General features: G+C 44.4%; 2 protein-coding genes across 4 annotated transcripts; one reads left to right on the top strand and one right to left on the bottom strand.

Annotated features, from left to right (window-relative positions):
* Positions 1-62,900: 62,900 nt before the first annotated feature.
* On the bottom strand, positions 62,901-96,954 carry SPRING1 (SREBF pathway regulator in golgi 1). 2 transcript variants are annotated; one of them, XR_011362079.1, is made up of 6 exons: positions 96,550-96,954; positions 93,868-94,024; positions 92,467-92,618; positions 92,242-92,355; positions 89,949-90,135; positions 62,901-63,075 (listed from the first exon to the last, which is right to left on the bottom strand). XR_011362079.1 is itself a non-coding variant. In XM_069960755.1 (5 exons), exons 1-5 carry the CDS (start codon positions 96,658-96,660, stop codon positions 90,052-90,054), a joined length of 618 nt encoding a protein of 205 aa, XP_069816856.1. In that variant the 5' UTR covers positions 96,661-96,954; the 3' UTR covers positions 89,145-90,051. The 2 variants fall into 2 exon arrangements, 1 of the variants encoding a protein (XP_069816856.1); XM_069960755.1 differs by lacking the exon at positions 62,901-63,075 and having other exon boundaries at positions 89,145-90,135.
* A 74-nt stretch (positions 96,955-97,028) lies between these two features.
* RNFT2 (ring finger protein, transmembrane 2) lies at positions 97,029-143,581 on the top strand. 2 transcript variants are annotated; one of them, XM_069960753.1, is made up of 10 exons: positions 97,029-97,125; positions 101,494-101,714; positions 103,542-104,044; positions 107,447-107,523; positions 109,506-109,606; positions 115,705-115,858; positions 135,367-135,516; positions 136,148-136,213; positions 137,481-137,582; positions 142,475-143,581. In XM_069960753.1, the coding sequence occupies exons 2-10, from the start codon at positions 101,641-101,643 to the stop codon at positions 142,607-142,609; spliced, it is 1,362 nt and encodes a 453-aa protein (XP_069816854.1). In that variant the 5' UTR covers positions 97,029-97,125; positions 101,494-101,640; the 3' UTR covers positions 142,610-143,581. The 2 variants fall into 2 exon arrangements, with proteins under 2 accessions (XP_069816854.1, XP_069816855.1); XM_069960754.1 differs by lacking the exon at positions 97,029-97,125 and adding an exon at positions 97,142-97,245.
* Positions 143,582-144,179: the final 598 nt, after the last annotated feature.

Raw genomic sequence — 144,179 nt, 5'->3', positions numbered from 1 at the left:
AAATACTTCCATTTTGCATTTGCAGAGCATCCTCCACCTGGCTATCATGTTATAAGACGGCTGAGGTATAAAAATGGCCCTGAAGCTCTCCCCATGCTCCCTGACAGGGTGAGTTACTAGTTGCTTTTTTCATGGCTCTTTTTCATTACTTCCCATTCGTTGCTTGTTAACATTTCAGCCTTTTTGAGCTGACTTTATAAAAGACACCCCTCACTATTATTTCTAGTAGATAGCAACAGGTTTCCACAACAATAGGGAGACAATCACGCTACATTGTAGAAAATGTTACTGTACAGGCAACAAACTCATTTTACATTGTAACAATTTATAACCAATCAATAAATAGACAAACCGTCTGTCAAATCAATGAGACATTTGTAGCATCGGTTTAAAGGGGAACTATCAGCAGGTTAGAGGAATCTACCCTGCTGATATGTCCCTATTGCACAGGGGGCGAAGAGGATGATGATGTGTCTCTTATAGTGTGTCTCTTATAGTGTGTCTCGTATAGTGTGTCTCGTATAGTGTGTGTCTTATAGTGTGTCTCGTATAGGATGTCTCTTACAGTATGTGCCTTATACTTTGTCTCTTATAGTGTGTCTCTTATAGTGTGTCTCTTATACTATGTCTCGTATAGTGTGTCTCGTATAGTGTGTCTCGTATAGTGTGTCTCTTATAGTATGTCTCGTATAGTGTGTCTCTTACAGTATGTGCCTTATACTGTGTCTCTTATAGTGTGTCTCTTATACTATGTCTCTTATAGTATGTCTCTTATAGTGTGTCTCGTATAGGATGTCTCTTACAGTATGTGCCTTATACTTTGTCTCTTATAGTGTGTCTCTTATAGCGTGTCTCTTATGGCGTGTCTCTTATGGCGTGTCTCTTATGGCGTGTCTCGTATAGCATGTCTCATATAGTGTGTCTCGTATAGTGTGTCTCGTATAGTGTGTCTCTTATAGTGTGTCTCTTATAGTGTGTCTCGTATATAGTGTCTCGTATAGTGTGTCTCTTATAGAATGCCTCTTATGGCGTGTCTCGTATAGTGTGTCTCTTATAGTATGTCTCTTATAGTGTGTCTCGTATAGTGTGTCTCGTATAGTGTGTCTCGTATAGGATGTCTCTTACAGTATGTGCCTTATACTATGTCTCTTATAGTGTGTCTCTTATAGTGTGTCTCTTATAGCGTGTCTCTTATAGTGTGTCTCTTATACTATGTCTCTTATAGCGTGTCTCTTATAGCGTGTCTCGTATAGTGTGTCTCGTATACCGTGTCTCGTATAGTGTGTCTCTTATAGTATGTCTCTTATAGTGTGTCTCTTATAGAATGTCTCTTATGGCGTGTCTCGTATAGTGTGTCTCTTATAGTATGTCTCTTATAGTGTGTCTCGTATAGTGTGTCTCGTATAGTGTGTCTCGTATAGGATGTCTCTTACAGTATGTGCCTTATACTATGTCTCTTATAGTGTGTCTCTTATAGTGTGTCTCTTATAGCGTGTCTCTTATAGTGTGTCTCTTATACTATGTCTCTTATAGCGTGTCTCTTATAGCGTGTCTCTTATAGCGTGTCTCGTATAGTGTGTCTCGTATACCGTGTCTCGTATAGTGTGTCTCTTATAGTATGTCTCTTATAGTGTGTCTCTTATAGAATGTCTCGTATAGTGTGTCTCTTACCTTCCTCCTCGGCCCCGTCCCAGTGCAGTAAGTTATTTTCTCCATGGTCTAGTAAGACTGTTAGGAGCATTTCCCGCCCCCATAGCGCTGAGCGGGCCATGTTGGGGTGGGCTGGATCAGTGCTATGGAGGCGGGAAGTGCTCCTAACAGTCTTACCGGACTGTGGAGCAAATGACTGCACCGGAACGGGGCCGAGGATGAAGATAAATATGCAAAAGAACACTGCAGAGATACCATTACATGTCTAGACGTCAGTGAACTAGCCAGACCTTCCTCCGGGAAGGAACAACCAAGCCAGGGAATGTCTCCAGTCAAGTAAACCACCCAAGCGAGGCATCCATCCACAGACAGCTGTTTTGGGGTATTTGCCCCTCATCAGTGTGGAGTAGGAATCTGGCTAGTGGGAGCAATTACTAGTTGAGGATGAAGATAAGAGACATACTATGAGAGACATACCATCATCCTTGCCATCTCCTGTGCAATAGGGACATAGGTTAGGTTTCCCCTTTAAAATAACAGCGCTTTCCTGAAGTTTTTTAACATATTTTAATATTTTTCCAAGCATTGCTTTCAACTTTGACATTTGGCAGAAATATATAATATAATACCCTTTTTTTCTGATTTTCCAAGCAGCGTGCGGCTTCCTCCCTCCAGATCGAGCCCAGCAGATCCACCCTGCAGGCGTTCTAATTATAAAATCTGGGCTTTGTGCGGTGGGAACACCAAAGCACCTGCTGCTTCCAAAATTAGTCCAAGAATTTATTTTTGTCCTCAATAGATTACCCAGAAAATGCGACTGCACCTCTGCAAGTTCCTTTCATCACAAGTTGTTTCATGGTTCATCCGCCATAGGAGGTTGTCGTTAAGCGATATAATTGCTACTTTCCGAGCTCTAATTAGGATTCTAACACATTTCACTCATCTGATACCTAGAGTGACGAGGACGGTATGTAATCTCATTTTACCTACTATCTGATTACAGGAAGCGGCAGAAGGAGACGTGATTTCCTGGGTGTACACGCTGAGACGGGACTAAATTGATAAAGAAAAAAAAATGGAAGAACATAGTAGTCACTTGGAATATCTGTACCTGGTGTCGTTGTGCAGACAGACAGACGAGCGGGGGGTCAATTTCCCGTTGATATCACAGTTGTCAGACAAACCGCTCTTTAAATTATGTTTCTAATTTTCTTTTGAAAAAATAATGCGCTACGGAGCAGGGGTGGCCGCTATCTGCCGTCTGAGAGCTACAATCATGATGAGGTGCATTGATCGAAACCTTTATAAAACTGAACTCAAGAACAAGAGGAGACACTGAGAGGTTAGTGGAGGGAAAGATCAGAAACAAGATGAGAAAATGTTACTGAAAGAGTAGTAGATGCTAGAAATAACCTTCCAACTAGAGATGAGCGATCCCTGAACTCTCTGCGTCTGATTCCCGCTGTCTGCCCGCTCCGTGGAGAGGGTGGATAAAGCCTGAGGACCGCCTAGAAAACTGGGATACAGCCTATGGCTATGGTTGTATCCCAGTTTTCTAGGCGGTCCTCAGGCTGTATCCGCCCTCTCCACGGAGCGGGCAGACAGCGGGAATCAGACGCAGAGAGTTCAGGTTCATACGAACCCGAACCTCGGCTGGTTCGCTCATCTCTACTTCCAACAGATGTGGTTGGTAAATCTACAATAACAGAACTACGTCCGAATGGCTGAGAGCTGAATCAGGACGTTCAAAAAAGACTATGCCGCTACACCACACTGGATGATATATGAACAATTCTTCTATTGTGAACATGTATATGGAATGGCAAGTACAATGGGCAGGAACCATGGAGAGCTGGGACCACACACCATGAAAGTGTCAGTACAGGTGTTCAATTTATGAGGGAGGTGATTGGTGCAACTAACCAAGTGGGGGCGCACTGTCCCATAAAATTTAACTGAGCAGACGCAGGCATGCCCTAGGGGGGGAGGGGCTCGAGTGCTGGCGGCAGAAAAGAAAGCAGAAGCATAGAGAGGGCAAAACGCCCTGCTGGGCTGAAGAGATGGTGGTGCCAGATCCCTGCACGTGTGTCCCGCCACCTGCCAAGCAGGAAATATGAGTAGAGTGGATGCAGCGGCGGCCCGGAGCACACCACGACCGTGACACCAGTACTTATCAGCTGCAGTATGTCATGTGGGAAATGGTTTATTCTCTCCAGTCGGACACAGTGCTCTCTGCTGCCACCTCTGTCCATGTCAGGAACTGTCCAAATCCCCATAGAAAACCTCTCCCACTCTCCAGACTGGAAAGAATACACCACTTCCCGCAGGACATACAGCAACTGATAGGTGTTGGAAGACTGGAGATTTTTTAATAGTAGTAAATTACAAATCTGTGGCATATCCGAGCACCAGTTGATTTGAAAGACTTTTTTTTGTGTGTGTACAACCCCTTTAATATAAGAAGAATACATTTTTTTTTTACTAAAATATTTTCCATTCCCTTTTCCTCTGATATCTTTCTCTTTTTCTTTTAAACATCTTGTTATAACTCTCCGGACATGAACATTTCTGGACTCTCCCTGCGCTACTAACCACTAACTTGTCTCTAATCTCTGCTTCCTCTCTGCACTGTGTATTCCCTAATCAGCTGTCTCTTTGATAAGTCTCAACACCTTCCCGCACAGTCTGCTTTCCACGCTCTACAAAAACTCTCCTAAACTGTACTAAAATGTCAAATGATTTCCTGCTGGCCGCATCTAATGGTAACTGCCTGCCATCCCGCCATCCATCCATCCCGCCATCCATCCATCCCGCCATCCATCCATCCCGCCCTCCCGCCATCCATCCATCCCGCCATCCATCCCGCCCTCCCGCTATCCATCCATCCTGCCATCCAGCCCTCCCGCCATCCATCCATCCCTCCATCCATTCTTATTGATCACACTGCAGTATTTGATACTGCAGATGACCAACCAGATCTGTTCTCTATTCCATTAAATTCAGTTGCTTACATGTACATTTTTTTGCTTTTTTGTTTTTTTCACATTTTTTTTACTATTGTTTTTACACTCTAACTTACTGCTCCTGCCCACAAATCTCTGCACAGTGCTGCACCCCCCTACATCTCCTCTCTCATCTCTATCACCCTACTAAGGTTCTATGTTCTGTGAATGAACCAACATTAACATCCACCACAATCTGACCATCGTAATCTGTCTCCAAGAATTTTTTTCATGCTAGTTCTATGGAATGCAATACCCCAGACAATCAGATGGATGCTTAACACCGCCTGTTTACAGTGTTCTCAAAAAATATCTAAAAACACACTAGTCACCAATCCTTGCATTCTAATTCCACTCACAAAGATGTGTCTATCCTTACCCTTCCTTTAGTTAAAGAGGACCTATCAGAGGGTAAGATGAATCTATCCTACTTATAGCCCCCTATTGTTTAGGAGGTACAGAGGAGGAGGATATGTCTTTACCTTTATCCTTGGCCCTGTTCCCCTACACTCCATTGTCTAGTAAGACCGTTTGGAGCACTGTCCATCCCTATAGTGCTGATCCACCCACCCATTTATGTCATCATTATCAGGGCAGGGCAGTGCTCCTAATAGTCTTACTAGACCGAGGAGTAAATGACTATATGGAAAAGACGCCAAGGATGTTTTCCAGGATGTTTTTCCATTGACTTGCATTATAAAAAACGGATCAAAATGCGTCCTTTTTTTAACAAACAAAAAAATAAGGTCAAGTACATTTTTTTGTACGTTAAATAAAAATTAAAAAGCGTTTTGATCCATGTTTTTACAATGGAAGTCAATGGAAAAACAGATCAAAACAGATGCACACTAATACATCAGTTTTTCCATCCAGTTTTTTTGCAAAAATGGATGAAAAAAGTGGATTAAAAAAATGTAGTGTGAACTATGGGACCGTCTCGCTCGCCAGAGATGTCAGCAGAGAGCACTGTGTCAGACTGAAAATAAAACAACATTTCCTGCAGAACATACAGCAGCTAATAAGTATGAGAAGACCCAGACTGCGAATCATGAACCAGAGCCACCTGCTACAACCATTCTGCTCACCCAAGACACTGCCATCTTGCTGCCTGCCCAATACCTCTGCCTGTACCTGAATTTGCCTTTGCCTGATCCCGCAGTGCCATGCCCTGGTGTCTCTTGGTTTGCTAGGCCAGCTGCAACCCACACCCGGACCCCTCTCAGGGGTAGTGACCTGATAGCCCCAAGCAATAAAAAGAACAGGTCCCAATTAGAAGGGTGAAAATGGCCACCCTACAGCTCAGAACTCCCCTTGTAGCATAATCTGAATTAAAGGGGTACTCCGGGGAAAATCTTTTTCTTTCAAATCAACCGGTTTCAGAAAGTTATATAGATTTGTATTTCATTTCTTTTTAAAATTTTCACATTTTCCTATACTTATTAGCTGCTGTATGTCCTGCAGGAAGTGATGTATTCTCTCCAGTCTGACACAGTTCTCTCTGCTGCCACCTCTGTCCATGTCAGGAACTGTCCAGAGCAGGAGAGGTTTTCTATGGGGATTTGCTGCTGCTCTGGATAGTTCATGACATGGACAGAGGTGGCAGCAGAGAGCGCTGTGTCAGACTGGAAAGAATACACCACTTCCTTCAGGACATGCAGCAGCTGATATGAACTGGAAAACTGGAGATTTATAAATAGAAATAATTTACAAGTCATAATAACCTTCTGAAACCAGTTGATTTGAAAGAAAAACCAAATCGCCGGAGTGCCCCTTTAAATCCCCTGGTTGTTGTGTTTATAAAAGGTAAGCAGACATATACCAATCAATACGAGACTGCAGGGTTTCTTGGAGTTTGTCAGCGCGCTCAGCGTGCCCATTTTATGCGAACTTAGAAGAACATTGAAATGATGGCGGAGAAACACAATCTCTTTGCAAAAATGTGAATGTTAATTAAAACTCATCAATAATGCATGGGGCAAATAACGGTAATGTGAAGAGTAAACGAATCCGACGCTGCGAGGAAATCACTGGAACTTTCTGCCTGAAACTTCTCTGTTCAGTGTATACCTTGCAGCGTCTATAAATATGATACCAGACTTAGTTGGTTTGCTGGTTATTGCAGTACAAGGATGGACATTCGGCATAGGCGGGTGCACAGAAGTAACGTGAGGATCCGGTATCATCTCATTCCCACAGGAACTGACCCACTGAGCTAATTACTGGCAGAGACGGGACACTGCTGTGGGGAATCAGGGGAGGTGAGTATGACTTCTCATTCCCACAGGAACTGACCCACTCAGCTAATTACTGGCAGAGATGGGACACTGCTGTGGGGAATCCGGGGAGGTGAGTATGACTTCTCATTCCCACAGGAACTGACCCACTCAGCTAATCACTGGCAGAGATGGGATACTGCTGTGGGGAATCGGGGGAGGTGAGTATGACTTCTCATTCCCACAGGAACTGACCCACTCAGCTAATCACTGGCAGAGACGGGACACTGCTGTGGGGAATCGGGGGAGGTGAGTATGACTTCTCATTCCCACAGGAACTGACCCACTCAGCTAATCACTGGCAGAGACGGGACACTGCTGTGGGGAATCCGGGGAGGTGAGTATGACTTACTGTCTCTGTTCCTGCCTTACTGTCTCTGCTCCCACCTTACTGTCTCAGCTCCCGCCTTACTGACTCTGCTCCTACCTTACTATCTCTGCTCCTGCCTTACTGTCTCTGTTCCTGCCTTACTGTCTCTGCTCCCGTCTTACTGTCTCTGTTCCTGCCTCACTGTCTCTGCTCCCACCTTACTGTCTCTGCTCCCACCTGCATGTCCTTTCTAATGTCCCAATTTCACCTGACACAAAACCTCCCTTAACCTGAGAAGAACAGTGAAGACGGTCTAAATACCGAATGTTACGTACGTGCAGCAAAGGCAAACGTCTTTCTTGGCAGGAAAAACAATAGACATTAAAAATAAATGACAATTTACAGCAAACATATGGCAGCTTGTAACAATGTCACTGGGATGTAAGTCACCTTGTTTATGTGTGGGGGGAAAATCTGGAAAAAAAGGCGAGTCTGTCATTAAATGATAAACTACAGAGCCTGGCCAGATGGATTTATGGAGAAACTAATAGTCTAGCAAATATTGGAGCACTTCTTCCCCACAATTCTATTACATTTACTTTACATAAAGGCAGCCATTCACTTATCTCCAAAGAACCTCTATGGGTTTACATAAAACTGATCAACAGACTCGGCCTGACGCACTGGGGATCTGTGGAATTCAACAGCTGGGGATCTAGGACTGACACACACCCCACCCCCGGAACCGCAGCACCTGCAGAGAGGTCCCTCCAAGGAACCAGATGCTGTGAGTGGTCCTTACTGTAAGTGCCAATGATTTGCGTTTAAAGTTAAATGCAGTGCTGTAATTGACAGAGCAAGGAGCCATTGACTCCTCGCTCTGTCAGACCCCTTTGTGGCAGCATTATGCCTCTGACTACAAGAGGCAGTCACCACCCCCCACCAGTGTTTATTTTATCTCTGCTCTACACGTAAGCATGTGAGGATTGTACAATTCTTGATGTTTTGTCGTTGTCATTTATATATTTTTTGTATAAAATCTCTGGAAGGAGGCAGCACATTTAGGATTTGTCACTGTATAGGAGTTTTATTGGTCTTTCACGTTGTGTTTTTTATTCAGTGACAGGATGGTAATATTATTTATTCACTATGTGATGGTGGAGGGCATTATTATTGGTAATACAGATCTTCTATGTTGCTTATTGTTCTGTAATGTCAGGTAACAGTGTGGAAAGGGGTTTCCTGAGCAAAGAGAAAATTTGCTGAAACACAGAGAGAGACCATATTACCTTACTGCAAGGCCTTCTAGTCCAAGGTGCGCTCCCGGGGATGTTCTGTGTACCTAGATAACCCCTTTAATGGTCAAACCGATTATTCGTGTCGGCTATTTAACCATTTAGATGCCACTTTACCTGTTGGTCAAGGGAATGGGATCGGCTTATTAGTTTCCCATATTAAAAGTTTAAATCACCCTCCTTTTCTCATTTTTTTTTTATAAAGAATGAAACTATAAACAAAAATAATAAACATACAGTGGTGCCTTGGATTAGGAGCATAATTCGTTCCAGGACCGTGCTTGTAATCCAAATCCACTCTTATACCAAAGCAAATTTTCCCATGATAAAATTATAAAAATGCAGACAATTGGTTCCACACCCCAAAAATAATCATTCTTTATTCTGAATAACATGGAAAGCAAATGGAACTATGAGAAACAGCTGAATCTGTGATATATAAGTTACTGTACAGTATAGCAGCATGTGGTGTATAATGTATAGTAACTGTATAACCCTGATAACACAGCAGCTGGATATGTGATATATAAGTTACTGTACAGTATAGCAATCAGCATGTGGTGTATAATGTATAGTAATTGTATAACCCTGATAACACAGCAGCAGCTGGATATGTGATATATAAGTTACTGTACAGTATAGCAGCATGTGGTGTATAATGTATAGTAACTGTATAACCCTGATAACACAGCAGCAGCTGGATATGTGATATATAAGTTACTGTACAGTATAGCAGCATGTGGTATATAATGTATAGTAACTGTATAACCCTGATAACACAGCAGCTGGATATGTGATATATAGGTTACTGTACAGTATTGCAGCATGTGGTATATAATGTATAGTAACTGTATAACCCTGATAACACAGCAGCTGGATATGTGATATATAAGTTACTGTACAGTATAGCAATCAGCATGTGGTATATAATGTATAGTAACTGTATAACCCTGATAACACAGCAGCTGGATATGTGATATAAAAGTTACTGTACAGTATAGCAGCATGTGGTATATAATGTATAGTAATTGTATAACCCTGATAACACAGCAGCTGGATATGTGATATTATAAGTTATTGTACAGTATAGCAATCAGCATGTGGTATATAATGTATAGTAACTGTATAACCCTGATAACCCAGCAGCTGGATATGTGATATATAAGTTACTGTACAGTATAGCAGCATGTGGTATATAATGTATAGTAACTGTATAACCCTGATAACACAGCAGCTGGATATGTGATATATAACTTACTGTACAGTATAGCAATGAGCATGTGGTATATAATGTATAGTAATTGTATAACCCTGATAACACAGCAGCTGGATATGTGATATATAAGTTACTGTACAGTATAGCAATCAGCATGTGGTGTATAATGTATAGTAACTGTATAACCCTGATAACCCAGCAGCTGGATATGTGATATATAAGTTACTGTACAGTATAGCAGCATGTGGTATATAATGTATAGTAATTGTATAACCCTGATAACACAGCAGCTGGATATGTGATATATAAGTTACTGTACAGTATAGCAATCAGCATGTGGTGTATAATGTATAGTAACTGTATAACCCTGATAACACAGCAGCAGCTGGTTATGTGATATATAAGTTACTGTACAGTATAGCAGCATGTGGTATATAATGTATAGTAACTGTATAACCCTGATAACACAGCAGCAGCTGGTTATGTGATATATAAGTTACAGTAAAGTATAGCAGCATGTGGTATATAATGTATAGTAACTGTATAACCCTGATAACACAACAGCAGTTTGTAGATACCAGGAAGTGAGAATCACAGAGCTGTGCAGGAGAACAGTGACAGAAACTTTTCTATACAGCAGTGTGAATGGAGGTGTAAGTGCAGGCACATTACATCAGCTGCATGAATAGCTGAGTGTGAGTGGAGGCACATTATAGCAGCAGGATGTATAGCTGAGTTTATGTGCGGGCACATTATAGCAGAAATGGAGAGGATGGGAAACACAAGGGCTGACAGAGACTGCAGGAAGTATGAAGGAATGAGCAGGGCAGATGTGGGCACATACATGCAGCGCTCTCTGTCCGGGGAGAGAGGGGTTACAGATATGGGGAGATTACTTCCACAGTCCTGTCCCCTGATGTAAGCCCCAACCTGAAGTGGATCTGCTATGATTTGGAAGGTGAGGGAGACTTCCTGGGTCAGAGTACAGAGCTGTAGACCCCGCTATGCAGACCATGCCCCTCCCCCACTCCCCCTCTCACCCAGTACAGGGAGCTCTTAAACCAAAGCAATGCTCCTAAACCAAGTTACAATTTTGAAAAACTGTGATCTCTTCTTGCAAAATGCTCCCAATCCAAGTTAAACCAAGGTACCACTGTATTAAGTATTTACTATTATATTTACTATTAAATTATCACATTCCTGATCTTACACGGTGCAAATGGTAATTTTTGGTCACATTACATCCAGAATTTTTTATTTTTATAAAAAGTGATCAAAAAGGAAATTGTGATTAAGGGGTTTAAGGGGTTGTTCACTGCAAAAAAATAAAAAAAAAATCTTTCAAATCAACTGGTGCCAGAAATGTGTAATTTACACACAGCAGCTGAATTTTTAACAGAACTACATTACAAATCTCTGGCATCAGTTGATTTGAAAGAAAAAAAAAATTGATAAGCAACCTCTTTAATGTGAGAGTAGCAGTAAGAGCATCAAGATGACCGGAAGTTTCTAGGGTACACACAGACGGAAGGCGATATACCTATGGCCTAAACAGCTGTGTACGCACCACACTGCACAGGAAAAGGCCTGATTTATAACACACACATAGGAATGATGCCGCCAATATGGAAAGCGGCGGAAACGTCGTATAACCTGCTGTTATGTGACATCCTGCAGCCGCTACACATCAGCTCTCTCCTGCCCGCAGACATAGTCCCCATTGCAGAAATGAACTTTGTTTATAGACATCTGGAAGCACAATGTAATGGCTAGCATAGGGTGCATTAACTATATACTACAGAAAAACTACTGTATACTCTTGTTTTGAAAATATTGTTGTAAAATGAGTTTACTTTTTCTTCCTTCTTAAAGGGACAGTGTCATCAGATTGTGTATATAATGATTTTATGTTTAACAGATTTTTAAAGAATTTTTGGCAACATTCTAATTTCCCATTTTTCTATCTATATTATAAAATAATCCTGAGATCTCGCAGTTTTTTTTCTCCCCACTGGGGCAAAAACCCCAAAGCCAAGACTTCCAGTTGTGTCTGTGGTGATAAGAGGAGGCTGCAGTAAAGTGATTTGTTCAGCATTGCAGCATCATGTGACACCAGTAGATAGAGGAGACAATAGCAGCTCCCTGTAAGATGATCTCTTCACAGGTCAAAGAGCGCGCTCAGTAATTTTTCACATTCAACTCAAGGTGACAGACTCTGTCTATTTTTGTCTATGTCCATGAGGCTTGCTGTAAAACATGTCACTAAACGCTGCTACAGCCCAGGCAAGATGCCCCCCGCCCCATAACAATGTACAAAAAGTGAAATTTAAAAAATTACAGTCAGAAAATAGAAACAGATTAGAATAAAAGAACAAGTTTTAGTATCTGATTCTAATCAGTAAAAGAAAATTTAGGTGACACAATTCCTTTAATTATATGTATAATCAGCATTAGAATATTATATATCGGTGTGAGAAGCTGCTAAATTAATTGAGAGTTTTGGATAAGTCTGGGTTCACACTGCATTTCTAGGCTACGTTCAAACAACGTCTTTTTATGCAAAATAATGACAGTTGTTCTTAAAAATAACGGCCATAATTTTACAATGACGGCTGTCACTAACATTATTGCATAGACAGGTAAGTATAGATATGGAGGGGGGACTGATTTATCATGGTTTATGCCTGCGCATAATCGTGGCGCAAATCGTGGTAGAAATTTACATCTCTTCTAGTTCAGCTGTAGATTTCTGCACCCGCCATGACACAGGTGCAGGTCCCGCAGGATTTACTAAGATGCAAAAAGAGTCCATAGAGCCTCATTTAAGAGTCTCAAAAGACAGAACTAGACTGATATCCCTCCTGAGAAGAGCCCAGCCAAGGGGCAGATCCTGTAAGGAGACCGCCAAAACCACCGTCGTAAGTTCAGCCAAAACTAACCAGGCATGATGGGAGTGGAAGTTTTGCCAAGGTTTCCACCCTTGATAGAGAGGTTGAATAGACAATTCAGACCAACCAGACGTGTATATATATATATATATATATATATATATATATATATATATATATATAGTATCTCCACTAACCTTACACCAGTGACTTCTATCTGCCCCATTTTATACCCTCACTTGCTATGAGATGTAGTTTTCGCTCCCTATGTTCTAAATACACTTCTTTAATGGATTTTAGAAGGTTCTAGGTTCCAGCTGGGGCGGCAGACACTTTAAGTATCAAACCTTAATTCACCAGCTCGGCTGATTTATAACTTTGCTTAGAATTGATTTTCTGAAAACCTTGTTCGTTTTCCTCAGAATTTTGTGCCGATCATATATTAATTGTGACAAACAGTAACAAATGGTGTGACGGACACGAATGACCGTCCCTCTGTCCGTTCCATCAATAAACAGCAATCAGGCTCATGGTCCTGGACTGTCAGTATACACTATATACCACTAAAGCATATGAACGTGATTCTCCGTAGCTCGGCTTTCCTCTCACTCATGCACATCACTCTGGTGGTGGATTTAAAGGGGTAATCCCAAGATTAAAAGTTGTCATCTATCCAGAGGACGAGGTGTTACAAGCTGATCAGTCAGGGTCTATCTGTTGTGATTAGTTAGTAAGTTTAAAATTTACTCCGGCAATTTATTTTTCATTCAGCTCAACTGATGTCAGAAAGTAATATAAAGTTGGAATTTACTTCTATTTTTTAAAAAAATCTTCTAAAAAGATAAATTATTCCAGTATTTATCAGCTGCCGTATGTCCTGCAGGAAGTGGTGTATCCTCTCCAGGCTGACACATTGCTCTCTGCTGCCACCTCTGTCCATGTCAGGAACTGTCCAGGGCAGGAGAGGTTTCTATGGAGATTTGTTGCTGCTCTGGACAGTTCCTGACATGGACAGAGGTGGCAGCAGAGAACACTGTGTCACCCTGAAGAGAATACACCCCTTCCTGCAGGACATACAGCAGCTGATAAGTACTGGAAGACTCAGTTTTAATAGTAGTAAATTACAAATCTATATAACTTTCTGACACCAGCTGATTTGGAAGAAAACATTTTTTACCTAAGTGCCCCTTTAAGTTTGTGTTTCTTGACACTGACTTTGCACCTTGTATCTGCCTCTAGCCTTTATATCCTGGACGTTCCTGGCTATGACTTATTACTTTTTTTGATGGCATCTTGTTGATCTCTGATCCCGACCTTTGGCTGCATCTGAGACCTTGTGTTTTATTCCCTTATTGGTACAATGGTCTGTTTGACTGTTCTGATTTGTTGTTTCCTTCGGTGCAGATAGTGGCTGCAACTATGAACTGGGAAGTGTCTACCTCTAAGTAGATCTGATATCCCTGTGGAGCAAAGTTGTAAAAAGTGCATCTCACCCTGACCAGGCGTCAGACATTGTACAGACAGGCCACTGATCATAATGGCAGCCATTCACGCCTATGCCAGACCACTGCCTCATCCCACCCTGTTAGATAGATGCCGTGCTATGCTTCACATGGGCTCCTCCTCATACTATTCTGTTATCAGCTCTCTGGTACATCCACAATCCTGTCCCAGAAGCTTTTTAGTTGCGTTCTGGCTATCTGACATAACTGAGTGGTTTCCATCTTATAATATACCATGATGCACACTCCCATCATCCACACCATGCACGCTCCCATCATCCACACCGTGCACGCTCCCATCATCCACACCGTGCACGCTCCCATCATCCACACCATGCACACTCCCATCATCCAGACCATGCACACTCCCATCATCCACACCCTGCACGCTCCCATCATCCACACCCTGCACGCTCCCATCATCCACACCATGCACGCTCCCATCATCCACACCCTGCACGCTCCCATCATCCAGACCATGCACGCTCCCATCATCCAGACCATGCACGCTCCCATCATCCACACCCTGCACGCTCCCATCATCCAGACCATGCACGCTCCCATCATCCAGACCATGCACGCTCCCATCATCCACACCATGCACGCTCCCATCATCCACACCATGCACGCTCCCATCATCCAGACCATGCACGCTCCCATCATCCAGACCATGCACGCTCCCATCATCCACACCCTGCACGCTCCCATCATCCACACCATGCACACTCCCATCATCCACACCCTGCACACTCCCATCATCCACACCATGCACACTCCCATCATCCACACCATGCACACGCCCATCATCCACACCATGCACACTCCCATCATCCACACCATGCACACTCCCATCATCCACACCATGCACACTCCCATCATCCACACCATGCACACTCCCATCATCCACACCATGCACACTCCCATCATCCAGACCATGCACACTCCCATCATCCACACCATGCACACTCCCATCATCCAGACCATGCACACTCCCATCATCCAGACCATGCACACTCCCATCATCCACACCATGCACACTCCCATCATCCACACCATGCACACTCCCATCATCCACACCATGCACACTCCCATCATCCACACCATGCACACTCCCATCATCCACACCATGCACACTCCCATCATCCACACCATGCACGCTCCCATCATCCAGACCATGCACACTCCCATCATCCACACCCTGCACGCTCCCATCATCCAGACCATGCACGCTCCCATCATCCACACCATGCACACTCCCATCATCCAGACCATGCACGCTCCCATCATCCACACCCTGCACGCTCCCATCATCCAGACCATGCACGCTCCCATCATCCACACCATGCACACTCCCATCATCCAGACCATGCACGCTCCCATCATCCACACCATGCACGCTCCCATCATCCAGACCATGCACACTCCCATCATCCAGACCATGCACACTCCCATCATCCACACCATGCACACTCCCATCATCCACACCATGCTCAATCTCTCAACACTGGGCAGAACCTGCTGATAGTGCCGCTTTCATCTGTAATGTAATGAGATCGTATCCATACCAGACCATGAAGGGCTCATCAGTCAATTGTCTATTTACTTTTACAGCTGGGTTTACACTGCATAGTAGTGATCCAGCAGGCTCCATTTAATAGGATAGGTCCTGGCACATGTGTTAATCAGATCCATACGCCCCATTTACCTTATGTGTCATTTCAGCCTCTGTTTGGAACATATGCATCAGGGTTTGCGGAATAAAAAAACTTGGTATGGGTGTTTTGTTTGTTTTTTAGCATGGGGCACTATTTAGGACGGAAGCCACACAGTGTAAACCTAGCCTAACACTGTTAAAAGGTGCTATACAATTGGATCGCACATCAGGATACCCTTTCAAACTTCTGGTTCTCACCTTAAAGTGTAACTAGTACATGAGATTTTAAGAAACTCTGTAATATAGGTTTTATTAAAGGAGAAGTCCGGCGCAAATTTTTATTGAAGTATTGCATTGCATGTCACTTCCTGGATAACATGGGGATGTCACTTCCTGGATAACGTGGGGATGTCACTTCCTGGATAACATGGTGATGTCACTTCCTGGATAACATGGTGATGTCACTTCCTGGGTATCATGGTGATGTCACTTCCTGGATAACATGGTGATGTCACTTCCTGGATAACATAGTAATGTCACTTCCTGGATAACATGGTGATGTCACTTCCTGGATAACATGGTGATGTCACTTCCTGGATAACATGGCAATGTCACTTCCTGGATAACATGGTGATGTCACTTCCTGGATAACATGGTGATGTCACTTCCTGGATAACATGGCAATGTCACTTCCTGGATAACATGGTGATGTCACTTCCTGGATAACATGGTGATGTCACTTCCTGGATAACATGGTGACGTCACTTCCTGGATAACAAGGTGATGTCACGACCCGACTCCCAGAGCTGTGCAGGCTGTGGCTGCTGGAGAGGATGATGGCAGAGGGACACTGAGGGACACAGGGCACTGGAGGGACACTGAGCATCCATCTGCCATCCATCCATCTGAGCATCCATCCATCCAACTTTCGGGAGACAATACAATACTTTTCGCCGGACTTCTCCTTTAAGCAAGAGTTTCCTTCTGTACTCAAAAAGACGTTTTTCTACCCCCCCCCCCCCCCCACACACACGCACACACACACTTCAGAAGAAGCAGGATTTCTGTGTCCATTATGGTCTATGGAGAGGGAAGGGGCCAAGGGGATGAATGAGCACGGAGAGAGGAAAAGGCAGCCCTGTACAGCACAATATCCTGCAATCTTTTCTCACCAAGGTCCTGGATGAGCACTGACCTTTCTGACCTGTGAATCCAGCATTTATGTGCCGTGACAGTCTCCAAACTGTACAGCTGCTTCTCTGCTCTCCCTGTTCCCTCATCCCCCTTGGCCCCTCCTCCCTTCCTAGGTTATAATGGACTCAGCAGAACCCGACTTTGCTCCTCTGTAATAAAGACGACTTTGCCTGATAATGAGCAGGTAAGAAGTGAAGGGGGGGGTAGCGGTATACAGAACTGCTGGAAGTTCCATAGAATTGCAATGTTATACACTTATATTACAAGTCTATGGGGCATCTGACAGTTCCATATTCTGCTTACTTTAGGGGCAGACTACTTACCTTCTGGGAGTCTGAAATGGTATCTTGCCGCACAATCCAAATAAGAAATATCCTGTAAAATGGAGGGACGGCGTACACAATAGCTGCTATTCCTATTTCTGTTACAGCCCTTTATCTCTTCACTACCATCACACATTGATTTGGTTTTATTTCACGTCCTTTGTGCTGCTGTACAAAGGCTAAATTATGAAAATGTCACCTTCAAAATACTTCTAGATCTATCCGCCTTGTGGCTTACAGCGCAGTTACTGATAAACGATAAACCAAAGACTCATCTTAGGACACAGAGAACATTCATGGCTCCCAGCCTCTAAATTTACCTAATGACCTGTTGTTCCCGGTGAACTTCCTATCATTGACACACATGAGGAACGGTTCTGGAAAGTACGGTCATCTAGCACAATAGCCGCCATTTGGAAATAAAATACAGGCAAGTGCAAAGGTTTTTCACATAATGTGATTCTGTTTTTCCATGTTGGGCTGTCTACAGATCATTTAAAGTGTACTCATCATCATATATCTAAATAAAAATACATGCAGGCTTACTTGGCGCCAGTGTCTGTGATCCTTCCTGGACCCTTTTTATTGTTTTAATCTTTTGCTTTGGCAGCATTTAGCCCCATTCCTCTGCTCACCCTATCTGCAGTTCTCCTAAACTCTGTAGGTGTGTACAGGAAGTTATTGGTTTGGTTGATCCCGGAGGTCAACCGTCATCCATTTTTGCATGCATGTACTAGGCATTGCTCCCACTAGCCATATTCCTACTCCGCACTGAGGAGGGGCAAATACCCCGAAACAGCTGTCTGTGGATGGATACCTTGCTTGGGTGGTTTCCTTGATTGGAGACATTCCTTGGCTTGGTTGTTCCTTCCCGGAGCAAGGTCTGGCTAGTTCACTGACTTTGAAACATGTAAAGGTATCTCTGCAGTGTTCTTTTGCATATTTGATTTCCCAGGGGGCAGTGTTCTAGAAAACACTGACGTCGAGAAATGTGGTTGTGTCTCTGTGGTGTTTGGGTTGTTCTCCCTGAGGTCAACCAGCGTCCATTTGCATGCGCTTACTAGTCATTGCTCCCATTAGCCAGATTCCTACTCCACACTGATGAGGGGCAAATACTCCAAAACAGCTGTCTGTGGATGGATACCTTGCTTGGTGGTTTCCTTGATTGGAGACATTCCTTGGCTTGGTTGTTCCTTCCCGGAGGGAAGGTCTGGCTAGTTCACTGACGTCGAGACGTGATGGTGTCTCTGCAGTGTTCTTTTGCATGTAGAGGAAGTTTTGTCATCTGCCCCCACAGCCTGTCAAGTAAGGTCTGTAGACGAGGAAAAGTGTATCTGTCCTCACAGCCTGCCAAGGAAGGGCAGTAGAGGAGAACGTGATGTATCTGCCCCCACAGCCTGTCAAGGAAGGGCAGTAGAGGAGGAAGTGATGTATCTGTCCTCACAGCCGGCCAAGGAAGGGCAGTAGAGGAGGAAGTGATGTATCTGTCCTCACAGCCTGCCAAGGAAGGGCAGTAGAGAAGGAAGTGATGTATCTGTCCTCACAGCCGGCCAAGGAAGGGCAGTAGAGGAGTGCAGTAAGGAAACTCTGAGATTTTTATATCAGTCTCATATTATTTTATAAGTATATAGTTATATAACTGTATATATTAGTTGTTTTAATTCTTTAATTTAATTCTTCAACACTAAAGAAAATTACCATCTAAAACAATAAAACAGCAGCCCTGTGCCCAGGAATCCACCATAACCACTGATATAAAGCTTAGAATAACTACTACTCCCATAATGACAAAACACATCAGAGTTGCTCAGTAGCCCTAGCCTGCAATATAGTAATATACATATAAATATTAGTCAGTTGTGAATTCTCTTGTGTTTCCTGACTACTACACTACAGCTGCTGTGACATAATAGGAATTATAGAAGTAAAATGTCCACTCCTCACTGTAATAAAATAGAAACTTTGCCAACTTGTCTTTGTCAAGCAAGATCCATCCTGCACACCTGATACTGACACACTCGCCAGAAGAACAATGGCATAGCAAGCAGTCGTTCCCAGCATGACTATGGTCTCATACCCAGGCCGTGTCTGGGACTGCACAGCTCACTTCCTGTGTTTGGTCTCTTTATTTGAGAACAGACTAAATATCATCAGGAGGTAGAATGGAGCGGAGTGTGACAAAAAGGGAGACACCTAGTGGCCGCATGTTTAAAGGTCCGTCAATTTTTTTTTATTAAAGTATTGTATTGCCTTCCAAAAGTTATACAAATCCCCAGTATGCACTTATTACAGGAAATGCTTATAAAGTGCCTTTTCCCTGCACTTACTACTGCAGTGTACCCCTGCCAGCATCCTCTCCAGCAGCCACAGCCCGCACAGCTCTGGGAGTCGGGTCGTGACATCACCATGTTATCCAGGAAGTGACATCACCATGTTATCCAGGAAGTGACATCAACATGTTATCCAGGAAGTGAAGCCTTGATGCAGTAGAAAGTGCAGGGAAAAAAGCACTTTATAAGCATTTCCTGTAATAAGTGTATATTGGGGATTTGTATAACTTTTGGGGGTAACAGAATACTTTAATAAAACATTTTGCCGGACTTCTCCTTTAAGGTTTATTTATATATATATTAAATATATATTTAATATGTTTTTAAAATATATTTTCTGTATGTAACAATAAAGTATTTTTTGATAAATTTAGTATCTTGTCCAGCATCTTTTAGTTGTAGGTTATATATATTGTTCTGATGTATATGGATATTGGTTATTAGAGGTCCTATTTTGAAAAATTATATATAGAAAAAACATATTACATTGTATATTACAAAGCTACTTGCCATCACAACTCTTAGGCTGCATTCACACGTTCCGTGAAGCACAGACACATTTATAACCCATTGCTTTGTATGGGGCAATTCAGGTGTTTTCTCGGATCCCTGTGAAAAAATAGGACGTTATGACTCATAATGGAAGCGCGGCACAGAATCCCCCATAGAACGAGACTTGTGTTTTCCACAGATGGGACATCCGTGCATGATCCATGAACACGGATGGAAAACGGATGCAAACGTGGACGGTTTTGCACGGATCACGGATTAACCAGGAAAAACAGTGAACATGTGAATGCTGCCTTACTGATTCATTTAGAAAAAAAATGGTTAATTACATCCTACTTTTATTACAAAGGCAATGAGAGCCTTGATGTTTGATCACGATAAAAAAAAGAGGCTTAAAATTTATCGGAGAGACATACAAAACCATTAGAGGGTTGTTTTTTTTAACATGGATGTGTTCCTACTGTGCACCTCTCAGATAGAGATCTCGGCAAAACACGTAGTCGGTTCAGAACTCTGTCTTCAGGCACTAATACATTATTCATCTTCTACAATGACATATTTTAGAGGTGAAACAGCTCAGAGGAAAGGTGTAGATATCGCTTCTCCTTTGTGTTGGCATGGTGGCTGGCTAGAATGTTTCTCTTAAATGGTGCAGGCGGCCTCGCTACAATTGATGCTTTGTTCGGAAATGAATTCTATACGTGTTACAGGAGCAAAGTACAAAGCGCCGAGCGTCTGCATTGTAGCCGATGCGTTTGACAAAGGGGCGACTAATTCTGTGCTGTTCAATTATGCCAATTAAAGGGTAATCCGTGTGTTTGCACCGTCACAAGTGAGCCGTAAATGGTCTATTTATACTGAAGAGAAGAAAACTGTATGTTTTCTATAGAGCTTGTGTGCTAAAGAACCAAACGCCCCGGAATCCGTTCATTATTCTGTATAATGAGTCATCAGCCGCATATTTAGAAAGCTGTTTAAGCCCCATGGAGCTATTTATTATAGCAGAAAAATCTAAAGTTCAGCTTGGTTGACATTTCAATGGGTTCTTCTCTTTCTAAAGCGAGGATCTAATGGCGGTGACATTTAAATAAGTGAAATGGGGGTGATTGGCACTTCTATTATAAAGAGGCTACTTTATAATTTGTTTAAAATGTTCACTTCTTCAGTAAACAAATGCTCCGCGGCTTATGCAGTGACTTGTAGGATATTCGTATACGTCGCCGAGACCTTTTGTGTTTGACTTTTGGAAAGTGTTTTTAGGGTAAATGACTGACGCAGAAGTATACGTTTATTCTCAGATGTAAATGGGATGAAATGGGAAAAGTTAGCTAGAAAAAAATGTTTTTGAGCTTTCATTATAAGTATGAAATGCTTAAAGGGGTAATCCACGTAAGAGCTAAAAAATTAAATGATCCCAAACCTAGCCAGTCTTACTCACCAAGTCCTTCTGAGTATTGTGAGCCGTCTCCTATCTTTCTAGATGCAGCCGTTCCTGAGTTACAAGTTTTTCTAAAAGCCGATCTATATCCAAGATGGCGCCGGCCAGGAAACTACATTTCCCATCATGCATTTCCCTGATTGGTCCATTTGTGTGCTCGCCCCCTTAGGTTTTTTTCCTGCCCACTGTTGTCATTATTATTGTTTTACTGATTTTGCATCACATCACCCCAATATGTATTCCATACTAGCTGATGATGTAGCAGAGCTGACACACACATGGTGTAGCTATGTGCTGCATAATGGGCATCTGTTTACTGGGGTATGTTGTGTAGGTTTAGATCTCTGCTTGCTGACTATGAATGAAAACATTCAACTTCCATCCAGACTCTAAGAACATCCATAAAACTTACAATATACAGAGCTGTGACACAAAAACAGGTACATATGCCTTCATTCACTGACAGCAAGCAGAGATAGAACTATAAATTTTCATATTACAGAAACCTAGGCTCAGGGACATATGTCTATGGAAGCAGCACAGGTGCATGGAGATGATACAGATAATGTCTCCTGGGGTCGGGTTACCAAGTCCATAGAAAGCTAACCAGACCCTCAGAGTGGAGATCACATGGCCTGTGTCAACAAAAGGAGGGGGGAAGAGGGAGCTGAGCATGGTCAGAATGGACAGAGATGATTTTAGACATCCAGAGGGGGAAGTATGAGAAGAGAACAGGAAAAGAGTGCGAGATAGGTTATACATGTATATTAGACATAGGGTGGTAATGGGAAGGGGGATCATTTAGAATTTTTTTTTTTTTTTTCACATAAAAATGTATCCAAGACCCAATATTTGGCAGATTTCCATTAAGATCCTGTTTTCTCCATTAAGATCCAAATGAACCTAAAAACTGGAAAAAAAAAAAGGCACTTGCTGCAACTGGCCAGAGCTCACGTCTCTAACGTGCCCTCCAACTATTATAATTCATGTTCTAAATTGCTGATAGCTGCTGTTGGGTCTATGAGACACATGGTACCTGTGATGGTTTGTGCTGCCGCAATGTAGAAATCATTTTTATTCTCCTGTGCAAAGTGTCAAACAAGTGTTTTAAAGCTTCTGATCTGCAAGCTGGAATGTCTCCTCACCCCCCGTCCCATCCATGATCCTACTTGATTGTCAGCAATCTGTAAGCTTAGGCCCATGCAGGGATAAGGATGGGAAGCCTTGAGGCTTTTCAGCGTGCAGTAAATCAGAAGCTTGGAAACATCTATTTGACACTTTACACCAGAGAATAAAAACATTTTTTCTATGGTATAGAAAAACAGATAGATAAATGAAAAGTACCGCGTGTCTCCTTGACCTAACAGTGTCAGCAGTTTGGAAGGTGATTTGAAGCTGAAAGATGTCCTGTCAGGGAACCAATCACTCAAAAAATGGCTATAAGGCCAATAAGAGGTGGGCGTGAGTCAAAGCCCCGTAATCTCCAAGATGTCACTGAGAGGCGGTGTGTATCTCCAGCATAAGAGAGGCGGTGTGTATCTCCGGCATAAGAGAGGCGGTGTGTATCTCTGGCATAAGAGAGGCGGTGTGTATCTCCGGCATAAGAGAGGCGGTGTGTATCCCTGGCATAAGAGAGGCGGTGTGTATCTCCGGCATGAGAGGCGGTGTGTATCCCCCGCATAAGAGAGGCGGTGTGTATCCCCGGCATAAGAGAGACGGTGTGTATCTCCGGCATAAGAGAGGCGGTGTGTATCTCCGGCATAAGAGAGGCGGTGTGTATCTCCAGCATGAGAGGCGGTGTGTATCCCCCGCATAAGAGAGGCGGTGTGTATCCCCGGCATAAGAGAGACGGTGTGTATCTCCGGCATAAGAGAGACGGTGTGTATCTCCGACATAAGAGAGGCGGTGTGTATCCCCCGCATAAGAGAGACGGTGTGTATCTTCGGCATAAGAGAGACGGTGTGTATCTCCGGCATAAGAGAGGCGGTGTGTATCTCCGACATAAGAGAGGCGGTGTGTATCCCCGGCATAAGAGAGACGGTGTGTATCTCCGGCATAAGAGAGGCGGTGTGTATCTCCGACATAAGAGAGGCGGTGTGTATCTCCGGCATAAGAGAGGCGGTGTGTATCCCCGGCATAAGAGAGACGGTGTGTATCTCCGGCATAAGAGAGGCGGTGTGTATCCCCGGCATAAGAGAGGCGGTGTGTATCCCCGACATAAGAGAGGCGGTGTGTATCTCCGGCATAAGAGAGGCGGTGTGTATCTCCGGCATAAGAGAGGCGGTGTGTATCTCCGGCATAAGAGAGGTGGTGTGTATCCCCGGCATAAGAGAGACGGTGTGTATCTCCGGCATAAGAGAGGTGGTGTGTATCCCCGGCATAAGAGAGGCGGTGTGTATCTCCGGCATAAGAGAGGCGGTGTGTATCTCCGGCATAAGAGAGGTGGTGTGTATCCCCGGCATAAGAGAGGCGGTGTGTATCCCCGGCATAAGAGAAGCGGTGTGTATCTCTGGCATAAGAGAGGCGGTGCGTATTTCCGGCATAAGAGAGGCGGTGCGTATCTCTGGCATAAGAGAGGCGGTGCGTGTCTGTGGCATAAGAGAGGCGGTGTGTATCTCCGGCATAAGAGAGGCGGTGTGTATCTCCGGCATAAGAGAGGCGGTGTGTATCTCCGACATAAGAGAGGCGGTGTGTATCCCTGGCATAAGAGAGGCGGTGCGTGTCTGTGGCATAAGAGAGGCGGTGTGTATCTCCGACATAAGAGAGGCGGTGTGTATCCCCCGCATAAGAGAGGCGGTGTGTATCTCCGGCATAAGAGAGGCGGTGTGTATCTCCGGCATAAGAGAGGCGGTGTGTATCTCCGGCATAAGAGAGGCGGTGTGTATCTCCGACATAAGAGAGGCGGTGTGTATCTCCGGCATAAGAGAGGCGGTGTGTATCTCCGACATAAGAGAGGCGGTGTGTATCTCCGGCATAAGAGAGGCGGTGTGTATCTCCGACATAAGAGAGGCGGTGTGTATCCCCGGCATAAGAGAGGCGGTGTGTATCCCCGGCATAAGAGAGGCGGTGTGTATCTCCGGCATAAGAGAGGCGGTGTGTATCTCTGGCATAACAGAGGCGGTGTGTATCTCCGGCAAAAGGAAGACGGCGGAGCGCAACCCACCTCCCGGGGCACACGAAGGTCCGCCTCTTTTTGATGTCATAGCGGACACGCCCTATGACCGTTACTACTTGCCGAAAGGAGACGCCCAGATAACTAATTGGGCTTTATTTCCATAGGGCGCTGGACTTTATAAATGGAAGTCTGCTCTTTATACCAGGCAGGGATGCAGGACACATGAATATGTTTGGAAAGTTTGCTGGATCGTGTAGCAACACGTTTCCCTAGCGTTATAGCCATTTTTTTGGTTCCTTTTAAAACTGCTCTACCTGCTCAACTGCACCTGAGCAATAATGTGGTTTTCCCATGGGGAGGCTGTGTGTTCCTTATCTGTCATTCTGAATCCAACCTGCACCTGTTTACCTGACCTTACCCCTTCCTGACCCTTGTGCACTACTTTGACCCCCTGCGTATGACCCACCAGAACTGTTGATATTGAACCTGCCTGCCATGACCCATTTGCCTGCCTGGACTCCAGCCCACCCAGCTGCTGGACTCCTACACACCTGTACCACCAGGACCCCTGCCTGTTTTCCCAGTGCCTGCTGTCACTGGAACCATCTGACCTACCTGGCCGGCTGCTTCCCACACCAGGACCTTGGGAAGCAACCTGATGCCCTTTAGTAGCAAAAGTCCAGTTTTGCATTGTAGATTGGGATAAAGGGTGAAAATCTTAAGGGCATTTAGGGTTCTATTACACAAAGCGATAATCGTCTCTACTTGACCGATTACCGGCCGTTCCGGGCAATAACTGTTTCATGTAATAAGTCGTGTTTTAAATCAACGATCAGCCGATGTGCACAACGTCAGCTGATCGTTGATTTAAAGCATGACCTAAAGACCACGGTTCCCTCCTATGGGCCGCCCGTCTGGGCCGCCCGTCTCAAACAGCCCCCCCCCCCCCCTTCCCGCTCGATGTCTGCACGTGTGATAGCAGAGACTAAGAACGAGGAGCAAACAAGCTCTGACATGACAGGTCAGCAATCGCTTGCTCTGAAATATCGGGCTGTCTAGTACGGTCCATACCCATTGGGATGTTACAGCACCCTATCATTCTCATTTTAAACACATTGCAGGTTAAAAAAAAAAAAAAAAGGATTCTGCAGTGTGAACTGCACCATAGTGATTTAATTACTATTTTACTATCAATATAAATTATAGTAGGAGTAAGAAATAAATTCAGTCTTAGACCAGGATCCTCACATCCTCCTCCTCCGCAGCAGCAGCTTCCTATACAATTCCCAGCAGCAGATCTATTTCTCAGCTGTCTGATATGTCAGCAAGTATTTCTACAGGAAAGTAGTGTAGAGCCGAATCAATCAAGAGCTACAGTAGCTGCTATAGGTTGTAGTGTTCTTGTCTTCAGGGTGCGGTACAGGGAAAGGTATACAAGTCATCAAAGATTACACAGACGCCATCCAGCAACGAAAATACCCGCCAGCAAGAACACAGCATGAACTTTTCTTATTTTTTAATAAAAAAAAAATATTATATATATATATATATATATATATATATATATATATATATATATGCTATCACAAATTTTCTATGGATTGTAACCATTTGGCATCCGTATTTCCGTAAAAAAAAAAAAAGATGAGACATTAGTAACACTGATTTCTATTGGGCTTTTCACAGTCTGTAGTTTTAGAGATTCGCAATCTATAACGCAAAAATAAAACAAGGATATGTCCGATTACGGCTGTAATTGTGGCACTGATGCCCCAAAGGAAGTCTCATTTTTCCTGATCCGTAATTTTTATGTAAGAAACGTCCGTAATTTCCAAACAAAATCTGGATTACCTACGGATCCATGATTTGCGGATGCATTACGGACAATTTTAAATAGTTCCATTTTAAAAGTTGGCGCCTGTCATTAATCGCAGGAAGACTAGTTGTAATGGATTCACACGTCCCGTATCGCAGCGGATTTGATCTGAATAACTGAACACAGCAATAAATCCGCACCATCAAATCCGCTGCGGTACATATGAAGGCACCCTAAAGAGGACTTCAGCATTTTTTTTCTTTCAAATCAACTGGTCTCAAAAAGTTATATAGATTTTTAACTTCTTTCTATTTAAAAATCTATTTATGTCTTTCAGTATTTATCAGCCGCTGTATGTCCTGCAGGAAGTGGTGTATTCTTCCCAGTCTGACACAGTTCTCTCTGCTGCCACCTCTGTCCATGTCAGGAACTGTCCAGAGCAGAAGCAAATTCCTATAGAAAACCTCTCCTGCTCTAGACAGTTCCTGACATGGACAGAGGTGGCAGCAGAGAGCACGGTGTCAGACTGGAGAGAATACACCACTTCCTGCAGGACATACAGCAGCTGATAAGTACTGGAAGACTGGAGATTTTAAAATAGAAGTAATTTACAAATGTATATAACTTTCTGATACCAGTTGATCTGAAAGAAAAACATTTATGCCGACGTACCCCTTTAAATGGGGCAGAATTTGAAGACCAGAAAAAGATCATGGGCAAGAGTGGTGCTGTTTATAGAAAATAGACAGATCTCTCTGTACTGATCGCCTCTGACCACTAATAAAGAAATATCATTACAGACTACAGCAAACTGAATGGCAGGCTTTACAGAATACTGGCTTTAAACAACTTTAAAAGGAAATTACTTATTGTATATATAATGTTTTTATAACATACTTTTAAATCATTTTTTGTGACTTTTTTTTTTTCATTTTCCATTTGTCTCTCAATATTATAAAATAATCCTGATATCTTGCAGTTCTCATATTCACCACTGGGGCTAAAACTAAGCTGAGACTTCCAGTTGTGTCTGTGGTGATAAGAGGAGGCTGCTGTAAAGTGATCTGTGACACCAGTAGATAGAGGAGACAATAGCAGCTCCCTGTGGAATGACCTCTTCCCAGGTCACAGAGCGCGCTCAGTAATGTTTCACATTCATCTCAAGGGGACAGAGTCAGTCTATTGTCGTCTATGTCTATGAGTCTTACTGTAAAGCATGTCACTAAATGCTGTTAAGAAAAAAACAGGCAAGATGGCATAACAATGTGCAAAAAGTGAAATAAAAAAAATTAAAGTCAGAAAATTTAAACAGACTGGAATAAAAGAACAAGTTTTAGTATCTGACTCTAATCAGTAAAAGAACAATTTAGGTGACACCGTCCCTTTAAAAAAAACTACAGAATGCCAAGCTTAAAATATACAGCTCTGTGTAAAGTCCAACACATTGGAAGTGAAGCTTTCTAGGATGTAACAATGAAGCGCAAACAACAAAAACACCAATAAAAAAAGTTGTGGAGTGTGCGACTTATGTGAAGTGCGGCAGAGTTCAGGCATGATAAATGAGAATCATGAGGTTTCCCAGGCAGAAAAGCAGTCAGTGATAGAGCAGCAGAGGAGGCAGCAGAGGAGGCCGGCTACGCTGATTAAGACAGATACCCAAGGAACTCAATAATTAGTTTTTGATTCTGCCTGCCAGAAAAGTAAAACCTATGATAATGAAAAAATAAATTGAGTATCAGCCGCCATCTGCACTTCCTGAGCATTTTTAGAAACTCATCTCCTCAGGCTGGACACGTTTATGGTGGAAATGTCACTCAGAAATTATGGCGAACAGAACGCGGCCTTTCCGCCAACGCGCTGAGATTTACATTCTATCAGATTAACATGTCGGACATCACACAAAGTGCGGCAAATCCGGAATGATTTCCCTTCAAATCCGTCACTTCCAGGGTTGGAAACATTTCACTTCCTGTTAAGCCTTAAAGGAGAAGTCACAACCCGGCTGATGGACAGCTGATCACCAATCAGTGACTGGGGCAGGACGTTGCTCCAGTCACTGATTGGCTGTGCAGCTGTCCATCAGCATTTTCCCTCGAGTTGTGACATCATCCTGGGGCCGGTCAGACGGTGCTTCTCAGGCACGGGGAGAGGTAAGCGATGCTTCAATGTTACTCTCTCCCCTGCCGTCTGTTAAAAAGAGAGATAAAGGAAAGTCTCGGCACTCACCAAGTTCTTCTGTGTGCTTTATTGTGATATTCACATCATACAGGTACAAAAGTAGGAGGACGTGGCGTTTCGGCCTGTGGCCTTCATCAGCTCATGAAGTGAGTCCTCCTACTTTTGTACCTGTATGATGTGAATACCACAATAAAGCACACAAAAGAACTTGGTGAGTGCCAAGACTTTCCTTCATTGCTTGCTGGGACCAGTGCCTACCACGAGCACCACCACTACAGCAGAGTGCCGTATTACCTCTATACTAATGTTAAAAAGAGAGAGGCCGGAACTCGCCTTTAAAATAAAACACTTGAACCTTTGTTATATTCCAAAAACACCAATACTGGTGATCACAGCAATGCTTGTTATATCATTGGTATTTTGTACCCGTGTATAAAAGGGGTATTCTGGTTTTAAAAAACTGGATACAAAAACAAAAAAACTCCAAGATATATAACATTCTAATATAATATTATCATTAAAGGGCTAATCCACTAAAAAATTTTGATATGTTGCTACCCATGGTGAGACTAAGAATTCCTTCCATACTTCTTATTATTTATTCAGTTTCTTTCCTCCAGTTCTCAGCTGCTATTTTCTGCTAAAGACACAAAAATCTGTGTGTGAGCTTTTCTCTCTGTCTCCCCGTCCTCCCTTTTAGACAGCTGATGTAAATAAATCCCTGGCAGGCTGTATCTGCAACATTGTAGCATCTTTCTAATGCTGAGAGGGTTAATCTGAGGTCAAGTTGCTGATTAACTCTCTGTAATGAGTTCTCCGAGCATTAAAAAGAAGCTACAAGGTTGCAGATACAGCCAGCCAGGAACTTGTTTACAGTACATCAGCTGCCTCAGAAGGGAGGGGGGAGGAGAGGGAGACAGAAAGAAAAGCTTTCAAACAGTTTTTGTGTCTTCTGCAGAAAGCAGCAGCTCAGAACTGGGGGGAGGAGACTGAATAGATAATAACAAGTATGGAAGGAATTGTTAGTCTCACCATGGGCAGCAACATATCAAAAGTTATGTATTAGAGCAATACCTCTTTAATAGTACTGGCTTTAGCATGCTTCACCCCTGACAAATATGTATTGTCTCCTGTCTTTCTCTGTAGATAATGCATCATCCTCTGATGTCAGAGTAGGCTTGGCTGGACACCCAGCATATCCCCCGTCACCATCAGCTATTTGCCAGGGCTGTGCTCCTAGTATACACAGTGAAACAGAGCAGGAAGCAGATAGCTCCATCCACTGTGTAGTGGCCAAGATTGGTTACTGCAGCTCAGCTCCTATTGATCTGAATAGAAGCTGAGCTGCAGTAACCAATAATGGCCACTACACAGTGGATGGAGCTGTCCGCTTTCATATGTGTTTCACCAAACAGCTGATCGTTGGGGGTGCTGGGCGTCAGACCCTCGCTGATCTAATATTGATGACATTTCTCGCGGATTCGCCATACTTTGCAAAACAAGTTTTCAGAAAGGATTCGGTGCAAGCACATTCATATCTCACAGGCAAAAATGTTCCTATAAAGCGTATTAGCAGAGAAGACGCTCCTTCCTCTGTAGATAAGCTCAACCAGAGCCGGATTTAGCTCAGAGGAGGAGGAGGAGATGGTCGGACATTTTCACCAGGATTCACTTTGAACCTTTCCAAAGCACAAACATCAAGCGGAGATTTTTAAAAGGAAAACCTAAAGCGAATACAACCTTGGCTGCGGCGTAATGTGAAGTCTGGGTAAGGTTTTGGACATCTAAAAACCCTGCTGTCTCACTAAAATAAAAGTGGAATAAACTCACTTTTAAGATTTTCCATCCACAAGTCAGCCGAGGACCCAAACAGTGCTGGTGTAAAATATTGTATTAAAGGGCTATTCCGCTGAAATATAACTTTTGATATGTTGCTGCCCATGGTGAGACTAACAATTCCTTCCATACTTGTTATTATCTAGTCAGTCTCCTTCCCCCAGTTCTCAGCTGATGGTTTCTGCTGAAGACACAAAACTCTGTGTATGAGCTTTTCTCTCCTTTAAGACGTCTGGTGTAAAAAAAAAAAAAAAAAAAAAAAGTCTTTGGCTGGCTGTATCTGCAACTTTTTATCTTCTTTGTAATGCTGGGAGGGTTAATTTGTGGTCAAGTTGCTGATGAACTCACTGTATTTAACCCTTTCACGACCTGGGATCATTGATGCCTCAATGCCCAGGTCATGTTTGGACATCAGCTTACGGGACCATAATGATCCCATAAGCTGATGTCCCTATGTCTGCCCCCTGTCCTCTGTTCCCTGACGCTGTTACAATCTTGTGACAGTGGCAGGGGAGAGAGGAGAGGGGACAGAGCTCACGGGCGTGCGCCCCGTGCGCCCAGCCTTCCCTCCCGACCCCCGCCGGCCTCCGTAGCCAGGATCACTTCGCAGAGCCCCGATGGACACCGGAGAGAGAATTCTCCCTCTGTAGAGGGAGAATTCTTTATCTGGAGCCCTATAGATACTGCGGTCGTGCTGACCGCAGTATCTGTAGGGTTAACTCTCAGCACCAGAGCACGGCTGAAAGTTGCGGCGGGTTCCCAGCTATCACTGATAGCCAGGTCCCGGTGGGGATGACACAGGCACAGCTCCTGCGCCTGTGTTATCCTTGATTGTTAATTAACGTCGCTGCAGCATCAGGCATAGGCTGCAGCGACGTTAGTTAACAGTGCAGCGGCGTTCCACTTGTTTAGCTGTCTAAGAAGGGAGGGGGGAGGAGAGGGAGATGGAGAGAAAAGCTCCTACACATTTTTTTGTGTCTTCAGCAGAAAGCAGCAGCTAAGAACTGGGGGAAGGAGACTGAATAGATAATAACAAGTATGGAAGGAATTGATAGTCTCAGCATGGCCATAGACATATCAAAAGTTCTGTTTGAGCAGAATACCCCTTTAATTTATTTTTTTTTTGTAATACAAAACAGGTAGAAAAGTTACAGGCACATGGTGGAAACATTTGAACAGTCAGAATTGAATACAACGTGACCCTGTAGGGACGGATATTTTACATGTTTTAAAGATCAAAGTAGGTGGCTCAGATTTATTTAGGGAATATTTACTAAGGTCAATGGTTTGTAAAATAAGAATATAGATGTATATGTGATATTTATTATCTAGAGAGTATGCTTAGAAACTGGATTATTCTGTAAGTTAGAAAATCTTTGGTTAGAAGCTGCATCTGATACCTCTGCATTGATATACAATATGTAGATCGTGTTTTACCTCAAGCAAGGATTGTTTTACATATAGAACCATGCGTCAAAGTGCTGATAAGCTGTAACTCAGTCATCTCTGACCTTCAGTAACATAATGTACAGCACTGATCAATACTCGCCTATTGTAAGGAAGCAGATTTCCAGGGCTTTCAGATTATCAGGTGTTCACCTTAAAGAGGGTTTAGTCAGATTAGCTACAACCTTGACTCTGCTCTCTGTCATTGATTGCATTGTAAGCTATTAAGAGCTACAAGCTAATAACTACTGGCAGATTATATGCACAGATAAGTGGTCAGCACCCAATGAGAACGTCCAAGCTTTCTTATATTAAGCACAAAGGCAAGGCCCCTGGATTCCAGGGTATTCATGCAGAAGACAAGACCAGATTTCTTCAGCTCTTTCAAAAATTCATAATTTTATTGTTGCATTTCTTAAAACCAACCGACGCGTTTCGAACCTTCCAGGTTCTTATTCAGGATATCTGGATGTGGATGGATAAGGTGTCCCGTGTATCCTCCTCCTGAAGATATGGCACCTCAGAGTTCTTTTACCGTCGACTGTACTTTTCCCTTATCCATCCACATCCAGGTATCATGAATAAGAACCTGGAAGGTTCGAAACGCGTTGGTTGGTTTTAAGAAATGCAACAATAAAATTAGGAATTTTTAAAAGAGCTAAAGGAATCTGGTCTTGTCTTCTGCATATTTTATATAGACAGCCTTTGTGACCATACGGACAGTGAAGCCTGACTTTGAAGTGAGATAGATAGAAAATCACAGCATGAAATCACAAACTTAAAAGACACTTAAAAAGACAAAATTTAAATTTATTTATTATTGCGGGAAGACTATTTATTATTATTAATAATTTATTATTCTTATTTATTATAAATGTATTTATTAATTATTGCGGGAAGACTAATTATTATTATTGTTAGTATTATCATTATTATTTATATTATTATTATTATTATTATTATTATTATTATTATTATTATTTATATTATTATTCATTTATCATAAATGTATTTATTTATTTTCAATTATTATTTAGAAAACAGGAAAAAAAGAAAAAAAAAATCTGCCCTGCTGAGAACAACAAGAAATATTCTGATAGGTCAGGCACACTGTATCAGGAAGACAAAGGAGCGAAGTGAACAATAAGTTACAAAGTTGGATTTTTGGCGTGAGTTTTAAATAGAGATGAGCAAACCTTTCAAAGTTGGGTTTGTCAGGTTTGCCGAACTTTGAGTCAAAATTTGGGTTCGTCCAAAGCGAACCTTAGGGGGTGATCCAGTACTACAAAAACATGGCCACTTTCTATCAAAGAGAAAACACAAATCTTGTCTCCAGTTCAGGTGCGGTTTGCAATTAAGCTCCATTTACTTCAATGGAACTGAGCAGCAAAACCCCACCCAATCTGGACACAAGAGTCAATGGAGGAAAGTGACCATGTTTTTGTAGCGCTCGATAACCCCTTTAAATGGCTTGCACCAAAACTGCATGTGTTTGTCCCAATGTTGCTGTTGGAAATAAAAAAACAGCAGCATGCTGTAATAAATAAATATACACAAAAGAAGCTGGCGGTGGAGGAAGCAATACACAAAGTGCAAAGAGCATACAGAAAACTGTATGCAGCTGCTTAATCCCCTAAAATAATAAATTGTAAGATAATGATGATGATGCGCATTGACAGTAAGTTTATGGCGTCCTATCTCAGGGTAGTATAAACTAGTGACAGAGAAGCTAAACAGGTTCTGTGCAGCTGATCCAGAGATCTCCTCCTGAATAACATGGACAATAAGTAGTCCTCTCCATTATGTGCATGAGCTCAGTAGCCCTGGATATTCATGAGAAGCAGAAAACTCCGCCCACCAGCCTCTAATTGGCAGTTATCTATTCATATACACCAAGTTAAGTAACATACCCACCTGTTTAGCATTTCTGTCACTAATTGATGATGCCCTCATTTAAGCCAGCACAAATCTAGGGACAGATTCCCTTTAAGGCAGCGTTACTATGATAGTTAACGTTGGTATCAGTACATGGTGCTAGAAGTCCCCCTCGTCCTCTTGGTGTCCCGGTCGGTGTCTGGTCTGTGTCTCTCCCTCGGCTCTTGCATTCCTCTCGATAGGGCTGTGTAAAGTGAATGGCCCCCATTCTGGGCACACTATGAGGCCATTCAATGCACACTGCTCTATTGGAGGAATGCCCGCACGAGGAGAGGGAGCGACACAGACCAGACACCCAACCGGGATGCCGAGAGTGGTGGAAAGTGTTTTTAGTATCATTCTGTGTGTGTCCAATGCCATCCTATATCTGCAGAACCACGTACTGAGGCCAACTGTCATATCCAGGGGCATAGCTAGAATTCATGGGGCCCTATAGCACCAAACCGTATGGGGCCCCATGAATCCTGTATGCCCAACTCCTCTCCTCCCCTTCCTCCATATACTCACCCAGCCAGGTGCAGTCCCCTGGCGTTCCTTTATACTGCCAGCTCCCCGGCACAAGAGTGACATCACTTGTGCACTGGGGAGCCAGGAGAGCAAGGAACGCCAGGGGACTGCCTGGCTGGGTGAGTATGTCTGTGTGGGGGAAGGGGGAGGGGTTAAAAAAACCTGCGTTCTGGAAAATGTACTGTACTTAATAAAAACTAGCCAAGTGATTATTTAAGTGATTGTTCAAAGATATATATATATATATATATATATATATATATATATATATATATATATATATATATATATATTTCTATAGAATATTTTCTTCTAAGGAACATAAATAATTTCCCTGTTAAACATTTACCAAACATTAGTCCATGATAAGTAACAGAAATCTGCGTGACTTTATTAGGAATCTTTCTAAGGGTTTTTGATGTTTATGCAGCAACAATTTCCTTCCCTGTCTTGGATGGAAGCAACGTGCATGTCCCAGCGGTCAATACTTCCATTGTACTGAAGAGAGAATACAAACCATCCTGCTCCACTGATGAGCATGCAGCAGCAGCAATAAAACCCGCCGGGGAAGCATAATACCTTCAGTCTGGTGTCATTACCTTGTCACTTCTTCTTCATAACAACTCCGAAACACTTTGCCAAATTGCTTGTGCCTCAACAATAAAAGGTATTTGTCAGCTCAGAGTCGAGTAAACATAATTTTTCCCGACTCTAAAATAGTAATTGAGTATTCAAATCTCCTCCCGGAACCAGTTGTTGAATAGTCTGATACAAAAAAAAGGATTATATACATTGCAGATAAACCCAATAGAAAACAAAGAGTTATGGACGTTCAGGCTGGAAGTCTGTGACCGAGATAAAAACTCTACTTTACATAAAACTTTACTTATCATACATAAGACCTAAAATATAGAGGTAATAAATCTAGAGGTCAGATATCTAAACCACACGTTAGTTTATGACACATCGGGTTATTTCCTGCCTGTGTGCAACGTGTCATTCAAAGGAAGCCAAAAATGGAGCCAAAGCGGAGTGTGGTTATAGTGGTGACAATCGAGAACATAACACCTTCCTAATCTGTACACTATATCACACAGAGCTTTCTATAGAAAAATACCATTTTAACAAGAACGTCTTTAATTGAGGAAATTGCCATTTTAAAACATATATATATATATATAAGGATTTTACCATTTAACTGGCCTGTACATATCCTTCCATAGTCAGGTGAACATGAACACTTCAAACAGACGTATAAATGTTAGGGTCTGGGAGGTATGAGCCTAATACACACTCAGCCAGATATATACAACCCCCCAAGCCTGATTCCTGCACCCTGAGCCTCAAAATCATACCCAGATATTTACACCCCATGAGCCTGATTACTGCACTCTAAGCCTCATAGTCACTCCCCAATATGTACAACCCCCCAATCCTGATTCCTGCACCCTGAGCCTCATAATCACACCCTGATATATACACCCGACGAGCCTGATTCCTGCACCCTGAGTCTCATATTCATACCAAGATATATACAACCCCCAAGCCTGATCCCTGCACTCTGGGCCTCATAGTGACACCCAGATATATAAAGCCCCCTAGGCCTGATTCCTGCACCCTGAGCCTCATATTCATACCAAGATATATACAACCCCCAAGCCAGATTCCTGCACCCTGAGCCTCATATTCACACCCAGATATATACAACCCCCAAGCCTGACTCCTGCACCCTGAGCCTGATATTCCTACCAAGATATATTCAACCCCCAAGCCTGACTCCTGCACCCTGAGCCTCATATTCACACCCAGATATATACAGCCCCACAAGCCTGATTCCCACACCCTGAGCCTCATATTTACACCCAGATATATAAAACCCCCAAGCCTGATTCCTGCACCCTGAGCCTCATATTCACACCCAGATATATACAACCCTTTAAGCCTGATTCCTGCACCCTGAGCCTCATATTCATACCAAGATATATACAACCCCCAAGCCTGATTCCTGCACCCTGAGCCTCATATTCACACCCAGATATATACAACCCCCCAGGCCTGATTCCTGCACCCTAAGCCTCATAGTCTCACACAGATATATACAACCTGCCAAGCCTGATTCCTGCCCCCTGAGCCTTATAATTATACCAAGATCTATACAAACCCATAAGCCTGATTCCTGCACCCTGAGCCTCATATTCACACCCAGATATATACAACCCCCCAAGCCTGATTCCTGCACCCTGTGCCTCATATTCACATCCACACATATAGAACCCCTAAGCTCAGGGCCGGGACAAAGAGTAGGCAGGGGTAGGCGATGGCCTAGGGCGCCAAACAGCAGGGGGCGCCACCAGGCCGAACCCGGAAGCAGCACACAGGAGGTGATTACATCAGCCCCATGTCGGGAGATACACAGGTCTGTGAGTCTTCTGCTGCTGCTCCACAGGGCGGGGGGAGGGGCGGCCTCCGGCTGAAGACACTGCTCGGGCTGAGCTCCCTTTGCCAGGAGGCGTCTGACCTGGTGCAGGAGGCCAGTATGGGGGACTGTGCAGCATTACACATCCGCCTGCCTGTGGGAGCTGCTCAGCTGTCGGGCCAGAGAGGAGGAGGTGAAGAACGGCAGCCTGCAGACACAGCACATGGTGACCAGAAAGTGTCTGCCTGTGTTTTGTGTCCTGGGCCTCTCCTGTCAGCTGCTCATGGCTGCATCATTATCATCAGCAGCAGCAGCAGCAGCAGCAGACCCCTCCATGACAGTCCCAGGACGGTGAGGAGAGAAAGTGCAAGCAACCTAGCTGAGAGGTAGCTGTTTTGTGCCTGTGTATGTGTACAGCAACAACAAGAGTGTGTGTGTGTGTGTGTGTGTGTATATATATATATATAAGTGTGTGTTGTGTATACATGAGTGTGTGTGTGTGTGTGTATATAAGTGTGTGTGTGTATACATAAGAGTGTGTGTGTATACATAAGAGTGTGTGTGTATACATAAGTGTGTGTGTATACATAAGTGTGTGTGTGTATATAAGTGTGTGTGTATACATAAGAGTGTGTGTGTATACATAAGTGTGTGTGTGTATACATAAGTGTGTGTGTGTATACATAAGAGTGTGTGTGTATACATAAGTGTGTGTGTGTATATAAGTGTGTGTGTGTGTATACATAAGAGTGTGTGTGTGTATACATAAGAGTGTGTGTGTGTATACATAAGTGTGTGTGTATACATAAGAGTGTGTGTGTGTGTGTTTACATAAGTGTGTGTGTGTGTATATATAAGTGTGTGTGTATACATAAGTGTGTGTGTGTGTGTGTATATATAAGTGTGTGTGTATACATAAGAGTGTGTGTGTGTATATACATAAGAGTGCGTGTGTGTGTGTCACTCTGAGAGGTAGCTGTTTTGTGTCTGTGTGTCTGTGTGTATGTGTACATAAGAGTGAGTGTGTGTGTGTGTATACATAGGAGTGTGCGTGTGTATTCATAAGAGTGTGTGTGTATTCATAAGAGTGTGTGTGTCACACTGAGGTGTAGCTGTTTTGTGTGTGTGTGTGTCACTTGGGTAGCTGTTTTGTGTCTGTGTGTGTGTGTGTTTACATGTGTGAGAGTGTGACTGTGTGTGTGTGTGTGTGTGTGTATATGCATAAATATGTGTCTGTGTGTAAATGCATAAATATATATACATAAAAATATATGCAACTGGGGGCAGCACACAGGGGATATATATACAACTGGGGGCAACACACAGGGGATATATATACAACTGGGGGAAGCACACAGGGGATATATATACAACTGGGGGAAGCACACAGGGGATATATATACAACTGGGGGAAGCACACAGGGGATATATATACAACTGGGGGAAGCACACAGGGGGGGTCTATATACTACTGGGGGAAACAAACGGGATATATATACATATGGGGGGGGGGGGCGCCATTTGCCTTCTCTGCCTAGGGCACCAAAATTCCTTGTCCCGGCCCTTCCTAAGCTTGATTCCTGCACCCTGAGCCTCATATTCACACCCAGATATATACAACCCCCCAAGCCTGATTCCTGCACCCTGCGCCTCATATTCACATCCACATATATAGAACCCCCTAAGCTTGATTCCTGCACCCTGAGCCTCATATTCACACCCAGATATATACAACTCCATAAGCCTGATTCCTGCACCCTGAGCCTCATATTCATACCAAGATATATGCAACCCCCCAAGCCTGATTCCTGCACCCTGCGCCTCATATTCACATCCACATATATAGAACCCCCTAAGCTTGATTCCTGCACCCTGAGCCTCATATTCACACCCAGATATATACAACTCCATAAGCCTGATTCCTGCACCCTGAGCCTCATATTCACACCCAGATATATACAACCCCCCAAGCCTGATTCCTGCACCCTGCGCCTCATATTCACATCCACATATATAGAACCCCCTAAGCTTGATTCCTGCACCCTGAGCCTCATATTCACACCCAGATATATACAACCCCATAAGCCTGATTCCTGCACCCTGAGCCTCATATTCACACCCAGATATATGCAACCCCCCAAGCCTGATTCCTGCACCCTGCGCCTCATATTCACATCCACATATATAGAACCCCCTAAGCTTGATTCCTGCACCCTGAGCCTCATATTCACACCCAGATATATACAACTCCATAAGCCTGATTCCTGCACCCTGAGCCTCATATTCATACCAAGATATATGCAACCCCCCAAGCCTGATTCCTGCACCCTGCGCCTCATATTCACATCCACATATATAGAACCCCCTAAGCTTGATTCCTGCACCCTGAGCCTCATATTCACACCCAGATATATACAACTCCATAAGCCTGATTCCTGCACCCTGAGCCTCATATTCACACCCAGATACATACAACCCCCCAAGCCTGATTCCTGCACCCTGCGCCTCATATTCACATCCACATATATAGAACCCCCTAAGCTTGATTCCTGCACCCTGAGCCTCATATTCACACCCAGATATATACAACCCCATAAGCCTGATTCCTGCACCCTGAGCCTCATATTCACACCCAGATATATGCAACCCCCCAAGCCTGATTCCTGCACCCTGTGCCTCATATTCACATCCACATATATAGAACCCCCTAAGCTTGATTCCTGCACCCTGAGCCTCATATTCACATCCACATATATAGAACCCCCTAAGCTTGATTCCTGCACCCTGAGCCTCATATTCATACCAAGATATATACAACCCCCAAGCCTGATTCCTGCACCCTGAGCCTCATATTCATACCAAGATATATACAACCCCCCAGGCCTGATTCCTGCACCCTGAGCCTCATAGTCACACCCAGATATATACAACCTGCCAAGTCTGATTCCTGCCCCCTGAGCCTTATAATTATACCAAGATCTATACAACCCCATAAGCCTGATTCCTGCACCCTGAGCCTCATATTCACACCCAGATATATACAACCCCACAAGCCTGATTCCTGCACCCTGCGCCTCATATTCACATCCACATATATAGAACCCCCTAAGCTTGATTCCTGCACCATGAGCCTCATATTCACACCCCATATTCACACCCAGAAATATACAACCCCCCAAGCCTGCTTCCTACACCCTGAGCCTCATATTCACACCCAGATATATACAACCCCCCCAAGCCTGCTTCCTGCACCGAGCCTCATATTCATACCAAGATATATAAAACCCCCCAGGCCTGATTCCTGCACCCTAAGCCTCATAGTCACACCCAGATATATACAACCCCCAGGCCTGATTCCTGCCCCCTAAGCCTCATATTCATACCAATATATATACAACCCCCCAAGCCTGATTCCTGCACCCTGAGCATCATATTCACACCCAGATATATACAGCCCCCCAAGCCTGATTCCTGCACCCGGAGCCTCACATTCACACCCCATGTGTCAGATTGGTGCTCTTCCTTGTATTTACACCCTCCGCAGCTTAGCATTCATACTCCTTTTTTAAATAAAGTTAAAACTGACCTAACTATTCAGGGAAAAGTAGAGATATACAACCAAATAGTAAAATTGTAATCTTGTTAAGGGGGGGGGGGAAGGGTGACAATGGTGTAACTATGAAATAAAAAGGTTAGAATCAGGCACCTGAAGTAACAAAATTATGTTGATTTTTTTCCCCCAAAATTGACTTTTTTTAACATTACAAGAAATAAAACTACTATTTGAGACTAACAAGTAAAAGAGTCTGCTTTCTCAGGAAGTGATATCCTTCTAGTATATTCATAGGTTGTCTCTACCTAAAGGGGTTGTGTCATAAAGCAAAGAAGGTAAAATCAGCCGTGTACCCCATACATATATGTACAGGAGAACAAATGTGCTGGTTTCCACTCTGACCTGTGACCCTGCTGTTACCAGGCAACAGTGCAGACAACTTTCCCACAATCCTTCTTACTTGCATGTGTATTGAAAATCAACTGCCAGTACTAATGGGACAGATCATGTGACTGAGAGTAAGCTGAGGATGAGTGACCCATCTTGGATGCCCAAAGGCGGGCTGTAACCAAGGGCAACGGGTGAGCAAAACAAAACAGCACATGAGGGATTAATGAGTCCGTATCTGTCAAACGATCCATTTTAGGAAATGCTTGTACATTAGAAATATGTTTCCTCTAACACAATGCATCAGTGTAGACCTAGTTTTTTTCTTGTGACACAACCCCTTTAATCTCTGCAATGGTAGTACAGTGACTGAGCCTCTGTGCCATCTCTGTCCATGTCAGGAACTGTCCAGAGCAGGAGAGGTTTTCTATGGAGATTTGCTGCTGCTCTGGACAGTTCCTGACATGGACAGAGGTGGCAGCAGAGAGCACTGTGTCAGACTGGAGAGAATACACCACTTCCTGCAGGACATGCAGCAGCTGATAAGTACTGGAAGACTGAAGATTTTTTTTATAGCAGTAACTTACAAATCTATATAACTTTCTGTCACCAGTTGATTTAAAAGAAAAAAAAAACTTTTGGTGAATAAGCCCTTTAAAGGTTCATTCCCTAATAGTCAGAGGTAATGTCACTTTTGAACCATGCCCATTTTTTGTCTCGACAAACTGAAATGAAACTTGGGAAAGTCTTAACAAGGGAGCTTGTGAATTATGTGAAATTCTCTCCGAGTTTCCAATTTAGTGCTATTGATTTATAAGGTCTTTTCAATTACTGAATTCTTCTCAGTGGAGCTGTGCGCGGCTCTGCTACGTGAGGATCATACCGGATGGGATCCAGGTGCTTACAAAGGGGCAGCCTGTGTCTCTCCAGAAGATGGATGCAGCCGCAAATAACCAGGATTTCCTAGGAAACATTTATTAAAGGAAAATCTCAAATTCATTAACACAAGAATGAATTGTGTAGAAAAAAGTAAGCGGAGTAAATAGGAAGTGCAATGGTGATCGGGAGCGCGGCCGAATGTAGGAAGCCATTTGAATCCTGAAGAAAAGCAATTTGGGATCTTATTAAATGTCTTGCCTTTTTATTGTGTCTTCATGCTTGGGCGACTCCAATGGGAATTGTTGATCATAACGGAAACCGTTCCCACCATTCTGACTTGTGTTTATGTTATTACACCCGCTATTACAGGAGGTATGATAATGGCAATGTTCACACTACGTTTTTGGAATCCGTTTTCTACATCCGTTTTGATCCATTTTTCCATTGATTTCCATTATAAAAAAAGGCATCTTTCTTTTAACATACACAAAACGTAGTCGACCTAATTTTGCAAAAAAACGGATAAAAAAAAAAAGATTGCTGTGTGAACCCAGCCTTACACATTTTTTGTGATTTGGTCAAAAACTTGCCTAAAAAAACTACACCAGGGTGGGATTGAAATAGTGCTGCGCCAAAAGCAAAAAATTGCACAAGCTAATATGGTAGCTTACATGAGACCAAGTCCCCTCCGAGTGGGAAAAAAAAATGTGAAGCTGGCGGAAACTGTTCACAAATAGCGCAAACACCTTAATAAATGTTGATTTACATTTTCATGCCGTGCGCTAAAATACCAAATGAGCCAAAATAATGGTGCAAAGAGAATAATTAATCTGGTAACAAAAAAATGGAGAGAAATTGTACTGTAGATAGGAGTGCACTATATTGGAGCTCAGTACATCTGATACACCATTTTCTTCACGACATACAGCAGCTGAGAAGTACTGGAAGGAGTTTTTTTTTTTTTTTTTTAATAGAAGTAAATTAGGCTGGGTTCACACTACGTTTTTGCAACCAGTTATTTTCATGAATTTGTGTGCATTCGTTTTTTCATTGACTTCCATTATTTAAAAAAACGGATCCATTTTTTTTTAACATACATACAAACAGTCAATCTCATTTTTGTGTCTGTTAAAAAAAACTGATCCGTTTTGATCCGTTTTTTTATAATTGAAGTCAGTGGAAAATGCATTATTTTCCATCCGTTTCTCATCTGTTTGTTTTTTTTTCAAAAAATGGATGGGGGAAAGAAAAACCGGATTGCAAAAATGTAGTGTGAACCCAGCCTTACAAATCTCTGGCACTTTCTGGCATCCAGTTCATTTGAAAGGAAAAAAATATATTTTTTTAACCCACTTCTCATGGCCTCTTGGTTACACGCTCTCTTACATAGTGGTCTCACCTGCCTGAGAGTAAAATAAAGATTGGAATGCCAATGGGAATAAGAATTAGTGTAAATCAGGGCTGGGGAACCTTTTCCATGTCGAGGGCCGGTCGGGCATTAATAAAATCATTCGAGGGCCGCATAATGTCCGCGGCAGTGGGTTTGCAGCACCCGGGGCTAGGCAAAGTATTGTTCCCCTAGTGCCCCTGCTATTGTAGTTAACCCCCATCGATGCCCCTTGTAGTCTAGTTAACCCCCCAGTCATGTCCCTGGTAGCCTAGTTACCCCCCCCCAGTCATGTCCCTATTAGCCTAGTAACCCCCCCCAGTCATGTCCCTAGTAGCCTAGTTACCCCCCCCCCCCCAGTCATGTCCCTAGTAGCCTAGTTACCCCCCCCCCCAGTCATGTCCCTGGTAGCCTAGTTAACCCCCCCCCAGTCATGTCCCTAGTAGCCTAGTTACCCCCCCCCCCAGTCATGTCCCTGGTAGCCTAGTTACCCCCCCCCCAGTCATGTCCCTGGTAGCCTAGTTACCCCCCCCCAGTCATGTCCCTGGTAGCCTAGTTACCCCCCCCCAGTCATGTCCCTGGTAGCCTAGTTAACCCCCCCAGTCATGTCCCTAGTAGCCTAGTTACCCCCCCCCCAGTCATGCCCCTGGTAGCCTAGTTAACCCCCCCAGTCATGTCCCTAGTAGCCTAGTTACCCCCCCCCCCCCAGTCATGTCCCTGGTAGCCTAGTTAACCCCCCCAGTCATGTCCCTGGTAGCCTAGTTAACCAGAGTACCTGTCCCAAATAAAAAAATAAACATCCCACTCACCTTTCCTCCGCTCCCACACTGCCCAGGTCCTCTTCTCTCCCCTCTAGCCTGCGCCCGTCTTCTCCTGCAGGCGGTGCGTGATGAAATGACGTCAGGAAGACGTGCGCCGCTCTGGTAGGGAATGGGATGGCACTCACAGCATCCTCCTGTATCTGGCAGCAGTCACAGACACAGGAAGATGCTGTGAATGCCGGCTCCTGCCCCACCAGAGCGGCGCACATCACAGGGGAGCCGCGGGCCGCATCGGGAGGTCTCAGGGGCCGGTTCCCCACCGCTGGTGTAAATGATCTCTCATGCGCTGCGAAACATTATTGTGTAGCATTATAAGAAATAATTCTCTTTTCCTTAAGAAAGAACGGTCGTGGTTCTATTTCCTCAGTTAAGCGAGATATACTTTGTCATTTCCTAACTGCTGCCCGAGCTGTGTCACCCCGCCTACCCCTCCCTCATTGACGGAATGGGTCTCGGAGGTTAATCCTATTATGCATATGGAGGAACTAGTGGCGGAAGATGCAGCTCGTAACAAACAATTCTATCAAACTTTCTTCAATAAAAACATTTAACGTAAAAAAAAAAAGAAGAAAAATCGTCTTATTAATAGGCCTTAAATAGTGATATAATTTACACACACATATATATATATATATATATGGATTTCCTAATGATTTTTGATGGTTGTGAAACTAAATGCACTGAGCAGAGAAGAGTTCAGCTCCGGCGGCGACGGCACATCCACCTCTTCTACCTCGATGGATAAACCCATCAGTCAGTCTTCATGATTTCCACTTTTAGTTCAGTTAAGCTTCATTAAAAGCTTGATGCAAGGTTATATGCTGACGACCACAGAGCCCTACCCATCTGTTCTGGGAAGAAGGACTTAATGCACAGAATTAATCACGTCCTGATGGAAGATGACACGGTGACATTTTAGAGAGATAAATGGGGCGCCTTTGTGGAGCGGCCGGGCGGAATGACATGTGCAGGACCGGAGAACTGCTTCCTCATCTATACGCCATATAGCCCATTATTCCGTGTCTTATCAATGTAACGATAAATAAGGCTGGGTTCAAACTATGTTTTTCCATCTGTTTTTACAAAAAACGGAAGTATTTGTGTGCATCTGTTTTGATGCGCTTTTCCATTGTCAGGATTGTGCCTTTTCGTTCATCAGTTCAGGCTGTGCAGCGGAGAAGGCGCCAATTCCTGAACCTTGTCTGAACAGGGACCTGTCTTTGTGTATTCTGCCCGTCAGGTTTCTCTGTTACTCTGCTTCTGGGTTCCTTCAGCTGTTTGGTGCTGTGTTTATTTTGACTGACAGGTACCTCTGCCAATGAGGCTCTAGACCAGGCTACTGATCCATTATAAATAGTCTGACACTCCAGCAGTCTAATGCTGGCCATCGAGTTATACTCTGCTACAGCTTATACCTCTGTGTATTTCTGACCTTTGGCTTTGTTTCCTGATTTCCCTGACCTTACCGCCTGACTTTGACAACTCTTTTGGATCTTAATTTTGCACTTTTGACGCCCGACGTTGCTGACCCGGATTGTCTACTCTGGCCCATTGTGTTTGTTTTGTCTGTCACTGTTCTGTGTTACACTTTATCAGTGTAGGCACTGTCCTCGTTGTTGTCCGCAGCCACCTAGAGCTGTCCATGGCAAGTAGGCAGGGACAGTGGGCGGGTTCAGTTAGGACTGCCTTTTGCCATACCTGACGCTGACACTGCCATTAAAAAATAAATGGATGAAAATGAATCCGTTTTTTTAATGTACGCAAAAATGGGGTCATTATTTTGTGCGTCCGAAATCAAATCATAGAAATCAATGCATTCAGGAACCTACGGCCATTGTGTTCAATGACCACTAAGGCTGTGGGTGTCAGAATGTATTGTGTGAACATGGCCAAAAACTGCAACAATATGTGATGATTGGTCAGACTGTTGGTCTTATTACAGAGATATTATCCAAGTATTACATTCTATAAAATAATACCTACATAATAATAATAATAATAATAATACAGCATAAAGGCTTCTTATGCATGAACTACCAATGGCTCCTAACAGGGGCTGGCTGGAAAATTTTAGCCTGGGGGGCAAGCACACAGCACTGGCCCATGAGTAGCCGGCTAGCGGCCCATCCTTCAAGGACCACTCTAGGCCCTCACTTATTACACTCCCCACATCAGTGCAGGGAAGGTAGATGCCACCCACTCCAATACTTTCTCCAGTAGCACTGTTCTCACACTTCGGATAACACATTCAGCCCTTCCAGTCATTTGTAAACAGGGAATTCCTACTGCTCGCTGTGACGGGGTCGGGGATCTCTTTACTGTATAAGTATATGGGACGGCTCAGCGCTGACACGGAACCATCCCATAGACTTACATTGACAAGGTGACTTCTGGCCCCTTCACACAGAGCAGTAGGAATTCCCTGTCACAAATGACCAGAAGGGATGGAGACGTTACCCGAATTGTTGGAACATCGCCGCTGGCAGAAGTACAGGCCCGGGGTGCCATCTACCGTCCCTGCACTGATGTGGGGAGGGTAATAATAGGTAAGGGCTGGAGTGCTCCTTAAAAGGAACCAATTAGCACAATTGTGGTGATATGGTTTTCAGCTGCACAGTATAGATCTACTATGCAGCTCCCCGAGGCTACCAGCCACTGAGTATAAGATGGTGGGAAAGCTGGGTGACCTCCATCTTACTGAGTATAAGATGGTGGGAAAGCTGGGTGACCTCCATCTTACTGAGTATAAGATTGTGGGAAAGCTGGGTGATCATAATATACTGAGTATAAAATGGTGGGAAAGCTGGATGACCATATTATACTGAGTGAAAGATATTGGGGAAGCTGGGTGACCTCCATTTTACTGACTACAAGATGCTGGGAAAGCTGGGTGACCTCCAACATACTGACTACTATATAATATGCTCCAAAATACCCTACAAAATGTGTATATTGTTCTGTATGAGTGCGTATTGTTCTGTATGGGTGTATATTGTTCTGTATGGTTCTGTATGGGTGTATATTGTTCTGTATGGTTCTGTATGGGTGTATATTGTTCTGTATGGGTGTATATGGTTCTGTATGGGTGTATATTGCACTGTATGGTTCTGTATGGGTGTATATTGTACTGTATGGTTCTGTATGGGTGTATATTGTTCTGTATGGGTGCATATTGTTCTGTATGAGTGCGTATAGTTTTGTATGGGTGTATATTGCACTGTATGGTTCTGTATGGGTGCATATTGTTCTGTATGAGTGCGTATTGTTCTGTATGGGTGTATATTGTACTGTATGGTTCTGTATGAGTGTAAATTGTTCTGTATGGGTGTATATTGTTCTGTATTGGTATATATTGTTCTGTATGAGTGTATATTGTTCTGTATGGGTGAGTATTGTTCTGTATGGGTGTATATTGTACTGTATGGGTGTATATTGTACTGTATGGTTCTGTATGGGTGTATATTGCACTGTATGGTTCTGTATGAGTGCGTATTGTTCTGTATGGGTGTATATTGTACTGTATGGCTCTGTATGGGTGTATATCGTACTGTATGGTTCTGTATGGGTGTATATTGTACTGTATGGCTCTGTATGGGTGTATATTGTATTGTATGAGTGTATATTGTACTGTATGGTTCTGTATGGGTGTATATTGTACTGTATGTTCTGTATGGGTGTATATTGTACTGTATGTTCTGTGTGGGTGTATATTGTACTGTATGGTTCTGTATGGGTGTATATTGTTCTGTATGGTTCTGTATGGGTGTATATTGTTCTGTATGGGTGTATATGGTTCTGTATGGGTGTATATTGCACTGTATGGTTCTGTATGGGTGTATATTGTACTGTATGTTCTGTATGGGTGTATATAGTACTGTATGGTTCTGTATGAGTGTAAATTATTCTGTATGGGTGTATATTGTTCTGTATTGGTGTATATTGTTCTGTATGGGTGTATATTGTTCTGTATGGTTCTGTATGGGTGAGTATTGTTCTGTATGTGTGTATATTGTACTGTATGGGTGTATATTGCTCTGTATGGTTCTGTATGGGTGTATATTGTTCTGTATGGGTGAGTATTGTTCTGTATGAGTGCGTATTGTTCTGTATGGGTGTGTATTGTACTGTATGGTTCTGTATGGGTGTATATTGTACTGTATGGTTCTGTATGGGTGTATATTGTACTGTATGGTTCTGTATGGGTGTGTATTGTACTGTATGGTTCTGTATGGGTGTATATTGTACTGTATGGTTCTGTATGGGTGTGTATTGTACTGTATGGTTCTGTATGGGTGTATATTGTACTGTATGGTTCTGTATGGGTGTATATTGTTCTGCATGGGTGTAAATTGTTCTGCATGGTTCTTTATGGGTGTTTATTCTGTATGGGTGTATATTCTGTATGGGTGTATATTGTTCTGTATGAGTGTAAATTGTTCTGTATGGGTGTATATTGTTCTGTATAGGTGTATATTGTTCTGTATGGGTGTATATTGTTCTGTATGGTTCTGTACAGGTGTATATTGTTCTGTATAGGTGTATATTGTTCTGTATGGGTGTATATTGTTCTGTATGGTTCTGTACAGGTGTATATTGTTCTGTATGGGTGTATATTGTACTGTATGTTCTGTATGGGTGTATATAGTTCTGTATGGTTCTGTATGAGTGTAAATTGTTCTGTATGGGTGTATATTGTTCTGTATGGGTGTATAATGTTCTGTATAGGTGTATATTGTTCTGTATGGGTGTATATTGTGCTGTATGGGTGTATATTGTTCTGTATGGTTCTGTATGAGTGTAAATTGTTCTGTATGGGTGTATATTGTTCTGTATCGGTGTATATTGTTCTGTATGAGTGTATATTGTTCTGTATGGTTCTGTATGGGTGTATATTGTTCTGTATGGTTCTGTATGGGTGTATATTGTTCTGTATGGGTGTATATTGCACTGTATGGTTCTGTATGGGTGTATATTGTTCTGTATTGGTGTATATTGTTCTGTATGGGTGTATATTGTTCTGTATGGTTCTGTTTGAGTAAAAAATTGTTCTGTATGGGTGTATATTGTTCTGTATGAGTGTATATTGTACTGTATGGTTCTGTATGGGTGTATATGGTACTGTATGGTTCTGTATTGGTGTATATTGTTCTGTATGGGTGTATATTGTTCTGTATGAGTGCGTATTGTTCTGTATGAGTGCGTATTGTTCTGTATGGGTGTATATTGTTCTGTATGGGTGTATATTGTTCTGTATGGGTGTATATTGCTCTGTATGGGTGTATATTGCTCTGTATGGGTGTATATTGTACTGTATGGTTCTGTATGGGTGTATATTGTACTGTATGGTTCTGTATGAGTGCGTATTGTTCTGTATGGGTGTGTATTGTACTGTATGGTTCTGTATGGGTGTATATTGTACTGTATGGTTCTGTATGGGTGTGTATTGTACTGTATGGTTCTGTATGGGTGTGTATTGTACTGTATGGTTCTGTATGGGTGTATATTGTACTGTATGGTTCTGTATGGGTGTATATTGTTCTGCATGGGTGTAAATTGTTCTGCATGGTTCTTTATGGGTGTATATTCTGTATGGGTGTATATTGTTCTGTATGGGTGCGTATTGTTCTGTATGGGTGTATATTGTTCTGTATGAGTGTAAATTGTTCTGTATGGGAGTATATTGTTCTGTATAGGTGTATATTGTTCTGTATGGGTGTATATTGTTCTGTATGGTTCTGTACAGGTGTATATTGTTCTGTATGGGTGTATATTGTTCTGTACAGGTGTATATTGTTCTGTATAGATGTATATTGTTCTGTATGGGTGTATATTGTTCTGTATGGGTCTGTACAGGTGTATAATGTTCTGTATGGGTGTGTATGGTTCTGTATGAGTGTAAATTGTTCTGCATGGTTCTTTATGGGTGTATATTCTGTATGGGTGTATATTGTTCTGTATGGGTGCGTATTGTTCTGTATGGGTGTATATTGTTCTGTATGAGTGTAAATTGTTCTGTATGGGTGTATATTGTTCTGTATAGGTGTATATTGTTCTGTATGGGTGTATATTGTTCTGTATGGTTCTGTACAGGTGTATATTGTTCTGTATGGGTGTATATTGTTCTGTATGGGTGTATATTGTTCTGTATAGGTGTGTATTGTACTGTATGGTTCTGTATAGGTGTATATTGTTCTGTATGGGTGTATATTGTTCTGTATGGTTCTGTACAGGTGTATAATGTTCTGTATGGGTGTGTATGGTTCTGTATGAGTGTAAATTGTTCTGTATGGGTGTATATTGTTCTGTATGGGTGTATAATGTTCTGTATAGGTGTATATTGTTCTGTATGGGTGTATATTGTGCTGTATGGTTCTGTATGAGTGCGTATTGTTCTGTATGGGTGTATATTGTTATGTATGAGTGCGTATTGTTCTGTATGGGTGTATATTGTTCTGTATGGGTGTATATTGTTCTGTATGGGTGCGTTTTGTTCTGTATGGGTGCGTTTTGTTCTGTACAGGTGTATATTGTTCTGTATGGGTGTATATTGTACTGTATGTTCTTTATGGGTGTATATGGTTCTGTATGGTTCTGTATGAGTGTAACTTGTTCTGTATGGGTGTATATTGTTCTTTATAGGTGTATATTGTTCTGTATGGTTCTGTACAGGTGTATATTGTTCTGTATAGGTGTATATTGTTCTGTATGGGTGTATATTGTTCTGTATGGGTGTATATTGTTCTGTATGGGTGTATATTGTTCTGTATAGGTGTATATTGTTCTGTATGGGTGTATATTGTTCTGTATGAGTGCGTATTGTTCTGTATGGGTGTATATTGTTCTGTATGGGTGTATATTGTTCTGTATGGGTGCGTATTGTCCTGTATGGGTGCGTATTGTTCTGTATGGGTGCGTATTGTTCTGTATGGGTGTATATTGTTCTGTATGAGTGCGTATTGTTCTGTATGAGTGCGTATTGTTCTGTATGGGTGTATATTGTTCTGTATGGGTGTATATTGCTCTGTATGGGTGTATATTGCTCTGTATGGGTGTATATTGTACTGTATGGTTCTGTATGGGTGTATATTGTACTGTATGGTTCTGTATGAGTGCGTATTGTTCTGTATGGTTCTGTATGGGTGTATATTGTACTGTATGGTTCTGTATGGGTGTGTATTGTACTGTATGGTTCTGTATGGGTGTGTATTGTACTGTATGGTTCTGTATGGGTGTGTATTGTACTGTATGGTTCTGTATGGGTGTGTATTGTACTGTATGGTTCTGTATGGGTGTATATTGTACTGTATGGTTCTGTATGGGTGTATATTGCTCTGTATGGGTGTATATTGCTCTGTATGGGTGTATATTGTACTGTATGGTTCTGTATGGGTGTATATTGTACTGTATGGTTCTGTATGAGTGCGTATTGTTCTGTATGGTTCTGTATGGGTGTATATTGTACTGTATGGTTCTGTATGGGTGTGTATTGTACTGTATGGTTCTGTATGGGTGTGTATTGTACTGTATGGTTCTGTATGGGTGTGTATTGTACTGTATGGTTCTGTATGGGTGTATATTGTACTGTATGGTTCTGTATGGGTGTATATTGTTCTGCATGGGTGTAAATTGTTCTGCATGGTTCTTTATGGGTGTATATTCTGTATGGGTGTATATTGTTCTGTATGGGTGCGTATTGTTCTGTATGGGTGTATATTGTTCTGTATGAGTGTAAATTGTTCTGTATGGGTGTATATTGTTCTGTATGGTTCTGTATGGGTGTATATTGTTCTGTATAGGTGTATATTGTTCTGTATGGGTGTATATTGTTCTGTATGGTTCTGTACAGGTGTATATTGTTCTGTATGGGTGTATATTGTTCTGTATGGGTGTATATTGTTCTGTATAGGTGTGTATTGTACTGTATGGTTCTGTATAGGTGTATATTGTTCTGTATAGATGTATATTGTTCTGTATGGGTGTATATTGTTCTGTATGGTTCTGTACAGGTGTATAATGTTCTGTATGGGTGTGTATGGTTCTGTATGAGTGTAAATTGTTCTGTATGGGTGTATATTGTTCTGTATGGGTGTATAATGTTCTGTATAGGTGTATATTGTTCTGTATGGGTGTATATTGTGCTGTATGGTTCTGTACCGGTGTATATTGTTCTGTATAGGTGTATATTGTTCTGTATGGGTGTATATTGTTCTGTATAGGTGTATATTGTTCTGTATAGGTGTATATTGTTCTGTATGGGTGTATATTGTTCTGTATGGGTGTGTTTTGTTCTGTATGGGTCTATATTGTTCTGTATGGGTGTATATTGTACTGTATGTTCTGTATGGGTGTATATGGTTCTGTATGGTTCTGTATGAGTGTAAATTGTTCTGTATGGGTGTATATTGTTCTTTATAGGTGTATATTGTTCTGTATGGTTCTGTACAGGTGTATATTGTTCTGTATAGGTGTATATTGTTCTGTATGGGTGTATATTGTTCTGTATGGGTGTATATTGTTCTGTATGGGTGTATATTGTTCTGTATAGGTGTATATTGTTCTGTATGGGTGTATATTGTTCTGTATGAGTGCGTATTGTTCTGTATGGGTGTATATTGTTCTGTATGGGTGCGTATTGTCCTGTATGGGTGCGTATTGTTCTGTATGGGTGCGTGTTGTTCTGTATGGGTGCGTGTTGTTCTGTATGGGTGCGTGTTGTTCTGTATGGGTGCGTTTTGTTCTGTATGGTTCTGTATGACCGTATATTGTTCTCTATGAGTGTGTATCATTCTGTGTGTGGGGGCACAGCAGTCTGAAATGTGTGTGTGGGGGGGGGGGGGGGGGGGGGGGGGGGGGCAAAGCAGCCTGAAAAGGGGGGGGACCGCAGCCTGAAGGGGGGGGGGCACAGCAGCCTGACGGGGGGGCACAGCAGTCTGAAGTGTGTGTGTGTGGGGGGGGGGGGGGGGGGCACAGCAGCCTGAAGGGGAGAACACAGCAGTCTGGGGGGAAGGCTCGCACAGCAGCCTTAGGAGGTACATATCAACTACAGGTGCAGAGGGGCAATGCAGCCTGTGGAAGAGGGTGCAGCTATAGGGGGTAAAGGGCAGCAGCTATAGGGGGTTGGGGGAACAGATGCTAGTGTGTGTTTGCCTCTGTCAGCCCAGCTCAGCAGACAGCCCTCTCCTCCCTCCTATCTACAACCCGAAGTACCTGCATTTATAGCTGCTGAGCAGAGAGCAGGACACGAGGGGGATGGTCAGGGAGCAGGAGCCTGGAGCTGGAGGACGCTGTGTAGCTGGAGGTTAGCAGCAGCCTCCTCCTCTCCACACTGTGTAATACAGGAAGTCCTGGGCCAGGAGGAACATGGGAGGTACACAGGGGGCGGGGCTTAACGGGGGCGGGGAGCAGCTTCAGCTGCCACTAGCATCACAGACCGGCCCTGCAGCACAGGCAGAGAGGAGAGCGCTGGGGCGGTAAGCAGCCTCAGCGCGGCCCTGTAATGTACTGGGGAAGGCCGGCCCGGGGGGCAGATGCCACCCTGCCCCCCGGCCCAGCCCGCCCCTGGCTCCTAAAGCAATGGGGTCTCTATGTGTCACTGCACCCTCCCTTATGCCTCACTGAGAGACAGAAGCTGAGCTGTGATTGGTTGCTGCAGAAATGATACCGGCCAATGTCATAACGAGATTCTTGAATATTCTGCCAACATACAGCCAAAATATATTCTCGTTTTTACTGTGCTTGTGACTTCTGGAGTGAGAACAGCTGCTAGGTTGTTTTTTTTTTTCTTGCGTCTTAAATAGTAGGCTATGTTCCCACTTTAGGGAAAGGCGGCCATCTCATAACGACGATTATCATTATTAACGTCTGTCTATATTATGAGCCAGCATTCTTTCCTGAGTAGGAACATAGCCGTACCCCTTATCCCTGTGTCATGCTTTTTGTTGTCATTATAAGGCTATTTTCCTACAATGTACTTAACGTGTACCTGTCATGTAAATTTCACTTTTCAGAAATCAATAAATATCAATAGTACAAGCGATTTAAGAAACTCTGTAATAGGCTTTATTAAGCAAAAGAGTTTCCTCCTGTACTCAGAAAGCTGTTTTCCTACCTCCACCTCCCCCCTCACTTCAGAAGAAGCAGGATTTCTGTGTCCATTATGGTCTATGGAGAGGGGAGGGGCCGAGGGGGATGAGTTAGCATAGAGAGGAGAAAAGGCAGCCCTGCACAGCACAGCATCCTGCAAGCTTCTCTCACCAAGCTCCCAGATAAGCAGTGACCTTTCTGACATGTGAATCAAGAGTTTTATGTGCCCAGACAGTCTCCAAACTGTATAGCTGCTTCTCTGCTCACTTATCCCTCTCGGCCCCTCCCCCCTCCATAGGTTATTATAAACACAGCAGAACCAGTCACTTTGCTCTTTTGTAATGGAGATGACTGTTGTTGTTAAACAACGGCCAGAAACAGTGAAGTCCGTTGTGGTAACATTGCCTAGAGCAGACCTTGTGTATACACGGCATAAGGAGAGTGTGCAGACTGTGTATAAGGGCTATGAGACTGTTATTCATCAGTAATACTATATAACTATCTTATTACCACTCCAGGACGATATTCCGCATTATTCATTATGTGGAATATTCACTATTTACACCGCTGACTATAACAGTGATCTATAATAAAATGCTAGAAAAGCTCCTGGTTGCGTGACATGCTTCCATTTCCCTGAACTCTTATTTCATCTATTGTAATTTGCATAATTCTGCATTGAAGCCGCATTTCTCTCCGAAAAATCTGCTTTAATTGTTCCTCTAGGGCTTCGCTTCTTTATTACTTGCATCACATCTAACGTATTGGAACAGGAAGGATTTTCCACTGAGACGTTTTAACTTTTCCTCAGATTCCAGTTATAAAACTTTACTTTTCTCTGTTGGATATTACAGTTATATAATACATTATAGATAATACATTAATATTTTTTAAAGGAGAAGTCCGGCGAAAATTTTTATTTAAGTATTGTATTGCTCCCAAAAAGTTATACAAATTATTAATATACACTTATTACAGGAAATGCTTATAAAGTGCTTTTTTCCCTCCACTTACTACTGCATCAAGGCTTCACTTCCTGGATAACATGGTGATGTCACTTCCTGGATAACATGGTGATGTCACTTCCTGGATAACATGGTGATGTCACTTCCTGGTTAACATGGTGATGTCACTTCCTGGTTAACATGGTGATGTCACTTCCTGGTTAACATGATGATGTCACTTCTGGGATAATATGGTGATGTCACTTCCTGGATAACATGGTGATGTCACTTCCTGGATAACATGGTGATGTCACTTCCTGGGTAACATGGTGATGTCACTTCCTGGATAACATGGTGATGTCACTTCCAGGATAATATGGTGATGTCACTTCCTGGATAACATGGGGATGTCATGACCAGACTCCTAGAGCTGTGCGGGTTGTGGCTGCTGGAGGCAGGGGGATGTTTAGTGTCTCTCCAGTGCCCTGTGTCCCTCAGTGTCCCCCAGCCATCATCCTCTCCAGCAGCCACAGCCCGCACAGTTCTGGGAGTCGTGACATCACCATGTTATCCAGGAAGTGACATCACCATGTTATCCAGGAAGTGACATCACCATGTTATCCAGGAAGTGACATCACCATGTTATCCAGGAAGTGACATCCCCATGTTATCCAGGAAGTGAAGCCTTGATGCAGTAGTAAGTGCAGGGAAAAAAGCACTTTATAAGCATTTCCTGTAATAAGTGTATATTGGGGATTTGTGTAACTTTGGGGGGGCAATACAATACTTAAATCAAATTTTTTACCGGACTTCTCCTTTAAAAAAAAAAAAGGAAAAAAATGTCTTACCTATGTAGTCATTGGGGCGGTCCTCAGCTGCTAACTAGTCACGGCTGGCAGGAAAACACGCATGTGCTGGAGCTCAGGGATTGCCCCATTATTGGCCCCTATATGACGCTCCCATGGAGGCCTGATTAACTAAGATGTTTCCCGCCAGCCGTGACTAGTTGGCAGCTGAGGTCCGCCTCCATGACTATCTAGGTAAGTCTTAAAAAGCATGTTTACATGTTTTCAGACCGTATAAGTAACGTTCATAACAAATACTTATATGGCTGGACACAGTGCTCAGGGCCATATAATCACCTATTTATAACTGCAGGGTCAATTTTGTAGTAGTTGGTTCCCTTAAAGGGATTGTTTTAAATCAACTGGTGTCAGAAAGTGCCAGAGATTTGTAATTTACTTCTATTTAAAAAAGTCTTTCAGTACTTATCAGCTGCTGTATGTCCTGCAGAAAGTGGTGTATTCTCTCCAGTCACAGCTCTCTCTGCTGCCACCTCTGTCCATGTCAGGAACTGTCCAGAGCAGCCGCAAATCCCCATAGAAAACCTCTCCTGCTCTGGACAGTTCCTGACAAGCACAGAGGTGGCAGCAGAGAACACTGTGTCACACTAAAAATAATACACCACTTCCTGCAGGACATACAGCAGCTGATAAGTACTGGAAGACTTGAGATTTTTTAACCCCTTCGTGCTGCAGCTAGTTTGGGCCTTAATGACCAGGCTAATTTTTCAAAATCTGACCTGTCTCACTTTATGCTCTTATAGCTCAGTGATGCTTTAACGTATGCTAGCGATTCTGAGATTGTTTTTTCGTGACATATGGCACTTTATGTTAGTGGCAAAATTTGGTCACTACTTTGTGTGTTTTTTGTGAAAAACATCAAAATATCATGAAAAATTTAAAAAATTTGCATTTTATGAATTTTGAAATTCTCTGCTTCTAAAAAAAGAAAGTCGTAGCACATAAATTAGTTACTAAGTCACATTACCAATATGTCTTCTTTATTCTGGCATAATTTGGTAAACATATTTTACTTTTTTAGGGTGTTATGGGCTTAGAAATTTATCAGCAAATTATCACATTTTCGTGAAACTGATTTTTTTAGGGACCAGTTCTTTTTTTAAATGGATTTAGAAGTCTGGTATCCTGAAAACCCCCATAAGTGACCCCATTTTGGAAACTACACACCTTAAAGAATTAATCTAGGGGTATAATGAGCATTTTAACCCTACAGGGGCTGGAGGAAAGTATTCACAATTAGGCAGTAAAAAAATGGAAAATTTAAATTTTCCAATAATATATACGTTTAGATTAAAGTTTTCTCATTTTCAAAAGGAATATGAGACAAAAAGCACCCCAAAATTTGTAATGCAGGTTCTCTTGAGTACAACGGTACCCCATATGTGGGCGTAAACCACTGTATGGGCACACAGCAGGGCTCAGAAGGAAGGGAGCGCCAATTAGCTTTTCCAATGCAAATTTTGCTGAAGAAGTTTCTGAGCGCCAGGTGCGTTTGCAGAGCCCCTGTAGTGTCAGCAGAGAGAAAACCCCCCATAAATCACCCCATTTTGGAAAGTACACCCCTCAAAGAATTCATCTTGGTGTGTGGTGACCATTTTGACCCCACAGGTATTACAGGAAAGTATTCAAAAGAAGACAGTAAAAATGAAAAACTAGAATTTTTCCAATAATATGTTCCTTTAGTTTGAAATTTCTCAATTTCACGAGGAACAGGAGAGAAATGTCACCCCAATATATGTAAAGCAGGTTCTCCTGAGTAGAACAGTACCCCATATGTGGGCATAAACCACTGTATGGGCACACAGCCGGGCTCAGAAGGGAAGGAGCGCCAATTAGCATTTTCAGTGCAGATTTTCTGAAGAAGTTTCTGAGCGCCAGGTGCGTTTGCAGAGCCCCTGTAGTGTCAGCAGAATAGATTCCCCCCAAAAGTCACCACATTTTGGAAAGAGCACCCCTCAAAGAATTCATCTTGGGGTGTGGTGACCATTTTTACCCCACAGGTATTAGAGGAAAGTATTCAAAATTGGCCAGTAAAATGAAAAACTCGAATTTTTCCAATAATATGTTGGTTTAGTTTGAAATTTCTCAATTTGACGAGGAACAGGAGAGAAAACTTACCCCAAAATCTGTAACGCAGGTTCTCCTGAGTACAACGGTACCCCATATGTGGGCATAAACCACTGTATGGGCACACAGCAGGGCTCAGAAGGGAAGGAGCGCCAATTTACAGGAGCAAAACCGCAGCTAGTAATGGTTATTAGAATAGCGCAGTTACTAAAATAAAATAAAAAAATGAGATTACAGGTAATGTGGGGTGGTTACGGACAGCCTGGGGTGGTTATGGGCAACCTGCGGTGGTTACAGGTAATCTGGGGTGGTTACGGACAACATGGGGTGGTCACGGGCAACCTGCTGTGGTTACAGGCAACGTGGGGTGGTTACAGGCAACGCGGGGTGGTTACGGGCAACGTGTGGTGGTTACGGGCAACGTGTGGTGGTCACGGGCAACCTGCTGTGGTTACGGCAACGTGGGGTGGTTACAGGCAATGTGGGCTAATTACAGGCAACGTGGGCTGGTTACAGGCAACGTGGGTTGGTTACAGGCAACGTGGGCTGGTTACGGGAAACGTGGGCTGGTTACAGGCAACGTGGGCTGGTTACGGGCAATCTGCTGTGCTTACAGACAATCTGGGATGGTTACGGGAAACGTGGGGTGGTTACGGGCAACCTGCAGTGCTTACAGACAATCTGGGGTGGTTACGGGCAACGTGGGCTGGTTACGGGCAACCTGCAGTGCTTACTGACAATCTGGGGTGGTTACGGGCAACGTGGGGTGGTTACGGATAAACTGAAGTTCTTATAGGCAATCTGGGGTGGGTACCTGTAATCTGACATGGGCACCGCAATCTGGAGGGGGTCATTGGCAATTTGGGGTGGTCAGAGGCGACGTGTGGTGGTCAGAGGCATCGTGGCGTGGTCAGAGGCATCGTGGCGTGGGCAGAGGCATCGTGGCGTGGGCAGAGGCAACGTGGCGTGAGCAGAGGCATCGTGGCGTGGGCAGAGGCAACGCGCGGTGGTTACGTGCAATCTGGGGGGGTTACATGTAATCTGGCATGATTACGGGGAACCTGGGGGGGTTATGTGCAACCTGGAAGGGTTACAGACAATCTGGGATTGTTACTGATAAACTGAAGTGCTTATAGGTAATCTAAGGTGGGTACATGTAATTTGGGGTGGTTACGGGCAACCTGGAGGGGGTCACTGGCAATTTGCGGTGGTTACGGGCAACGTGCGGTGGTTACGGGCAACGTGCGGTGGTTACGGGCAACATGCGGTGGTTACGGGCAACGTGCGGTGGTAACGGGCAACGTGCGGTGGTTACGGGTAATCTGGGGAGGGGTTAGGGTAATTTGGGAGTAAACTGCAATTATTACTATAATAAAAAGTGAGTGTTTTATTTTTTTGTGTCGGGAGCACATGGTACAAGCGATCAGCGGTATATAGTATATACCGCTGATCGCTTGTACCGGGACCCCACAGGGGGGTCCCCGATGACTGCCCCATGCTCTCCGCTACCTCCGGTGGCGGAGAGCATGGGGCTTTCATTAATTTTAACTTTTTCATCGCTGTGAACCGACATTAGTCGGTTCACAGCGATGGCGGCGGCCATCTTGGAAATGATGGCCGCCGGGGGAGGGGGGTTAGTCATTCCCTGCTAGGGGGGGCTGATCTGGGGTCTGAGGGGACACTTATTTCATCTCCCCCCGCCGTAGATTCACGGGAGATGAAAGGCGGCGGCAGCACCGGTAATCCCCTTTACCGACGGCCGCCGCTATAACGTTAATAGCGGCGATCGTCGGTAAGGGGGGGGGGGGGCCGGGACGGACACCACACACTGCCCCAACCCCTCAGCTACCTCCGGTAGCCGGGGGGATGGGGTGGGGGCCGTCCCGGCCCCGCAGCCTTATTCTCTGCCACCGCCGTAAAAAGCTGATGGCAGCAGAATAAGGACCATTAGTGACCGCCGTAGAAAGCCGTATCGGCGGTCACTAAGGGGTTAATAGAGGTAAACTACAAATCTCTGGTACTTTCTGGCACCAGTTGATTTGAAAGAAAAGAAAATGGAGAAGAACCCCTTTAAGAGTACAACCTAATGGACTAAGCTTATTGAAGGGGAGCATCATGGGGATTATGAGACCCCCTTTTTTTCTTTCCTTCCCTCCAGCCTTTGCTTTCTTTGTTTTCATCTTGCAGCGGCGGTATATTATTATTGTATTGGGATGTCCGCTAGGGAATTGCCGTTATCTCCCGGAATGTTCGGCATTTAGGCTGTAGAACAAAAAGACATGCTGTCTCTAATCTCCTTATAAACCGTCTCCCGGCTATTATTTGTTTGCTGGAGACACATCGAATAAGAGAGAGGATGAGATTGTGGGAAAGGAGATGGAGAAGTCTCTCTACACATTCATACACAAAGAAAGAAAAGTTATTAAGAAACAGAGGGATGGTGTTAGATAACACAATGGACAGGGGAACTAGAGGTTATACAGATTAGAACAAAATCCAACCCACAAACTGGTGCTGTTCTAAGTGATTTAAAGGAGCAGTCCAACAAACACTAAAATCGGCGGGTAAGGGGGGGGGTTGTGGAGCAAAAAATAAGGGAACTCACCCATCCTTGTGCCTCGTTGTGCCACTCCAGGGTCCTGTTCCTAGCAGCTGAGATTCTACAGCTGTGACGTCACTGACTGAGTCATTGCCTGCTCAGCCAATCAGTGACTGGGAGGGGTCACCAGGCAATTGCTCAGCCAATCAGTGACTGGGAGGGGTCACCAGGCAATTGCTCAGCCAATCAGCGACTGGGGCGGGATACCGGGCTGTGACGTTGCTGCTAGATAAGCCAACCATGTGACGTACCCAGTTTCCAGCAGAAGATGACAGCTGGCTGCAGTGCACAGGACCTGGGAGCAGCGCATCGGAGGCACTAGGACGGGTGAGTTCAGCCGTTCATTATTCCACCACTCACAGGACACATGCTGTAGGAGGTAGTCACATGGGGAGAGGAAGTACACACCCACACCTAATGAGTCGTACCTAAGTCTTGGTAGAAAGAGGACGCACAACAAGATGGTCCCTGCTGCAGTTCAGACTCTTTTCTTTAAGCTACACCTATTCCTAGTATCAGGGCCGGTCTTAGGGTAGATGGCGCCCTGTGCAGAATATTCTTTTGGCGCCCCCCGCCCCCGGCTGATTGTAGCCCATCCCAAGCCTATCTCTTGGAGACAGACACTGTATATACTGCTTACACAGAGAGATATACACATACAGACAAACAGTATATATATCCTGCAAACACAGGCACACATACAGTCACATATACACATACACAGCCACACAGGAGCATGCTGGGAGTTGTTGTCCACACACAGCCACACAGGCGCATGCTGGGAGTTGTTGTCCACACACAGCCACACAGGAGCATGCTGGGAGTTGTTGTCCACACACAGCCACACAGGAGCATGCTGGGAGTTGTTGTCCACACACAGCCACACAGGAGCATGCTGGGAGTTGTTGTCCTACCACACACAGCCACACAAGAGCATGCTGGGAGTTGTTGTCCTACCACACACAGCCACACAGGAGCATGCTGGGAGTTGTTGTCCTAGCACATACAGCCACACAGGAGCATGCTGGGAGTTGTTGTCCTACCACACACAGCCACACAGGAGCATGCTGGGAGTTGTTCTACCACACACAGGAGCATGCTGGGAGTTGCTGTCCTACCACACACACAGGAGCATGCTGGGAGTTGTTATCCTACCACACACAGCCACACAGGAGCATGCTGGGAGCTGTTGTCCTACCACACACAGCCACACAAGAGCATGCTGGGAGTTGTTGTCCTACCACACACAGCCACACAGGAGCATGCTGGGAGGAGTTGTCCTACCACACACAGCCACACAGGAGCATGCTGGGAGTTGTTGTCCTACCACACAGAGTCACACAGGAGCATGATGGGAGTTGTTGTCCTACCTCACACAGCCACACAGGAGCATGCTGGGAGTTGTTGTCCTACCACACACACAGGAGCATGCTGGGAGTTGTTGTCCTACCAGACACTGCCACACAGAGCATGCTGGGAGTTGATGTCCTACCACACAGAGCCCTAACACACAGAGCACACACAAACTCCACTAACACAGAGACATACACACAGACAGAGATAGACACATATACTCACAGTCACACAGAAGGATCAGTGGAGGATGTCTCTGCCCATGAGGAGGTAGAGTGAATGATCACATTGCTGGTGTCTCTGTGGGGAGAGGGGGCGGGGTTATGGGCATCTGTGAGCCGGGAGACGCTGTGGGGGGCAAAAGATGGGGCCAGGCTGCAGTCACATGTACAGGGGAGAAGGGCTTCACCCTTGCTGTCTCTCAGCCAGGCTGCTGTGCAGAGGCAGGGCCGGATTTATGGGCTCAGGGAGACGCAGGTGGCGCCCCCTTCCTGCTGGGAGTGCATAGCGCCCTGTGCGGCCGCACTGCTCGCACACCCTTAAGGCCGGCCCTGCCTAGTATACAGTGCTAAGCCACTAAGGAGAGGACAAGTGAGAGATCACCTCAACCCACACCATGAACATTTCTAACAGTGCAGGACAGTATCCTGAACCAAGAGGGACTGCTCTGGATAGAGCAAAGTTGCAACAAGCCTACATACTCTATCTTGCAGCATGGGTGTAACCAGATAATTTGGCCACCCTGCTTAACTCAGGTAACAAGGTCTGGGGCTTGTGTCACCCTAGAAGGACGGGTCACCCGACACTGTAGGGAAACAAGTGGTACAGTAACAACAAAGGTGGAAACACGGGCACAAGTAGTCTTCTATTTCAAGTATTCTTCAGTATTATACTTCTTCTTCCAATGTTCCGTCACAACACTGTACCATCTGGCTGAGCTATATCTCGACCAACCACCATAGTAGTGGCGGCCATAGTGCACCACAACTGGAAGACTAGAGGTTTTATATAGAAGTAAATTACAAATCTCTGGCACTTTCTGGCACCAGCTGACCTGAAAGAAAAACATTTTTACTCATCTATGCCTTTAAATATAAGTTTATTCATTGACAGCGTTATTTTCCCCACTTTCTTGCAAAGTAGAAGAAATTCATGTTTAAAATATGGGTTGAGAGAAGATGATTACTTACATTAAAAATGTATCTACCCCAAGAGCCACAAATTTTGGGAAGATGTTGTCAGTCGCGTATAGAAGATATACGGCACGAGGGTTTACTAGATCCCCAACTCATTCATCTTGGAAGTCTAAAAATAAAACTATATTAGTAGGAAAACTGCGATACAAGGCAAAAAAATTGTGTAATAGAGGCCGCACTACAGATACAAGGCACCAGAGACACAGACCATTATATACTAGTAGGAAAGGTGGTGGGTATATATACATATATATATGGATCTGGGCACAATACAGCAAGGAATACAGCATCAATAATAAATTAGAAGTAATAATGAAATATTGAACAGTCAGAATTCCTCCAGGTGAGCTGAATGTGCAGGTTCTTTAATAATAATGGTAATGTTGTAGGTTTATATGTATGCATAGCTATATTGATGTGTATATATATATATATATATATATATATATATATATACACATATATATATACATACACACACACACATATATATATATATATACACACACATACATATACCGGGTCAATTTCAATTTTTGCATTTTCGTTTTTTCCTCCTTGTGTTTAAAAGGCCATAGCAGTTGCATTTTTCCACCTAGAAACCCATATGAGCCCTTTTTTTTTTTGCACCACTAATTGTACTTTGCAATGACAGGCTGAATTTTTTCATAAAGGACACTACGAAACCAGAAAAAAAATTTAAACTGTGGTGAAATAAAAAAAAAAAAAAAAACGCATTTCTTTTATTTGGGGGGTATTCGTTTTTACGCCATTCGCCCTGGGGTAAAACTGACTTGTTATATATGTTCCTCAAGTCGTTACGATTACAACGATATGTAACATGTATAACTTTCATTGTATCTGATGGCCTGTAAAAAATTCAAACCATTGTTAGCATATATATGTTACTAAAAATCGCTCCATTCCCAGGCTTATAGCGCTTTTATCCTTTGGTCTATGGGGCTGTGTCAGGTGTCATTAATGAATAGTTCGGGCAATTATGCACACGGCGATACCAAACATGTTTAATTATTTTTATTTATTTATAACATTGGAAAGGGGGGTGATTCTGACTTTTATTAGGGGAGGGGGCTTTTTATTAATAACAACACTTTTTTTTTTCTTTTACACTTATACTAGAAGCCCCCCTGGGGTTACGGTTATTCCCCCTGGGGTTAGGGTTATTCCCCCCTGGGGTTAGGGTTATTCCCCCCCTGGGGTAAGGGTTATTCCCCCCCTGGGGTAAGGGTTATTCCCCCTGTGGTTAGGGTTATTCTCCCCCTGGGGTTAGGGTTATTCCCCCTGGGGGACTTCTAGTATATGCACACTGATCTCATACAGATCTATGCCGCATAGATATGCAGCATAGATCGATGAGATAGGCTGCTGCAGCCGGAAGCAATCGAGTGCCAAGCCAGGATCAGGGCCATTATAGCGCAGACCCCGGACAGGGTAAGATGTGTGGATCGCTCCTCCGGGACAACGATCTACCCCACTAGACACCAGGGAACGGGCTGCATCAAGTAATCGGATGCAGCTATCAACTTTGACAGCTGCATCCGATTACTGTATTAGCGGGCACGGCGATCGGACCGTGCCCGCTAATAGCTGCGGTCCCGGGCTACAAAGGGCACCCGGGACTGCGGCGGTTCAGAGCGCGGCCGCCGCGTGGCCCCGCTCTGAACACATGGAGGCCTAGTGGTTAAAGGGGTACTCCGGCATTTTTTTTCTTTCAAATCAACTGGTGTTAGAAGGTGCCAGAGATCTGTAATCTCCTGTTTTCCAGTACTTATCAGCTGATGTATGTCCTGGAAGTAAGTGGAGTATTCTTTCTAGTCTGGAGAACAGGATAGGTTTTCTGTGGGGATTTGCTGCTGCTCTGGACAGTTCCTGACATGGACAGAGGTGGCAGCAGAGAGCACTGTGTCAGACTGGAGAGAATACACCACTTCCTGCAGGACATACAGCAGCTGATAAATACTGAAAGATTTTCTAATAGAGTTAAAATACACCAGTTCATTTGAGAGAAAAAAAAACAACGATGAACAATCCCTTTAAAGAAATCAATACAGATTTTAAAAAAATTATATAAATACAAAATGAAAAACTCAGCTGTAAGGTCACATGTCTCCCTCTGGCTGGTGCAGGTTCTGTCCATGACATTTAATAACAACGAGACATTACGGATCCATTAAGCAGAAGCAATCTGAAAACCAATGCCTTTCTCCGATACAGATGTGTCAGGGACTGAGTTGTCATTTGTTTCCTCTGCACTTTGTGAGTTAGAGAAATGCAGAAAGTACATAGAAAAGTACAGAAAACACAGGAATAGCAGAGTGAGCTGTACAACCGCACTATGCCCCAGTGACATCCTCAGTGCTGCTACCTCTGTGTGTGCTCTAAACATATAATATGAGACTGCTGAAACATCAAGCATCACATCATCTATTACTGGAAGTGTTCTATTTGGTAACAAAGGAAACAATTATAAAGCTTTTCATGCATTGTCAATGTCACTAGAGTTTAAAGGTGAAGTCCGGACACTGGAAAAAATTAGACAGGGAGGGAAATAATAAGCAACCATAACTTACCTCTCCCTGTGCCTCTCCAGCGCTGGCCTGCTGCTCCAGGACTCCTGCTGGGCTATGTGATTTGCTTCGGCTGCAACGTCACCAGCTGATGGACTGCCCGCTCAGCCAGTCAGTGACTGGGGCGAGACACCACTGCAGTCACTGATTGGCTGATGGACAATTCATCAGCATTTTTTCCCCAAGTCGGGATGGCAACGGAACTCAAGGAAAACGCCTTCTGGCAGGGGTTCCGGAGCCTGTGACACCCAGAGCTGGAGAGGTACAAGGAGAGCTGTAAATATTTTCTACTTCTTTAACAATTTCACCAGGTGATTTAATAATAAAGCATCATAGAGTGGGGAAAGTAAGGATCTGATACGCTGACAAATTCTTTCCCACCTACACAGAATGGAGATGGGGGTAATATATCTGGTCAGTAACGTCACCTGTGAGAGACAGAATCTATAATTATTTACCATTTTATTCCATGGAATAAGGATGTGATACAATAGAAGAGAAGTTCCTATTTGGAGCAGAAACCTTTGTTTGCAGTCACAGAGGTCGGACGTTTCCTGGAGGTCTTCACCAGGTTTGCAGGGATTGTGTCCCCCTCCTCAAAACCCTCCTTAGTTGTCCCGGCTGTGTGTTTCCTCCTTAGTTGTCCCTGCTGTGGGTTTCCTCCTTAGTTGTCCCGGCTGTGTGTCTCCTCCTTAGTTGTCCCGGCTGTGGGTTTCCTCCTTAGTTGTCCCGGCTGTGTGTCTCCTCCTTAGTTGTCCCGGCTGTGGGTTTCCTCCTTAGTTGTCCCGGCTGTGTATTTCCTCCTTAGTTGTCCCGGCTGTGGGTTTCCTCTATAGTTGTCCCGGCTGTGGGTTTCCTTGTTTTCTCCTTAGTTGTCCCGGCTGTGGGTTTCCTCCTTAGTTGTCCCGGCTGTGGGTTTCCTCCTTAGTTGTCCCGGCTGTGTGTCTCCTCCTTAGTTGTCCCGGCTGTGGGTCTTCTCCTTAGTTGTCCCGGCTGTGGGTCTTCTCCTTAGTTGTCCCGGCTGTGGGTTTCCTCCTTAGTTGTCCCGGCTGTGTGTTTCCTCCTTAGTTGTCCCGGCTGTGTGTCTCCTCCTTAGTTGTCCCGGCTGTGGGTTTCCTCCTTAGTTGTCCCGGCTGTGTGTTTCCTCTATAGTTGTCCCGGCTGTGGGTTTCCTTGTTTTCTCCTTAGTTGTCCCGGCTGTGGGTTTCCTCTATAGTTGTCCCGGCTGTGGGTTTCCTTGTTTTCTCCTTAGTTGTCCCGGCTGTGGGTTTCCTCCTTAGTTGTCCCGGCTGTGGGTTTCCTCCTTAGTTGTCCCGGCTGTGGGTTTCCACTTTAGTTGTCCCTGCTGTGTGTCTCCACCTTAGTTGTCCCGGCTGGGGGTTTCCACCTTAGTTGTCCCGGCTGGGGGTTTCCTTGTTTTCTCCTTAGTTGTCCCGGCTGTGGGTTTCCTCCTTAGTTGTCCCAGCTGTGGGTTTCCTCCTTAGTTGTCCCGGCTGTGTGTCTCCTCCTTAGTTGTCCCGGCTGTGGGTTTCCTTCTTAGTTGTCCCAGCTGTGGGTTTCCTCCTTAGTTGTCCCGGCTGTGGGTTTCCTCCTTAGTTGTCCCGGCTGTGGGTTTCCTTGTTTTCTCCTTAGTTGTCCCGGCTGTGGGTTTTCTCCTTAGTTGTCCCGGCTGTGGGTTTCCACTTTAGTTGTCCCTGCTGTGTGTCTCCACCTTAGTTGTCCCGGCTGGGGGTTTCCACCTTAGTTGTCCCGGCTGTGGGTTTCCTTGTTTTCTCCTTAGTTGTCCCGGCTGTGGGTTTCCTCCTTAGTTGTCCTGGCTGTGGGTTTCCTCCTTAGTTGTCCCGGCTGTGTGTCTCCTCCTTAGTTGTCCCGGCTGTGGGTTTCCTCCTTAGTTGTCCCAGCTGTGGGTTTCCTCCTTAGTTGTCCCGGCTGTGGGTTTCCTCCTTAGTTGTCCCGGCTGTGGGTTTCCTCCTTAGTTGTCCCGGCTGTGGGTTTCCTTGTTTTCTCCTTAGTTGTCCCGGCTGTGGGTTTCCTCCTTAGTTGTCCCGGCTGTGGGTTTCCTTGTTTTTTCCATAGTTGTCCCGGCTGTGGGTTTCCACCTTAGTTGTCCCGGCTGTGTGTCTCCTCCTTAGTTGTCCCGGCTGTGTGTCTCCTCCTTAGTTGTCCCGGCTGGGGGTTTCCACCTTAGTTGTCCCGGCTGTGTGTCTCCTCCTTAGTTGTTCTGGCTGTGGGTCTCCTCCTTAGTTGTCCCGGCTGTGTGTTTCCTCCTTAGTTGTCCCGGCTGGGGGTTTCCACCTTAGTTGTCCCGGCTGTGGGTTTCCTTGTTTTCTCCTTAGTTGTCCTGGCTGTGTGTTTCCTCCTTAGTTGTCCCGGCTGTGGGTTTCCTCCTTAGTTGTCTCGGCTGTGTGTTTCCTCCTTAGTTGTCCCAGCTGTGTGTTTCCTCCTTAGTTGTCCCGGCTGTGTGTTTTCTCCTTAGTTGTCCCGGCTGGGGGTTTCCTCCTTAGTTGTCCCGGCTGGGGGTTTCCTCCTTAGTTGTCCCGGCTGTGGGTTTCCACCTTAGTTGTCCCGGCTGTGTGTCTTCTCCTTAGTTGTTCTGGCTGTGGGTTTCCACTTTAGTTGTCCCAGCTGTGTGTCTCCTCCTTAGTTGTCCCGGCTGGGGGTTTCCACCTTAGTTGTCCCGGCTGTGGGTTTCCTTGTTTTCTCCTTAGTTGTCCTGGCTGTGTGCTTCCTCCTTAGTTGTCTCGGCTGTGTGTTTCCTCCTTAGTTGTCCCGGCTGTGTGTTTCCTCCATAGTTGTCCCGGCTGTGTGTTTCCTCCTTAGTTGTCCCGGCTGTGGGTTTCCTCCTTAGTTGTCTCGGCTGTGGGTTTCCTTGTTTCCTCCTTAGTTGTCCCGGCTGTGGGTTCCCTCTTTAGTTGTCCTGGTTGTGTGTTTAGGGCCATTGTCATGCTGGAATAGCCAGCCACCACCCGTCTTCACTGCTCTTACTGAGGAGAGGAGGTTGTTGGCCACAATCTCACTATACATGGCCCCATCCATCCTCGCTTCAGTAAGGTGCAGTCGTGCTTTCCCCTTTGCAGTATGTTTCCACCCTCAAAGTATGATGCCCCCCCCCCCCCCTCTCCGAACATGGTGATTTGATACCAAAAAGTTCTACTTTGGCCTTATCTGACCCTGGTCATTGGTAACATCACACAGGCCTGAACATGTACTGATGTGAGCAGGGGGACCTTGGGTGTCCTGCAGAATTATAATCCATGACGGTGTAGAGTGTTACTAGTAGTATTCTATGAGACTGTGGTCCCAGCTCTCTTCAGGTCAGTGACCAGGTCCTCCCGTGCAGTTCTAGGAGGATTCTTGATCTTTTTTAGCATCATCCTTACCCCAAAAGGTGACATCTTGCATGGAGCCTTAGACCTAGGAAGATTCACAGGCATCTTTTGCTTCTTCCATTCTATTCTTCCATAATAATTGTCCAACAGTTGCTGCCTTATCACTAAGCTGCTTGCCTTATTATCCTGTAGCCCATCCCAGCCTTGTGCAGGTCTATAATTTTGTCTCTTGTGTCCTTGGTTCTTTGGTATTGGCCATGGTGGAGAGATTGGAGTGTGATGAGTGTGTGGACAGGTGATTGTTATGCAGGTAAGGAGATGAAACAGGTGCAGGTAATCCAGGTAATGAGGGCAGAGTGGGAGGAGCTTCTTATAGAGACACTAACAGCTCTGTGAGAGGCAGAATTCCTGCTGGTTGGTCAGTGATCAAATCCTTCTTTCATGCCATAAAAAATGCAAACTAATTATTAAAAATCAAACAATTAGATTTCCTAGAATTTTTAAAATAGATTCTGTCTCAGGTGTAATGTAACAACAATAAAAATTACACACCTATAATGGAAATGGAAATATGACTTCAGATTTTTAAATAGAAGTAATTTACAATTCCATATAACTTTCTGATGCTAGCTGATTTGAAAACAAAAGTTTTTCTCTGGAGTACCCCTTTAATGCCCTCCAAACCTTCCTTTCCTGACGCTCTTTATTTTCTCTTCTTTTCCTACTTCTTCCCTCAAAAATTCCCCCCAAAAATTGTAATTGCTAAAAAGCCAAATGATGACGACTTCCAAATACTCCACCTTCCGGTCATAGGATCAAAGGTTTCATAATGTCCGGAGGTCTTTTTTTCCCTAAGAGCTTCACACTGTTAGGCTATGTTCACACGTCGTTTAACAGCGTCCATTGCATAGCAACAGACGCTGTTAAACAGTCGGCCTCAGGAAAGTTCTTTTTTTCACAATTGATTTGCGGGCATTCACTCCAATGCAATGTGCGGCTGCTGCTGCACATTGCGTTGTGTGAACAGCTGATGTTTCCGGACGCTGTTCAGTGAATTGACAGGCACATTATTCTAATGCCCGTTCTAAAGATCTGGCGTTAGCATAATGATGTATGAACACAGCTGGCGGCATTGCATTGACTAATGCAATTCCGCCCCTGCAGTAAAGAACGGACGCTGAGGCAATTGCAATCAGCATCTGTTCTTTTCTAAAAAAAAAAAAAAAAATATGTGTGAACATTGCCTTATTGTGATAAAAAAGGAATGTGCCTGTTTAAAATGCTGTCCAGAACAACTCTGAACCAAACATGGTGTCAAGATTCATGTATTCTTTTTTTTTTTTTTTTACTTTAAAGTGGTTATTGGTTACTGGCTATAGAATGAGGAGCACAGAATGGTTGTGCATCCTTGTAGCTTCACACTTGTATATTATGTAGACAATGAAAGTCACAGGACAAAGAATAGACAGCAGTGGGTATCCTTAAAGGGGTACTCCAGCAAAAAGCTTTTTCCCAGTAATTGAAACACATTAGAAAGTTATATAACTGTAATAAGCTTCATTCACCTATCTGCCCCCCCTCCCTATCTTTCCCCCCCACCAGGAAGTGAAGTAAACTCATTCTTCCCTAATGACTGTTGACTCCAGGCTGCTCTGTGGCAGCCATTTTGTGACAATGACATCATCAAGAGGGAGGCGGGTCTAAGCCCTGATTACTCAGGTTGCTCAGCTCTGATTGGCTGAACAAGATGTAAGCCATCTAACAGTTTTACAGAGTCAGACATCACAGGAGACAAAGTGCATCATGGGAAACCCCAAACCAGGAAGTAAAGAAAAAATTAAGCTTTAGGGACCTACAAACAGCGGGAAAGTCAAACGGAGACAGACAGGAGGGATGGTAAATGTAAAAACTATGTTTATGATTGATTGTTTTTTTTTTATCATCGCCGTAGTACCCCTTTGATATCAAGGACATTGCATCAGAAATGGGGCTCCCCTGCACCTCTGAGTGTAACAGGCAAATGGACCAATTCATAAAAGTTATGGAAAAAATAGAGTTAAAGGAAAATTAAAAAAAAAATAAAACAATGGAACATAATTAAATGAAATAATGTCTGATGTGCCCAATCTGAGCGACCTGATCTCCCATATTCCAATGTGAACACATTTGTGAGGTTCTATAGTTGTAAGAAGGGCTAGGATTAAAGGGGTATTCCACTCAGGTAAAACACATGTTGAATCATCCCCCTTCCTGGAGACTAACAATTCATTTTATACATGTTATTACCTGTTAGGTTTCCATCCCCCAGTTCTGAGCTGCTGCTTTCTGCTGAAGACACAGTTTCCTTGTCCAGCTGTCTCTGCACTCTGTAATGCCAGGAGGATTATTCACAGTGAGGTCATTAGCCACCTCATCTCAAATTAACCCTCCCGGCATCACAGAGTGGAGAGAAAGAAAGCCAGGGACACTGTTGACACTGTTGTTCACTGGGAAGATGGAGAGAACAGCTCACACATCGGTCTCTGTCTCATCAGCAGAAGGCAGCAGCTCAGAACTGGGGGAAGGAGACTGATAAGGTAATAATAAGTATGGAATGTATTATTGGTCTCCAGGAGGGGGGATGATTCAGGATGTATTTTACCTGAAGGCATTACCCCCTTTAACACCTTAAAGGGCTAGTCCAGTTTTTTTTAAGTATAGATATATATATATAATTGAGCTCAGGTAGTTTTTTAGAAAATAAATATACATGCCTACCTCACTTCCCTGCCGCTGCTGTTCTCATGAATCTCTGGTCCCAATGTGCAGCACTCTCAAGGTGGACACAAGAACCCTGATTTTATTTTATTTTATTTTTTTTTTCTTTTTTTTCCTGTTTAGTATAAACTGGCCATTCTGTATGCAGTAAAATGCTATGGAATATGTTGGCGCTTTATACCTAAAGGAATTATAATTATTATATTTTATCAGACTGCCGAGATTAGTAATACGGTTCCATTCATTAAAGGGGTTGTCCATGCAGGATAATTCCCTAATATTAGATGGGTCGCCCCTTACAATCACCCTAATCATCAGCTATAACCTGTAAGAGAATCCGGAATCAAGTGGCGTCATGCAGTGTCTCCGCAGGAAGAATAAAGCGCTGCGCTCTTTTTCTATTGAAATGAATGGGCTGTCCGTGTAATGCACGTACAAGCAGGGTCCTCTACAGTGTGAAGCACTCTCTGCAGCTTCTCTCCATTTAGGCAAACAGAAGAGTGTTCTAGAAAGGGCACTTCACCTCCATTAGCTCAGAATTACCGTCTTTGAAGAAGTTTGTTCCAAAACAGACAATTCCTTTAATTTCTATTTCTATTTGATTTTTATTTAACCCTTTAACGTAAGTGCCAGTTCTTGCATCGTAGACGTATGATATGCCGTTACTGTTAGATCCCTGGGATTACACTGATCCGGCAAGGACATGTCTGCAATGTAACCAAACCATGTAACCAGCATTGCTATTTATTCCTCCAGCCGTAAGGATCTCACAGGACTTTACAGCTCGGTACTAAATATTTTTACGGTGTGTAATAGCGACATCTGCAGGAATTTATGGATATTACATGTCGGCATTTATTTTTACAGTAAATTCACTATAAGGTAATGAATATCTTTATTTAATTTTACTATCACTCAAAATGAAATCTCAACAAGTATTTGTGATATAAGCTACTAAATCTACTATATAAACATTATATATATATATATATATATATATATATATACACACACACACACAAGTTGCAGACTTTACATGTGATTGTTGGTTTGGGCCGATCATTTCAGAATGATATCATAAATATATTGTTCACCTTTGGCGTAGGCCGCCCTCCGAGATAAAGTTTGCAAGGAATTTTCTTGAGCTGAAAAAAAGCCACAAAAAAATTCCAGCAGTTTTCCTGTTTTGGTTTGTTTGGGGTTTTTTTGCTGGCAGATTTTTGACATTTTCTCATTTTAGTTTTCTTTATTTATAGGCGTTTTTATCTCTGGCATTTTTCATCAGTACAAGTCATGTGATTCTATGTTTTCTATTGAAGAAATGGGGCAAAAACACCATGAAAAATAGCAGTATGCATATACTGTAGAAGTCTATGGGGGGGGGGGGGGGGGGGTCAATGTGTCTGTGGAGAACACCAAACAAATTTGAAAAAATCTGACAATGCACTGATGAACATCCTGTGGGTATTGCATTTAATTTTTGGTTGCTTTTTTGCAGCAATGTTTGTGATGCAAAAATAAAGCGCCATGCTCTAAATTTGGTGTTTTTAGTGGCGTTTTTCAGAAACGTTTTTAGCCTCCTAGCTTGTATCTCAGCACTGGAGCGACAAAACGAAAGAAAAGTTATATCTGCAGATCCAGCGTAATGGTCCTTTTACATGGAGCGATTATCGGTCAAACCTGCGCAATGATGATCACATTTCAGTGATTATTGTGTAAATACAGGTAACGATATAGCGATGAGCGACCAGCTAAATAGCTAGTTAGATGCAGCTGTCAAAGCTGACAGCTGCATCTTACTAACGTTGCAGCCTCATCCCTGGTGTCTAGTGGAGGAGATCCCCCCGCAATGCGATCGCAAAGGGGCGACCCCTTCCTACCCGGCCAGGCCTCAGCGTCTGTAGGACACTGATGACGACTAGGTAATTCATTGCTTCTGGCTCCGGCAGCCCTAAGCAATCTATCACTGATATAATGAATCAATGTATTTTATGTACATTGCAGTGAGAAATCACTGCAGTAATAATAAAAGTCCCCCGGGGACTAAAAGTTAAAGTACAAAAAAAATCCCCTCCCCTAATAAAAGTCTGAATCACCCCCCTTTTCCTATTTTATAAATAAAAATAAATAAATATATAAACAAACATATTTGATATGGCCTATAAAATTATCACATTCCTTATCTCACACAGTAAATGGCAAATCCAGAAAAATTATAATAAAAAGCGATCAAAAAGTCGCATATATGCAAACAAGGAACCGATAGAAGGAACACATCATGGCGCAAAAAATGACACATCACACAGCCCCATAGACCAAAGGATAACAGCGCTATAAGGCTGGTAATAGAGCAATTTAAAGATCTTTAAAAAAAAAAAAAAAAAAGGTTTAAATTTTTTAAAAGCCATAAAAAAAACCACAAAAGTTACGCAACTTACATATTGTTGTATTCGTACTGGTTTGAGGAAAATAGATACCATGTTAGTTTTACCATGGGGCCAACATTGTCAACACAAAACCCCCAAATAAAAAAAAAAAATCCCTTTTTTTTTCAATTTCACTGCACAAACAATTTTTTCCCGATTGTGCAGCATGTTTTATGGAAAAATCAAGTCGGTCAATGCAAAGTACAATTAGTGTCAAAAAAAATAAGGGCTGTAGGTGAAATAATGCAAGCGCTATGGCTTTTTAAAAACAAGGAGGAGAAAATGAAAGCGAAAATTGGCTCCGTCCTTAAAGGGTTAAAGGGAACTCCAGTGAAAATCTTTTTATTTAAAATCAACGGGTTTCAGAAAGTTAGAAAGATTTGTAATTTACTCCTATTCAAAAATTTCTAGTCTTCCAATACTTATCAGCTGCTGTATGTCTTGTGGGAAGTGGTGTACTCTCTGCTGCCACCTCTGTCCATGTCAGGAAGTGCCCAGAGCAGGAGAGGTTTTCTGTGGGGATTTGCTGCTGCTCTGGACAGTTCCTGACAGTTTCTTAATATTTCCCTCCTTATTATCTTAGGATAGATATATGTATATACCAGGCAGATAGATATATGTATATACCAGGCAGATAGATATATGTATATACCCGGCAGATAGATATATGTATATACCTGGCAGGTTACATTCTGTTACTGTAGATTTACCAACCACATCTGCTGGAAGTTTGTTCCAAGCATCTACTACTCTTTCAGTAATATTTTCTCACGCTGCATAAAAAACTAATTTCGCTTTAAGGTAAGCCTTCTCTTGGAATTGTTTTTTTTTTTTTTTTTGGCTGTTGTTTAAATGACATTATTTCTTGTGCAGTTTTTATGTATTATAAAAGCTCTGTGAGTATCAATTAGAGTATTATGTTGCATCCATAGTGAGAAGAATAGAATCTTCCTCCTGCTGGTCAGTAAGAAGTTTAATCATGTGATTGGTGTATTTGGCCGGGTTCACACAATGTGTGTGTTGTATAAAATCTTTCCTCACAGACTCTTTGGAAAATGAAAGGTGGAATCTGATTGGTTGCCGGGGGCGACTGAGCCAGTTTCACTTTAAACCATTTTTTGTTTTAATGACGTCAGTTTTCTGCCGCCGGTATTCAATGAAGACATGTCAGTTCATACAATGGAGCGTGCGGCTCCGGCCGCACATTCCATTGTGTGCATCGGGAAATTGGGTGCGGACACATCCCAATTCATGAAAAATGAAGAGCATCCGGCCGGTACTGCAGTACCAACCGTTCTGTGATCCAGCTGGGTCACAGAACGGCCGGTGTTATACCTAATGTGAGCATGGCCTTAAAGGTGTTGGTCAAGGAAGGACATGGGAAAAGTAAGAGATCACAGGGGCTCCTATCCTGCAAATAGGGGACAACCTCTTTAAGGCTGTGGAACCTACAGCCGGGTGATCTGTGTAGGGGACTGGATCCCTGCCCGGCATCATGTATTAATATGATATAGAGAGCGGAGATATTGATACATGATGCCGGCCGCCGTATATACAGTCCACTACACAGCTTACCTGTCCGTAGGGTCCTAATGTGTAAATGCCCCCTTACATCACATTTGGGGGAGGGGGGCACAATTTATAGTTTAAAGGGGAACTATCAGCAGGTTAGACGAATCTAACAAGGCCGGAGGTGGTGGGAGGGTCGGTAGCCACGATTTAACGATAATCTGAACGATAATCGTCCGGTGGAATAGGGCCCTTATATAGAAGGGGAAGCAGGCCGGGTGTCTAGTTCAGTGAGAGAAGTGGTTGGAGAATAGTATAGAGAGGTGTCAGTGAGTGACGTAGTTATAAGTGTTCCATCACTCACCATGCTAGGCCCATAACCCCGGTGGTGAGGCTACTAGAGATGGGGGAGTAAGTCTGATCCACACTGAGGGGCCATCGTTCTCCAAGCATCCTGATAACTGAGACAGCCGCTAAAGAGTCAGCAGTTAGAAAAGTGCCAGTCAAGCTGAGAAGTGCCGGGTTTCCTAAGGGGTCACCCCGATGGTTGGCTTTACCCATGGGATGGAGCCTGTGTTTCTGGAATCATGTCTGTGCTTACGGACTGCAATAAGCAGCGTGTAATAGTCATGGATACAGGTTTGGCCATCAAACCAATGTGGTTAGAGCCCCTGCAGTAGAGAACCTAAGGGTCTGGATAGGTCCCCCTCCCTGCAAGTCAAGCTTACCTTAAGGGGTACTCTAGCGAAAATCTTTTTCTTTCAAATCAGCTGGTATTAGAAAGTTATATAGATTTGTAATTTACTTCTATTTAAAAATCTCCAGTCTTCCAGTACTTATCAGCTGCTGTATCTCCTGCAGGAAGTGGTGTATTCTCTACAGTGCTCTCTGCTGCCACCTCTGTCCATATCAGGAACTGTCCAGAGCAGCAGCAAATCTCCATAGAAAACCTCCCCTGCTCTGGACAGTTCCTGACATGGACAGAGGTGGCAGTAGAGATCGCTGTGTCAGACTGGAGAGAATACACCACTTCCTGCAGGACATACAGCAGCTGATAAGTACTGGAAGACTGGAGATTTTTAAATAGAAGTAAATTACAAATCTATATAACTTTCTATTCATCCATATAGAAATGGAAATAGAAATATCTTACTATAAAATGTGATTCTGCTCCCAAAAATGCGCTAGGTCTTATTTTCAGAGGATGTTTTATTTTTCCATGAAGAAGAATTCACGTGTCACATGCACAGCAGTGACAGCGCGTACAGTATGGTGGCTTCCGGCCACCAGGGGGAGCTCACCACAGCACACTTGTACAGCAGAGGTAGAGAGTAGGATATAGCGACTTCCAGCCACTAGGGGGATCTCCCCACAGCACACTCATACAGCACAGCAGGGACATTTTATAGTATGGCGGCTTCCGGCCACCAGAGGAATCTCACCACAGCACACTCATACAGCACAGCAGGGACATTGTATAGTATGGCGGCTTCCGGCCACCAGGGGCATCTCACCACAGCACACTCATACAGCACAGCAGGGACAGCGTATAGTATGGCGGAAGGTGATGGCATAATAGCAGACTGTGTGCAGCTCTACATCTGGCAGTAGGGGACAACGGGGATGACAGCAGGTGACTGTCTTCATGTCCTGCATGCAGCTGCTCTGCAACTGCCAGTAAACTTAGGGAACAATAGCGTCGGGCTAAAAAGAATCCCAGCTGCACGCCCTGTTCTGTTTGGCGGCCATGCTTCCAAACAAAAACTTTGCTAGGTCTTACTTTTGGGGGAGGCCTTATATTTAGCAATTCAGCAAAACCTCCACTAGGATTTATTTTTAGGGCAACAGGGTGTGTGATAGATGATGGAAAAGGAAACAATTCTACAAATGCTTTTCATTAGTAACATTGCTTATTTGGTATTTTGCCCTATCCTCTTACTCTAGTATATACTGTTTGTTGCCTAGGTTACCGACCATCGCTCTCTGCTCTGTGGCCGAGACCTTGGGAGCTGGTGATTACACTCTTTACAGATCACAGACGTCTCCGGGACTTGTGGATTGTCCTGGGAAGCGTCTGTAATCTGTGTGGGAGACATGTACAGCTGATTCAGCTCAGCATCACCACGTCATCACAGCCAGGACCAGCTCACATGGAAAGCAACTACCAGTACGGCAGAGCCGCGCAGATATAGTAATACATTATATAGAGACATTTATATAACTTTTAATAGAAAATTATTTTCCTTATCCGGAGTTTCCCTTTAAGCCTTCTACACAGCAGTTTCTGTTAGGGCTCGTTCCCACTGAGGAAAGGTAGCGGAATTCCGCGACGGAATTGTCCGCCGCGGAATGCCGTTAGCCTCCCGCTCATAATGGGAGTCTATGGGAGGCGCGCGCTCCTGCCCTGTCCGCGCTGAAGAATGAACATGTTACAGTCTTCAGCGCGGACAGGGCAGGAGCGCGCGCCTCCCATAGACTCCCATTATGAGCGGGAGGCTAATGGCATTCCGCCGCGGAATTCCGCTACCTTTCCTCAGTGGAAACGAGCCCTTAAAGGGAACCAGGCAGAATGGCTGCACAGAACTCGCAGCCGGGTCTCCTATGGTGTTGGGGGTTCCGGGCTCCGTGGTCTTCATTGTTGTATGATTGGTTAACCATACATACCAAAACACAAGGAAGTCCAACAGCACCGTGGAACTTAGTCCTATAGACCAGGTAGAATAAAGGATGCATGCTAGAATGAAGTCCAACAGCATCCGATGTAGTGCAGAAATCTTCAAAGCTTTGTTGCACATCCATGTACAAGCAACGTTTCGACCCTGCTGGTAAGCAGTTTGCAGATCATAGATTCAGTGGCCAGTTAAGGAAACTTACATCAAACCAAAGACACCTTGAGCTTACTTCCCTTGACAATCCAGCAGCTCAGAATTGTCAGAAACCATTGGGACTCAGGGACTCATATCTACTATACAGAAAACAGTGAAAACGGAGGTAAACTTCATGAAAGAACTACGGCCAATAAAACGCAACATCTAAACGATACCGCTATACATGAAAATATAGCAGAATGTGCTCACAAAAATTGTTTGTTGTTTATGATCGGCCTTATATACTGTACATGGCATTTTTTTGGGGTGGTGTTTTTCTCTCCTTTCAGGTGTTTTTGAGACTTTTGTTTTTCCAAAACACAACATAGGGGGGGGGGGGTTTGGCAAACTGTGGTGTTTTTATGCGTATAGTGTTTTGTTTCTTTACTGACATTTTTGTCACCTTTTGGGGTCCAGCAGCTAGGTCATGTGACGGCAGAGGAAAAAAACGTCTAAACCACAAAAAAGATCATTCACACATGAAGTCAAAAACGTAAGAAAAAGTTGCCTGACAAAAAGTGTGTGTGAGGGCGCTCTTAAGCAGACAACTTGGCAAACCGTGTTCCTGAAAACAATAATTCAATGCAACAATAATGAGCGGAAGGTAATCACAGCACCAACACCTTGCAGGTCTCTGCTTTACAATGGTATCTAAAAATTAAAGGGAAACTGTAGCCAAAAAGTATTTAATATGTTATTAATGTACATTCATTATGGGAAATGCACATATAGGGCTATTTCCCTTAAAGGGGTAGTGCGGTGCTCAGAAATTATTCACAGAATAACACACATTACAAAGTTATACAACTTTGTAATGTATGTTATGTCTGTGAATGGCCCCCTTCCCCGTGTCCCACCACCCCCACCCGTGTACCCGGAAGTGTGGTGCATTATACATTACCTGATCCGTGTCGAGGGCCGTCCACCATCTTGTGCCAAACGTCATCTTCGGACGGACGAGTCGCTGCCACCCATCCCCCCTCCGCCGTATCACAACTGTGCTCAGCCGCGATTGGCTGAGCACAGTTATGCTCAGCCAATCGCGGCTGAGCATCGGATGACGCGGCAGAGGGCGGCCGGCATTCGGGACAGTTGGAGCTGTTCGCCGTCCGCCCGAAGAAGATCGCTGAAGATCGGAGACGAGCCGGCACGTGACAGGCGAGTATAGCGCACCACACTTCCGGGTACACGGGTGGGGGTGGTGGGACACGGGGAAGAGGGCTATTCACAGACATAACATACATTACAAAGTTGTATAACTTTGTAATGTGTGTTAGTCTGTGAATAATTCTTTACCGCCGCACTAACCCTTTAATTTAGTAGATCAGGAAGGCTTCAAATTCTCTCAAAAACTGTGGCTTCATGAATCAGGTGTAATTCCTATGGAGTGTCCAGCAGGGGGCTCACTATATGTAGAAGTCTATGGCACTGTTAAAATCTATGTAATGTAATGTGGTGTAGTGATTTATTGATGCAATACGTTTATGGAATAATTTGGGTAGCAAGGACACTTGCTCCCCAAATGGAAGGCACCAAGCAGAGAGGGAGAGAGGTGCCGGTGCATCTATCTCCACCCTCCCTCCCTGGTGCAGTGGGACAGATACACACTACTCCTCCTCCCGTCATACTATGAGCAGATAATGAGGGAGTAGTTTCAGGGTGATCCCCATCACCAAGACCCCCCTGGCCGCAACACCGCAGGCAACCTCCTCGCATAGTAGCAGGTCACCATCTGCAACCATTCCCCCCACCGCCAGATGCCTGTTTACTTCGCTGCCGTTCCAGACTGCAAGCTCACCGCCGCCCCCACGTCCTGCCGATGTCATCTGATGGGAGTAGTAGTAGTGTGTATCTGTCCCACTGCACCGAGCAGGGAGGGAGGGGGGAGATAGATGCACCGGCACCTCTCTCCCTCCCTGCTCGGTGCCTTCCATTTGCGGAGCAAGTGTCCTTGCTCCCCAAATTATTCCATAAACGTATTGCATCAATAAAGCATTACACCACATTACATTACATAGACTTCAATACAGTGCCATAGACTTCTACATAAAGTGTGGCCCCTGCTGGACACTCCATAGGAATTACACCAGATTTGTGACGTCACGGTTTAAGAGAATTTGAAACCTCTCTGATCTACTAAATTAAGGGAAATAGCCCTATATGTGCATTTCCCATAATTAATGTACAATAGGAATTTGTAATTTGAAAGTAATAACATACAGTAAAAAATACTTTTGGCCGGACTTCTCCTTTAAGGACCCATCTTCGGACTGAAAAGGGTTGCCTAAACTTCTAGACAATTCTAGTGATCGCTTTACATGTTATCTAACATCCGCAGGTGCATCCTCTAAGTGGAAATTCACAATCTAGTCTAACGCCGCGTTTACACAGAACGATTATTGTGCGAATTTGCATGATAAAGATCAAATTTGAACAATAATCGTACGTGTAAACGCAGAGAACGATCAAGCGACGAGCGAGAAATCGTTCATTTTGATCTTTAAACATGTTCTCAAATTGTCGTTGGTCGTTCGCAAAAAATTCGCAGATCTTTCCGTGTAAACAGTCGTGCACCGATTTAACCTATGTACAAGATAGGCTTAAGCGATCGCAAAACGATTTTTCCGTACGATACATCGTTCCGTCTATACACTGATCGTTATAGAAAAAAAATAGTCACTTCAAAATCGTTAACCGTACGATCGGGCGAATTATCGCTACGTGTACACCCAGCATAAAAAATACCCATTATATTTAGTTAGATGTAACAAGCTAAAAGTCTTGGCGAACTTCACACAAGCTTTGGAGCTCAACAGCAACGCGCAAAAAAAAAAAAAAAAAAAAAATCATTAGCACTTACCACTTCAGCATTTAGCGAAATCATCCAGGGCAGCCGTTCACAGTAATTAAAAATATGCAAAAATGGCAAACATCTCATTGAGAAGATGATGGTAATGTGGTTTTAATGGAGGCCAGCTTGTTGTGTTTTTGTGCAGCGGAGATTGTATGATGGATTGCAGGTGGACATTCTTTAAGATGACATGTACATCGCCTCCCATCTGTCTGATGGCCCCAAGAACGCCACAGGCAGTGCCAAGTGACTAGAACAGAACATTATCATTTTCCAGGAAAGATTACATTATAAACGGAGACAAGCAGACGTGGGAGAATGCGGGAAGGAGGAACCCGAAAATCTGTCCCCGTCATTAATCAACTGTGTGGAGCCTGGCAGGAAGAGAAGGAGAAGAGGGAGGCCATTGTGATTAAAGAAAATTAATCAGAATTCTATTTGAGGCAAATATCAGGCTCCGCACCATGTGCGCCCATGTTATCCATGATGAAGATGATGATAGCAGCACTAGACATACAGGAACGGCATTATCCTCCCAAGGATACGTGAATGTGGCCGAGATGCAACTGTGTAAACTTGTTTCCTCTGTCAGCTAAACACTAGATTAGGAGAATTCACCATATTGCCCCTATTGTAAAGCATTACTATAATTGCACAAAACTGTTGGCATGTCAGACATCAAACGTTGCGATTGGTTAGGGTCTGGGTATTCAGACCCCCACACGTCGCTAGAGCTAGATGGGAGAATCACCTGCCTAAGCACAGCTCACCCAGTCTCAATACCAGAGACAGATTCTGCAAGATTTGTAGTACAGTACGGTCTATGCAAGATGGTACAAGCTTTGTAGTACAGTACGGTCTATGGAAGATGGTACAGGTTTTGTAGTACAGTACGGTCTATGCAAGATGGTGCAAGCTTTGTAGTACAGTACGGTCTATGCAAGATGGTACAAGCCTTGTAGTACAGTAAGGTCGATGGAAGATGTTACAGGATGACTTAGAGGCATTGAGTGTTTGGGCGTCCACTTGGCAAATGAGGTTCAATGTAAAGTTCTGCACCTGAGTACTAATAACCCACATGCATCATACGTCCTAGGGGGAGTAATAACCCGCAGCATCATACGTCCTAGGGGAGGGGGGGGGAGTAATAACTCGCAGCAGCATATGTCCTGGGGGGAGGAATAACCCGCAGCAGCATATGTCCTGGGGGGAGGAATAACCCGCAGCAGCATATGTCCCGGGGGGAGGAATAACCCGCAGCAGCATATGTCCTGGGGGGAGGAATAACCCGCAGCAGCATATGTCCTGGGGGGAGGAATAACCCGCAGGTATCATATGTCCTGGGGGGAGGAATAACCCGCAGCAGCATATGTCCTGGGGGGAGGAATAACCCGCAGGTATCATATGTCCTGGGGGGAGTAATAACCCGCAGCAGCATATGTCCTGGGGGGAGTAATAACCCGCAGGTATCATATGTCCTGGGGGGGGTAATAACCCGCAGCAGCATATGTCCTGGGGGGAGGAATAACCCGCAGCAGCATATGTCCTGGGGGGAGGAATAACCCGCAGGTATCATATGTCCTGGGGGGGAGTAATAACCCACTTGTATCATATGTCCTGGGGGGGAGTAATAACCCACATGTATCATATGTCCTGGGGGGAGTTACTCTGGGAGAGTCGCTGATTGAGAAGGATCTGGGTGTAACTTGTAGATAATAGACTACAGAACAGCACACAATGTCAGTCAGCTGCTTCTAAGGCCAGCAGGATATTGTCATGAATATATAACAGGAAGTTATATTATTACTATAAGATCTCAGCTCCATTCACTTCTTGTTCTCCCAGACAATACTGAAGACATCGCAGAGGCTGAGAGGTTCCTGACAAACGCAGATGATACAGAAAGTAAAGTTATTAGAATTGCAGGACTTTTTTTTATATATACAAGAACCATTGATTACAACCACTTCATACTGAACATTGCTTCTTTCTATCCTAGATGTTACACCGTGAAAACGTGCATGAAATCGTGACTATATGCAGATCTCTAAAATCCATCCCTTCCTTACTATTGAATAAGCTAGAACCCATTGCTGCCCAGAATCCTTCCCATCTCAACCATTGCAAATCCTCAGTAAGCGGCCTTCCTTCTCTAACCTCTCCCCCTCTGATCCATCCTGAATGCAGTAGCTCAGATGCTATACAGATGCCTCCCCCGCAGTGCATTATCCTATTTATAAAGATGGGCGGACCATAGTAACAATGAAGCACTTTCGCCCTATGCCTTCTGTCTCCATCCTCTCCTCACAGACTGTAAGATCTTGGGAGCAGGGTCCTCACGTTTGACTTGGTTACATGTGTATCTCTGTAATGTATGTACCCCCAGAATTATAAAGTATAGTGGTTCTAAAAGTGCTTTGAACTGAAGACAACGTCTGGGTGGTGAACGTAAAAAACAAGCTCTCTACCGACATTTTAATGCATAAAATGGCACAAAAAGAGTCACCACACCTGAAGACTTTAATGTGTGAATAAAAAGAAGGGGGGAGGGGCATTTAACCATTTAAATGCCACTGTCAAAACAGCAACACTGAAATGGTGCTGGCACACCTTGAGTGCCCAGATCAGCCTGGTTCTAGAGGGTTGGGCAGCCCAGGAGATGTCACTGGGGCAATCGAGTGCCGATGTCACGGATCAATGCAGTACATATGAGCAATACCATCATGTCTAATGCTGCGTTTACATGTAACGATTATCGTGCGAATTTGCGCGATAACGGTCGAATTGGAACGATTAACGTACGTGTAAACGCAGCGAACGATCGAACGACGCACGATAAATCGTACATCGTGATCTTTCATCAGGTCAGCAAATCGTCGTTCATCATACGCTAAAAAAAACGCAAATCGTTCCGTTTGAACAGTCGTTCGCCAATTTAACCAATGGCTTAAACGATCGCAGTGCGAATTTTCGTACGATATATCGTACCGTCTAAACGCTGATCGTTATAAAAATAAAAAAAATCGTAAATCCGACATCGCTAATCGTACGATCGGGCCAATAATAGTTACGTGTAAACGCAGCATTATAGGGATCAATGTAGTAGATATTCCCAAAGGGAACTAAATTTAGAGTAAAGGCCCTATTCCACGGAACGATTATCGTTCATAAACTCGCTCCAACGACCGCTCGTTAACGATCACTAATCGTTTGTTTTTTTTTAGCGAACGATAACACATAACGTTAACGATATATGTAGTGTAACGATTATTTTGCGGTCGTTACATGGTCGTTTAAAAAAGTTCGCCGGGGTGATCATGACCATACAACACCTACTTTTTTTAAACCTTTTTACGAACGACTGAAAGATTTCTAATTTTACGAACCGATTAGCGAATTATCTTTCAAAGACCGACTTTTTTCGACATGCTGAAAAACAATTTTGAACGACGGTATAACGATTTCGCCTTTGTTGTTCGCTTGTTTAACGATAATTGCTTCGTGGAATTGGTGTAAAGAGCGCTCGTTGGAGCGAGTTTATGAACAATATTCGTTCCGTGGAATAGGGCCTTAACTTCCAGTGCGGTTTTTCCACGCATCTGCCTTTTTCTGGCGTTTTTTAACTATGTGTGAATGATCCGGTTTGTGGTTTAGGAGTTTGTGTGCTGAACTTTTTCCCCTCTTCCATCACATGACCTCGCTGCTGGAGCACAAGAGGTCAGACACACAGTAAGGGTCCTATTACATGGAGCGATTTTTAACCATTAACGACTAACGATAAACAATCGCAAACGAGATTGTTTATCGTTAACCTGTAATTGTTCACTATATTACACAGATCGATAGTCGTTAGTTACAGATCGATAGTCGTTAGTTACGATCCTTACTATGATCATTATTGCAATCGGTTATTCCTTCTGATCCCAGGAAAACAATGAACTAAGTGCAATTACACTGAACGGTTAGTGAAAAAACGCGGAACTTGAGCAAACGAATGTGGAATTACAGCGAACGATTAACGATAATTTTAGGTTCAGATCTAAAATGAACGATCAACGACATACGAACGATCTTTCGATAGTTGCCTGCAATTACACAGAACAATTGTAGTTTAAATTCGAAAGATAACCATTTTTTGCACAATAAATCGTGTAATAGGGCCCTAAGGGTGTTCCAGACAACCAGAACAATTGCACTGAAGTCTATGGGAGAAAAAACACCCCCTCCCCTCAGCCTGCTGCATACTGAAAAAACTGCCACAGAGCCTCAAAAACACCAATCTGATTGGTGTAAAGTGAGACTGGTTCAGTTGCCCCTAGCAACCAGTTTGATAAATACCCCCATCTGTGTAAGGCCGATTATAAACGTCCACTGATCTCCAGATTCAGCCGCTGGCGTTTTTCTAAGCTTTTAAAGGTGGTGTGAAGCCGGCCCTATGTTGTTTGTTTGTTTTTTTTATCGTAAAGTATGTTTTCACAGTATGTCCTTTGTGGTTTTGTCTGGAGTTCGTTATTTATCTGTACTCCTAGCATTGTGTGGAAGTGCACTCCTATAGCACACAGCACCTTCTATTTCTTTGTGTTATATGGCTTGTTTGCCATTAGCCATTCCCCCCCCCCCCCGATATCTTGCCCCCACCCATTAGGAGAGCCGGGCTTTGGCTGCATATGCCATAGAGAAGGTAAAAAAAATCTGCCCCTTCTCTGGTGTACACTGCCAGCACCAGCTTCCCACGTCCCCCCCCCATTCACCCTTGTGTCTTGCCGTTTGGTCCGTCTTACATAGCCATTGCTCAGACGCCTGCTACCATTTTCGTTTCCTTTATTAATAGAGCACAGTAATATTATTTACAGTCAATAAGTTATAAAAACAACAAACATACAAATACAATCAATAATACTATTACAACAAAAATAGGTGGGGGGGGGAAATTATATTGGGATATATTGAGGCAGATGTATTGCTGTGTCTTGGATGTAGAAGACCATACAATGGCGGTGCACATCACATTCATGTTGGATATCATCCGTAATCATTGTAATACTGAGACATACAGCAGCATACTGCAAGGCAGCGTGCACACCTCTCTGACATATGGGGGAAATTCATCAAAATGGGGTAATATAGAATTGGCTCAGTTGCCCCTGGCAATCAGATTCCACCTTTCATTTTTCAAAGAGTTTGTGCGGAACCCGATTGGTTGCCGGGGGTGACTGAGCCAGTTTTACTTTACACCATGTTTGATAAATCTCCCCCCATGGTGTGCAAGCTGACTATACACCATGGACTGCTCTCCTGACCTCTCATGGAGCACTCAGCATCAACTTATTAGCTCTGAATCAGTTGAGGGGGTATTTCGCTCAAACATAACTTTTGATATGTTGATGCCCATGATGAGACTAACAATTCCTTCCACACTTGTTATTATCTATTCAGTCTCCTTCCCCCAGTTCTCAGCTGCTGCTTTCTGCTGAAGACACAAAAATCTGTGTGTGAGCTTTTCTCCGTCTCCCCTCCTCCCCCTCCCTTCTGAGATGGCTGATAAACAAGTCCCTGGCAGGCTTTATCTGCAACACTGTAGCTTCTTTATAATGCTGGGAGAGTTAAGGCCCTATTCCACGGAACGATTATCGTTCGTATTCGGCCGATACGGGCCGCTACGGACGATAATCGTCCGGTGGAATAGAGTGCAACGATCAGCCGACATCGTTCATGTCGGCTGATCGTTGCAGTTGCTTGTTTTTCAACATGTTGAAAAACAAGTGACTGATATAGCAGCGATCTGCTGCCGTCGCTCCATTGAATAGGAGCATCGGCAGCAGACGCTGCTATATCCTATGGGCTGCCCGGACGATCAGCGATCCCCCGGACAGCCCCCCCGCAGCCCCCTCCCGCACTCACCCGCTCGCTGCAGCCGCGTTGAATAGCGGCGGTAGCGAGCGGGGAACAAGGAGCAAACGAGCGCTGAGAGCGCTTGTTTGCTCCTCTAAACGACCTGTGGAATAGGGGCATAAATCACAGTGAGTTCATCGGCAACCTGACCTCAGATTAACCCTCCCGGCATTACAAAGCTACATTGTTGCAGATAAAGCCTGCCAGGGACTTGTTTACATCAGCAGTCTCAGAAGGGAGGGGAGACCGAAAAGTTCACAGATTTGTGTCTTCCACAGAAAGCAGCAGCTGAGAACTGGGGGAAGGAGACTGAATAGATAAGTATGGAATCATTTTTTTGTCTCATCATGGGCAGCAACATATCAAAAAGTTATGTTTGAGCAGAATATCCCCCTTTAAAGCTCTGCGACTATATAACAGCCATGTCAGTTCTGCAGCATAGCACTTTAGCCATTTCAGAGCTCTCTGCATAATAATAAGTCATAAGAGTGCAGTCTGTGGATACTATAATATATATCATTCACCTGCATACCGCCTGATGCCGCATTCACACGTTCCGTGTTCCTCACGGAACATGGAATGCCTAACAGACTTCTCGCCCGCCAGGGCAGCATCTGTAATTAGATGCTGAGAGCGGGGGAACTGTACAGATATGCGCCAAACTGTAATGACAGAGCCGCGCGGCTGATTCATTACAGCGCAGCGCAGGTCTGTACAGTTCTCCCCCCCTCCATCTAATTACAGATGCTGCCCGGGTGGTGGGAGAAGTCCGTTACAGGCATTCCACATCCATCTTCCGTGAGGAACACGGAACCTGTGTGTGCGGCCTAAGGGTCCACAGATTTTCAAGAACCAATAGAAGGTAGTCACTGGTAGACCATGTTCTATCAATATCCTGAACGTATCGTTTCTGTGTCACTAGTAGACTTCGGGCAGCCCTTTAAACTCCAGGTACCCACAGCAAGTATGCCGCAGTATACCCCAGAACAGCGAGATATTCCAACATCTGATAGGAAATGTGACGTACGTGGATATTAAGGGACTCCCTCATTTTCCATTCCGCAAAGAATCCTTTTACAGGACACATAAGATGTCAGGGTGCTGTGGAGGTGAATGGGGAGAAGCCCAAGAGAAATGGGGCAGAGCTGAGACAAGTCAGAGCTGCAGCAAGGGTTGCGATCCTTATGCAGAGGAAGGAGCTGCACTTGCATCCTGTGTCCTGCGACGTTATTATAAATAACATTCAGCAATATACAGAGTAACAGCCGCTACATAGCTGCACAACTGCTTCCCATGAAATACGGATAAATCTGCCCAATTGGTATTGGCCCAAGTTTACATCGGTATTGGGGGCCATCTACTGGGGTACCATCAAACACGTTCAGTGGATCTAACCCTGCATTAAGGTTGCTGATGCCAACCGCAATGCAGATGTAAACAGATAATGGGGTTTGTTAGGACTTAATTATCCATCTTCAGGATAGGACAACAATATCTGACTACTGGAGGGGCTGACACCCCCAATCTGCTGGGGTTACTGAAGATCAGCTCCCATTCACTTCAATGGAAGCCAAGCTGCAGTAAGTCACTACGGTTACTACAGTGTGTGGGGCGGTCTGCTTACAGTACTAGTCATTGTACATGAAGTCCCCTCAGCTCTGTAAAACAACCACCCTCACACTGATGAGATATTGATGGCCTATCCCTGAGGTCATGTCATTAATGTTAAAGGAGTACTCTGACAAAAAATAAAAAAATAAAGAAAGTGGTATTAGAAAGTTAAAATAGAAGTAAATTACAAATCTATATAACAATCTCCAGCTTTCCAGTACTTGTCAGCTGCTGTATGCCCTGCAGGAAGTGGTGTATTCTATCCAGTCTGACAGTGCTCTCTGCTGCCACCTCTGTCCATGTCAGGAACTGTCCACAGCAGCAGCAAATCCCCATAGAAAACCTCTCCTGCTCTGGACAGTTCCTGACATGGACAGAGGTGGCAGCAGAGAGCACTGTGTCAGACTGGAGAGAATACACCACTTCCTGCAGGACATACAGCAGCTGACAAGTACTGGAAGGCTGGTGTTTTTTTGTTTATTTAATTACAAATCTATGTAACCGTCTGATACTTGTTATTTAATTTTTTTCTGGAGTACCTTTAAGAAAAAAAAAAAAAAGTCTGGAAAACCCCTTTAAGTGTGAATTACATCATCCAATTTAGTATGTTATGTTTCTTTAAGAAAAAAAAAATTATACTTTATTGTAAATTCAAATAGGCAGCTTCTTGGAGAAAGAAGAAAAAAAAATGCACACACAATCTCCAGAGTTCCTCCATGCAGCATCCCCTGACAGATGTTTAAAGGGAAAGGTAGAGGTGGCAAGATGGGCAGCGCCAGAAGCCTTTCCGGCTATGAGCTTTGCATAGTTCCAGCTGTATCACCTAACAGAGTCAGAGAGGGATGAAGCCAGGAGGAACTCCGGAGGTTACTAGAAATGATTGCATAGCTTCCTCCAGGTTCACAGTTGTCGGCTCATTTTCGGTCAACCCATAAGCCGCATGTCACCAGTCTATTTTCATCACTATTAAAACCGGTTACGGAAATGAGTTTTTCTAAGTCTCCCTGCTGGAGGTTTTTCTGTGGATTATCGCTGCACTCAGTGCATACCAGAAACATGAAAACATGGCGGTAACTCAAGAGAAAGCGAGCTACAACCATGAGGAAAAGTGACATCACTGTAGATCTCTACATTAGTCTGCATATGTGGTACCCGTAGTCTCGTGTAACAGAAGTCCTGAACACCAGTTCCATATTGTTGCATTGCTGGAGGTCAGACCCATCCTTCCGTCTGCCACCAGGTAGCAAACGCCTGCTCACATGGGGAGAAGTTCTGGCGGGTTTTCTCCATAGCAGAACTTGGCGACTGGATTCCTGTAGGTGTTTTCATGTTGTACACTCTAAAAAGGGAGAAGAAAAATTTGGGTACGAAATTGCAGGAGTCAAAGAGATAGGACAGTGCACTTTGCAGACAGATATATAGTAACAGGGCAATGATGGAACATATCACAAGATAGCATGCCATAAATCATGCACTCAAGTGACCCACTATCCCATATTATACAGGCAATGGTTCTCATTAATTGCAGACATGTGGCAAGAAATGAGCATGAGCATCATCTATTATACGAGAGCAGAGAAGTCATCTATTCATAGGCCATCTGTGTGCGCCCGACACTGGATAGTCACATTCCTGCTCTATAGTTATACATCACCCCTTCCACTAGCTGGCAGCATAAATGCAAAAAAAAAAAAAAGTGGTTTTGCCAAGTATATAAGAGCCAGTTTTACTAAAAAGGTCAGTGTAGAGTGTAGAAAAAGCTTCAAATATGATGGGCGATCACTAGGGATGAGCAAGATGAAGGTGGCAAAAAAAAAAAAAAAAAGTCTGCTCACCGCACTCTCCCTTCAGCCACCTCTGCCAATTACTGAGATGGGACAGTGTCACAGCCAGTGATTGACAGAGTGGGCTGTCACTCTTGAGTTTCCAGGCACTGTCCCTCAGTCAGTGATTGGCTATGCAGGATTTTGGCTGCAGGGGACACAGGGGGAGTGGGGACAGGCAAGTATTGAGTAAGCAGCTGAAGTGCAGCTGAACAGCTTAACAATTGTTTAGTTTTAGCGCAATTGGTTATGGTTCGGATTGCAAGTTCGCACATTTTAAGCCAAAAGTTCATGAACCTGCCGAATCAAATGTTTTTTAAAACTTTGCTTATCTCTAGAGACCACCAATCGCAATTTGTTCTGCACGGAGTTGCAAAAAAAAAAAAAAAAAAAAAAAAAAGTCTGCGGAGCCTCAGTCACAAGTCTCAAAACATGGGACTATCCAGATATTCCTCCATGGAAGGACCTGTATGGAGACACCAAGACTATCATATTAAGTGACCCTTTCAGTCATTATCTAACACCGTTATGAGTCTGATGATATGACCAAGGAAATAAAGCTGTCTCATGCACATAACCACCATGCAATCACCATGATATAATAGTGAGCCATGTGAGCTTGCTATCTAAGGCTCATGTGGTACTGTTATGTGGTAAGAGGTTGACCCACTTTATTTAGCAATTTCAACGTTAGAGTCTATTTTTCTGTGGACAGTCATGAGGGCTTGTCTCTGTATGACCCTTTGTACTTAAGAATGGGTGCTATAGGTGAAGAAGACACCTGCAGCAAGATGGCTGAGAAGGTCATGTCTGACATCACTCAGTTGAAGAAAGGGTACCAGGGAGGGAGAAGATAGGCCCGCTGCTACACTGACAGTACACGCAGTCACAGACAGCAAGGACGTCTCTGTAAAACACAGACATAAGGGGGGAGAACTTGGGGGATACACCTGTTCCCCTGTGGGCCAGTCCGATGCAGGAATCCAGCATAATGTGTCACTAAGCACAACTACACAAAGCCCCTGAAGCAAGGAAAGTGTGCCACATATGTAAATAACCCAGCAAAGACAGTTTAAATGGAACCATATCAGTACAACTAACAGGTCTCTCTGCCTATCAATCATCCCCGCTGAGCAAGCTGAAAGGCAGAGCCGTGACTAGTCACTGGCAACTCCTTGCCCATATGACATGGGAATAAATTTCCCTCTCATGTAAGAACCTCAGTGATGTATTGCAATTAGTGGGTTGACTGCAGTGACTATTATACTTCTGTGAATAATGAGGAATAAAAAAAAATAGTTCCATTCAACTGGTGTAAGAAAGTGCCAGAGATTTGTAATTTACTTCTACTAAAAAAAATAAAAAAAAAAAATCTAAAAAAAAAGTCTCCTAGTACTTATCAGCTGCCATATGTCCCGCAGGAGGTGGTGTATTTTTTCTGGTATGACAGTGCTCTCTGCTCTCAAATCCCCATATTTCTTTTAATAGAAGTAATTTACAGATCTCTGCCACCAGTTAATTTGAATTGTTTTTTTGCTGAACTAGCCCTTTAAAGGATTTTTTTTTACACATATAAGCAATTTAAATATGAAGTTGAACCAATGTAGCATTGATGCTTTTACCTGTGAAGATGTCCGACATTTCGCCAGACACAGCTCAAAGTGGTCTTCTACTGCCATGAATAAATTCTGGAACCCTATCGCGGCTCTTTTTAAAAACTGCTCCAGTATATGTTGCTGAGTAACAAAGACAATAAATTACTTTTACATTTAGAAATTTCTACAAGGAACATGCATTGGTTTAAAACTTATTACTATGCTAAAAAAAATAAAAAATGTAAACCAGACCTTATTGGGCTGTAAGCAGCAAGAGACACAGTACTCGTACACACTGCAGCAGCCATTGGGTAGGCAGCTCTCACAGTTATACTGCCTAGTACTGGCAGCAATTATATTGCAGCATCCGTTTGCGAGCAGTTCTTTACGTTCACAAACATAACCTGTTAGATATGGATAGAAGAACGGAAAATCAGACGTTAAAGGGGGAGATTTATGAAAGGGTGTAAATATACACCTGGTGTAAACTGCCCACAGCAACCAATCACAGCTCAGCTTTCAGCTCTGGTAGAATATACAGAGCTGTGATTGGTTGCTGTGGGCAGTTTACACCAGGTGTATAGTTACACCCTTTTATAAATCTCCCCCAAAGTGTTTAAGTCCTGAGCACGAGCTTCAGCAATGATAACTAAAGAAAGGCCTCACCCAACCATTCATAGAACAGCTTACTATAGCTGTGATTACAAAGACATTTTATGATGTCTGACATGTCAAAAGTTTTTATTAATCTGGGTCGGAGTAGTCAGACCCATACTGTTTAGGAGAATGAGCTGGAAGAAGACTCTGCTGCAGCACGTTCGCTCCTCGCCCGAGTTAGAAAACAGAGTCGGACTTATAATGGGGTTGACTTTTTTTCTAACTCAGAGCAGGAAGAGGATGTGTGGGGGGTGATTGACAGGCAGAAAGGCCAGTTAATGGTCTCTCAGCCTGTCAAGCATACCCACACTGCATGCTGACAGGCAGAGAGCCATGACTGGTCATTGGCAGCTAGTTGCCGCCCCTCTCCCAGCCTCATGCAGCGGAATAAGACCTTTTTTCCCCCTGATGTAAAGCTACCACTGCAGCCATGACTGGTAGCTTTGGGGAGCTGAACAGTAGATCTATACAGTGCAGCTGGAAACCATATCAGCACAATCATACTGACTGGTTCTCTTTAATGGGTCACAGATACTGACAGAATCAGGTGTGTGAAACAGACCTCTACACAGTATTTGTTTCATTATTTTGCTGAATATAAAAGCATAATAGACTAAGCCATTGCCTACAGCACAATAAGTATACGTTGTGATGAGTTTGGTTTTATAATGTCAGTCAACGTGGAACACATTCTGCTGTATGGCACACGGCCAGTGTACGGCATTAGGCAGAGAAGCATCACATTATCCCAGCCAGAGTCCATACTTGAGAACCCCAATAGACTTATGTATTTCCCTGTCCAGTGATCAGAATGTAATTCATTGATTGAAGACACAAACTCTTTGCCTTACTTGCTCCATAATGACTTCTTGTCATGTATTTTATTAGATTATTTATTATTTAGAACTGTATCTATGTCCTTGATATACAAATTCAAGTCAAAGAGTACAGCAACAAGAGCGTAGCACGTTATGACTGCACACATTTTTCACTTACCTAGATCATCCGTGATGAGGAGTTTTCCTTGCACAGAGTTGCGGCACTGGTTACCGAAGCGGCTGCTGTTACCGAGGTTAAACTGAATTTTCCACTGAATGTTTTGCTCCTGATCTCTGGTCTGAAGAAGCGTTCTGTCTCTTATGGTCTTCTCTTCCTGATGAGGTACAGAACATGAGCGCATGTTACAATCCTGCTGAAACACCTGCTCAGCTTGCATCCATTTACTTATGAGCAGATGAAAACTTTATTCCCATTCAGTGTGCAGTTTTCTTCTTTATAACATTGGCAGCCACTACTACTACATCTCCTGTGTCGCACACCCTCCTCCATACACCCCTTTCCATGCTACTACTACTACTACTACTACTACATCTCCTGTGCAGCACACCCTCCTCCATACACCCCTTTCCATGCTACTACTACTACTACTACTACTACTACATCTCCTGTGTCGCACACCCTCCTCCATACTGCTACTACATCTCCTGTGTCGCACACCCTCCTCCATACACCCCTTTCCATGCTACTACTACTACTACTACTACTACATCTCCTGTGCCGCACATGCTCCTCCATACTGCTACTACATCTCCTGTGTCGCACACCCTCCTCCATACACCCCTTTCCATGCTACTACTACTGCTACTACATCTCCTGTGTCGCACACCCTCCTCCATACACCCCTTTCCATGCTACTACTACTACTACTACTACTACTACTACTACATCTCCTGTGTCGCACGCCCTCCTCCATACTGCTACTACATCTCCTGTGTCGCACACCCTCCTCCATACACCCCTTTCCATGCTACTACTACTACTACTACTACTACATCTCCTGTGCCGCACATCCTCCTCCATACTGCTACTACATCTCCTGTGTCGCACACCCTCCTCCATACACCCCTTTCCATGCTACTACTACTGCTACTACATCTCCTGTGTCGCACACCCTCCTCCATACACCCCTTTCCATGCTACTACTACTACTACTACTACATCTCCTGTGCAGCACACCCTCCTCCATACACCCCTTTCCATGCTACTACTACTACTACATCTCCTGTGTCGCACGCCCTCCTCCATACTACCGCCACTACATCTCCACCTACTACCACCACCACCACATCTCCTGTGCCATACACCCTTTTTCATACTGCCACCATTGCTGCAGCTATTACCACTACATCTTCTGTGTCATACAGAAGCCATTACTGCCCTACCAGCAGGGTTACTACTACTAGCGCTACACATGTTTAGCAATGTCCACCCTCTTACCCCCGACTGCAACAGCTACAACAAAACCTATATCCCACCACCCATACCGCTGCACCTATATCCAGCATGTCCATCATCCATACCGCTGCAGGCACTACTACTACTACTACTAGCCCCACATCTCACTATCTCCTCTACAGCTATTACCAGCCCTACACAGCGACACATTTCCTGCCTTGTCCGTGTCACCGCTGGGATCTCAGCCTTACAAGTCACGACAAAGTTATCTGAACCAAACCTGAAAATTATAACATTTTGGAAACTTTGCACATACATCGTTTTTCATTGCATTTTTTTTTTTTTTTTTTTGCAGAATTCCATAGTACAAGCAATTAAGAAATTCTGTTATAGGTTTTATTAGGCAAAAACTTTCCTCCTGTACTCAGACTGTCGTCCCCCCCCCCCTATCTGCGCATTATCGGGCAAAGCCATCTGTATTCCCGACCACAGGTAAACAACCCCTGACCCCATGGTATCTCAATGGTGACCGTCCATAGACCTGTGTACCCTCCGCCATACCCCAGTATTTCAATGGCGACCGTCCATAGACCTGTGTACCCTCCACCGTACCCCAGTATCTCCATGGTGACTGTCCATAGACCTGTGTACCCTCCGCTGTACCCCAGTAACTCCATGGTGACCATCCATAGACCTGTGTACCCTCTGCCATACCTAGTATCTCCATGGTGACCATCCATAGACCTGTGTACCCTCTGCCATACCCAGTATCTCCATGTGACCAGTCATAGACCTGTGTACCCTCTGCCATACCCAGTATCTCCATGGTGACCATCCATAGACCTGTGTACCCTCCACCATACCCCGGTATCTCCATGGTGACCATCCATAGACCTATGTATCCTCCACCATACCCCGGTATCTCCATGGTGACCATCCATAGACCTGATTACCCTCCACCATACCCCGGTATCTCCATGGTGACCATCCATAGAACTGTGTACCCTCCACTGTACCCTGGTATCTCCATGGTGACCATCCATAGACCTGTGTACCCTCCACCATACCCCGGTATCTCCATGGTGACCATCCATAGACCTGATTACCCTCCACCATACCCCGGTATCTCCATGGTGACCATCCATAGACCTGTGTATCCTCCACCATACCCCGGTATCTCCATGGTGACCATCCATAGACCTGATTACCCTCCACCATACCCCGGTATCTCCATGGTGACCATCCATAGACCTGTGTACCCTCCACCATACCCCGGTATCTCCATGGTGACCATCCATAGACCTGATTACCCTCCACCATACCCCGGTATCTCCATGGTGACCATCCATAGACCTGTGTATCCTCCACCATACCCCGGTATCTCCATGGTGACCATCCATAGACCTGTGTACCCTCCACCATACCCCAGGGGGCAGCTCTCACCTGTTTGAAGGTGCTGGTGAGGAAGTAGATGAGGGACAGGCCAAACACAATGCCCAGCACCCATCTCTTACGCAGGATCTTCCTCCACACCATAGATAATAGCTGGACCATAGCTGTAGCTATATACCGTGTGTATACAGCTGTATTAGGGCTCACACCACCTAGCACTCTGCACAGTGATGTGTAAGCTTCTCAGACCAAGCAGAACATACACAGGGTCTGGCTCTAGCATCTCTATAGAGTACAGAGTAACATGGCGGAGCCCAGCACACCGCTACGAGGTCACTTCTATATAGAGAGTCTCCCTGCCTCAGTATAACGCCGGACACAGGCTCAGGCGTGAGTGATTGGCGCCTGCGCACTGTGCACTCAGCCCCAGGAACCATCTGATCCCTGTTATTTATCTCATGTACCCGGAAGTGATCCCCGCGGCGGCGCCACTTCCTCCGCAAGCTCCTGGTTCCTATGGTGACGAGCCACGTGACATGCTGCGATGACCCGGAAGCCAATGACAGAGCGCACCCGGCTTTCTGGCCGTAGTGGTGACGTCACCCGTTTGGCGCCGCCCAGGAGCAGGTGAGGATGCAGGATGCGGGTGTGGATGTCCTGGGTACCGGGAGCTGACAGAACAATGGCGGCCTATCATAAGAAGTCATGTGCAGATAGAGTAGGCTAGTGCTGTCTGTTATCAGCCAGGTCAGGAGTGCCAGGGACTACAATGGATGGGGGAAGGGAAATCCACAGAAACTGATAGAGAGATGATCAGCTGATCCATCTCCCCTGCTGCCTGGCTCTCTCCTGTACTGCTGTGCCTCACACCTCTCCTGTGCTGCTGTGCCTCACACCTCTCCTGTGCTGCTGTGCCTCACACCTCTCCTGTGCTGCTGTGCCTCACACCTCTCCTGTACTGCTGTGCCTCACACCTGTACTGTACTGCTGTGCCTCACACCTCTCCTGTACTGCTGTGCCTCACACTTCTCCTGTACTGCTGTGCCTCACACCTCTTCTGTACTGCTGTGCCTCACACCTCTCCTGTACTGCTGTGCCTCACACTTCTCCTGTACTGCTGTGCCTCACACCTCTCCTGTACTGCTGTGCCTCACACCTTTCCTGTACTGCTGTGCCTCTCACCTCTCCTGTACTGCTGTGCCTCACACCTCTCCTGTACTGCTGTGCCTCACACCTCTCCTGTACTGCTGTGCCTCTCACCTCTCCTGTACTGCTGTGCCTCACACCTCTCCTGTACTGCTGTGCCTCTCACCTCTCCTGTACTGTACTGCTTTGCCTCACACCTCTCCTGTACTGCTGTGCCTCACACCTCTCCTGTACTGCTGTGCCTCACACTTCTCCTGTACTGCTGTGCCTCACACCTCTCCTGTACTGCTGTGCCTCACACCTCTCCTGTACTGTACTGCTGTGCCTCACACCTCTCCTGTACTGTACTGCTGTGCCTCACACCTCTCCTGTACTGTACTGCTGTGCCTCACACCTCTCCTGTACTGTACTGCTGTGCCTCACACCTCTCCTGTACTGCTGTGCCTCACACCTCTCCTGTACTGCTGTGCCTCACACCTCTCCTGTACTGCTGTGCCTCTCACCTCTCCTGTACTGTTGTGCCTCACACCTCTCCTGTACTGTTGTGCCTCACACCTCTCCTGTACTGTTGTGCCTCACACCTCTCCTGTACTGTTGTGCCTCACACCTCTCCTGTACTGTTGTGCCTCACACCTCTCCTGTACTGTTGTGCCTCACACCTCTCCTGTACTGTTGTGCCTCACACCTCTCCTGTACTGTTGTGCCTCACACCTCTCCTGTACTGTTGTGCCTCACACCTCTCCTGTACTGTTGTGCCTCACACCTCTCCTGTACTGTACTGCTGTGCCTCACACCTCTCCTGTACTGCTGTGCCTCACACCTCTCCTGTACTGTACTGCTGTGCCTCACACCTCTCCTGTACTGCTGTGCCTCTCACCTCTCCTGTACTGCTGTGCCTCTCACCTCTCCTGTACTGCTGTGCCTCTCACCTCTCCTGTACTGCTGTGCCTCTCACCTCTCCTGTACTGCTGTGCCTCACACCTCTCCTGTACTGCTGTGCCTCACACCTCTCCTGTACTGCTGTGCCTCACACCTCTCCTGTACTGCTGTGCCTCACACCTCTCCTGTACTGCTGTGCCTCACACCTCTCCTGTACTGCTGTGCCTCACACCTCTCCTGTACTGCTGTGCCTCACACCTCTCCTGTACTGCTGTGCCTCACACCTCTCCTGTACTGCTGTGCCTCACACCTCTCCTGTACTGCTGTGCCTCACACCTCTCCTGTACTGCTGTGCCTCACACCTCTCCTGTACTGCTGTGCCTCACACCTCTCCTGTACTGCTGTGCCTCACACCTCTCCTGTACTGCTGTGCCTCACACCTCTCCTGTACTGCTGTGCCTCACACCTCTCCTGTACTGCTGTGCCTCACACCTCTCCTGTACTGCTGTGCCTCACACGTCTCCTGTACTGCTGTGCCTCACACCTCTCCTGTACTGCTGTTTCTCTCACCTTTCCTGTACTGCTGTTTCTCTCACCTTTCCTGTACTGCTGTGCCTCTCACCTTTCCTGTACTGCTGTGCCTCTCACCTCTCCTGTACTGCTGTGCCTCTCACCTCTCCTGTACTGCTGTGCCTCTCACCTCTCCTGTACTGCTGTGCCTCACACCTCTCCTGTACTGCTGTGCCTCACACCTCTCCTGTACTGCTGTGCCTCACACCTCTCCTGTACTGTACTGCTGTGCCTCACACCTCTCCTATACTGCTGTGCCTCACACCTCTCCTATACTGCTGTGCCTCACACCTCTCCTATACTGCTGTGCCTCACACTTCTCCTGTACTGCTGTGCCTCACACCTCTCCTGTACTGCTGTGCCTCACACCTCTCCTGTACTGCTGTGCCTCACACCTCTCCTGTACTGCTGTGCCTCACACCTCTCCTGTACTGCTGTGCCTCACACCTCTCCTGTACTGCTGTGCCTCACACCTCTCCTGTACTGTACTGCTGTGCCTCACACCTCTCCTGTACTGTTGTGCCTCACACCTCTCCTGTACTGTTGTGCCTCACACCTCTCCTCATTGTGATGGATCTGACCGCTCCTGATGGATCCCATTACACAGGCCGTTATAGCTGTATACGCTTTATACAGGAGCAAACGTTACTGTAACCAATCGCAGCTCGGTTTATGTTTCTCCTATAGAAGCTGAGCTGTGATTGGTTAGTATAGAATCTTACTATAAGGGTGTGATAAATCTGCTATATGATTGATGGTCCAAAATTAAAGTGTACCTGTCGTTTAAATTGGGGTTTTTTTTGTTTTGTTTTGGGGTTTTTTTTTTGCAGAAATCAGGTGATTTTAAGAAACTTTGTAATTGGGTTTATTAGCCAAAAAATGCATCTTTATCATGAAAAAGTAGTTTGAAGCTCTCCCCCCTGTCTTCATTGTTCTCTATGGAGAGGGGAGGAGTGGAGGGAGATGAGGCACCAAAACTAGACAGCAAAGAGTTAATTTACAGCTACATCACCGGGCTATCTCCTCTGAAGTCAGCACCGACATCTCTGACCTCTGAATACCGGCTTTCATGCAGCTCCTGCTGTGTAATCCTTTGTTCTCTGCTGGCGACTAAGGGTCCATTTACACAGATTATCTGACAGATTATCTGATAAAGATTTGAAGCCAAAGCCAGGAATGGATTTGAAAATAGGAGAAATCTCAGGCTTTCCTTAATGACCTGATCTCTTTTTATAGTCTGTTTCTGGCTTTGGCTTCAAATCTTTGGCAGATAATCTGTCAGATAATCTTTCTGTGTAAATGGACCCTAAGGGTACTATTAAACGGGCCGATGGGGGCACGATAATAAATGTAAACGAGCGCCGATCTGCTAGATCGACGCTCGTTTACTGGGCCTATTACATGGCCCGATAATCGTTTAACAAGGGCTGCATGGGCATCGTTACCAATGTCCTTGCAGCCCTTGATTAAACGTTATACATTACCTGTCCTGGTTGCAGGGCTCCTCTTCCTCTGTGCTTCCCCCGGGTCCTGCACGCTCCAGCTTCAGAGTGGCCTGTCAGCTGACAAGCCACTCAGCCAATCACTGGCCGCGGCGGTCCCGGCCCGTGATTGGCTGAGCAGCATATCAGCTGACAGGCCACTCTGAAGCTGGAGCGTGCAGGACCCGGGGAGAAGCACAGAGAAAGAGGAGCCCTGCAACCAGGACAGGTAATGTAATCGGCAGATTCGGACGATTATCGTTCTGTGTAATAGTACCCTCATCCCCCTCCTCCCCCCTCCCCTCTCCATAGGTTACACAGGGCACGAATGATGTAAAAGAGTGGAGATTTCCTGATAATGAGCAGTGACTGAGAGAGGGGGGGGGGGGAGTCTTTTTAAATGCAGATAATGGCATTTTTTCCTAATAAACCCAATTACAACGTTTCTTAAAATCGCCTGGACAATACTATTGTTTTCTACAAAAATATTTGTTTAACGAAAGTGACTAAAGGGAATATCCAGATTTTTTTTTTTTAATCGCAAAGGCCATCCAAGCCCCCTTGAGGATCAGCTGTCTGAAGCGACCCTGGCAGTCACACAGTCCCTGCAGCCACTCCCATGCTCCCATCAGCTCCAGGTGGCTTCCTTTCATAGTGGTGTATACAGCTATTGCAGCTGCCTTTTTCACTTGAAGGGGATAACACACATACTTTGCAGCCCTCTAAGGAAAGTGAGGTGTTTGCAAAGGACGAACCACCCTGGAGCCGATGTGAGCGTTGAAGAGGCTGCAGAGACTGTGTCAGTACCAGGGTCACTTCAGATTCAGCAGCTTTGTAGCTAAGCCTGATGTTACATGTGCTGTAAATGATAAATCCCCCCTTTGTTCTTATGATTTTGTCTTTTTTTTATATTCATCAGTGGACAGCAGTGTTTTTAGAGGCCCAGTTATTTGGGTCTCTGAAATCTACCTGAAAAGCCAACTATATGAAGATCACCGATGTGCTCAAGACCTGCCGGCAAAAAGAGCGCTGCCTGATCACTGTCCCCATAGACGATACACTTTAAATGTATTGTTTGAAGGTCCTGAGGACAATGCAGAGAAGACACAGCAGCCTGACAGATAATCCTCCTCCAGAAAGGTAACACAAAGCCCAAGGCAACGTCTTCTTACTGTAGATAGTTCATATTTGTGCTGACTTCATTTACAGCAGGTTAAAGGGGTATTCCACTGAAACATAACCTTTGATATGTTGCTGCCTATGGTGAGACTAACAATTCCTTCCATACTTGTTATTATCTATTCAGTCTCCTTCCCCCAGTTCCCCCAGGCTGATGTAAACAAGTCCCTGGCTGGCTTTATCTGCAACATTGTAGCTTCTTTGTAATGCAGGGAGGATTACTCACAGAGAGTTCATTTGCAACTTGACCTCAGATTAATCCTCCCGGCATTAGAAAGAAGCTACAATGTTGCAGATAAAGCCGTCTCAGAAGGGAGGGGGGAAGAGGGGGAGACAGAGAGAAAAGCTCACACACAGATTTTTATGCCTTCAGCAGAAAGCAGCAGCTGAGAACTTAGGGAAGGAGACTGAATAGATATGGAAAGAATTGTTAGTCTCACCATGGGCAGCAACAAATCAGAAGTTATGTTTATGTGGAATACAGGATCACTGTGAAAAGGAAAAAATGCTGATTAGTCATAGAGAGGCATCAGAAGCTGCGAACAGTGAGACCCCTATTGATTGCTAGAAAAAGTGCTGGATCCATTTGCCTCCTGTTGTTTTTTTTGTTTTTTTTTTAGCTCTGTGGTTTGTATACAACCTGCAAGGCAAAGTCTACATAGAACTATATAAGCTCTCTTCATAGAGCCCCCTGGTCCCTATGGCATACCGATACGGCATGGGTCGTCTAGTGGTTAAATAATAACAGGAGGGGGCATTCACTTGTTCCATGCATGTTCCGAACAATAAAAAAATGTGCTAGAGAATGGAATTCTGACTTCCAGGCATCATCATCTCTGCCGAGAGCTCTGAAACTGTTTAAAGGAGAATTCCGGGCAGGGTGCTTTTTTGCCAAAGCGCTGGGGAGGATGAAAGAAATAACGTGCACCTCCCGGGTTCCAGCACTGATGCCTGTATACCACATCTCCGGTCCCGGGCCGCTTCATGGTTAGAGAGGAGACCTGGGATGTGACACATTAAGCCAACTCAGTCAGTCAGTGGCTGTAACAGGGTGCTGCCTCGACCACTGACTGGCCCAGCGTGTCAGTATGGTAGCAAGAAGATTACAGCAGGTTAGACAAATCTAGTCCCTATAGCGCCTAGGACGCCGAAGATTTAGGTATGTCTCTTACCTTCATCTTCAGCTCAATTTGTAGGTAAATCCCTAGGCTAGTAAGGCGGTTTGGTGCACTGGGGGCGGGACTACCGCACCCAGTGCACCAATGGACCCGGCCTGCCCTTCCTAATGAAAATCAGTGGAGTGGGCTGGAGGCGGGCCAGATCGGTGCACTGGGGGCTTTAGTCAGGCACCAAACTTTAAACATACCTTTATCCTCAGCGCCCCATGCACTATAAGGAGTTATCAGCAGGTTACATGCATCTAACCTGCTGATAGTTTCCCCTTATATAGTTTCAGAGCTCCTGGCACCATAATGAACGATGATGCCAGGAACTCTGAATTTCATTCTGTAGCACAGCGTCTGTATTTACGCACCGTGCATGGATGGTGTGAATGCCCCCTAACACTTGACGCTCTTGCAGGTGAAGGGAGTCTTCCTGTAAGTAGTTCTGTTCTTGAAGAAATAAGAGTCTTCAATGTAAAAATGTCTCTGTTCTATATACTGTAGATACTTATTTGCCCCCCATTGAGCGTAGCAATGGTCCAAGCACCAGTGACTACTGTTACAGGGCAGGGTAGTGGTATCGGACATAAGTTGGCCGTCACTATTTGTTGTTCTTCTTCTCCAGGAGTCGAGGTCAGAACCTTAGTGCCGATACAAGTATGGAAGATGGAGTATTTAATGGATTAAAACAAGACAATCCGTCCTCTCAGCATCTGTTCTCCAGTTTAGCGGGTCTCCAGCCTGGTCCCATTACTGTACAGTCTGGTTTAGTTCTGGGATCCACGGCAGGAGGAGCTGATGTCTTCATCCAGATGCCGCCTCCACTTAGAGAAGAAGCCAGCAGTCGCTCAGAGACCAGCACCTTTTCTCACCATCACCATCCTCACCACAGGCAGCAGCCGCAGCCCCCGGCCCACCACCATCAGCAGCATCACTTCCAGCACTCCCACTCCAGGCCCTCACTGCTGCATGCAGCCACAACCGAGCGTCACAGGGAGGAGAACAATGAGGAAGCGGGCACCCCGGCACCCGCCCTGTCTGAGCTCAGGGCCATTGTTTCATGGTTACAAAAGGGACTTCCGTTTATTCTTATTTTACTTGCTAAAGTCTGCTTCCAGCATAAACTCGGTGAGTTACCATTCTCAGGTAACTTTTACTTGATATGTTTTCTTGTTTTTTGTTTTTTTTTTAAGTGTAAGGGTATATTCACACGGGCGGGCTCGCAGCGAGATTCTCGCTGCGAGCCCGGCAGGTCCTGGCAGTTCCCATACACTACATACTTGCTGCGGTCTAAACGACCGCAGCGAGTATGTAATTATACCGCCCTTAACCCCTTCTGCTCCCGCCCGGCTCCCCCGCTGTAAGCATACTATACCTGTCCTTGCTGCACGGGTCCGGCGTCCTGCTCTCCTGTCCGGCCAATTAGTGTGTTGCCCAGCCGTAGCCACTGATTGGCCGGGCGGGAGAGCAGGACGTCGGACCCGTGCAGCAAGGACAGGTATAGTATGCTTACAGCGGGGGAGCCGGGCGGGAGCAGAAGGGGTTAAGGGCGGTATAATTACATACTCGCTGCGGTCGTGTAGACCGCAGCAAGTATGTAGTGTATGGGAACTGCCAGGACCTGCCGGGTTTGCAGCAAGAATCTCGCTGCGAGCCCGCCCGTGTGAATATACCCTAACTGTCATGTAAATTTCACTTTACAGAAACCAATAAGTATCAAAAGTACAAGCGATTTTAAGAAACTCTGTAATCAGTTTTATTAAGCAAAAACGTTTCCTCCTATACTCAAAAAGCTGTTTTCCTACCTCTCCCCCCCCCCCCTTCCCCCTCACTTCAGAAGAAGCAGGATTTCTGTGTCCATTATTCTCTATGGAGAGAGGAGGGGTCGAGGGGGATGAGTGAGCGCAGAGAGGAGAAAAGTCGGCCCTGCTCAGTACAGCATTCTTCAATCTTATCTCACCAAGATCCCAGATAAGCACTGACCTTTCTGACCCCTGAATCCAGCATTTTATGTGTCCAGTCTCCGAACTATACAGCTGCTTCTCTGCTCTCCCCCTCACCCCCTCAATAGGTTATAATGGACTCAGCAAACCCATCTTCACTTTACTCCTCTATAATAAAGACGGCTTTGCCCTGATTATGAGAGATAAGAAGTGAGGGGGGGAGGCTGGAAAACAGCTTTTTGAGTACACAAAGAGGCTTTTTTTGCCTAGTAAAACCTATTACAGAGTTTCTTAAAATTGCTTGTAACATTGATTTTTGCTCAAATATTTTAAATGACAGCAACACTTTAAAGCGACTCTGTACCCACAATCTGATCCCCCCAAACCACTTGTACCTTCGGATAGCTGCTTTTAACCCGAGATCTGTCCTGGGGTCCGTTCGGCAGGTGATGCAGTTATTGTCCTAAAAAATAACTTTTAAACTTGAAGCCCAGTGCCAAACGGGAGTATTTGTGCCCTAACTTTGCACAACCCCTCCGTCCCTCCTCCCCACCCTCCTCATCATTAGAACTGCTCCAGGCAGATTGCCTCCTATTCCCCACCTGTGGCAGCCCGGCACATGGGCTGGATCGTTAAGGACCTGTGCAATGTTCAGCATGGAGAAAATGTTTCAGTGGCATTCCTAATGCTGAAGAGGGTGGGGAGGAGGGACAGAGAGGGTGTGCTAAGTTAGGGCACAGATACTCCCGTTTGGCACGGACTTCAAATTAAAAAGTATTTATTAGGACAATAACTGCATCACCTGCCGAACGGACCACAGGACAGATCTTGGATTTAAAGCAGCTATCCGAAGGTACAAGTGGTTTGGGGGGGGGGACAGATTGTGGGTACAGAGTCGCTTTAAGGCTGGGTTCACACTATGTAAAAACAACTGCTGTATTTCATAACAATGGCGGTTGTTGGGAATTACGGCTGTTGTTTTTACATAGTGTGAACATAGCCTAAGGCTGGGTTCACACTGTGGTTTTGCTGTCCATTTAACATATCTGATTTATGGGGGGAAAAAATTGATGGTAAAAGCGGACGCAGTTGTGTGCCACCTCTCAGGATTCGTTTCCATTTGACTTAAATTATTTGTTTTTAAAGTATCAAACCAGATCTGTTTTTTTAATTTATTTTTTAGTGTACACAAATTAAAAGGTAGCAATTGGCCCAATCGGGCTGATATGGTTCCCTGTATACAGCGCTTCAGGGAACCATATCAGCCCGATTAGGCTGACTGGTTCCCTTTAAGGTTGATAACGTTTTATTTATAGACCAAAAAACAAAAAATGCCCAAAATATATAGTCCTTAACGCACAACAAGATACAAATCAAGCAAAAAAGGATCCACAAAGGGATACAAAGAATGCAGGACAATCAAAAATAAATATTATTGTAATCTTTATTTAAATAATTAATACTTAATAAAATTCATTAAAACAATGAAAAAAGATGAAACAGATGCATACAATAAAGAAATTGGTGAGGGGACATGCATATATACTTTATGGAATAATATATTGCACATGCATAGAGAATGCTCATAGAAATAAGTATAGATGTTGTAATGCAGGCAGCCTCCACTAGATGGCGAACAAATACAAATGCAGGAAGAAAGACATAGAATGGCAAGAGAAAAATAGTTTTTTCTTCAAACAGGCAAAAACCTATAAAGTGCCAAGGGTACTAGATAGGTACCACACAACAGGTGAAGTCACCCAATCATGTTACATGTATACTAACCCAGGAGGATGCGTGTATTTAGCCAAGTCCCTCTCACCCACTCACCCCACGTACGTTTCGCTTAGCTTTATCAAGGGATTGCCTTGCAAACAGTAATAATCCCTAATATACACTCACCGGCCACTTTATTAGGTACACCATGGTAATAACGGGTGGTCTTCTGCTGCTTTAGCCCATCTGCCTCAAAGTTGGCCGTACTGTGCGTTCAGAGATGCTCTTCTGCCTACCTTGGTGGTAACGGTTGGCTATTTGAGTCACTGTTGCCTTTCTATCAGCTGGAACCAGTCTGCCCATTCTCCTCTGACCTCTGGCATCAACAAGGCATTTCCGCCCACAGAACTGCCGCTCACTGGATGTTTTTTTCTTTTTCGGACCATTCTCTGTAAACCCTAGAGATGGTTGTGCGTGAAAATCCCAGTAGATCAGCAGTTTCTGAAATACTCAGACCAGCCCTTCTGGCACCAACAACCATGCCACGTTCAAAGGCCTCACATCACCTTTCTTCCCCATACTGATGCTCGGTTTGAACTGCAGGAGATTGTCTTGACCATGTCTACATACCTAAATGCACTGAGTTGCCGCCATGTGATTGGCTGATTAGAAATTAAGTGGTAACGTGCAGTTGGACAGGTGTACCTAATAAAGTGGCCGGTGAGTGTATACGAATGTACAAGTGTCTCAATGACAGATGAGAAGTTTGTGGAGATCCTCGGTCCACTTAAGCAAATCCTTAGTTGCTCTGAGGAGCCATTTCCCTATACCTGTCATGTTTTTCTAACACTGTAACGGCTTACTCTTCCAGGCATTGCTGTGTGCATCGGGATGGCCACTACTTTTGCTTACGCCAATTCCTCTGTCAAACACCAGGTGTCTTTAAAGGTGAGGATAGCCGCTGGGATGGAACAGTATATCACACGTATATCATGAACTCACAATCACAGGTCCGGTCACATACCTCTTATTTAGTAGGAACAGGACCTCACTCTGTGAACATCCAGGTCCCGGTTGTCAGATCCCTTTCTGTCAGACATATTCAGCCTGTCGTAAGGAGAACTTCTTAAAGGGGTACACCGGCCATTTACATTTTCTTTATATTCTTTTTTTTTTTTTTTGCTTTATAACGCGCACTTTTTAGCATGAAAATATCTTGCTAAAAATGTGTCTGCGTCAGATATGACAGCCCGAGAGTGTCAGACCACCCTGACTGCTTCCCTAATAGTCGGGCACAGTGATGATACAGCGCTGAAACCGACTGCTGAGTGACATGTGCAGCTACTGATAGCAGCACAGTCCTCTCCCTTCTCCTGATGGACACCGATCAGTGAGATCATCACGGGGCAGATGAGAAAACCAGAGGTAATGGCCATTACCTCCAGATTTCCACATGTAAATCCCCATTGGAACTTACTGAGAACGGAAGCTGAAGGACCTGCAGGACCTCCAGTGATGTTACAGTCATATGATTAGTCACATTATTGGGAGACAGGCATCCTATATATACTGTAAGTAGGGATAATCCATATTAAATTCACGTATCTGCCTAACTGTATGTAGCAGAGCGGTGTGTGTCTATGTATTGGTGAAGTAGCACTGTGTGTGTCTGTGGGTATGTTTATGTAGCAGAGTTGTTTGTGTATAGGCATATAGCCACAAGTGTGTCTGTATATTCTTGTAGTAGCACTGTGGATGTCTGGGTATCTTAATGTAGCAGAGCTGTGTGTGTTTGGATGTAGCAGAGCTGTATGTGTTTGTGCATGCAGCAGTGCTGTGTATGTGTGGGTATAATGTACTGTCATAGAGAGATAAACTGGCTCTGTCTCTTCAGTGCATTAACCCCTTCACTGCCTTAGATCGCCAGAGAAGTTTATTATCATGATTTTTTTTCCCTGTTTTTACTTGTCTAAACCACGAGTGTGTCTTGTAATCAGGTGCGACTTATAAAGTTAAAAATACAGTAGTGCTGGAGCTGCATGAAAAATAATAGCTATCCTATTTTTACCTAAACAAACACTTCCCTATTGTCCTGTTGCATCTTTGGGTCCCCCACTGAGGGAGCCTCTTCCACCGGACGATTATCGTTAGCATAATCGTTAACGATTAACGATCTCAAACGACCGCTATTGCGAAAGACCTGAAAACGTTCACTCATTTCCATGGAACGATAATCGTTACTTATGATCGTAATTGCGATCGTATCTTCTTCCGTATTTCTTCGCTATTGCGTTCGTATCTATTGTGAACGACCGAACGATGTCTTATTCAATGCGAACGATTTGCGAACGTTTTGCGAACGTGCAACGATAAAAATAGGTCCAGGTCTTATAAAGCGATCAACGATTTCTCGTTCGGTCGTTAATCGTTACTGCATTTCAACCGAACGATTATCGTTTAGATTCGAACGATTTAACGATAATCTGAACGATAATCGTCCGGTGGAATAGGGCCCTAAGTCCGAAACAGACTTCTCTGGGCAGTGACAGCCCACTCAGCCAATCACTGACTGAAGCGGGACAGCGCTGCGGCTAGTGATCGGCCAAATGGGCTGTCAGTGCCCAGACAAGTCCATGTCAGGAGTAGCAGCCAGAGCGTTCAGCGGGGGACCTGAAGATACAACAGGAGGACCCCGGGGGGAAACGTCATTAGGTAGAAATAGCATGTCTATCATTTCTTATGCAGCTCCAGCACTATATCAAAACATTCCAATGGCCAGAGTACCCCTTTAAATGATGCTTACACTATTTTAGGGACAAATACTATTCTACCTGTATTGAAATTATCTTTGTGGGTTTTCTGTTTGTAACCAGTTTTTTCCCTTTCATCAGAATTACATTGTAATTGTTTCCTTTTCTGTCATCATTCAGGAGAAGCGATCTCTCTTTACCGTATTTTGGATTGTGTTGTTCTTAATGGGGAATACGCTTTACCTGCTTTATAGCTTCCGGTCTCAGCAGCTGTACTATAGGTGAGTGTAAATGGTACTTGTCATTTCAGGCCAAGCTGTCCTATGAGTGCATGAGGAGCAGCACTGTTGCTGGCCATTATATTACTTGTATATGGCATTGTCACCAGGTTTCTGCTCTTCAGGCATCATCTCTGCCGTTCAGTTGTCACTTAGTGTTTGTAGTGGCAGTTATAATGTTTCCCCATACACTAGACACACACATAAGAATTAGCTACAGCATAAAGGACATTATATGGCAGCACCAGCAGTGTAAGCTGTGAATCAAGCATTGGGTGAGATATAACATAATCCCTTAGGAGCTGAATTAGATGGATGGAGCTGTCTTTTCAGACTGATAAGTTTAAAGGGGTGTTCTCAACTGCTGGTAATTTAGCTCTGCACCGCTGAGAACCTAGGCAACCACTGGGGGCCAAACTACTAAAAAAAGCAAAAAAAAAAAAATGTGATGGTGCAATTGCTTTAAAGCATATCTATCATTTAAACAAACCTCTGACAGGTCATAGCGACATGTCAGAGCTTTGTATCTATGGGGGTCCGGGTGCTGAAACCCCCAACGATCGTTAGAATGAAGGGATAGTAGGCAGAATTATAATGAAGTCCTATGGAACTTCCAGTAATGGCTGTGCCAAAAGTTCCATAGGGCTCCATTATAATTCCGTTGACTGCTGCTTTAGCAGTGAGATGGAGCTGAGGAGGCAGAGCGTGCGCTGCTGAGCCCCGTCACTCTAACCATCGCCACCCGGACCGATACAAACCTCTGACGTGTCGCTGTGTCGCTATGACATGTCAGAAGTTTGTTTAACGATAGTTACACTTCAGTACATTCATATTTTGCAGCAGTTTTTGGGTTGTCATGAAAGAACAACCCATACAAAGTAAGGCCACGTTCACACAACCATTTTCAACGGACGTTATTTGATACTGAAAATAATGACCGTTGTTTAGCATACTTTGGCACATAGGTACTCTATTCTAGTTCACGTTGATGATGGCCCTTTTGGGTGTTTTTTTTTTTTTTTTTTTTTTTTTTAAAGGTCCTTTAAATTTAGTATAAAAGATGGTAAATAAAAACACTGCATGTGAGAAACTTAAAATAATGGCCACCAATTAATGTCATTAACGTTGGTTCAACGGCCGATGCGAACAGCGGCCATTATTTTATACGTTGTGTGAACTAACGGCTGTTATTTCCGTAGACTTCAATGGGAATCATTGAAGACTGAAAACAACGCCTGTTGTATTAAATTAAAATGGTGGCCGTCATTTGCTGACATTGTGCAACCATGGCCTAAATCTGTATTTTACATCAGTTCTGCTCACAATTCTGTTAGGTTCACTATAGTTACTTTCTTTTATGTTGTGTGTTTTCATTTAATTTCTTACTTTTATTTTTTAGGTTATGACTTAGCCATGTGTAGCCTGTGAGTATTTTCAGTTTTGTTTTCGCTTTATTTTATTTGTTTCCTCTTTTTTTTTTTTTATTATCACTTTTTTTTTTCTTTTTTACAAACTTATGAAAAGCAATGTCATAGAGCGGGGGAATAGAGTACGGTGAAGAATGAGCTGAGAGTCAAAGATCATTAGACTAAGATTAAGAACGCGTCTGTCACCTCACATTGGAAGGATTGTTCGCAGCTCAGTGAAGGTCATTTCTCCACCATTGCTATCTTGTAATTGGGACAAAGTGTCATGACGCTCGCTCAGGGAGCTCACTTGGTTTGTTCTAAGCAAAGTCAGTGACAGCGTAGCGATTATTCTTTGTCTGCTTTAGCTTTATAATAAACTGTATATAAACCTAAAAGTGGAAATAGAGAACCCTGTGACACCATAAAAACTGTTACTATTACTTCACATCCACTTCGTATTCTAAAAGGTAAGTAAGTCGTGCTGTCCCATCTCAGGTGCTGAGGTTATATATTAACCTCTATAAGCCGTAAAGGTTAAAGTGTCCCTGTCATTATAACTTTCAAAATCTACAGTAAATCAACAGTTGATGTGATATAAACCAAGTTTGCTATTTAAATTCATTATTTATTTTGTAATGATGTAAAACAAAGCTATACTTACTATATCTAGGTCCAGTCTCCTGAAGACTGCTATATAACAGCTATACTTACTATATCCAGGTCCAGTCTCCTGAAGGCAGCTATATAACAGCTATACTTACTATATCTAGGTCCAGTCTCCTAAAGGCAGCTATATAACAGCTATACTTACTGTATCCAGGTCCAGTCTCCTGAAGGCAGCTATATAACAGCTATACTTACTGTATCCAGGTCCAGTCTCCTGAAGGCTGCTATATAACAGCTATACTTACTGTATCCAGTTTCCTGAAGGCAGCTATATAACAGCTATACTTACTGTATCCAGGTACAGTCTCCTGAGGGCTGCTATATAACAGCTATACTTACTGTATCCAGGGCCAGTCTCCTGAAGGCTGCTATATAACAACTATACTTACTGTGTCCAGGTCCAGTCTCCTGAAGGCAGCTATATAACAGCTATACTTACTGTATCCAGGTCCAGTCTCCTGAAGGCTGCTATATAACAGCTATACTTACTGTGTCCAGGAACAGTCTCCTGAAGGCAGAACACAGGAAGTGCTGTGTTTTCCATGATGACTAAAAAAAATAATACATGTAAATTGCAAAGTTGCTTTATTTCACATCTACTATTGATTTAGGTGAGGGGTAGGGAACCTTGGCTTTCCAGCTGTTGCAAATCTACAACTCCCATCACACCTGGACAGCCAAAGCTTTTAGCTTTAGGTTTTAGAAGTTATAATGACAAAGACACAAAGCTATCAAAAAGTAAATCATTGTAAGATCCCCGTGATCTCTATAATAATCCAAATCATAGGGATACGTCAGTGAAAAATTTAAAAGAAAGGGAAGCAAAAAGAGGGCATTTCTCACCAGTTTTCTCTCTACAGGCTGTTAATCATTCAGTTCTCCTTGAGCTAATTTCTCCTTTTTCCCCTCCCCCTCTCCATAGACTTCTCAAGGCAGCATGTAACTTGATCCCTAAGTGATGAATGTACACGTAATTTGAATAATTAATGCATGAGGCTTGGGGAGGAGAAGGAGGGGTAGCCCACAAATAAAGAAGAAGGCATGTTTCTCCAATAACTATAGACTATATAAACTGTGCTATAGAAAACCTAGTATCTGCCAGCAGTACGCACTGTCTGTATCCAGCACAGAAAAGAGGAAAAGGTTCCGACCTGTTGCATTCTCATTTATACACCAACCTTTTATGCGGCACATTATCTAATATTATAGAAAAGTCCAGATACACAATATTCACAGCCTCCCCCAGGTCCAGTCTATATACTCAGCCTCCCCCAGGTCCAGTCTATATACTCAGCCTCCCTGACATTCAGTCTATATACTCAGCCTCCCCCAGGTCCAGTCTATATACAAATTCACAGCCTCCCCCAGGTCCAGTCTATATACTCAGCCTCCCCCAGGTCCAGTCTATATACACATCCACAGCCTCCCCGAGGTCCAGTCTATATACACATCCACAGCCTCCCCGAGGTCCAGTCTATATACTCAGCCTCCCCCAGGTCCAGTCTATATAAACATCCACAGCCTCCCCCAGGTCCAGTCTATATACTCAGCCTCCCCCAGGTCCAGTCTATATACTCAGCCTCCCCCAGGTCCAGTCTATATACTCAGACTCCCCCAGGTCCAGTCTATATACTCAGCCTCCCCCAGGTCCAGTCTATATACTCAGCCTCCCCAGGTCCAGTCTCTATACACATCCACAGCCTCCACAGGTCCAGTCTCTATACACATCCACAGCCTCCCCCAGGTCCAGTCTATATACACATCCACAGCCTCCCCCAGGTCCAGTCTATATACTCAGCCTCCCCCAGGTCCAGTCTATATACTCAGCCTCCCCCAGGTCCAGTCTATATACTCAGCCTCCCCAGGTCCAGTCTCTATACACATCCACAGCCTCCCCAGGTCCAGTCTCTATACACATCCACAGCCTCCCCAGGTCCAGTCTATATACACATCCACAGCCTCCACCAGGTCCAGTCTATATACTCAGCCTCCCCAGGTCCAGTCTCTATACACATCCACAGCCTCCCCAGGTCCAGTCTCTATACACATCCACAGCCTCCCCCAGGTCCAGTATATGTGGAGTCTGTCAGGGTTCTATCATGATGTCTATTGCTTTGAAAGAAAAGAATAGCGTTCCATGGTGCTCTGAGTATGACAGAGTCTGGCGAGAGTGAAACCAAAGAAGCCCAAAATAGGTAACAATAACCCACGTCCAAACACCTTAAACCAAACCAAAAACGTTCAAAACATATAAGTCACACATAAACAATAAAACTGATTGCTTGATGACAATACTCAATATGGAACCAAGACACACAGGAAGTGTACCCGGCCGAACACCCTGAGCCAGCCGAACACCCTGAGGAAATAAGTCACTGCACTCAATCGATTTCCCCCCTGTCGGCCGGCTCTGGGCGTGGGGCCGGCTCTGGGCGTGGGGCCGGCTCTGGGCGTGGGGCCGGCTCTGGGCGTGGGGCCGGCGCTGGGCGTGGGGCCGGCGCTGGGCGTTGGGCCGGCTCTGGGCGTTGGGCCGGCTCTGGGCGTTGGGCCGGCTCTGGGCGTTGGGCCGTCTCAGGGCGTTGGGCCGTCTCAGGGCGTTGGGCCGTCTCAGGGCGTTGGGCCGTCTCAGGGCGTTGGGCCGTCTCAGGGCGTTGGGCGGGCTCTGGGCGTTGGGCCGGCTCAGGGTGTTAGGCCGGCTCTGGGCGTTGGGCCGGCTCAGGGTGTTAGGCTGGCCGGGTACACTTTCTGTGTGTCTCGGTTCCATATTGGCCATATTTCCTTCTTACCACACTGAAGCACCACCTGCTCTTCTGCTCCTGATTTTCCTTATTATGTTGTCATCACGCCACCAGTTTTAGGAGATTTTTTGTTTGTGACTTTTATGCGTTTTATTTGATGTGATTCAATACTTACTTTTTCCCATACGTCCGTCTCTGGTCCGTTTCCAGTCCGTTTTTGGTTTGGTTTGCAGAGAGGGAAAATCTCACAGGAAAAAGTTGTGGATGAGATTTCCAATAAGTTTCTTGTACTTGTTATATGCAAATCTTTCCTGACTAGTCTGTGTGGGGCTGAGGACGCCATCTGACAGTCGTGTTTACCACTCAGAGTTGTAATGTAGGTATATTGTGTATTCTTTGTGAGGGGCAGGGATAAGATTGGCCGTTATTAACTTATTGAGCATCCATTATGTATTGTTCCGCTTCCCAGACAATCCCGCCGACTTTTAGACAGTTTATTTAGCTGTCTCCTTAGCGCTTCTGATCCCTTTAGTTTAATATCGGAGCCATGGAAGAGATGAAGGCAATTTCATTGTCTCATCTGACAGGTTATTGTGCCGTATAGTGTGCACTATACCTGAGACTAAATCTTGTCAAATAGAAAAGCCTAATGTCTCCAACAATGCTGATTACAGGTATCAAAGTAATGGGCAATTTGCTGAGGCAACAAATCCCCGGAGGGCAGCGCTCAGGCGTCGCGCTGCTCTAATTGGCTTATTTGTGGATGATGTCAAGAACTGTAAACCAAGGCATTTAGGGACAAGCAACTTCTGCCTTCTCTTTAAACTTACACTGTGCTATGGATTCCTTTTATAATTAAAGGGGTTATCCAGCTGATTTCAGAAAGTTATTTAGATTTAAAATTTACTTCTATTTAAAAATCTCCAGTCTTCCAGTACTTATCAGCTGCTGTATCTCCTGCAGGAAGTGGTGTATTCTCTTCAGTCTGACACAGTGCTCTCTGCTGCCACCTCTGTCCATGTCAGGAACTGTCCAGAGCAGCAGCAAATCCCCATAGAAAGCCTCTCCTGCTCTGGACAGTTCCTGACATGGACAGAGGTGGCAGCAGAGAGCACTATGTCAGCCTGGAGAGAATACACCACTTCCTGCAGGATATACAGCAGCTGGTAAGTACTGGAAGACCAGACATTTTTAGATAGAAGTAATGTACGACTTTCTGACAACCCTTGAATTGTTGCTCCTAATAAATGATCCTTCTTTTACCGTATTCCTTTTGTTCATTCTGCAGCCTTATCTTTCTGAAGCCGAACTTGGAGACTATGGATTTCTTTGAGCTGATGTGGATCGTGGGGATCTCAGACTTTGTTCTGAAATACATCACAGTATCTCTGAAGTGTCTCATCCTCGCTCTCCCTAGGATTGTGATAGCTGTGAAGTCTAAGGTAACTAAACCTAATAATGGCTTCACTGCACCAACGACATCACCCATCATTGGCAGGATGGTGAAGGATTCATGGGAGGGCATTCATTTTTTGATTCAATGGGAAATTTTATAACAAATTTATAGTATGTTCCAGTGTAGTTAAAGGAGAAGTCCGGCCATTTTTAAAACAGGCAGGGGGGGATGTAATAACCAGTCCTAACTTGGGCCCTGTGCCCACGGTGAGAGGCAGGACCGGCCACGAGACCCCCGCCAGAAGGCATTTCCCCCTGAGTTGTGATGAAGTCAGAAAGAAAATGCCTGTCCCGTCTGATGGACAGTCTGCTCTGCCAATCAGTAAGTGGAGCAGCGTCTTGTCCCTGAGCAGCCAGTCCATCAGCTGGGTTGTGATGTGTGCAGCGCTGGAGATGCTGGAGCACGGCGGGGGTCCCAGAGCAGCCATCCGGGGCTAAAGAGGCACAGGGAGAGGTGAGTTAATACTCTTTGTTACTTTCCGCCCTGCTTTTTGTTTTAAACCCCCCCCCAGAGGCCGGACTTCTCCTTTTAAGGGGAACTCCAATAATTTTTTTCTTCTTTAAATGAACTGGTGTCAGAAAGTTATATAGATTTGTAATTAAAGGGGTACTCCGGGCTGGAGGGCTTTTTTTGCGTAGGAGGGTAGATGGTGGTGGATGAGGTGGAGGAGGTGGAGGAGGTGGATGAGGGCAATGACGTCCTCTTACCTCATCGTTGTGTACCTCATCACGCCACTCCCGGTCCGCGCTGCCCGGCCGCTTCTTGGTCACTGATGCAGGCTTCAAACGTTTCAAGTCCGCTCAGCCAGTCAGTAGCAGAGGCTCTCGGGCAGTTTTCACAAAACGCAGCATGCTGAGAGGGTGGCGTTTTTTCTCCCATAGACTTTAATGGGATTGTTCTGGTTATCTCAAAAACGCTATTGCTGTGCGTATGGTGTTTTTTTTTTCTGTTTTTTTTTTTTTTTTCGCCTTTTGTGGTCCAGCGGGGAGGTCATGTGATGGCAGCGGGAAAAAAAAGTTCAGCACACAAAAACACCTAACCCACAAATAAGATGATTCACACATAAAGTCAAATGCATGAAAATAAAAACGCATTGGCAGTTCTTCTGGCGTTTTTTTTGGAGGCCTGAAAAACACCACAAAAAAGGATGTGTGAGGGCGTCCTTATCAGTCTGAGCCAGATGTGGATTCAGGAGTTATGGGGAGAGGAGGGTTATCAGTGTTTTTGTGCTGGCTTTGGTTTACAGTTGTCACAATTTTTTTTTCTGTGTTTTGCGCAAAAATTGACAGCATTGCACAAGCAACTTACAAACTTTTTACATTTGTTTTCTGGTGAATGTATTGATAAATCCCCTCCCCCCATATGACGTATGGCCATTATTATGACAATCACACATTCAGGACGTTATGTGATGTCGGCTATCATCCTCAATCCACAAAAGATTCATCCGTAATCCATGTTTTTTTTACATATTTGCAGACATTTTTCCAGATCTATTGAGTTTCCAGCATGATGTCCGTCCTTTATAGGGACAAAGCATCTAAGGATTCTACGCTATTTTGTCCGATGTTTTTTACAGACCCTGCAGCAGCGTTTACAGACTCCTTTCCCATAGTAAACATGCACTTTATACAAAGCTAAAACCCCACGAAATGTAAAGCTGAAGGTTTCACTTCTAATGTAATAACTAAAAGCAGCGAACACTTAGAATACGCAGAATCAGCTCCATTACCTCATTGCACGGAATAATCAATAGACGCCTCCCGCTCGGCTCTATTAGGCCGGACATTAGTGTTGCTGTTTCTGACCACATGATGCAAGTTGCTGTGACTCCCTTCAAAAACCAGTTAAGTGGTCTGTTATTGAATGAACTCTAGTATGACCATTACACTGACCTATTACATAAGGTAATGGAGGAATAAGCAGCCGATGAGTCAGATATAGATAGGACCTAGTGATTTCATGTGACTGGTAAAAGCTTATCCATTCATGTTAATAGAACTGTACTGCACCATTGCTGAGATCTTCTGCTGTCCATTACCAGGCTGGTGCTAAAATATATGCAGGTCATCAGTGGGCAACGCTTGCTCAAACGTATCAGTACTTTTTTAAGGGAGAAGTCCAGACTTATTTTTTAAAAGAGTCGGGGAGGAGGTGGCTGAACATAACAACGTGCACCAACCTCCCCGGCTCCCGCGATTGGGTCCTCTGTCCTCCGCTCTGGATTCCAGTCCCGCAGCTAACTGGCTGAGTGGGCCTGACACCTTACCACGAGGATCCCCACTCAGACCACAAATTGGCTTGGGGACCGAGAACCGGAGCGGAGAACAGCAGACCACAGCGCTGGAATCGGGGAGGTTGGTGCATGTTGTTATATTCAGCCACCTCCTCCCCGGCTCTTTTGTAAAAAAAAGTCAAAGCCCAAACTCCTCTTTCAAGGCTGATTATCGTCAGGGTGTGTTGCTAGAAAGTGCGGCTCATCATTGGCCTGTCCCAGAGACTCCATTCTGTGGTCAGGCGGATTATGCCGTCTGCCCACAGAATGGACAGGTTTATTCTTCATGCGGACGTCGGAATCCACCTGACCATAGAATGGAGTCTATGGGACAGGCGGAGAGTAAAGCCAGAGTGCATGGGGAGTAGCAAGTAAACCGTAGTGTGTACATACCCACACTGTGTAAACAGTAGATGTGCGGCTTACAGTAAATGGAAACTGACAGCACAGATATGTATATGTTGGGGTCTGGGATATACTTATCTGTGCTGTAAGTTTCTAGATCACACAGCAGTACATACTTACCATCCGCACATACTTACCATCCATACTGCCAGCTCCCGTCCCGCTCTGTGGGCGCTGCTGTGTTTTCAGGCTGTTGCCCCACCTCCTTTGGCTGTCAGTAATTTTGGAAGAAGCAGGGCGGCAGCCTAAAGTTACAGCAGCGGGAGGACAGGAACTGACACAAGCAGCGAAAATGGTAAGTATGCACTGAATGTATGATTTGGAAATTGACAGCACGTTTGGTACATACTTTACCTTCTGTACTGCTTATGATGCAGCACTGTCAGTTGCTGTCCTGCCGCTGTTACGCGTGGAGTCTGCTCCAGGGTGGCTGCTCCATGATTGTCCCAGGTTGATTTGGTATTGGCAGTGTATTGGCTCATATACACTTTTCTGTGTAGGGGGATATTATTTGTCTTTTCACATGATTATATAGTGTATTCTGTATTGTATACAGCGGTTGTTGAGCCAGTTGATGTTCCCGCTTGGAAGCAAGTGGGACTTGTTGCACTATTTGCCACTTTATCTTAGGGCACCTTATTTCAGTGCACAGTTTGATTATGAATTTGTTTAGTTTACCTATGTATATATTTGTCTGGAATCATATTCTTGTATACGCACATTGGTGTATATTTATTTATTCATATATATTTATGTATTGTTCTAATGTCCAATACCTGCAGTTCATGTACAATTTTGTATTTATAAGTCTGATTATTGATTATGTCTTGGATCATGATAGCAATATTACTTGTTAGCAGCCCCCTGATGGTTTATACCCGTTGAATATTTTTGGGTTAACCTTAGATTTGTTGTCCCTTATGGGAATTTTGAGTGTTTTTAATCATGTTTTTTAGTGTGTTTATTCCTTTTTTTCATTACAATAAAATTATCCTTTTGTGATGTAAGTAATGACAATTCCTGTACAGTGCTAAAGAATATGTTGGCACTTTATGCTTAAAGGAATTAAAATAGAAAATCCAGAGGAGGACATGAAGTTCACTTTCTGCAGACGGCTTCTTTTTTCGTTTGTCTGATACTTGGGAGGTTTGTTAGCAGAATGGTTTTAAACCCAAATTAAAACCCACTGTAGTCTGACCTAAATATACATGTTCCTGACAAACTTTGCTGCGACACAAAAGTAGGTCATTGTAGTGCTATAATAGTAATTAGCGGATGCAGCTATATGTCTAAGTCACTTATGCTCCGCAAAACAAAATAGATGTATATCCATGGTTAATATGTCAATTCTATCTCTGGCCAGAAGACATAGATTGTGCAGATACCGTAGCCCTGTGATGTCTGTACGATGCCAGACATTGCTGAAACAGCACTTACATCCCCAGTGGGTATTCTGGGAGCAGTGCATGGCCAGAGAATGTGAGACTTAAAGGGGTACTCCGGTGAAAAAATACTCCAGCTGCTGTATGTCCTGCAGGAAGTGTTGTATTCTTTCCAGTTTGTCCATGTCAAGAACTGTCCAGAGCAGCAGCAGATCCCCATAGAAAACCTCTCCATGGTCAGAGATTCAGCTATATCTGAGTGTTTCTTTCAGACATAAACTGGCTACAGAGGACTGATCTGCGATCAGAGACACTGGCTGACAGCTCAGCGTCTCTCTGATCAAAGAATTGACATGTCATGCACAAGCGCTCCCATAGAGAAACAATGTCACACTGAGGCGGACAGGATTCGCGGAATTCCGCCGATTTTACTCCGTGTGAACTGGCCCTAAAGATGGGTCCACACATAGTATTTTTGTTGATATTTTTTACCAAAGCCATGAGTGGAAGTAACATAGAGAAAAACTACAATGGAGATGTTTGGAGCCAGCACCCAGGAGGTGTTGGTAAAAATACTAACCAAACTGAGTTCCATATACTGACCGAAACGCTGTGTGTGAACCGAGACAAAGGCTAGACATAGAAATGACAGCGGGTGTTTGTTGGCGGTTCCAGAGGTCTTGATTTTTGCTTTTGTTGTCGCTTTCTGTTCCTATCTAACAAGAGTAAATACATAAATGGCCGAAGATGAAAACCTGATGGACCCACAATGTCACTGACGCAATGCAAGATGGATCTTTTATATGTATTCTAGAGCAAAGATGAACTTGTGACACCGGAGCGATAGCTAATTTCCTCCCGCTTACTCCATTGACGGCAAAAGACTCCACCGCCATTGTCTGTCTGCTTACAGATACACAACATCGCCGGCCACCTTTCTGCTATTCAGTGGCGTACACTCGGAATGAATGGGAAATGTGGCGGATTCAGAAAGATTTGCACTTGTGAAGCTCTTTTCTATAATACATAGAGGAAGCGTCTAACCTTGACATGAGCTTGTTGTGGAGCAATCCTTTTGTTTGAGATTAATACGTGAAATTCCGTCTGTGTTTTTCCCGATGGACGTTTAAAAAAAAATTACTTTCAGAATCGCTTAAAAACATAAAAAGTTTATCAATTCCAGCATTTCCATTCATCGTGAAAACTTTTCTTCATTTTCCGCAGGTTGCGCTATGGCAATAACCCTTTGTCTTGTAAGTAGGCCTGGCCCCATTGTAGTTCAGTCATTGTACCTTTCCATTGGTTGACAATTCCCAGCCTATCATTGGCAGACAAGTGCCACCGGCAGATCAATTAACTTTTGGCACACGCGGATGGCAGCCGGGCAGCTCTTCATTTGTCCCTGGCCCTGCTCCAAGCTGAGCTCCCCCTCCTTTTTCCCCTTTTCTTCAGCATTTTTTTTTGTTTTTGGAGAGAATTAATATGCTAAAGCTGAAGAGACAGGAATGATCTCTCCTGAGATAAATTGCTTCATCGGAAAAGGTTGAGAGTCGCTCGGCAGCCCCCACCGCCATCTACCGACAAATGGGAGCAGTCATTAATCCTTGTCATCTTGCTGGTGGATGATAGGGAAGGAAAGGCACCCCAGATTCTCACCAAGGCTTTGTCTCGCATGAAGGATTCATCTTTTTTTTTCTCAGATGAAATCAGCGTCGGACTGAGCAACTCTAATGGGAAGCTTTTATTAACTCTGCACAATGCGCCATATCAGATGGCTGGAGTGCTGTCATATCAGGAGGCAGCGCCGTGTTACCGGAGAGTTCACTATCTAACATGAATTTGTGGCAGATTTTTTTTTTTTTTTTACTCCATAGTTTGTAATGAATGTTTTAGTAACCTGCACAGACTACAGTTATTGCTGCGGTATAACGTGGTCCTGGGTCAGAGGTCATTGCCACAGATGTAGCAGAGCTACGTTATCCCATTTTTTTAGTTTGATAACGCGTCAGTAGGACTATGAGTAAACATGATTCCTTATCTTAACCCCTTAAGGTCAAAGCCAATTTTCGTTTTTGCGCTTTTGCTTATTCCATTTTAAGTTTAAAAGTCAACAGCGCTTGCATTTTTTCACCTAGAGACGTATATGAGCGCTTATTTATTGCGAAACCGATTGTACTTTGCAATGACAGGCATTATTTTTCCATAACATATGCTGCGAAACCGGAAAAAAATAATTTGCGCTGTCAAATTGAAAAAAAAACTAATTTGTTTTGATTTCGGGGAGTTTTGCATTTACGCCGTCCGTCCTATGGTAAAACTGACTTGTTATGCATGTTCCTCAAGTCGTTACGATTACTATGATATATAACATGTATAACTTTTATTGTATCTGATGGCCTGTAAAAAATTCAAACCGTTGTTAACAAATATACGTTCCTTAAAATTGCTCCATTCCCAGGCTTATAGCGCTTTTATCCTTTGGTCTATGGGGCTGTGTCAGGTGTCATTTTTTGCGCCATGATGCGTTCTTTCTATCGGTACCTTGATTGCGCATATACGACTTTTTGATAGTTTTTTATAAAATTTTTTCTGGATTTGATGCGACCAAAAATGCGCAATTTTGCACTTTGGAATTTTTTTGCGCTGACGCCATTTACCGTGCGAGATCAGGAATGTGATTAATTAATAGTTCGGCCGATTACGCGCGGCGATACTAAATATGTTTATTTATTTATTTATTTATTAATTTATATTTATAAAATGGGAAAAGGGGGGTGATTTGGACTTTTATTAGGGGAGGGGATTTTTTTATTAATAAAAACACTTTTTTACTTTTTTTTTTTTTTACTTTAACTAGAAGCCCCCCTGGGGGGCTTGTATATACACAGCATTGATCTCTCATAGAGATCAATGCTGTGTATATACACAGCAAAGATCGATCAGATCGGTCATAGATTACTATGGCCTGCTGCAGGCCATAGCAATCTATTGCCGAGCCGGGATCAGCGTCATTCCGACGCTGAGGCCCGGCACGGGCAGAAGAACGGATCTCCCCCCCCCCCCCCCCCGCGATCGCATCGCGGGGGGGAGATCCGTCCCACTAGACACCAGGGACACGGAGAGCACAGCATCTAAGTGCAGCTGTCAGGTTTGACAGCTGCACTTAGAGGCTTAATTAGCCGGCGCGGCAACGGGAACCACGCCGGCTAATAGAGGCACTGCCCGGCTGCACGTGTCAGCCGGGATCAGCGCCGTTCAGAGCGGGGTCCCGGCGGGACCCCTCTCTGAACACCCCGAGCGGCACCATGACGTGTCAGATACGTCATGGGTCGCTAAGGGGTTAAAGGGAATTCCGGCTTAAAGAGAACCAGTCATAAACAATTTTTTTTTAAATTAATTCTTCCGTTTAATTTAAATCTTTTTTTTAATTGATATTTGTCAATATAATTCATTTTATGGACCGCAAACTTACGCCCGTAGTCTACTTACACTTCCCGAGCGCCCTATGTAGCGATCTGACAGCAGTCTTTTACTTGGAAATCTTCACCTAGCCCCGGACACCCCACAGAACCTTTTGGATCGGCAAAGAAAAGTGGAAAAATGAAGAAATCACCACTACGTACGGGACCACATGTTACGCTACGGGCGTAAGTTACGGCATTTCCAAACAATGGTCTGGTTAATTTTTTACGGCGCCGCCTACGATCCTGGCGTAAGTTTGTACGTGGTGTGAACTGTGCCACCGTACATCGTATACTTTCCATTGTACGCAAATTACGCACGTCTCCGGCCGCTTATTCACGGAACGCGCTACGAACTTCATGTACGCTGGAACTTCACAAATTCCTCCACAAATTCAGCTCTGCAGCAGCTCTAAATAATGCTTCATAAAAATTAATGAACGTTGGCTTTTTAATATGCCGGTCTTGAAGAAATGTACAGTACACTGGATTAACACCTTAACGATGTAGGGCGTATATTTCGCCCTATTGCCGGTAAGGGAGTTCAGAGCGGCGGTCCCGGGTGCCGCTTGTAGCCCGGGACCGCAGGTATTAGCGGGCACGGTCCGATCGCCGTGCCCGCTAATACAGTAATCAGATGCAGCTGTCAAACATGACAGCTGCATCCGATTACCAGATTCGGCTGTTCCCTGGTGTCTAGTGGCGGAGATCGCTCCCCCGGGACGTTATCCCGGAGGAGCGATCTCCGTTTCTGAAGCCGGCCGGGGACCGCTCCAAGATGGCCCCGTCCCCGGCTCGGCACTCGTTTACTCCCGGCTGCAGCAGCCGGAAGTAAACGAGTGCCTATCTCATGGATCTCTGCAGCATATCTATACTGCAGAGATCTCTATGAGAGATCAAAGCACTTATACTAGAAGTCCCCTAGGGGGGAATAACCCTAACCCCAGGGGGGAATAACCCTAACCCCAGGGGGGGAATAACCCTAACCCCAGGGGGGGAATAACCCTAACCCCAGGGGGGGAATAACCCTAACCCCAGGGGGGGAATAACCCTAACCCCAGGGGGGGAATAACCCTAACCCCAGGGGGGGAATAACCCTAACCCCAGGGGGGGAATAACCCTAACCCCAGGGGGGGAATAACCCTAACCCCAGGGGGGGAATAACCCTAACCCCAGGGGGGGAATAACCCTAACCCCAGGGGGGAATAACCCTAACCCCAGGGGGGCTTCTAGTATAAGTGTAAAAGTAAAAAAAAAAGTGTTGTTGTCAATAAAAAGCCCCCTCCCCTAATAAAAGTCTGAATCACCCCCCCCTTTTCCCAGGTTATAAATAAAAGTAAACAAATAAATAAATAAACATGTTTGCTATCGCCGCGTGCGTAATCGCCCGAACTATTAATTAATCACATTCCTGATCTCGCACGGTAAACTGTGTGAGCGCAAAAAAATCCCAAAGTGCAAAATTGCCCATTTTTGGTCGCATCAAATCCAGAAAAATTGTAATAAAAAGCGATCAAAAAGTCGCATATGCGCAATCAAGGTACCGATAGAAAGAACACATCATGGCGCAAAAAATGACACCTGACACAGCCCCATAGACCAAAGGATAAAAGCGCTATAAGCCTGGGAATGGAGCGATTTTAAGTGACGTATATTTGTTGACAATGGTTTGAATTTTTTACAGGCCATCAGATACAATATAAGTTATACATGTTATATATCGTTGTAATCGTAACGACTTGAGGAACATATATAACAAGTCAGTTTTACCCCAGGGCGAATGGCGTAAAAACACATTTCCCCCTAATAAACAAAATGCTTTTTTTTTTTTTCAATTTCACCACACATTTATTTTTTTTCTGGTTTCGCAGTGTACTTTATGCAAAAATTCAAAATAAGGGCTCATGTGGGTTTCTAGGTGGAAAAATTGAAGTGCTATGGCCTTTTAAGCACAAGGAGGAAAAAATGAGAACGCAAAAATCGAAATTGGCTCTGTCTTTAAGGGGTTAAGGGGAATCTGTCAGCTCTAGATCTCATGTCAAGGAGGAGCTGCATCCTCCCTCACCCCTCCATGCCTTCACCGATTGATAGTCAAAGTAGCTGAGGAGGGAGGCGTGAATCCTGTTACTCAGCGCCGCCTCTTTGACATTTGACCTCTGAACATGACCTAGAGCTGATAAATTTGTGAATGTTGGGAATGTGTCTTGAGAAAATTATGTTTTGTATAAATAATGTTTGTATGGTAAACATTTTTAAAGAATTTTTGACATTGCCATTTTTTCTAATTTTCCATTTTCTATCTATATTATATAATAATCCTGATATCTTGCAGTTCTCATTCTCACCACTGGGGCTAAAACTAAGCTGAGACTTCCTGTTGTGTCTGTGGGGATAAGAGGAGGCTGCTGTAAAGTGATCTGTACAGCATTGCAGCGTCATGTGACACTAGTAGATAGAGGAGACAATAGCAGCTCCCTGTGGTATGACCTCTTCACAGGTCACAGAGCGCGCTCATTATTGTTTCACATTCATCTCAAGGGGACAGAGTCTGTCTATTGTTGTCTATGTCCATGAGTCTTGCTGTAAAGCATGTTACTAAATGCTGTTAAGAACAGCTGAGGCAAGATGGCCGCCCCTATAACAATATACAAGTAGTGAAATTATAAGAAAATTACACTTAAAATAGAAACAGATTAGAATAAAAGAACAAGTTTTAATATCTGACTCTAAAAGAAAATTTAGGCGGCACATTCCCTTTAAGGTGCCCCATATCTATTGGAAGAATAAAGCCTCTTATTAAATTTGGTGCGTATGTCATTGTCTGTGTGCCACAGCTGATTTCTGGTCCAATTTATGTCAGTCCTACTTGTAAATTATGCAGAGACCAGGCCCTCTCTTTTATTTTGAACAAGTGGAATGAGCAGAATAAAACTCTTTTTGTGGAGTAAGGACCTTGAAGTTTTTTGTTTGACATTATGAATACTCCCAACCAAACAGAAGACCGGCCGTCATTGTTACAACATCATTTGATTTTCCTTTTTTTTTTCTCGACTCCACTTAATCTTCTGACAAGTAGAATTTGTCCTTTAACTGGTTAAGGACAATAGAAATAAATGACTGCTTTTCTATGAGTTGTTCAATGATCCATGGACTTCCACTAAGAGACGTCCTTCACATGAAAATTGTCATCATTTTGGATACTTTTTTTTGTTATGCTTTATAGAAGATGATGAGTGTCGGGGAAAAAGCTGAGAAACTTGCATCAGAGAGAGTCGGGCATAGGGGTAATGCTGGCAGTCACAGTATACACTGCCCACAAGCTTTCAGTATATTGGGTGAATACAAAGAAGCATGGAGCTCAAGGACAGTCACTTGCTGGCTGCGCTTCATATTACTAAGCAGCAAACTAAACATAGTCCGTCTCTGTGTAGCTATATGGTGTACAAAACAAGTGAAATAGTAATGTTGTTTCTACCAGTCCGTTGTAGCTTTAAAGGGGTACTCTAAGCAAAACAAAAACACATAAAGAATGTATACTTACTGGTCCTTATGCTCCATTCCTCGAGTCAACAAGCTCCTGGACCCCCACTAGATATAATTTTCTCCCAGCTTCCTGCTACGTCACTGCCCGGGGGAAGTACGCGCTCAGCCAATCAGTGACTACAGCGGTGTCCTGCCCTGGTCATCCACTGGCTTAGCGAGGCATGCATCAGCCATGTTGCATAATGAAGCCGGCATGGACGGTGCTGCAGGGGCACAGGGACTGGTAAGTATAAATTCTTTATTATGTTCCTCCCGCCCCCTGCCCGCACAGTTGTTGTTTTTTTGTTTTTTTTTAAATTAAGAAACATACATTTAAATTGGTTATCTGTGACTTATTACTCTGAGGCCACACTCGATTCTCTACAGAAATGATAGCTACAGTAAGATAGTAAATGTTATATTGGTTTCTTCTTTAGAGGAATTTTTAAATCTCTTCTCAGTAAGTCTAGTGGGTGGTCCTATAGATAAAGAGCTGCAAGAAATTAAAGGAGAAGTCAGATGTTGAACCTTTTTTTTTTTTTTTTTTTTTTTTTTTTTTTTTTAAAGAGTCAGGGAGGAGGTGGCTGAATGTAACACCATGCACCTACCTCCCCGGCTCCAGTGCTGGGGTCCGCTGTCCTCCACTCTAGTTTCCAGTCCTGCGCTGAGCGGGGACCCGGGTCATGACCTGTCAGCCCTGCTCAGCCAGTCAGCGGCCGAGGCAGGACCCTGCATAGCATTTTCAGTTTCACCGTGTAAATATATATATTTTTTTTTTTTTGTTTCACATTTTATGGTAAAACGATGGATTTCATTAAAAGTAGAGTTGGTTCTGCAGGAAACAGAAGCTGGAAAATATAATGGGAGAAAGAAAAAACAGAAACACCAAAGAATATGGGAATAAGTTGTACCTTCCATCTGTTTTATTATCCCCATAGACCTAGTTCTTTTAGTGCCATAGTGCCCAGCATTGCCCGGTTGGCAGGACATCCGATGTGGGGTGGAAGCCGGCCTCCATTACCCAGCATGTCCTTTGCCTATTTCGCCTCACTTTTCAGTTAATATCTTCATGTATTTTGTCTTCCGGGACGGATCTGACTTTATTACCGAGCATTTGTTCTCCACCCATGTACACCAGTCTTTTTATATACTTTTAAAATCCCATTGTTTCCATGTTGTGTGTTCTCGGCATAGAGAACAATGGGGGGCTGAGGGTCTTATCTGCAGCTGGTAACCCACATGCGGACACTGATCTTTTCAGCTGGCCGCGGGTTCATGGTGCGCGATGCCCCGGCTCATTGGAACACACAGGGTTTGTTTGTTTTTTTCGCACCATGAGGAAATGGCTCATTGAATTACTAAGCAGACAATTTAGTAGCAAAATAATAGAGGTAGATTCATTTTAGCCACACAAACACATCTGGTCGGCACTCGATCACAATACCAACTTATTGGGTGCCACTAGCTGAGCGCGGAGGACAGTCACAGATGCTGTTTGATGATTAAAGGTTGGACGCGTCCAGGTTTCTGCATGGTGATTTTGGTGTCGCCCTTAGCCAACGTTTTGATTAATAAGTAGTCTTCAGCGGAGCTGCCAGCTGACCACATTTTGTTTGCACAGCGATTGTTTCCACTGGTACATCTTCATTTACACTGACGGGAAAGATGACCATCCGTCTTCCAATCATTTGTTATAGAGTTTTTACTGCAAAATAAATGAATTGTGACTCGTTACCTTCCAAACAGTGGAGTAACTATATCAGGTATAAAGATACTTTGTTGTGGTTGAAAAAAATTACTTAAATATTCTGTGCAGATTTTTCTAGGTTATAGCAGCAGCTGATGGTCATAGCCTGAAAGAAGGGAAGCCATATTGTATAGTGATGGAACAATATATCATGTGACATTTACAAATCCACAAATTGTGACCAAATTTTAGAAATTGATAGGTAAATGCGTAATGCTTTGACCTGTTTCACATGGTATATGACTAGAGAGTAGCATGAATACAGAAGCTTAAACTTAAATTTTTATTTTTTTCAGAAAGTTATGTAGATTTGTAATTCAAATAAAATATCCAGTCTTCCAGTACTTATCAGCTGTTGTATGTCCTGTAGAAAGTGGTGTATTCTCTCCAGTCTGACTGTCAGGAGCCTGTCGTGCTCTGCTCCCAGCACTGCCGGAGTGTGCGGCCAGTCTACTAGAAGCACTGACGGCATCCTTAGCTTCTTTCCACGGCCGGGGCTTCACCGTCCCCTCAGCCAAACGGCACATGTGTTTAGCATTGTGGTCATGCAGACTGGTGGCCAGCACCGCCAGTCAGCTCTGTGAGAGGGTTGGGGGCTGGAGTCTCAGCCCCAGTCACACCTAGGACTCCAGCCTCCATAAAACTACTCCCATCATCATGCCTTTGCCTGCAATAGAACCTCTTTGAGTGTGACTAAGCTAGCGTTGTATCCTGATTGTTTATTCCCTGGTTCCCTGATTCTGGCTTGACTTTCCGACTTCTGATTTTGTACTGCGATGACCAATAGATTTTGACCTGGCTAGCTGACCCTGCTGCTATTGTGTTTGTTTTCTCTTGTCCTTGTCTTAGAACAGCGACCAGTCTTCAGGTTGGGGCCCACTAGACTGGTGCGTTCATCTGCTTCCCCATTTATGTCCCTTCAGGATACTGTAACAGAATATAGCGGTTGTTTTTACACTACCGTATCGGCCTTACTGTGAGAGCCCATAACAAATCATGATATATGGCTTTTATGCGGCTTTCCTGTAAGACTCTATACGAGTTACCGTAGGTAATCTTTGCCGTAATTCACTCTATTAACCATACACTACTCATCGCACCATCTCGCCACTATCCTCCTAGATCTGCTGACGCTGAGTGTTTTTACGGAGCGCCTCTGTAACTATTTTCATAGATAATTCATACGGCCATCACTCAGCCCCACCACCACTAAAGCAGATCTCATTTATCCTTCAATTATTAAAAAGTCAAGTAAACTTTTGTTTCACCATTTGTAGCATTTTTGTTTTTTTCTCTGCACATTACGGCAACGACTAAAAGCTTTAATTGTTTTGTATTTTCCCATCATAGCGCTGGAACGGATAACCTCATTACTAGTAGACAACACGGGGTTAATCCCAATTCACAAGGAATTCTGTCACTTTTTTTATGCAATTTTTTTTTTTTTTACCTGTTTTATTTTTAGGCATTTTACTTTAATTGGGAATAGAGTTTTTTTATTCCGTTTCTGGGGACAATAGGAAAAGCTATTGATTGTGAGATGAGAATGTGCAGCAGTCAGCCCAACAGAGGGAGAGCGTGAGGCGAGAGACTGGTTCTATATGGAGCAAATTACCTAATGCTGCTGCTTTGTGATAGCAACCAGAGGGCCGAGGTGATTGGTGCAAATTTCAACCCTTTAACTTTTGCGCTGGCTGTGATTGATGCGAGTGGGGATTAGTGCAGCACGACCAGAACCATTACACCACCTAATGCATTCTCATTTGCTTTAGCTTTCCCCTATACCTGCCTTCATGTCCCCGGCTCCTGTGCTCTCAGTCACTATCACAGGCGAGCGAGGATTCCCTCTGTCCTCGTCCTCCTCCTCCTCCTCCACCCGCAGCTCTTCTTATCCTCCCCTATCTGTTTACATTAATTGAATGCAGGAGGAAGCTGCCGGTATGGAGGCCTGTGCTGTCCGCTCGCAGTTTAGTGTAAAACTATAAGGTATAAGTCAGGTCATAGAGAAAAGCTTGCGGTATGTAGAAATGAATAGATTAACCCCTTCCCTCCTGAGACAATTATCAGTTTCTACGCTTTTATTTTGTCCTCCTTTTTTACCTACAGGCCTTATTTTTTGAGACACCAATTATACTTTGCAATGACAGACTTTATTTTTCCATTAAATATGCTACAAAACCGGGGGGGGGGGGGGGGGGGGGGGGGGGGTTGTTGGGGGGAGAATATTTGTGCAGTGAAATTGAAAAAAAAAAAAAAAAAAAAAAGTTTTTTTTTTGGCTATTTTTTGTGTTGATGACGCCGTTTGCACAATGTAGAACTGACATGTTATCTATGTTCCTCAAGTCGGTACGATTACAATGATATCTAACTTGTGTAACTCCTCTTTTATTTGACTGCTTTTAAAAAATTAAAACCTTTTAAAAAAAAAAAACCTAAAAGTTCTTTAACCCCTTAAAGGTCAAAGCCAATTTTCGTTTTTGCGCTTTTGCTTTTTCCATTTTATGTTTAAAAGTCCATAGCGCTTGCATTTTTTCACCTAGAGACTTATATGAGTGCTTATTTTTTGCGAAACCAATTGTACTTTGCAATGACAGGCATTATTTTGCATAAAATATGCTGCGAAACCGGAAAAAAATCATTTGCGCTGTGAAATTGAAGAAAAAAAACAAATTTGTTTTGATTTCGGGGAGTTTTGCATTTACGCCGTTCGCCCTATGGTAAAACTGACTTGTTATATATGTTCCTCAAATCGTTACGATTACAATGATATATAACATGTATAACTTATATATCTGATGGCTTTTAAAAAATTCAAACCATTGTTAACAAATATATGTTTCTTACATTCGCTCCATTCCCAGGCTTATAGCGCTTTTATCCTTTGGTCTATGGGGCTGTGTCAGGTGTCATTTTTTGCGCCATGATGTGTTCTTTCTATCGGTACCTTGATTGTGCATATGCGACTTTTTGATCACTTTTTATTACATTTTTCTGGATTTGATGCGACCAAAAATGCGTAATTTTGCACTTTGGGATTTTTTGGCGCTGACTCGCAATTTGTTTATTTGTTTATTTATTAATTTATATTAAGAAAATGGGAAAAGGGGAGTGATTTGGACTTTTATTAGGGGAGGGGATTTTTTATTAATAAAAACACTTTTTTACTTCTTTTTTTTTTTTTTACATTAACTAGAAGTCCCCCTGGCGGCCTTATATATACACAGCAAAGATCCATTTGATCGGTGATAGATTGCTTTGGCCTGCTGCAGGCCATAGCAATCTATTGCCGAGCCGGGATCAGCGTCATTGCGACACTGAGGGACCCCGCTCTGAACACCCCCCCCCCCCCCCCCCCGCGGCACCATGACGTACCAGGTACGTCATGGGTCGCTAAGGGGTTAAATTGCTCTATTCCCAGCCTTATGACGCTTTTATTTGTTGGGCTATGTAAGGGGTGATTTTTTTTCCGCCATGATCTGTCCTTTCTATCGGTACCTTGGTTGCAATAACAAATATATTTATTTGGTTTATTTATTTATTTATATTTATAAAATAGAAAAAGGGGGGATTTAAAGTTTTATTAGGGGAGGGGATTTTCTATTAATGAAAAAACTTGAAGGGATCGCCCCTCCGTGATCGCAACGGGGGGGGGGGGGTGTATTCTCTCCCGTGCTCTCTGCTGCCACCTCTGTCCATGTCAGGAACTGTCCAGAGCAGGAGAGGGTTTTTTAAATAGAAGTAAATTACAAATCTATATAACTTGATTTGAAAGAAAAAGATTTGTGCCAGAGTACCCCTTTAAGATCTTCATTTCAATGAAACCTATGATTATAACTAGAACAGTAGCCGCTCCCTGTTGAAGCCACCTCGGACTGTAAGTGCCATCTGCGGGACCCCCTGCAATAATACCCAGAGATTATACAGAATAAGAAGGGCTTATGTCTGCATGCAAACAATAGGCTGAATTCCTGCATGGTAAGGAAGGGAAACATTCCCAAACATCTCCTGTGGGATGAATAATGATGGGGATGAGAACATATCTGCAGAACACTGGTGTGAACACTTGCCTCACGTGGTTAAAGAGATCACAACTGCTATGAGAATCCTGTTTTCCAGGTTTACAACCAACAGCTTGAAATCCACTGGCGGCATTACGATAAGTCGTATCACTTTAAGCCGGTTTTATTATTACTTGCTTCTCTTTATCCCTGGATTTTATTTTATTTTTTGAGGATGTGTGTCTCTCTCTCTGTCTATCTATCTATCTATCGATCTATATATATATATATATATATATATATATATATATATATATATATTAGGAAATTGAGTTTGTTATTAGACGCCTTCACTTAGTGGCGGCTTCAATAAAACATAATTTAATCTAATCTGCTGGTACCAGAGACATCCACAGCCTGGTACTCTGCGTCCCCTTCTGGTAAGGGAGCATTTCTGCTACCGTGTTGCCACAAAAATAAGACAGTGACTTAAATTAATTTTTGCTCCCAAAAATGCACTAGGTCCTATTTATAAGGGATGTCTTATATCTATGAAGAAGATTTCACATGTCACATGCATGGCAGGGACAGAGCTTGCATTATGGTGTCTTCTGGCCACCAGGGGGAGCTCACCACAGCACACTGGTACAGCACAGCAGGGACAGCGTACAGTATGGTGGCTTCTGGCCACCAGGGGGAGCTCACCCCAGCACACTCATACAGTACAGCAGGGACAGAGCGTAAAGTATGGTGGATTCCGGCTCACCACAGCACACTCATACAGCACAGCAGGGACAGCGTATGGAAGGGTGGCTGGCAACAGGATAATGGGAGACTGGGTGAAGCTCCACATCTAGTGGTAGGGGCAATGGGAATTGCAGCAGACAACGAGCCTTTTAATGCCTTGCCTGCACATTTACACTTGACGGTCGCGTAAGGGAACATTGGAGTTGGCTGCAGGTGACGGTCTTCATGTCCTGCATGCAGCTGCTCTGCAACGGACAGTGATGGTAGAAGACAACGGCGGCGGCTTAAAAGAATTCTAGCTGCATGCCCTGGTGTTCTGCTTGGTGGGCATGCTTCTAAATAAACACTTTGCTAGGTCTTACTGTCAGGGGAGGCCTTATATTTAGCAATTCAGCAAAACCTCCACTAGGTCTTATTTAGAGTATGAATGTATTTCTATTTACAGGTGAATCCACTGTTGCTATTAACATCATTGCTTCTATGGATACAAGAGCTTCTTTCTTCATTTCTAGCCCCTGAGATTTGTAATTTGATTGCAGATAATAGACGCTCCGAGAGCTTTATAACAAAGTCACCTGCTGGCGCCGGTATTCGGTAACAAAGGCTGAATCGGCAGGGCCTGTTACTTAGTCGATCTGACACCTACAGAGTAAAAAGTAAATGAAAACAATATCAGCGAGATGCTGTAAGCAGATGAGAATGTGATCGCACGCTCCCAGCCCACCGGAGGGGTAGTATGAGATCATAAGAATGCCAAAGCTCTGAGCAATGAGGCTTATTCCTAGCAGCGGGACTGTAAAATACAAGACATGCGGTATGATCTCACCTCGCCGCTTCCCTCAGCCTCTAAACACAGTCACAAACACACACACTCCTCCTCTTCCCGAGACCTCAGGGGATAGCCGGACTGCGAAGCATCTAATCCACGTCTGAGTCGTTAATCAGTGTAGCACACTCTCCGCTCCTTTCATCTGTAGCACAGCAGTATACGCCGTACACTACCCAGTGCCATAGCACACCTCCCTGCACTGGAGAGATTGAGGGCTCTTTCGGTGCCAGTTTCCTAAGATCTTAATGAGCTGATGTCGGCGTGTATACCCGGCACACATGCTCCTCAGTAATTGGTGCCATCATTAGTTCCCGAGCCAGAGGCCAGCATTAGGACATAGCCCCAGAGCCCATAGAGTCACAGGACTCATGAATAAGTAAACCGCGCAATTCTATTGTACTTCTAGGTGCTTTAAAGTGTCACACAGCTGTAATATTCAGTCCAGAGATGTTCTTTGTATTATTATTGTTATTCTGTATTTGCATCAGGTTTAGCGTTTCGTCGAGTGTATTAGGTATAGTCCTGATTAAGAGCTATGTTATGTGTAATAGCACTGACAGCGAGCGGGGGACGAGCAATCGAGCGCTATACTGACAGGTCGGGGCTTGCTTGCTCCTTTAAATGGAACCTTTCACCCCCCGTGCCGGGGTGAAGGCCGCCCGACCCCCGCTAGAGCCCCGGATACTTACCCCATCTCGCCAAGGTGAACAATTTCTCTTTGGTCTACAATATAACGATAATTGTTGTACGCGGAGAGTACGGTGTATGCGGAGAGTACGGTGTATGCTGAGAGTATGGTGTATGCGGAGAGTACGGTGTACGCCGAGAGTGCGGTGTACGCGGGGAGTACGGTGTATGCGGGGAGTACGGTGTACATAGAGAGCTGTATTGAAGCCTTTGTAGGTGGGAATCTGGTTACTATTCCAGCTGTATTAATGGTATTGATCTGTATTTTGCACTTCTGTGCCGTGTTCTGTAATCTTTAGATTAATTGTCCTGGACCTCTGAGCATTGCAATTCCTTATTATATATTCTCAGAAGACTCACTCTACCCAACAAAGTCCTGAAAGCCGCTGTGCTGGAGTCGGCCCTCTCTCTATCATTAACTGTTTAACTGTGTTTTTACAGGGCAAATTTTACCTGCTGATCGAGGAGCTGAGCCAACTTGTCCGCTCCCTGGTGCCCATCCAGCTGTGGTACAAGTACATCATAGGGGACGACCCCTCCAGCACCTACTTCTTGGGGAGCATCCTCATCATCCTCTACAGCCTGTGTAAGGTGAGTAGGACCTAGGCCTATAGAAAAACGCTTTAATCATGGAGGGCCCACAAAGAAGAAATATATAATGATCTCGTACTTTCATATTATAAGTCGAGGAATCTGAGCTAAATTATCGTTGGAAATAAAAGTAATAGTAAAGGATACCAGCAGCGTACCTTGCCGTTTGTCCACCTTACAGATGTCACATCTTAATGGCCAGATGGCTGAGCTTAAAGTGAATCTGTACCGCCAGTATTGTTTTGTTGTCTTCATCCAGGCTTGTCTGGTCTGTTTGTCTCCTGGGGCCGGTATTCAGGCTAAAAACAACTTTCATTGGGTGGCTCAGTGTCAATGAGGTGGGGCCTAGACCATTCGTGCCCTAGGCCTGCAGCCACTCTCTCCCACCTTTTTCCGCATGCCTCTGAGCTGAATCTTTAGGAAGAAGGATGATCACCCCATTGGCGTCATGCCATTGTAATACCAACCCCAGGAGACAGACAGACCCTGGGACCAGACATGCCTCGATGGAGACAACAAAACTATATCGGTGGTTTAGGAGGGGGGGGCTGCCCGGTGATACAGATTCACGTTAAAAGATGTCACAAAGTTACCATACCTCAGATTTCAAGAGTATCTTTCTCTCTTCTAGTCATTTGACATTTGCGGTCGTATTGGAGGATTAAGGAAAGCCTTGAGGACTCTCTGCCACCCGCAGGTAATGTGCAGCTTAAACAACTGTTGTATCAGACCTAAAGGAGCATGAAATAGGTATTCTTGTATAAAAAGAATTATATGTTGCTGAGTCTGGGTAAAAAAACGGGGGATACTCACCTACCCTGATCTCATCTCATCATGAAAGTACAGAAGAGATGAGCAGTGGGGTATTTGTAGTCCTTGGACTGGGGATCAATGGAGGACTAGGGCAGGTAAGTATGACGTGTTTTTTTGTTTTTTTACTTTCCCCAGACTCCACATAATAAATAAGGAATTGTATACTTCCCATCATACTCGCCTCCTCTGAGTAATCTAACCTGCTAACCAGTTTGCAGCAAAGTCCGCTACAATTCCTGGTATTTTGTAGGGGTTTATATACTTGCAGTGAAATTTTCATCCCGCTGTAGGTAAACTGAATCCCCCGTAACGGGAATCACAACAGATTTCGGTACGGAACTCGCATCGTCAAATCCACTGCAATTCGGGTACATGGCTACTACTTTCCCACGTCTGATCAGTCAGAATTAGGAGCTGCAGCTCTAGTCCTACTACTTAACAAGTTATTGGGACTTCTGCCCATTGGTTCTTGGAATTGAAAGTCCTAGTGGTCAGAATTAAGTCTTAATGGGCTTTTACAGGGGCCGATTATGGGCCAGGAGTGTTGCTGGAAACAGTGATAATACGAGGAGCAGGAAAACGCCCGATGAAAACACATCCTTCAGGCGGCTTCACAATGTATTATTATTGGCCACACATCCTCCTGTGTAAAGAGTTATATGTGAGACCAAAGGGAAACTGACAGTGCATGTATATGTATATATATATATATATATATATATATATATATATATATATATATATATAAATATGATCAGCACTCGTTTGCATCCTTGCACAGCCCAACATCGGCCTGTGTGAAAAAGACTTTCAGTGGTCGGACATTTACTGGTTATGAAGTAATTCTGTATCCCAGTGATGAGATGATGGGAGGACATCACATATATCAGTTCTGTCTGGCCATTATATAGGACACTGCTGCAGGGAAATATATATTCATATACATATATATATAATATGTGTGTGTGTGTGTGTTGATGCAGATGCTTTCATAGGGCTGTGTAACTGATTATCCGATACTGACCTGACTCGTGTTGGCAATAAATGACACTATATAATAGGATCAGTGTATAGGATGCATAGTTACTGATCACTCTCTATTGAGTAGAACTTTCCTGTAATGTTCATCTCTTCATCTTCTCTCTCTACAGAAGTACGGTGTCCGTGCCAGCAGCCAGCAGTGCTCTGAAGCCGGCGATCTATGCGCCATTTGTCAGGCAGATTTCAAAGATCCCATTATCCTAATATGTCAGGTAACATTGTCACCATTACTTTCCATGAAGATTTACTCAGTAGATGACATCTGATTTCAGCGTTCCATCACTTAGGTGTATGTGTGTTATAATTTACTCATTGCAGCGTGATGTGAGCTCGGAGTCTGGCACAGACCCCTCTACCTATATATGGAGATATCAGTCAGGGGGGAGGGGTCAGACCAGGGGCGTAGCTAGGGGTTCAGTCTAGGGGGGGCGAGCAAGTCTGAGTGGGCCCCCAACCGACTAAGTTACCCATAGGGAACCTCAGCAGAAGACACTGCTTTCCAAATAATAAAGGAAATATTTAACTACATTACTCATAGAGAACAGGGACTGAGAGCAGTGTAAAAGGCTTTCTACTTTTCACATATACGGCCATGTAAAATTTAAAGGGGTTATGCAAGATAAAAGAACCATAGCTGCTTTGTTGGGTGACCTCCATCATACTGAGTATTAGATGCTGGGAAAGCAGGGTGACCTCCATCATACTGAGTATTAGATTCTGGGAAAGCTGGGTGACCCCATTATACTGAGTACAAGATGCTGGAAATGACCAACATCATAAGGGGTGTAGTAATGAGGTATAGTGGATAAGGGGTGTAGTAGTGAGGTATAGTGGATAAGGGGTGTAGTAGTGAGGTATAGTGGATGAGGGGTGTAGTAGTGAGGTATAGTGGATGAGGGGTGTAGTAGTGAGGTATAGTGGATAAGGGGTGTAGTAGTGAGGTATAGTGGATAAGGGGTGTAGTAGTGAGGTATAGTGGATAAGGGGTGTAGTAGTGAGGTATAGTGGATAAGGGGTGTAGTAGTGAGGTATAGTGGATGAGGGGTGTAGTAGTGAGGTATAGTGGATAAGGGGTGTAGTAGTGAGGTATAGTGGATAAGGGGTGTAGTAGTGAGGTATAGTGGATAAGGGGTGTAGTAGTGAGGTATAGTGGATAAGGGGTGTAGTAGTGAGGTATAGTGGATAAGGGGTGTAGTAGTGAGGTATAGTGGATAAGGGGTGTAGTAGTGAGGTATAGTGGATAAGGGTTGTAGTAGTAGTATAGGTAGATATGAGGGGTGTAGTAGTGGAGGTGTAGTGGATGAGGGGTTTAGTAGTGGAGGTATAGTGGATAAGGGGTGTAGTAGTGAGGTATAGTGGATAAGGGGTGTAGTAGTGAGGTATAGTGGATAAGGGGTGTAGTAATGAGGTATAGTGGATAAGGGGTGTAGTAGTGAGGTATAGTGGATAAGGGTTGTAGTAGTAGTATAGGTAGATATGAGGGGTGTAGTAGTGGAGGTATAGTGGATAAGGGGTGTAGTAGTGAGGTATAGTGGATGAGGGGTGTAGTAGTGAGGTATAGTGGGTGAGGGGTGTAGTAGTGAAGGTATAGTGGATAAGGGGTGTAGTAGTGGAGGTGTAGTGGATGAGGGTGTAGTAGTGGAGGTGTAGTGGATGAGGGGTGTAGTAGTGGAGGTATAGTGGATAAGGGGTGTAGTAGTGGAGTTGTAGTGGATGAGGGGTGTAGTAGTGGAGGTATAGTGGATGAGGGGTGTAGTAGTGAGGTATAGTGGATGAGGGGTGTAGTAGTGAAGGTATAGTGGATGAGGGGTGTAGTAGTGGAGGTGTAGTGGATGAGGGGTGTAGTAGTGGAGGTGTAGTGGATGAGGGGTGTAGTAGTGGAGGTATAGTGGATGAGGGGTGTAGTAGTGAGGTATAGTGGATGAGGGGTGTAGTAGTGAAGGTATAGTGGATAAGGGGTGTAGTAGTGGAGGTGTAGTGGATGAGGGGTGTAGTAGTGAGGTATAGTGGATGAGGGGTGTAGTAGTGAGGTATAGTGGATGAGGGGTGTAGTAGTGAAAGTATAGTGGATAAGGGGTGTAGTAGTGGAGGTATAGTGGATGAGGGGTGTAGTAGTGGAGGTGTAGTGGATGAGGGGTGTAGTAGTGAGGTATAGTGGATGAGGGGTGTAGTAGTGAGGTATAGTGGATAAGGGGTGTAGTAGTGAGGTATAGTGGATAAGGGGTGTAGTAGTGAGGTATAGTGGATAAGGGGTGTAGTAGTGAGGTATAGTGGATGAGGGGTGTAGTAGTGTAGGTAGATATGGGGGGTTTAGTAGTGGAGGGGACAGGGCACACACCTTCCAGTTAGCTCTAATGTGTGTCGGCTCTCTGCATAAGTGAAAGTGAAAGTAAGGGATTGTGCTGTGCAGCCGTCCCCTAGTGAGGCAAAGAGTCTGCTGCCTGAGGCACAAAGCTCATTCTATCTCATGGCAGAAGCAGCAGTTACCAGGTGAACACATGGCAGACCCTCTTCTTACCACCCGCCCGCCATTTTTTCCACTAATACAGCAGGTATACACACCCCAAGCTGCATCCCCCCAGTAGCCTGTAACTCCAAATTAGGTCCCCGTCATTTGGCCAGACCAGCACATCACACCCCACACCTCCTCTCCCCCCAGAAAAAGAAAGGACGCCATAATTACCTGCAACACAGTACTGTCACAGTCAGCCTCAGGAGTCAGCTCACTCCCTGAGTCTCTTCTCTGTGTGTGTGACTCAAGTGCAGGGGGAAGGGAGCGGCCTCTTGTGGCTGGAGGCGGAATTGCTCTGCCTCCGGCCACAGGAGTGATTACATGGCCAGGCTCAGCATCCAGCAGCTGAGTGCCGTCCCAAGAGAACTTGCCGGATGCCGGGGGACCCAATTCAGCGAAAAATCTCTGGAGATCACAGTGGGCCCCTGCCAGAGTGGGCCCGGGGGCGGCCGCCCACCCTGCCCCCTATCAAATATCGCTACTGGGTCAGACTCCTCACAGCAGTCACATGACACTGCAATAAAGGATTTGTAAATTTTACAAAACTAAAACATATTCCCATATGAATGACACCAGTAAAGGGAGCCTGTTTGACATTACTTTAGACGACTGTTATCTACAGGGAAAGTTGTAGCTGATCATTGAGGTACACAGCCAAGGCATCCAGATGTAAGCCACGTAAGAAGCCGGAAGCCTTGGCTCCGTACATCATGTAGTGGCCACCTCGGGTTACTGCAGCACGACTCTCCGACTATTAGCTATTGATGATCTATCCTGTTATTAGACACTAAACCTTCCCTGGAAACCCCCTTTATTCTGTAGAGTATGACATCCTGGAGAACGATGCCATAAGACTGTGTTATACCGTGCCATGATCTGGGGCTGTGTTTCAGGTCCTGTTTGTGGGGTGCTCCTCTGTCATTTGGCATGATTGGTTTTCCATGTTATGCCGACCACTGCTCCCCACATCCACCTAAAAGATCCCGTCCAGCAGAACAACATTGTCCATGTGAAACGATCAGCCCAATATAGTGCACAGTATAAAGCTTCTGTGCAGCCCGTGGCACGTACCAGCAGCGGCTGCAGCAGAAGGTATATACCAGAGAAAATGAAGTTTTAATCTGCTGACGCGTGGCAGGCGGAGGTGGGCAGGTATAAAGCTTCTGCTGCAGCCGCTGCCGGTATGTGCCACAGAGCTTTATTCTGTGCTCTAGGGAACCAAATTTGCCCAATTGGGCTGATCGGTTCCTTTAAAGCGACTTTGTACCCACAATCTGAACCCCCCCTCTCCTTGTACCTTCGGATAGCTGCTTTTAATCAAAGCTCTGTCCTGGGGTCCGTTCGGCAGGTGATGCAGTTATAGTCCTAAAAAAAAAAAACTTTTACGCTTGCAGCCCTGTGTCACATAGGCGTGGCCTCGAGTGTCTGTGCCCTAGCCCTGTACTGCCTCTTCGTCCCTCCTCCCTACCCTCCTCATCATTACGAATGCCCCAGGCAGGGTTTCTCCTAATTTTCACTGTGCACAGGTGCCTTAACGACAAGCACCTGTGCAGTGTTCAGACAAGTGGTGAATAGGAGAAATCCTGCCTGGAGCGTTCCTAATGATGAAGAGGGCGGGGAGGAGGGACGGAGAGGCGGTGCAGGCCTAGGGCACAGACACTCTAGGCCACATCAATTTGACACAGGGCTGCAAGTTTAAAAGTTGTTTGTTAGGACGATAACTGCATCACCTGCCGAACGGACCCCAGGACAGATCTTGGATTAAAAGCAGCTATCCGACGGTACAAGAGGTTTGGGGGCATCAGATTGTGGGAACAGAGTCACTTTAAAGGGGTTCTTCTGGGGATAAAAAAAGTTTTCAGATCAAATGGTACCAGAAAGTTGTACAGATCTGTAAATTACTTCTATTTAAAAATCTCCAGTCTTCCAGTACTTATCAGCTGCTGTATGTCCTATAGGAAGTGATATATTCTCTCCAGTCTGACACAGTGCTCTCTGCTGCCACCTCTGTCCATGTCAGGAACTGCCCAGAGCAGCAGGAAATACCCATAAAAAAAAAACTCTCCTGCTCTGGACAGTTCCTGACATGGACAGAGGTGGCAGCAGAGAGCGCTGTGTCAGACTGGAGAGAATACATCACTTCCTGCAGGACATACAGCAGCTGATAAGTACTGGAAGACTGGAGCTTTTTAGGAGCAAATTACAAATCGATATAACTAGTATATACCAGTTGATTTTTTATTTTTTTTTTAGTCCTTTGGTCTGAGATGGTATATCAAGAGTTACAGGCAAATCCGTATCCACTCCTACAAGTCACTTAAACCATAACTCTCAGTAATGTTAAAGTATTTTCATTTTTACGAGGACATTAAGTGATTAGAATGTGCGATTGTGTTGTAAATCTGGACAGCTTCATGTACAGGAGATATTATTATATATATATATATATATATATATATATATATATATATATATATATATATTATATTCATGATTTTTCTTCTACTCTTTGATAACTTATTGTTACATGGAGGATTTGTGAATTTACTTTCACTGACGTTTGGGCGGTGTTTTTCTCTTCCTGTCTGGCAGCACGTGTTCTGTGAGGAGTGCCTGTGCCTTTGGTTTGACAGAGAGAGAACGTGTCCCCTTTGCCGCTCTGTAGCGGTGGAAACACTCCGCCTGTGGAAGGACGGCTCCACCTCTGCCCACTTCCAAGTATACTGACAGCGGGTGGACCAAGCTTATACCCACCGTATACCCACCAGTGTTGACCACGTCCAAGCATCGTGTGATCCTGAATCCTTCTATGTCTTTATTCTTACCTCTATTTCCATTCCGGTGAAGAAGATGGAGGCGTTCTGTGCAGATGCGGCTTCATCGTTGCTGGTGTAAAGTGGTTGATGAATAGGATGGGGTTAAAGGAGAAGTCCCACCACATTTAAGAAAGTGAGGGGGGGGGAATAAAGAACCTAAACTTACCCGTCCTCATGCCTCATAGCACCGCTGTTCGGGTCCTGCTCACGGCCGCTGGAAGTAATTTTCATCTGGAAACCGGGTAGGTCATGTACCTGGCTCTTACAGCTGCAATTGCCTGCTCAGCCAGTTATTGACTGGGGTGGTGTCCGGCCTCAGTCACTGATTGGCTGAGCAGGCAGCCACTCAGCCATATGTGATGTTGCAGCTAGCAGAGCTGCAGGTCACCGGCGGCCAAAAGCGGGAGCGGCGCTGCGAGGCAGGAGGACGGGTGAATTTAGGATGTTTATTATTTTCTATTTTCTTTTTTTTTCTATTTGTCGGGACTTCTCTTTTAAATCCCCAAATCCTATATTGTGGAAGTGTATATAAACATCCTAGACCAAGAAATACACGCGTCTGTGTTATATCCTGACAATCTCCTCACTCCGAAGTGACTAGAATTATAGTGGTTACTAGACTGATTATATTTAGTAGGAATATTATCTGTTCAATACAGGACTAAAATACTGTAACCACCAAATTAACGGAAACCAAGAACCGGGGAAAGAATTTACTGTCAAAACTTATTACAACAAATAATAAAGTCTGGAAAGCCCAAATGGCGAATGTACATATAAATAATCATACAGGGGACACATCACGTGGAACATCTGGAATTGTCGGGTACAGAGGGGTCAAGTAGGAGCCAAATCTCGATTTATACCACCCAGGAGACATCGGGGGAGTGCAAGCCAACAGGAGGTAGCCACACCCCCACATATAACAGAAGGTAGCCACACACCCCACATATAACAGGAGGTAGCCACACCCCCCACATATAACAGGAGGCAGCCACACCCCCACATATAACAGGAGGTAGCCACACACCCCACATACAACAGGAGGTAGCCACACCCCCAACATACAACAGGAGGTAGCCACACCCCCACATACAACAGGAGGTAGCCACACCCCCAACATACAACAGGAGGTAGCCACACCCCCAACATACAACAGGAGGTAGCCACACCCCCAACATACAACAGGAGGTAGCCACACACCACACATACAACAGGAGGTAGCCACCCTCCCCCCACCCCCACACACACACACATATAACAGGAGGTAGCCACACACCCCACATGCAACAGGAGGTTGCCACACACCACACGTACAACAGGAGGTAGCCACACCCCCAACATACAACAGGAGGTAGCCACACCCCCACATACAACAGGAGGCAGCCACACACCCCACATACAACAGGAGGTAGCCACACACCCCACATACAACAGGAGGTAACCACCCCCGCCCCCACATACAACAGGAGGTAGCCACA

This window comes from Dendropsophus ebraccatus, chromosome 3 (assembly GCF_027789765.1).
Source record: "Dendropsophus ebraccatus isolate aDenEbr1 chromosome 3, aDenEbr1.pat, whole genome shotgun sequence".
Lineage (NCBI taxonomy): Eukaryota > Metazoa > Chordata > Amphibia > Anura > Hylidae > Dendropsophus > Dendropsophus ebraccatus.
This window is presented reverse-complemented; position numbering and strand designations above follow the sequence as displayed.

Bases quoted from the DNA above. Each gene is read 5' to 3' on its own strand.
- RNFT2 (XM_069960753.1), top strand. From the start codon at position 101,641: ATGTATTGTTTGAAGGTCCTGAGGACAATGCAGAGAAGACACAGCAGC. The intron at 107,524-109,505 runs GTGAGGATAGCC...GTCATCATTCAG, and splicing joins AACACCAGGTGTCTTTAAAG to GAGAAGCGATCTCTCTTTAC. The intron at 115,859-135,366 runs GTAACTAAACCT...GTGTTTTTACAG, and splicing joins TGATAGCTGTGAAGTCTAAG to GGCAAATTTTACCTGCTGAT.
- SPRING1 (XM_069960755.1), bottom strand. From the start codon at position 96,660: ATGGTCCAGCTATTATCTATGGTGTGGAGGAAGATCCTGCGTAAGAGA. The intron at 92,619-93,867 runs GTAAGTGAAAAA...CATATCTAACAG, and splicing joins CCTCATCACGGATGATCTAG to GTTATGTTTGTGAACGTAAA. The intron at 92,356-92,466 runs GTCTGGTTTACA...TTTGTTACTCAG, and splicing joins GCTGCTTACAGCCCAATAAG to CAACATATACTGGAGCAGTT.